This window comes from Colletotrichum orchidophilum (assembly GCF_001831195.1).
Source record: "Colletotrichum orchidophilum strain IMI 309357 chromosome Unknown Scaffold_84.1, whole genome shotgun sequence".
Classification (NCBI taxonomy): Eukaryota; Fungi; Ascomycota; class Sordariomycetes; order Glomerellales; family Glomerellaceae; genus Colletotrichum; species Colletotrichum orchidophilum.
Window position 1 is genome coordinate 98,727 of NW_019173040.1, and position 126,004 is coordinate 224,730.

Genomic DNA, 126,004 nt, shown 5'->3' on the forward strand with positions numbered 1-126,004 from the left:
TTGATGGGGATCAGACGTGGCCATGTGTTCGCGGCTCTACGCCGTATATTCGATTAATGTTGGCTTGATGTTCTCAACAAGGAGTGTTTGCCACGATGAAGGGAAGAGGGTGCCTCTCTGCTGGTAGGGAAACGAGGGCGAGTGAGAATGAACGAAAACTAGGGGATGACGGAGGGTACGAGTTATTTTGGCGTAGCGCAACAGAGGATGCTAGCTAGTGTAGCTGTGGTGACTGAATTCGAAGGAGAACGGTGAATCTGGATGTGAACGGAGTCGACGAGAGTTGTAGAACTAGGCATGCGGTGCGTGGGCAGGCGTTATACACATATAGCCCTTGAATACAAAGGAGGCGGTATGGAACCCGTACCGGTAACCAGTATCAGGCCAAGCAGTATCCGTACCGTATGGCCGGCACTAATAGCGAGCTAGCCAGGCCAAGTTTCTCTGCAGACAGTGGGAGAGGAGAATGGTTGCACAAAGGCAAAGCTAGAGGCTGGCGGTACCACCCTGGGACTGACGCTCCTCTTTGCGCCGTGCTACAGCCGCCAGAGGGGAAGACTAACTTAAGGGAGACGAATATGTGTAGCGACAAGTTTTCGGGAGGGTTTGCTCATGGGCTGTGGAACTGGGTGGGAATCGATATCTGCTGGAGTTGGTGTAAAGTGGAAGTGCGCTCGTGTATCCGTAGCTTCTTGTGGTTTAGAAAGGAACGAAGCCGTAGCAGCGTCAACGTCGACGAGGCGAGCAGCGTTGTCCTCCAAATGTTTGGGTCTAGGGCTATTAAAGGCCTGAAAGTAAGGCGAGGCAATCGGTTGCGCGGTGAAGGTTGACGGGAGCTAAACTTGTTTGAAGGGATTCGACCGAGGAGATTGTAGGGGTCGAGGGAGCTAGATGGGGATCTCAATTCGTGCTATGGGTTTTCTCACCAGGCCCTGTCTTTGCTGCAGGGCCAGAGGTGAAGGAAAATCGAGACTCGACCGGCGACAGTTTCCTGGTCTATAGTGTGGTGGGTGCGTTTGGATTCCAAGCTTGTCCCTGCTTGCTGGTCCGAAGGGGTAATACGGTAACCGGTGAGATACAGGGCGGGTGGGTCAGGATAATGCGGTAGTTGAAACTGGAGGATTCCTAGCGATGGTTCCGTTCTAGGGCCGAGAAGAAGGGAGGAGACTGGGGAATACAATCTTTGGAGTGTTGTCCGTTTGTGACGGATTGCAGTGACGTTGTATTGATTGTTGGATGATTTGCAACTTGCAAGACGGAGTACCATGTGGATTGATACCCGGTAACGTGGATGCGGTGTGGAAAAAAAGAAAATGAGGGGGGCTCGAAGGATTGAAAAGCGTGCAGGCGCTGGGTCGGAGGCGCCCCAAAACCGTGGGAAACGGTGCAGTACCGACGGGCGACACCCAGTGATCTGGGTCTGACGGCTGAGTCAAAACGCACGAGGGCAGCTTTGGGAGATTGGATGACGGGCCAAGGCAGGAACGAGCGCCGACCTGCCTGCGGCCTAACCAACAGTCCCCTTCATGACTAAGGAGGATCCGATGTCGCGCCGGGCTTTGGATAGAACCCGTCCGCCGTGCCTGCTTCTCGTGCGAAAGCGTCGGTAGGGCGCTCGGACGTGGACAGCAGCTCAACAGGAAACTACTACACATACCTTACCGTCACCTTCATCATTATAACTGCAGACCATAAGATGTAGGGTACGGATAATGATTCCACAGTATCCGTAGAGAAGGGACATCTCGAGGGGAAAGCCTCGGTCCTGCGTCGCATCCCTAACGAGAGCGCATGCGTCAGGACTCAGGAACGTACTCTAAGCTAGACCCGACCAAGCAGGCGAGACAGGGAAGCTTCCGGCCCAGGCCCCTGGCCCAGAGGTAAGCGAGCCCACTCAAACGCACTGGCCACAGCTCTTTCCAGTTTCCACTCACTCCATGTCATCGCGTCCCATCCATGATCCAGGTCCCTGTCCCATTTGCCTCCACACACAAAGGCTTGTCGAGATCGCAAGAGCAAAACTGCCTTGCAGTGTCGCGTCCTAATTTTCGGGAATGTGGGGACTCGAACCATCGCGCGAGCAAACTCCCTTCCTGTCTCGTAGCGTAACGGATGTCTACAGCATTGTACGCATCTGCCGTGCCCACCTGCCTGTACCACGAGACAGCTGGACTGGTAAGTAGGATACACTATCTGTGAGCCACCCGAATCAGCTTTGGTCACTGGCGCTTCATTCTTGACTTGGGACTCCTAAGCAGCCCGCCTATAATAGGTGGGCACAACAGCAGGAGATGCGAAGAATATGGCCCGACTGTCAATGGCGACATGAAAGGGTGAGGAACCTTAGCTTCAAACGATCATCTTTTTTGGTAGAGATGCTCGTCGAGCCTATTCGGTGCTGAGGGCTTACTAGGTACTCCGTAGCCATTCAAGGGAGAGCGCCAGGTATCCACCAAGGTCAGGTGGGTCGACTCGAAGAACTTTGATTGGCTTATCTGATATCCCACTAGCGCCTATCCGTACTGCGGACATCGTGCACAGATACCCATGCTCCCGGGGCTGCAGTCGAGCTGGACCCCAAAGCAGACGGACCAAAGGCAATTGAGCAAATCATCGGAAAGAACCTTGGAACTCAGTGGGCTAAGTACCTTCACGACTCATCATCCCGACACACTGTGCTCGGTACGTCGAGTCATCAAGGGTGAGGCTCTCCTGCCTCTCACATACCTACGCCGGCCTGCCTACCTACTCTGTACTTGCACAACCATCACAATTGTCACAAACTCTCTCACAGGAGACAACAGTGTTCGAGCCATACATGGTCATCCTCTAAGCCGGCGCTGAGTTGAGACATTCAGTCCGAATAGTCAGCATTCCCCTTCATTAGCCAAGAATACACGACACAAGCACACGGGCACGGCACAATCAGAGTGTTTCGCTCACTTGCCCGTGTCGTACCAACTGGATACAGTCTCAACCCTCCGTCGGGAATCCCACCATCATCTGATGAGTTTGAGACCAAGCGACCAGCCGGCCGCTCGAGCGCATGGACTCTGAGACCAAGTTGCCTTAGCTCGACCGCTATTCATGTCGCTACGATGCACAACTGCCTTCGAGAATCGCTAGAACAACCACTTATCTTGCAGCCCTCTGCAGTCGATACCCGCCCATGTGTCATCTGTCTCTGCCTTCCCGTTCGATGCGGTTTACTGGCCATACGACGAATCCGGCCCTCATCGCGTCGTCACAGATCCGAGACTCCTTGCTTGCTCGATTTTTGGCTCCGTACCTACGCAAGCGAGTTCGGTAGCCGCCTGCAAGACGCAGTCTGCAAACCTGAGCCTTGCTTCCCGCCTACAGTCTTATTCTCGGAAACTGACCAGCATACCTTGTTGGAGGGTGTACTTGAAGATGTCGCTTACCGTGCCAGCTGGCCACGGACGTTCTCGACGCCACACTGGCCGCTCCAGATGCGAGAAACACGCCATTGTTCAGATGAGGCGGGCCCGGGTGCTGCACAATGCTCCGCCAGCAAACAATTCACGGCTCAGTCAAACAGACTCTCTTCAGACGGTATCACTGTATTCGATTGGTTACACCTCGCATCGCATCGCAAAGACGTAATGAATCTCTCATTCGACACAAGAAACTTTACATCAGATACACCGCACGGTCCACTTCCTGGCCTTCACGAACTGATAGACAGGGCACCACACAATGGATCGCGTCAGAAACATACCTGGAAATGGGTGACGAAGCTGTCAGGACACCTCAATCCAGTTTTCTGGGACTAAGAAACCTCTGGACATATTGCTTCTCTTCAGATCAGTAGATGCAACTGCTAGGCACCAAATGGCTTGACTCGGTGTCTCGATTTCATTCGGCCCATCCAATTACTTCCAAGCAAAGAACAATTCATACCTGAACCCAGGCTACTGGGTCTGACGGGCGAAGGATGAAAGGAAAGAAGGAAGCGTTCTGCAATACTTGAAAATCTCGTTGGCGACTCTTCATTGGGAGGTGAGGCAAAAGCCGTAACGTTTAAAGGCGCTTCTGTTCCTCGTCCAGCTACCAATGAATTGGGCTTTGCAGCACGCCAAAACGTTAATCACCTTCGAGACGAAGATCGCCGTCTCCATTCTAACCCGGCTTTGTCCAGTTGTTCATTGGCGGGCCTATCCCCAGACAAGATCGCCAAATCCGCTCATGAGTGGGGGGTTGTTCCCACCGATCATTGCTCAACCCGCCCGGCGGCACAACTTAAAACAGGTACACTCGCGGATGTGTCGAAGCTGGGATATTACTTGGTTGAAGGTTTTGCTTCTCTTTTCGTACGTCCCCACCTCTCATTATACCAATAACAGTCCCTGGCACCGACCGTCAGGGTCCTGCCGGTAATGACTTTCGCTGGTGCATCTTCACCCCACCGGCGACTACCTGGTTGCAACTTGCACGTCATTGCCCTGGTGAATTCAAACACCGACAAATCCCGGCCAAAACTGCCTTTCTCATCAAAGATTCAATTAGTACAAGCTTCATGCAAGAAGCAAAGAGCATCGAATAGTGTCTCAATCTGTACAGAGAAAGAGAGGCGCGAACAAGACCAATCCTCAGTCAAGTTGCTCCGAAACTCTGCAAGCGCGACAGGAAAGATAGGCCCGCAATTCTTCGCTACGACAATGAAGATCGTTGGCCTTATTCGTATCAGACCAACGTGTAATGCAATTACAAACCAAAGACCGATCAATATTGTGGCATGACTCGAGTCCACACTGAACATCTTCCCAGGAACAACTCTTGCGTCAGAGGTGGTCTTATTGAAGCCCAATATTGGTCGACTGCTATCGTGTTGCAGCAGGGTGCCGTTGAGCATATCTCGACTCATCCTGACTCGAATTTTCGCTCCGAGTGGTGACATGAAGCGATGATATCACCTTTCCTCTCTTTGACCATGCAAGCCAGCTCGTTTCCCTTTGGAGGGAATTCGGTGAGGTGAGGACAGGCCAGAAGGCGCGATCATGCTTCTGTCGGCTCATCCTGTCCGATCTGCAAGATCCGTTGCATGATACCTCTTCTCACCGCCGCATTGACACTTGTCGCAGGAGGGCATTGAACTGGCGCTTGCCTGTGTCAAGTCAGGCTTGTGCTAGTTCATCTTCACTCTCGTCCGTATCTGTACACTCTAGCCGATTCATCGAATAGGACATCTCCCCAGCTCTGGCGCCGGTCGTGCAGTAGGTTCAAGGCTCTTTGGTCCCACAAAGACTAATTGGCGGTCCGGCATTGCTCAAAAGGTTCCAAATAGCACCCAATGGAGTTATTGGGACGGATCTCGGGGACTGCTGACCACTGATAGACTACTGGGGGTCACGGGCGAAGGTTAATTTTTCTTGTTTCCCTCCTTCATTTTTAGTAGGAGTCCCCCGTCTTCGGCCGTCGCGGGGTGGCTGATCAAAAAGCTCGACTGGGGGGATTTAAAGTTGCACTCTACAATTTGCCAAAAAAAAATGTTGCCTCTACGCGAAAGTTCTTTGTTTCCATGCGGCCGGGATATGGACGCAGGCTCTTAGTTTCGCACGTAGCCCTATGTCGGTGAACCGCCAATGGGTGGCTGTGCCTGGTCTGGACTTTTAATGTGTGAATGTGTGAGAGACAAGCTTTTGGCTTGGTCCCGGCTGGTGAGTCGAATTCTATAATCGTGCTTTTTTCTTCTCAACTACCGGGTTCAGTGGAGGTCCGCCTCCTTCCCCAGCCCTCCGTCGCGGGTGTCTACCGTTTGAGCCTTTTTAGTGATTGGCGGAGGCTGCTGGGTTGTTGTAGGCCATACTCATGAGAGCGAGCTTGTTTGTGAGAGTTAGTCGACAACGCGGCTCCTCCTCTTTGGCCCACTGACTACTCTGAGGAAGGCTACGGAGAGGCGCGGGTTCTCGGAAAGTCTCGGGAGCTAGAAAGTACAGCTAGGCGTACCTTCTTCTCATATTGAAATTCTCATTAGCCCATCATGAATTACCTCTATGACTTAGGTAGCGTTTAATGCCTACCTTGGGCCTTACACTAAATCAACTGAGAGGAGCAAGCCTGTGGTCAGGACCACCGGTGACGGGGCTGTGTATGAGTGAGACCATCACATACTCTACAGTAGATAGCTCTACGTTCCGCGATATGTGGCGGACGGCCGTAAGTTACCCTCACGCCTTGAAGCCCGCTTGCCCGCCCCGCGCCCACCTCTAGACCAGGGCTTTGAAATGTCTGCTTGCGAGGTTCGGTCTTTCAAGATTTTGGCGGATCAAGGCCGAGGGGTTCCTGCTGGTCGGGTCCGGTATATCGGCGTGACCAGAGGTTTTCATCAAACGAAGAAATATGAAGAAGGTATTGTGTGATTTTCTGCTGATGCCGTTCCAATCTAGCAGAGGGTGAAAGTCCCATATGCACTCCGGGTAAGGAGTTTTAAGACACGGCAGGGACGGCTGGAACGATACAATCACATAAAAAGGGAACGAATTAAAGAAATTGCTTAGGGAATAACTCTATAGTCTCATGATAGACGAGATGATGACCTCATAGAATTCAAGGCGGCCGTTGTAGCTGCAGGATTCTCCGTAGATAATGGCTTTAAAAGGTCTGACGTTCAAAATTAGGATATAATTAACAGATGCCGCTTCCCATCAGCGCCAAGTGTAACCAGTCTAGTATTCGTACCGGAATACAGTGACAGCGGGTTTGGAGGGAAGACGAGATGAACCGAACGCTTATATATATAGAATATTTACACGCCTCCCGTCATTATGTTGTCTATTCGTTACTATATTCCTCGCCAAGCTGAATATCATGTTCGCGTGCAGTCGATTCTCTAAATGCTATTGAACGCTGCGGAGGACGCCAATGCTGTGGAGAACTGTCGCCATATGGATGGAGGACCTCTTCGTATGAACCGCCCGACCCGGATCTCCCTCGACGTCCGTGGCCTTCACATTGTTGGCTTTCACACTGGCAAGTGCGTCACTCGCGCCGTCGAAAATAGAAACCACGCTGCTTGTGGATTTTTCGCCGCTTTCTCATCAATCGGCTGGGATTTAGTAGCCATGAATTGCTCTTTGGAAGCATTCTATCCCGTATCTCGCCAGTCTCTCGACTATAGGTAACTTGACTGAAGCAAAAGGCGCGAGGCCGTACATGGATGCTCCGTATCCAGCTTATGCTCACTGGTGCCCCTCAATAGATAGTAAACGCTTTACAAATCCATCGACCTCAATGATCTTGATCCTAGCAATAAAATTACAGAAGCCATTGCGTACAACGCATTGAAAACACTTCCTGCTTCCTTGATATCGTCGTAGTATACAACTCCTGTTGGTGATGATATCGAGGACTCTCTCAAAACGGAGGCGCGTCAGAGTGTCAGCAGACGTTAGATTCGTGGGAATACAACTCTATTGCTTGGCTGTCAGCCAGAACGTGTGCCGTTTTGTCGATCACATTTGTTCACTGCCTGATGGCCTCACTCGTGTTCGCAAATTTAACATCCTTGCCTTCTAAATTACCTGTATAGGCGACATGAATAGCATCCTCTGCCTGAAGCGTACTATCTTGATAAGTTTTCAGTTGATTCGCCTATGATGTGTAATCAAATCAAGTAAGTAAGATACTTATGTTTAGCGCGCCAATGATAATATTACCATGGCATTGTGTTTAGTACTCGGTGGAAAGTAGTAGTTGTGTTCTTTATACTCAACGCTATGTCACTATTTAAGAACTTACGGAGGCAGCATTTTAATACTTTACGCCACGCAGTTGTACTGCTATGTGCCTCACGTCATCTCGTTCGTCGCTCATTCATACCGAGAGCCTCGTCGGTCAGGAGGCGAGAGAGAGAGAAGGGTGTTCGATTTTCCGAATCTCGTCGAGTCGTGGAAACATTTAACGAAGCTATAGACTATGCCTCTACTTTCTCTCGTCTATACTAGAAAGTTTGTTATAGAGGAATACACGCAAGCTACGGCGGACCTCTCAGCTGATAAGTCCGTTGACTCGGAGGATCTAATCGCCACACCGCAACAGATGAGTGCCCACACCCGCATACAAACCAGACGGCTGTCAAACGATTTCTTCTGGCCGAACAAAATCCGGCGGTTGTGACAGGATGCCCCAAAGGCTACTGACGGGTGGGATCCTCCTAACCCGGGATCACAACAAAAGACGTAGTGTCTCGGTGAGTTGACGCTGAGTCGTTTTGAAAAAAAGGTACTCAAAACCGTTCTTGGCAGTGCAGCCAAGAGATGCCGGGAATGCCACCTAGTTGAGAATATTTGCAAGATAAAACAGAAGCCAAGCCGTTACCATCCGTTACAAGTAGACCTCCAAGTACCTAAAGTAATTGACAACATTTCTCCGGAGTCGAGGCCATTCATGAACACAAGACAACTCGGCTAATGCTCGTACAGATTTGGAAACGTCAGCTCCTACTGAATAATGCCACCGCAACAAAGTCATCGTCATCTTGACATCTTCAGTAAACCAAATAAAATTGATATGCTTCAAGATCGTTGTCCTCAAGCGGGTTACGCAGTCTAGTCCTTGGTAGTCTGGTTCGAAGGTGTAGGAATACTACTGGATTCGAGATACCGAGGCCAAATACGAAATTACAGGTCAAAGTAGCAGCTCCCCTGCTCCTCTGCACCTATTTCTCTTCAAGCCATGTAGACTGTGTGAGGGATCGTGAAGACCTAGTGAAGCCTTTTGCGTCAGCATCTCTCGTCTTCGCTGCGAACATGACATAAACATGACACCCATAATCTGGCACAGATTGGAGGCTCGTGAATGTGTGACCATATATAAACGTGACTTACAAGACATTCAAACACCTCAACGACGAGTGCCTCGAATGAAAAGCAATGAGCAGTGTTATTACGTGTACCTTTCGGACCACGTCACGATTCTCACTTACCACGCAACTTGATCATCCTGCACTGTGGATGATAATCATGACAGGTGAGGTAGCCTAACGTACATCTTGCCGAGCAATAAGTTCCCTAATCTACGACCAATCTACACTCGACATCGTCATTCCCTCTCAATCATCCTCGATCGCTTCAAATGCTAACAAAAGTGGTGTGTACAAAGGTGACCCCAGTTCAAAGCCCTTGGAGCCAGGATATCTCATGCAGAATAAGATAAAAGGGGAAAAAAAGACAAATCATGAAGACACAAGGTAAGCAAGCAGCCCGGCATTGACCGCGCCCCATCAACGCTCGCTAAACATGCCGACCTGCAATCCGGCTCCCCAAGGGTGCCTCTACCAACCACCTACTCAGATGCTCATCAGGCAAGAAGAAAACGGGAATAAGCCTATTACCCCAAATTCCCATTACGAATAAGACGCAAGACCATCTTTGACATCTTCCGAGGCATCAGGGATTCCGAGCAACCGAAGTCGGACGACCCGGGCGCCCCGCCCCACCCGCCCGTCCTCGGACCTCACCGGATGTCTTATCTTATCACAACCCCGCCCCGCGCCCCGACGCCCCGCGGGGCGATACGTGATCCTCACGACATCCGTCCCTCTTATACCACTCACCTCATATCTCATCGTCCCATTCATCTCTTACACAAAACATCCCCAAATCCCATCAACATCAACACTGTACTTCACCTCTTCTCAACTCTCCTCCTCACACTTCAGCCCTCCCTAAACTTACTTCACAACAACAACAACCTCCAGCCATGGAGTCCCCTCCTCCCCCCGAGCTCAAAATCTCCCCGCCGCTCCTAAATTCAGCAAATCCGTGGTGCACAACCCTCGAGGACCTCCACCGCCTCCACGCCTGCCCCCACACGGGCGCCCTCACAACAAGAACCTCCCTCCTCACCGGCTTCGCCCACAACGACGCCGCACACCAGTACGCCTTCTTCGACCCCTCCACCACGAAACCGTCCTCCGCGCCAAACTCCTCCACTCCCCAAGCACCCCCCAACATCGGCCCCGAGAACGTCGCATCCCTCAATAACTTGGGCTACTCACCCCTCCCCCTCTCGACCTACCTCGACTTTATCGCGCAGCTTCCCGAAGACAAGAAAATCGAAGGCCACCACCACTGCAAACAAATCATCATCTCCGTCACCGGCTCCCCCTCCGAGATCGCAGAATGCTACCGCCTCATCACCGCCTTTGCCTCGGGGACAAAACACCCGCTCGCAATGGAAATCAACCTCTCCTGCCCCAACATCGCCACAGCCGCGCCCCCCGCCTCGGACCGCACCCAGCTCCGCGCCTACCTAGCAGCTTTGCCCCGGGACCCGATCATCCCCGTCGGCCTCAAGACGCCTCCGTACACCCACCCAGCGCACTACGCCGAGCTCATCGCTGCCCTGCGTGAGGACTCCACTGTCGTCACGGCCAAGGCCATGCTGAAGGTGCCCTGCAAAATCAGCTTCATCACTGCCGTCAACACGCTCGGTTCCTGTCTTTTGCTCGATGGCGGCGAGGAAGACGGCGTTTCGAATCCGCGACTTCCGGGGTCTGGACTCGGGGGGATGGCGGGAGCACCGTTGCATCCGTTGGCTCTGGGGAATGTAAAGACTATTGCGGACTTGGTCTCCCGTGAGCCAGAATTATTACACATCAAGGTCATTGGTGTCGGTGGCGTCTCGGACGCGGATGGGTTTAGGCGGATGAAGAGTGTTGGTGCTTACGCGGTTGGGGTCGGGACAGCTTTGGGAAGAGAAGGGATACAAGTTTTCGAGAAGATTGCTTCTGGTATACACAAACATTGAGTCATGCTCGTAGAGGGTATCATGATATCACGACGTTCACATGGTATTACTGTAGATATAGAGCTATTTCTCCAAATTTCAAAACGAATCTTGTATAGTGAGTGCATGGAATATAAAATCATGACTTTTATTTCATTGAACATCATTATCATTGGGTATATAGCAATTAATATGAAGGCTGATAGGCCTAGTGTCGCACAAAAAATCAAACATTTCACTCGCTCACACTATCAGAGATTGATGGGTATCGTTGCTCCCCTCAGATCCTTTAGTGGAGTCATTCTTTTCTTCAGAATGCTCTACTGCTGGCGGTGTGACGCTCTCGCCGTTGGTCCTCCCCAGGTGGGGTATCTTGCTGAAAATGCTGCCTCGCTTGCTCTTGGCCGCAATTGTGGAGAGCGTTCGCCTGCGCCTCCTAAGTTGGCGATTGATGTCGATCTCATCCTCTCCGGAAACGCGCTCCTCGGGGGATATATAGGAGTGGGCAGGATCTGTCATTGTCTTGGCGTCACGCACAAACGCAAGCCATATGGGGTAGAAGCCTGTGAGAACGAACAAGGCGACGATGATGACGAACGAAAGTTGCACCGAAACGCCGGTATTAATGACCGCGTAGATAATGTACGGGAAGAACGCTGCGCCGGAGCCACCCATAGTGATAAAGGCAGCAGCACGCTTAGTACGCCTGCCTTGGCCGCGTAGGCCGATGGCGAAGATCAGGGGCCACACAGGTCCTTCGGCGAAGTAGAAGAGGATGACGGCAATCATCAGGAGGTTCGGATCCGACGGCTGTAAGACCACAGTGAGAAGGGCGAACAATATGGAGAGACCGACGCTGATGGCCAACCACGTTCTCGGTTTCGGCATGCGTGGGTTGCGCACCGAGAGATAGGTCAAGTAAGCAACAATGAATCGCGAAATGGCGAATGCACTGTGCGCAATGAGATGATAGTCAGTGACGCCTATTGTGAGGCCAGGAGGCTTGTCGCTGTTTTCGCCTGGGCTTGTATCGGCATTCGTAGCAGCGGTACCGCCATCTTCCCGATCAGGAAGGATGGCTATGGCAAGTGCGCGGAAGAAGATATTGTTGCTTTCCTGGCAAGCGACGTACGTCCACTGTGCGAGTACGGCCAGGATCAAACTCCATGTGCGCAGTTGCAAACCGCCAATGCTGCGTTTCTGAGGGTTGACTGGAAGTCGGTCTGCTGATTCTTGCAATTCGTTGTCGTTCAATTCTGGGAGCGGCATATAGTAAAAGAATAGGCCAAGGGCGACGCAAAGCAGTGTGATGGCAAGGTACGTCCACTGTACGTTCAGCAGCGTTACAGAATCCGAGCCACCCTGGTTGGTGATCTTGGTGAAGAAGACCCTTTGGGCCATTAGGCCGCTCAAAACAGAGCCGACACCTTGGATACCTTGAGCAAGAAGTAGTCGTGTTTCTCCGAACTCTGGCGGCCCGCAGAGAATTAAGAAAGCATTGGCTCCTGTCTCGAGAACAGATAGGCCAAAGCCAACTACAAAGTTGCTGAGCAAGAAACCGCCCCACGACTTGGTGACAGCAGATGGCCAGAAAATGATGGTTCCGACACCGTAAAAGCAGAGCCCAACAATGAAAGTAACTTTGAAGCCACCAACACTCTCTGCATCGCGTTTGTTGTTCTTGCGGTTTCTGCGATGATGTTCGTCCCGCCTTAGAATCCACTCTCCGACCAGCAAGGGGCCAAAGAAGTAACCGCCGCCAAAGTAAGCGGTTGTGAGGCCCAGAGTTTGCGCGACGGTCATGCCTGACACGCCGGAAATGACGTTGTTGAGGGTGTTGAGAAGACCGTAAGAGATGCCCCACATGAGAAAGAGGATTGTGACCACTAGGCAGTACCGGAGTGATTCTTGAGCGTCGCACTTGACCATGCTCTTTGGACGCTTCATGTTGACGAAACCAAAGTAGATGGTGTTTTCTCTGCTCGTCGCTATAGAGGCCCTGTTGGGAACGCCGCCGATTCTTCCCGCCCCGGTTGCCTCGTACTCGGCCAATGTCATATCCGGTGTTGTCAAGAACTCGAGTGCTGTCATATCGTATTCGTCCGTGTTTGAGGCTCCGTTCATATCTCGGCTGGCACGGAGTGTTGCCGGGGGCTCTTGGATATTGACTGAGCCGCGATCGTTCGGATTCGTTGGCGACACAAGACCGTCGCTACCGGTTCGATTTCTAGGACTGTCCAGGATGTCCTTTTCGGTTTGCGTGCTCGATCTCGTTCCGTCCGGGTCGATGATCATGGCAGGCAGAATCTTGATGATTAGCGGCTTGAGGGTAGGGATACACGCGCAAGCCATTCCCACGTTGACTTCGACGGCTGACCACATGAATGACAAGGACGAATTCCAAGCGAAATCGGGTGTACCACCAAAGTGGGAACTGGGATCGCTCGAAATGCCGCCAGTGGGCACCGAGCTAACGGCTTGCTGTAGGTAGTAGATTCGGACGACGTCCACAATAGTAACGAATATACCAATGGTAAAAGTGAGTACGAGAATGATTTTTTGCCTCGGCGGCAATCTCATTCCCGTGAGAACCGGAATCGGCAACGCTAGGATGGCTAGATCGGTTACGATGTTGATGGGAGCAGAGCAGATGAATTCCGTTAGCAGCGGGATGCATTGCGAAGTGTCCCGCCAGATTTCCCATGCCGCCTGAACAGGTCGACATTGGAAGATGTTGATGAGGGTGAGTACAGTGCCTGCTAGGTTGACGATGCCCAAAGTCACCCAAGAAGCAAACCGGAGCACCTTTTTCGTATTCTTAGAGAGGCGGAGGTAGAAGATCAAAATGCTGGTCTTGGTCGCCATCAGGGCGGGATTCTGTAGTTGTGTGAGTAATGCACCGGAGCCAGTGTCTCAGCACAACGGCGGTACTCACATAGAGTATCGAAAAGACATATTCGCACTCTCGTAAGGAATTCCAGTGGCCCGAGGGTATATTTTCGTCGAAGCGACCCAAACCTTTTCGAGTACCAAAGCAAATGGTGAATGATAATCCAAAAGCAATCATCCAGGCAAAGAACATAATCTTGTCGTCCCAGCTGACATTTCTGACAATCCATCGCCGGCAAAATAAACGGGCAGCAACCATCACACTCGCTAAGACGAATGTTGCGGCCGTCACGGCAAATACTGCCGGACCGCGATCCGGGATGCTATCATCTGCGGCATCGGCAGATGACATGCTCGGCGACAAGATGGCGACCAATCCGGGAAACTCGAGGGAGATTCACCACCACGGAGGTTTGGCGAGAGGTGTAGGGTGGTTAACTTGACACCGATGACAACCATGCCATGACTTTGGGCTCTGACACATGGACGCAGTCGAATGGGTTGGTATTGCTGCGCAATCACGCTCAATATTGAAAACCTCGGATGGGTAAGGTCGGCGGTGGTGCTATTATTCGCGGGGTGAGATCAAAAAAGCGGAGGGGCAATGCAAGCTCTGGTCCGATGGGTTCGAGGCGTCGTTGGCGATAATTCGGGGTCGGGAATTCGTCAGTGCTGGGTGCAGTCCTAATGAATCGGGCGTTAGGCGAAAGGCTGGGGTGGGAAAGTCGTAAGTTTGAGCGTCGGGTGGCAGTCGTCCAATCCTTCTAGCTGTAAGCTTGCGCGAATATCTTCGTAACTGGCAGTTCGAGTGGTGTGTGACGTCCGACAAAGCCGCGGCGCGTAATTGGCAGGAACAGATGGCGCAGCGTCGTACAAGTCGTTGACGAGGTTAGCGGCGGTGTAGGCGAAGAGGGCTGGCAAGGCAAACGTAACGTGGGCGCTGGGCGCAAGCGAGGGAAACAGACACGGCCCAGCGGGAGAAGGTCTGCACGTTTGTTGGGAAGAGGAAGGGAAGAAAAATAGAGCCAGAGCAAAAAGGTCGAAAATACGGGATGGGATAGCTGGAGCAAAGAACGACAGCTCGAGGCGAGGTAGGTGATGCTGGGCGCCTCCTCTGCAGGCTAATGCTTGTCTAAGGTGTGGTGTCGGGTCGGGAATGGCTGGTTTGACTGGTGGTGACTTGTGGGTGGATGGTTTGCGTTGACGGGGCCGTCGCGTGGGCTGGTGGACTCGTGCTCTTCATTCAGTCGTCGTGATTGCGTTCCCACCGCCTGTGGCAGCCGTTGCAGAGTTTTCCGATCCAGGACAAAGGCGATGGAGATTCGCAGCACTGGGCAGGTACCATGGAGTCCCTTGGGGCAGCGGGGCGTCTGAGTGGATGACGATGCGGATTGATGGGGACCATAGGCAGGGCGGTCGTGGCGGGATGAGCTCGTGGGAGTGGCAGAGCGAGATTGGTCGTTGGCCCTCTCCGGTACCGCTGGACTCCACCGTGGCGGTGACTGGTCGAGTGACTGGTTGACGGAAATGATGTCGAATAGATGAACAAGAATTGGAGGCTAAGCTGTGGTGACGGGTAACCGAGTGGACTAAATTAGGTTCTAAATTGCCCGTTGTGTGATGCGTACTAAAAGGTAAGGTTTGATAGGCAAAAGGCATTAATGTCTTGTGCGTATCGGGTCGGGTCGACGGACGAAGGACAAGTCAGAAGAGGCGGGAAAATCAAACGGTGTGCTGCGGCGGTGGAGTCTCCGCAGGTTCGGCGGTGCGCATCGGCGTGCTGGAACTCGTGGTGTCGGGTGGCTTTTCAGTCTTTTCTCTTTCTCATCGCAACCTTGTGCGAGCAGGCAAAGGAGGAGAGACGGAAGAAGGGTTGGGTTCGCGCCAGCCGCCCGGCCAGGTAAGCAGACCTCGGGCAATACTTGGCAGCTGGGTGGATGTTATTGCGACGCGAAAGTACCCACGCTGTAAGGAGTACTTGGCAAAGAAATGCGGCGGGCTTGCAGTAGCGCAGACACTGCGGACTGGCGTAATAATGGGCGGTGGGCGATGACATAGAAACGTCGATCCTCGGCACCCTGCAAGCCAATCAGCCATCTGGACATGGCGGGACTACCCCGGATTCTGGGCCTTTTCGGGCAAAGTTGGACGAGACTCATCCCGCCCGGACCCAGGCACACCCAGGATGAGACTGCCACACTGCGAGACGAATGAAAGCTTCTTAGCCTCCTCCGTTTTTCCTCCACCTGCAAGGATGCAACAGGTTGCAAATACTGCGAGGGAAATAAGAAAAGAGAAGGCGAGTGAGAGCATTGGGCGTCAGGTGGCTCGGCAACACGCGGAGTATATCCGTACGATGGGTACTTTGGACCATAAGTACATGACAAGGGACTTTACCGAATGCCCCGTCCGCCAGGCAAGGTAAACGCATCCGGAGGGAAGGGAGGCCTTGCGTTTTGGGAACCTTGAAAGCAGAAGAAACCAGTCATCCGCTCCACAAGTCCGTCCACTCGACAATTACTAAGAACGACTGCCCACAAATCGTCAACGACTCGCAGCCTTCCCCCCTTGCCCCCTCAACGACCTCCATTTGGTATTGCGTGACTCCGTACGAAGCCTCCCGCTTTTGGCCTATTGAGGGTGCGAGTCCCAGGTCTTGTTGTTGAATCCTGGGAAGCAAGATCCGGCTCGTTGGGAACACCAACCTAATCTCCGTCGACATCTTTGCTACAGTTTAACCTTCCACCCTTCCCACCCATCCGAGAGATCCTTTCCTGGCCTGGAGCCATTTCCGTCCTTGGCGATATCGTGGTACAATGTCGACATCTTTCGCGGAGCGGCAAGAAAAACACGCAGGAGTGGTGGATTGACCATGGAGATGATGGTGTGCCCGGTAAGAGAATACCTTGGTAAAGTGGAGCAACGTCACTTCGTTCCATGTTTCTATTTGCGGCAGCAGAGGAGATGGGACATTGAGACAGAGTGGGAAAATTGAAGACAGAAAAAAAACTTGAAGAAAAAAAAAAACTTCGCCGAAGTAATGTCCGAGGGCCGATGCCAAGAGTCTTCCTGCCAAGACGGTCGTTCAATGCGCTCGGTGGTATCCGTAGATGCTTCGCTGATTGCGAAGTGCGGTGGACAAAGTCGAACGTGGTCCCCAGCATGGCGCGATAAATGGACCGAAGGGCGGGCGGGTCTCTTTGACCTTAAACTTGCCAAAGCGGGTTGTAATGTGATCTGCGGCCTGCCATTCTCTGCTTTACTGCAACAGCGAATACGGACCATTCTGTCGATCGATTGGAGCCCTGGGGGGGTTGAGAAGAGGAGGTGAAGGAACCACGGAACCAGAGAGCCACAAGGATGCAGGACGGCGCGCGACGCGGATACGGCAGACTGACAATCAAGCGAGGGGATGCCCGCAGGAGAAGGAGCGAAAATAGGAGCAGTTGCAGCCGCCAGTCTGTGGCAATGGAACAGGTGGCATGGCATGGCAGGAGGCAGGAGATCCGTTCCATTCGCATCTCATGGCAAGCGATCATCTTGGTGGCGGAAATAGGTACCCAAGGCGGGGCACCTCCCAAGCGAACCTGAAAGGAAAGAAGGATGGCCTCAGTTTGGGACGGAAGGATAGGAGACATTCTGGGCAGGCGCTCGCATCAACTCTCCAAGTGTTCCTGACGAAATCCCGCCCGTAGCATCCGTGAAACGGACCTCACTTTCGGACCTGTCAACCGTCCAGCAGCCATCCCTTCCCTTCAATTGATGTAGGTAGGTAGGTACGGATACATCTGGCAAGGAACGTCGCGTCGATAAAAGTTACCGAAAACCCGTCACTCTATACGTAAGCCAAGGCGATCAATCGTATGGAATGCGACGTCCAGCCATGATCGGTATTTGGTTTTCCAATTAGAATTCCCGACCCCGGCTTTCTTTGTTCTGCGCCGTCAACGGCGGCGCATGACGTTGCCTCTTCCACCGCCGCCGCTACCGCCGCAACAATCCCATTATACGGACACATGGCACCTGAGGTAGATGTGCTCTCGCGGCAACGGTCTGTCCACACCTGCATCTCTCCACGGAGTCCACGGCCACGGCCACGTTGTGCCACTGTCCTTCCGTTTCCGGATGACGGTTTGGCCTAAACCAGAGCATCAACCCGCATGATCCATTCTGTTGGCATTTTTCTTTCTTGGCTTTGCAACAAGCTCACGGTGGCGCCCATGTCAAAGAACAGACAGTGGAGATGCCCAAGGACCTTGCGAGCTATTGAACCCTACCTCGGCTGACCCTGCTGAAGTCTCACAGTCTTGCTTGCACGGCCAATTCGATTTCCACTCAACCAGCAACCGCAACACGTTGAATGCGGTAAGCATGCCTGGTTCGTGGGTAGACTGTGACTGGAAAGTTACCGACTTTACAGCCAACCCCCCGAACAGAGTCAAAAGATCGCCCTATTCCGAAACTGAAAGTCGTCAACATGATGCCCGCTCCATGGGGAAACAACGTCATCCGAACCGGTCTAAAAGAACCATCTTTCGATCTCGTTATATCAACGCCAAGACTCCACGGCGGAAAGTCCACCCGATAAAAATACCCCCAGGTCAGCAACAGTATCGAGTCCCAGCAAGAAATCATCGATAACCTCCGGGTGCGAACTGTGACTGCGGACCGCAGCAGAAATCGGTTCATCAATTTTACCCTAGCACTCGGTTTCCACCAACTACAACTCAGAGGTTTCAAGGTGATGACTTTGTGGAAAAACTTCGGACTGGGACTTTGAGTGACTGTTCAGGATGACTGCTGTTTTTTCCCCCTCAATCATGTTGCCGTCCACTGGCTGCTTGACACCTTGGTATCGGCGGTGCTGCCTCAAATTGGACTGACGTTGAGGCCAGGCATTATCTACGGGCTCCGCGAGTCAGTCTCCGCGGAAGCACCCAACCTCGTACGACTTTGACCCCTCCAAAGACTTCCGATGCCAAGAAAATTGGCAGCTGTCGATGGAGCAAACGTAATCGGTGCACTCACCTGGCAGGCAAGCTGCTCAGTGTCTGTGCCATACGAACTCACGGTCAATGTACGTTTCGCTGCTGCTAGCCGCCCTAGAGCAGGGCGAGCTTACTTCCTAATGCGAACAAAAGAGCCTTTGACTGGGCGCTTCACAGTTCCCGACGGATACAAGCATACCCACACAACATATGCTACGCGCACGTTTCTACAGCAGTAGCCTCCCACAACTTACGATGCTGTCTGAAACTTTTGAGCAGCTCGACCGCCGTGCTGCCTCAGTCTGCCTTCACACCCAAAGCAGCATACAGCACTTACTCGTGAACATTCCCAGGGGCCTCCATGCAATCAAGTCTCTTCATGTTGCCAAAAGTCGATCTTTCTTTGATTTGGCAAACATAACCTTACAATGACGAATTGCATGGCGCATGCAAACATCTCAACTTGTTTCGTATGGCAACATGGTATATTGCGATAGACGCCTTACTTCTGCATATTGAAACAAGCCAGTAATTCTGGCAGTAGCAGCCGTGAACTTCTATGTTACATATATGGCGGAGTCTTTCGTGGGCACAGTAAGGATGACTGCGGAACCGTCATGGCTCCATCTTAACTTAAACACGGTATCCTCCACATACTCTCTGGTTCCTCAGCCCCATGCCTTAATGTTTCCGAGGCTTGAGCCTCGTTCCGTTTGACTTCATCTGACTCGTGATGGAGGCCCTAGTCAACCAGACTAGGTTTCGGGAACCATCCCGCAACCTACAAGTCGCCCCATGGGCACGTGAGTCTCAAATGCCAACCAGCCGGAATTTTCGAGCCGGCTTTGATGTTTCGCTTTCTATTAGACGTTTTTCGCCCACACGTGGGTTGTATGTGACTGAGAACACTATCCGGGAGGCAGATTCAGAGTCAACTTCAGCCCTACGGCGCAATTCATGCCCTGTTACCTGTGACAAAATCATCGCCCGCTCGAGACACTACTTCACTACTTCTCGGACCGGCCTATGCGCACAAGCCCATCTTGCTTGAGTTTCCGAGCTGCAGATCATTAAACTTTATGAGCCTTCCGGTGTGCCGGAGACCCATTATACTCCTGCCGAGATGCCGTGCCGGGCTGTTCGTAGATTTGTTTCCCTGTACTGTCGTCGTCGAGGAGCGAAAGGCGGCGAAAAGGGGTGGAACTAGGATTAAGCAGTCTTTCAACACAGCCAGCCGCACGATTCGGTGTGGGATGTGGGACGCTTTCTTTTACGGCGTGGTATGCTGATGCAAAATAGATATTCTGAGGATTATGTAGAACAGGCACCTTGAAGAGAAGACATCATATTTCCCCCAGTCATCTTTCTCGAGTCAATTTTTGCCCGTGCTAGTCAGTTGCCGTACGGGTATGATGGCTCATCATCTGCCTCACCCCGGGGATACGAGTCGTAGTGCTGGGATCCGTCGTCTGGTTCGTTGGGGTTTGGCATGCCCTCGTCTTCTGGTTACCTGTTTGCTGGTGGTCCCGATCTCAATTTTAGTCATCCTGGCCTCGCCCTTCTGTGTTTTGTGACTTGGCTGCGGATAGGGTGCGTTACAATCCATCTATTCAGGTTTGTGATGCAGTCATTTGATACGTGGCCCATGCATGTTGGATAGTCTTTGGACATCTCTTTATGGTTCTTGTCGTGGGAAAGAGGCTTGTGGTCTGGGATGTCCTACTACTTCTTTCGTTTTTCTCACAGATGATCAACAGGTGTTGTACAGTTACTCCTTGAGAATTTCGCTCTCGGCGTCAGGATGGCCCCATTAGATGAAGCCGGCCTTCCTAGGTAGTACAGTACACCTTAGAATTCGAGAAACGGGATATTTATCGTAAGCTAAAAGTGCCTCACGTTACAAACATGATGATTCTAATGGTTTCCCGTTTTCTTCTCCCCGATTTGAAATGATTATTTCGCGTACCCCGTACTCACATATCCCTAGAGGTCTTGACTGATGGCAGCGCTCATGCGTACTTACCTTACCTTCGTCAAAAGTGACTGCGTCTATTTCATCGGTCTTTATGCCGAAAAGTTCTGCTATTTGAATAGCTCTCTCTTTCTGTTCGTGAATTACCAAGTACTTTTGCCGTCGGCGACCATTTGATTCCCATTCTTGAATAATTCGACCCTCGTCACCTCAAGGAGAAGAGAGAGACTACCGGTTCATCCATACCGAGTCCAAAGGGGAGAGCCGCAATGCTAGTCCCAGTTCCTTGGAGGGCTATACATCTATCCTGTCCCGTACCACTACTCGTCGCGCCGCCAATGATGCTTTCATATCGAGTTGATGGCAGCTCGATGGATGTCTGTTTTTGGTGATTTACCTGCAGTCGGCCATCGACTTTCTGTACCCTCCAAGTCGATAATTTGAAAAGAAAAAACGGCGCCTCGTCTTGATATCTCTCTTACCTGTAGGACATTGCTCTATCGTATAATCCCAATTCGCGGATAATCACCAGTGCCACTGTGAAGATTGAGGAATCGCTTCACTGTGCGGGATGCCGATCACATTGACTAGAGCTCCCTCCCGCCATGATAGGTCTGAAGAGTGTTACTGGGAAGGCCCTGTCTATCTTGCTGCCGCAAGGGACTTGTATGTACTATATGGGCCTTCCTGACTATTGATTCACATCTAGTAGTCGGCTTGTGTGTTAGTACTTGTTCCAAAGACGCGGAGTTCGTCCACTGATACTCCCCGCTGTCTTACCCACGAGCTCTAGGGGTAAGCACCAGGTTTTGCCCACCAGTATTATATTTCGAGTATCAAAAGGGCATTAAGATTGATTTCGCAGTAAAATCTCGCCCATGCAGAGGCAACAAGTCTGTCAGGTCTACTACACAACTCCCTGCGGGTCGTCATCGCGGAAGCTTTTTAACGGATTTCTCATACAGACATCGTATTAGCATTCATAATTCGTGGATGAATGGATACAACAAGCAACCGGAATGGAAGTAGAAAACGTGCGGTCATATAAGAGGCTTCTTGTCAGCGGAACCTCAGAGACCTTGCTGAAAAGCTTTCCATGCTCATGTCTCTTGACAGCCAGGCTTCTTGCGGCGGCTCCCTGGCCGTTGAACTTGGACAGACCTCATGGGCTCTTTGACGTGTTCTCGAGCTTGTTTCTTTCTCATAATGAGTATAGCATGAGCTCAAGCGTGAGTGTGGACGTAATACTACAAAATATGTACGTTCCAAGTTCTTCAAAGCGCTACTTTCCGATAGCCAATGCTCCCAGGTTTTTGAGATATGCGGATTGGGTGAATATGGATGAGATATGAGAGGGTGTATTCAGGCAAGAGCTTGGAAAGGCTGGAGGGTCAGGCATGTTTGTATTTCTTGAGTCATCTCATCCGGTGGGGCCCCAAGTCTCTTTGGATAGTTCACCGCGACAGAGTTGTCGTTTGTGAATTCTATATGTCCTTACTGGGTTTCTCCTATTGCTTGTTGGCTCGCGAGGTGCCGTTACTTAGCATATCAATATCATCAGACTACGCTGTAACATGTTTTCATTGTATTGAGATGCTGTATCCAATCTATTCGGCGGTGCTTCCAAGGCTATGTATGCAGCTTGAGGGCGAAGCGAAGCTCAATCAACAGTCTTTAGTTATCCCGTCCGAGTGGGGGCTCGAGGCATTTGCCGCGATCTTCGATGTCGGGTCGTCAATAAGGAACTAGCTAGAGCATGGAAATGGCCAAAACGGTTGTCTTTCTTTTCGCCGTGGTATACTGGGGGTGTCCAGCCAACTCTGCTCTGGTGGTGAGCGAGTCTTTGTTACTACTGCTACCAAGCTAGTCACTGCCAGACTGATGCTCCGGGAGGCTTTGCACAGTAGACATGGCCTGGTAGTAGATAAGAGACAGAAACGCTCTAAATAAGACTTGAATCACAGAATAACCCGGTGTGCCTCGACAGCTAGCGAGAACCCATCACTTGACCTCACACTTGAGGGACACCTCGAGCATACCTTATCTACCTAAGCCGCAAGTCATTATACACTTAGGAAAACCTCAACATTCTCTTTAGATCATCACCCTAAACTCCTTTGTCTCCTATACTTATCCACCAACAATCCGAAAGCTCAGTCAAGGGCTTGCACAGGCTGGCTAGGTAGAACAGTGTTTCGAATAGGTCACGTTCAGCTGTGCGTGAAGAAAGCAGCCCGACTTTACGGGAACGGCAAAGCATTCGAGCGAAGTTTGTTGGAACTCCTGCTTACTTGTCTTTTCGCCTTCATCAACTCACCAACCGTAGCCTTCTAACAACCGGAACTGATATGTGGCCTAATCTTGTTTAACTGAAAGATCTCGAATCAATCTTCTTTCGACTAGCCACAAATGTAATGTGGTCAGCTTCTCTATCAGCATGGTCTCCATCCTCACCTGTTGATGATCACGGAGTGACTTTTATCCTCCCCGCCCCTTTTTGCTTCCCAAGGGACAGGAAATCATTCGGCTGCTTCGATTAGCGGCACGCTGTTCAAGCAGCCTTCCATAAGCGTATCTAACTAATATGAAAACTTGTCAAGGCCGAGGTGCTTCGTCTATCGATATCGTAGACCTCGTGCTGAGTACCTCAGGGCGCAGTCACCAGTCACAGTACCTCTCACACCAAAGCCACAACTCGCAACCAACCAATACCATCACATCGTGACACAAGACCTTGCCGCCTCTCTCCCAATCATCCTCTCCCAAACCCATATTACCCTCCGACCGACATGCCCCGCGAACCCACAATGTAGCATCACGTCGTACAACCTTCACCTCGGGCAATCCAAAGGTTGACCAGCCTCCGGAACCAACATCCCTACTGACCCCTTAACCCTCTCAGCAAAGCACCCCCTCACCTAGGCATCATGCACGACGCGCCGCCGATCCTCCAGTTGCCCCGTCAGAATCCGAGATTGCTCAACCCACGGAAAACCAGCACTCACCTACGCTACTCTGTTCGGGTACTCTGTACAGCCGTCCGCGTTCCCTTTCAGCCGTCCATCCCCAACGACGCTCGCTCGTCAACCAACGACAACCTTCATCCCTCTTCCTAATGATCCTTCTATAAGACGATCATCATATCAACCATCATTTTAGCCCCTCAGCTGAAAAACCCCAGTCACGATCACTAAACTCAACAAGAACCATTGCCCCCCCCCCTCCCACCGCCTTTTTCTTTAAGTCGCTCCCTCACTCTCGCTTGAGTACGGATACTACCTCGTCCGTCCCGCGGCACGTTTGCTGATAACACCCTGGACGAAACCCCAGACCCCTAGATCGACCACCGCGACTCATTCTCAAATGTAGGTACCCCAACCGGCAGGTGGTTCTCGCCCCAATCTCAATACCACCTCGTACCCAAAACCCATAACGCCCACAGGAAAAACCGTGCCATACCTATACTCCCCCCCCTTCCCCCCCCTTCTACAGACTGCTGCCGCTTCTTTTTCTCTTCTCAAGGGCCAGAGATGCGACGGCCCGGTGCTCCGCAAGAGGCAAGAAAGCCCAGAATGTCCCAATCGCGCCCTATTCGTCGTGCTAATTCAGCGCATCCCCCACCCGCCCCATCCAACTCAATCGAGAGCCATGTAACCACGGAGCCGCATGCACCGTCCCTACTGTATACACCCTCTTCACCAACGCAGGGGATTGGGTAGGTAAGGGAAAAAGAAGAGAAACTCTGATATACAAAAGTCAAAAGTCACTCGCGTGTAGTACATTCTTTCTCTTCTCGAACCGTTCCGATCCGTCTGCAAATACCGCGGTATCAACATTGTCCTACACGAAGAAAGCTTGGCCGTGGCTTTTCCCGCAACCCTATTGACATGGTCTCTTGGGAGTTACACAAGACACAACACGGGACCCCCCCCCCCCCCCCCCACCCCCCTCCCCCTCCCCCCCCCCCCCCCCCCCCCCCCCCCCCCCCCCCCCCCCCCCCCCCCCCCCCCCCGGGCCCCCCCCCCCCCCCCCCCCCCCCCCCCCCCCCCCCCCCCCCCCCCCCCCCCCCCCACCCAATCCTTTCCGGTTTCCCCGCCGTCTCCACTTCACCGGTCCCCCGCCCCATGCCACATCGACTAGGGAGGGGGGGTAGCGACGCACCTCGGTACCCTAAGCCCGTCCCACCGAGGTCAACGGCGACGCTTTCTTTCCCCCGCTCTTTCCCCGTCCTTCCCCAGACTCCAAAGACACCACCTAAGATCACCACCCTACCCTGGTATTTCCCTGCAACATGAATAAATGCCAAGATTCGAGCAACGGCGGGTTTCACCCCGCTCCCTGGTGCTCATCTCGTTGAATTTCACGCGTGAACCAAGGTTCACAGTCTTGGCATCTAAGATGCGTTGGAAAGACATTCCGGGGAATAGTGCCATGCGTGCAGAAACCGTGGGACCGCACACCAGGCCATTGGATCAGAAATGATGCGTTTGAACGGCGTAGAAACAGCGTCATGCCGGTATTCAATTGCCTTTTTTCTCGCCAATTGTACGGGGATGGAACTCACGCCAATTGATATAGAGCTCACGTCAGAAATTGTCTTGTAAATCTGTTTTGAATTTGTTTTTTGACAGGCTCTGATGAGCATGGACTTGGACGAAGTCCAGAACTCTCAGAAGCTCAAAATACCTAAAAGCGGACCACAGTAGGGCACACCTAGAGTTGGCCCGTATCGAGACCCGTCGCTCAGCGACCAAGAATGGCAACCTTCCCTACTCGTCGAAACCGGCCTTGTTCAAAAAGGCTATGGTCTCTGCGTGCTTATTATGCATCTTATACATCCCCGAGTAAACAGTTGACCGAAACTCCCACGCATGCTAGATCATTCCTTCGTCAAGAGCTCCCCCAGAAGTGCCGTTTCCATCCTCATGAATATTTTGTTCCCCCACAACCAAGTCTCTAAATGATGACCGCTGGCCCTAGGTGTTGTGATCCAGTATCCAAAAGAAAATTGCCTTCAACTAAAAGAGGTATCGTAGTGCAGGACTAATGACCGCGGCATCGACTGAAGAGCCGAGACCGCATGAACCGTTGAATCGTACAGTCCCCCCTACTGTGACGCTCCAATACCGCTGAAAAAGAAGTCGAGCTCGCTGCCTGGCCCTCGGGCGAACTGGTGCTCGTTCTCCGCGAGTTGCTCCAGGAGGCTCAAGAAGGGGTCCTTCTCCTCACCTGGGCCAGTGCCGGTGCTTCCATTGTTGCTCTTGTTTCCCGGGCTGGGGGCGGCGACACCGGCTACCTTGTTTCTACCTTCGTCCCCGTGCCACGCGGCTGGACTGCCAAATGCATTTGTAGGCAACCCGCCGAACATGGGGTCATTGTAGTTGCCCCCTACTTCGTTGTTCCCACTTGCTCCCGGTGTGGCGAAGCTGAACTGCGGAGAGAAGGAACTTGAGGAGAGCGCCGACATGTTGGCTTGTTGGTGGCTCTGAGGTCCGAGGGAGAATCCTGCCGCAGCCGCCGCTGCTACGGCCGCATTGGTGGCCGCAGCTTCGTCATATTGGCTGTGTGACGCAGACATCGAACGGTGCTCCATTGTCTCGGGGTGAGGAGGCAGGGATACAGGCGTCGCCAGTAGTGCCGGTGACGGGTGAGACGCCATCGTCGGGGTCGGGTGTGAAAAGGAATGACGAACGTGAGAAGGCGTCGGCAGGCCATGCGGACGCGCGATATTGCTCGTACTGAGCGGCGAAAGGACCTTTGCATCTGGACGCTTCCGGCCAGAAGGAGCTGTGTTCTTGCGCTTGAGGCTCGGTCGCTCGGGTTCGTTCATACTGTTGGCACGAGGCGCGTATAGATCGTGGCCCGTGTATGTGTCTGTAGTGAAGTCGACAACCACATCAGAAAGGCTCAGGTTTGCCGCGTCAAAATTGAATGTCTGGCCGCCAGGTCCGCCAATGTTGGAGTAGCGATCAAAGAAATCCTCGAGGTGGAATGCCGGAGAGTAGCGCAGAGGATTGTTTGCAAGGCTTTTGACAAGTTCGGAATGAGCATTGTAGATTCCCTGCAGGGTTTCCCTCTGATGTTGGACACTTGCCCAAGCATATCGCAGCTCGCTCAGCTGCTGCATCTCTCTGGACAGAAATTCTCCTGACAAGCTGAACACAGTCGAGTCGCCATTGCCATTCTTGTTGTAATGGGCACCGTGGATATGGACTGTACCCGCGGTGCATATGCAGTAGCCAACAAAAGCCGGCCATTCGATTGTGCCGGTCTGCTTTCCGAGTTCGACAAGCTCGGAGATGGCGTTCGCGTGCAGAAAGCACATGTTTGTCGCTTCAATCTGCCAAGAGTGGTGCTGACCGGTTCCAGCGAGCTCGGCCAGGTCGATGGGTAGAAATGGTCGGTAAATGAGACAGTGAATCAGATGGTAGATGAGTTTGCTCAGGACCAAAATAGTCGAATCAGGTTGACCAAACAGCGTATCGAGACTTGAGAAAACGTCCTCGGTGCCGGAAGCCCAAATGTCCAAATCTTGACGAATCTTGGACAAGTTTGAGAGCGAATGCCACGGAAAGTGCGAGTCGCCCTTCACCCCTCCTGCTGCCAGGTAGCGATTTGTTATACCAAGAATGCGGCTAATGTCAATGAGCATTCCCGTGCTGCCTTGAGACTTCTTCCCACTTCCCTGAAGGAACTGCAGATTGGACCCAGACTGAAAGAATTCGCCGTCGATAGGGGGTACGGAAGGGTTCGGTGACCAACAGGGAAGCCGGAGAAGGATGGTCTTGTCGCCGATGAGAGAGGGACGCTTGGAACCGCATGCCAGGAAACGATCGAGCAGATAGCATGTCCAGAAAATCCTCCTCCTCATTTCTCGCTCGACTGGCGTGACGCGTGCATTGTTGTCCATCTCGCGATGAGTTTCGAGAGCCATTGCCATACCAACCGCATTCGCTACACGTTTTGTTAGCCTTTCGCTCTTTAGTGCTGTTGTCAAGTCCCGTAGCCTACTCATCAGCATATACGCCCTCTTGCCTTTGCCTGCTGCAGTGAATGCAATAACTAGCAAAAGCAGAGCCTGCAACGCGTCGACTGAAGGCTCATCGGTGTCAATCTCTGCCCTTGCACGCGAAGCGAAGTCTTCACTCAGATGTACAGCAGACTGATAGCCACTAGGATGCGGTGTATATCTACCAACCTGATCAGCAACTTCGATGAGCCATTGGCGCTCATTCTTACCTTGCCGCAACGGCATAGATCCCATGGACTAAGTAATTTGGTAGTTGGTTTAATTGGAGTCGTTGCCGGACCGAAGATTCATCCAAAATGTGGTAGGGCTTAGAGTGAAACCTCGAAAAGTAGGTGTCTAGCAACGCATCGGGCTGAACGGTAGGTGGCGAAGGCTCACTAGTAAAGTCAGTTCACTAACCCACAAGAAATCCCGCTCAAGCATTCTGGCCTACCTCGCCGGGGCCGGTGAGTAAACGGCGGACTCATCGACGTCCACTTTCGGGTCTAGTGCTATACGCTTGGGATTTGAGTCGTCGTCGGGTACATTGTCTGCTCGTGAGGTTTCTTCGTCCTTGATTCCTGCGGCGGTTGGCGTGGTTGGGGTCTGCTCCCCAGCATTCTTCTCTTTTAATTTTGCCTCCAACCCATCGACCCTCTTCAGCAGTGCTTCCAATACATCTGTCTTTGGTCCACGCTTTTTGGGCACGGCATCTGATCGAGACAAGCGCAAGACACGTCAGCCACCTAGCAAGCTTTCCTAATTCCATCCTTTTGTCGACAAGAATAGAAAGGCTTGGCTTACCGTATACGCAAGGGCACTGGAAAACTTGACAGGCTTCACAGGATGGGCGTAGCCGGTTACACTTGATCTGAGGGGTACTTCAAGTCAGACGGCGGCTCTGAAATTTGATGGAAGACTCTCCCTTGCGCGATACTGAGAGGTCGTCATGCTGTCTTACCTTGCGCTTGCGGCATGACTTGCAGTTCATGGACTCCCGGGGCTCATTGCTTAGTCGCCGCGTCGGCAGGCGCTCAATGCCGACTTGGGGACGTGACATGGCCACAGGGTGAATTCCGGGAGAAGGGGTTCCATTCATTGGTTCGTATACAGACATCGACATCATCCAAGAGATTGGGTCGGTGATTGCAGAAAGGAATTTGGGGTTCGTCAACAGGTTCGGTTCGGTGCGGCGCCGGCAGGCGTGGGATGTAAATCAGTTATTTTCAGCAAGCCGAGTAGCTAGCGTAGGCCGGTTGGAAGGCAAAGATGTTGTTGATCAGGACATATCGAGGCGGGTTCAGAAGGGCCTGGGGGTTGTCTGGTCGAGCTGATGTGAAGCGAGTGAGCTGAGTTAAGTGGCTCGCGATGAAGTGCAGAAGCACAGAAACCAGACAAGAAGCCAGTTTAACGAGGCAGGATCGGGGACCGGTGAAGTTAAGAAATAAAGAAAGGTAAAGAGGTTGCCAGCCAGGCCTGGACTAGTAGGTAAGATGATGACTGTCTTGCCCCCCCAGCAGTCGTCTAGGTAGACATGTGGAGGTGGCTAGTGCAGCCGACTAGGGTGTGTTCGTCTCTCGTTGAGTCGTTGTTCTTGCGTGGAACGCAGTTCGGATGCATCAAGCACAAGCAGCAGGGGATCAAAAGGGAACGGTTACAGAACCAGGGGGAAGGGATTGACAAGGAGCTCAAGTCCAATCAAGGAAGAGGAGAAGGGGAGGTTGCACGAAGGGGGCAGCCTGGGAGAGAGTGTGGATGTGTGTACGAGGTATCTGTAGGTCGATAGGTATCTGTACACTATTAGGTAGCTTGGGGAGGATGAGGAGAAGGAAGAATGAAGGCGCCGAGACCGTGAGGGAGGGAGAGAGAGAAAGAGCGAGCCTGAGAAGAGGAGGCACTCGGGGCGGAGTCTGAAGAGGGGGGAGCGATGTTGGGGAAAGATGGGGCAAGGCAGGTTGCTTGCTGCTTCGGTAGCGTGGAGGCCGGGGTAGGGGCGGTTTGACCACAGAGGCTTGTCTTGTTCTGTCCAAGGCCTGGCGAGATGCGACTGGGGAGCCGGGCAGGTGCTGGTGCTGGCGCAGGTGCTGGCAGACTGGGATGACGCCCACCCAGCCCTTGCCTTGCCTCGTTTTCCTTCTTTTCTTTCGCTGTGTGCCCCGGACGAGAGACCCAGTCATCAAAAGACGGGTATCCGCTCTGTATTTGCGAAGCGGCACTGCGAATGGGCATCCCGGAGTACCTGGCCCGGTACTTCCATCCAAGCCTTCCAAGGTGTGCGGATACGGAGAACGGAGTGCGGAGTACATGAGAAATGCTCGCATATTCTTTCCGTTCGGTAGGTAGCTATCGACGTCTACTTTGTCTTCCTCGTGTCTACTGCAAAGTTACTCCTCGACGCCTAGTGCACTTAGCCCGATGCCGAATCACACTTTTCTCTCGGAGAGCGTCGGCACGGGAAAGGAAACAAGCTGCCCTCGTTGTGCTGAGAGGGTGTTGTGAACCAAGGCGGCAGATGTATCCGTACGAGAATGGAGAGAGGAACGACTCGTGGCCAAAGGCAAAAACCAGAGCCGGACAGGGACAAGGCAGATGGACGCCGCCGCTGCATTCAACCTTCTTTCTGTACATAAAACAAGTCCCGTCATGCCGTGCCATGTCGTGGGACAAGAATTTCATTCCAACAAAATAGACGATGAGCTCTGGCTCTTTTGGATACTCGTGATAGTCAGTCAGCGCTGACTGGTCACGACGAACCATGGAGGAACCGCGAGCCGCCCGAGCGAATTCCCCCTTCGAGACGGGCTGCTGCAGACTCGCGTGGCTAACAGACTGTGATGTACCTGCTTTGTGGCGCTCTCGTCGTTTCTTCTCCTCTCACACGACCCGGGGATACATGCTGGAGGGAGCATGGAAGTCGATGGAGGACGAGCAAGGGTTGGAGGCTGGAGGGATGTGTGGGGTTTTGGAGATGAAAAAAGTGAGCTTGTGAGCAAGTGCAGCGCGTGCCGTCACTGCAGCGCACAGCCGTAGCGCGCTCTGAAATGAGGAGGGGGGGGATGCAAGATGGACAGGTCGCCTCGCCCAGATGGGCCCAGATGGGAGACGCACAGCAGGAAACCCGCTCCCAGCGGTAGGGATCAGATGTCAGACAGTCAGACTGTGCCCGAGGACAGGATATCTGTCTTTGGTTGGGCCTGGTTGGGTTCGGGTTGTCAAAGTCGACCATGGTAACGGCGCAGGATGAGGCGCGAGCCGCTCTACAACATTGGATGGTAAAGCTCGCTTACCAAACAGAAAATTGAGCGAGTAATAACCGGTATTTCCGTGATTGACACGGATAGTGGTAGGGGTGAACCTTCTGAACCCTCTGAACCACCTCACTGCAAGATGAGCATTTGCAGATCAAGTCGACCTGGGATGTTTGCGTTGGCGGGCATGGCAGCTGCCAAGCCAAAAAAGAAAAGAAAAAAGAACATGGGAGGAGCGACATGGGACCCGGCATGGGACCCACCAGGGGACTGACCCAGCAATTGAAGACAGCATCTGTGTTGCCAAAACCGGGTTTGTCGATGGTGGACCATGTTGTCTCTGGTTGAAGATATTCGGATGAAGAGAAAGACGCCTCGAAATCTAAATTGTAGGCATGAAGGAACAGGCCGTGGTCTGCCAAAGTACAGTTCTTCCGTACATAATCAGTATGTCCATCCATATGCGTTTTGAAAAGAAGAAAAGAAACGATAAATGAGCTGGACACTGCGCCGTCATATTGCCGTTGCCTGCCGCTCCATGTACATACATACCCCTACAAAGATTACAAGTCGGATCACAGACATTCTCGAGCAGTCAACATAAGGTGGACGGCTAGCTCGCCAATCCCGAGTCAACGGCTGGCCGCAGCACCTGCCCGGGCAGTACTCCGTACCCACGTTGATACTGCTGTCTCAACACTCAAGCTGCTTCCCTCACCAAATCTCATTCAAAGCTATGGAGGTGGTACAGCGACTGGTGACTGATGTAATACAAGGAAGCAAGGCCCTTGGGCAAGTTCTGCCGGCTTTTATTTTAGCCCGTGATGTGACAGCAGAGGCGGAAATATATTCATAACTTTATTGTACGTCGGACGTCGACGGCAGTCTCATCGTCCATGTATGTTGAACGAATATCCCGGCGACCTTTGCCAGAGTTACCGACACGCTCATCTGGGCAGGACCCGACCCGGCCCCGTCCTGTACGGTCGCATCCTCGGAGGAGACTGGTCAGCCCCAGGTCACCCCTCCTTTCCCGCAACTGGACAGACCCGAGGTGATCAAGGGACTCTGGGTGGTTCCGCAGTGTTCCGCAGCCCTTCCCATGATCCCCACAGGCCTCATCCAGACTGTAGGCATGCTAATAACACCAACTCACGTCTTCTCAGATTTGCCCGAGATATGCCCACTGGTATCGCGGAGCCCAAGGCTCTAACTCTCCATGTCCATGGCCTCGACCACGGCGTTCATGCACATCCCCCGGTTCCAGACTTTTGAGTGAGAGCACATGCTGCCCTCTCTACGGATACCATACTTGGTCTCTACCTACCTTTACCTTACGCGGTACACGGCGCGTGGTAACTCTCCACCGCGGCCGACAAACCCTAAGGCACGCAACACCCGTTCCGCCCCAAGTGCAACCAGGACATGACTCTGCAACTCACCATGAGCTCGTAAAGATGGGTCGTTTCTCGGAAACCATCTACCCACATGTCTTTCATCAACCTTTTTGTCCCTCATGCCTTGGGGTAGCATCCGAGCAATCTAACCTATGCCCATCAAAGCTGTAACCCTCGTCTATCCGTACGGTCTCGAGTATACCCGCTGCCGTCTCACGACTTAATCAACACGTGGGCGCCAAAAACGCACTCGCGGAGTCGCGGGCTCCTCTATCCACCATGCCAAGCATGCTCTGGATCGTCTGGACTCGTCCGCTGGCAGGGGCAGTCTCGGCCTCATTCATCACGGTAACTAGAATTGTCTTGGTCGATTCCACAGCGATTCGGTATCAACCCACATCGAAGTCTGATCCGAGGCGTATCGTGCTAGAATGCCATGAGTTTTGCTATCGACCTTCCGTAAACATCTAATACCCTTCAAAGTTCGAATGGGACCCAAGAGGCCCCCCTTGTACTGCTACTACCGCCTACCGCCTACCGCCTACCTCCTCCCCTCCAAGGGGACGTGCAAAGCCATGCACTGACGCAGGAAAAGCCCGGTTGATGGGTGTCTCATCGAACCAGGCGGCACCTATTAAGGCCGGTACTTGATCCAAATTACTTACATGGCCATGCATGCACTTCCCCAGAAATATCTCGCTGGCTTGATACTTACCTTACGGCATCACGTCTACCAAGGGCGCCACGACGCAGAAAAGAAACGGCCAAGTGGAGGACAAGGTTAACAGTTCTCCAATAAGCTGAGACGGGCCGTGTTTGGATGGACCATTCGACTTTCAGACGAACATGATCGTTCAAGTAGCAACGTGCCGTCTAATGTGCTATCACCATGCATGTCACGGTAGGTAGATCAGATCGGCAACTTACACAGTATAGGTAGGGTGGTGGACTTTGCCAATGCCAGGACGCCTCTGAAGCCCGTATCCCCGACTTGCCGTCGCCAACTGGCCTCCTTTGCCCTGTCCATTGGAGACGACGAAGCTCCCCGTCCCGGCAGACCGCCCCGTGAGGCCAGAAGCCCTGACTTTGCTACACGAAAAAGCGGGAAATCCAACACTCACTCGCACGGGCGGAAAAGGGACACGGGAAAGTGATGGGTTCCCCTGCCTTGGGTAATCACGCATGGTACCAGACCACTGTGTCGGACCCCGTTGGTCAAGCCGGCACTCACCCGACCGCCAAGATCGGGCCATTGAATCAATTCTGTGGTAGGGGTGTCCTTGGCGTAGCCTTGTCGTGCTCGCAACAAGTCATTTTTCCTTCTTCGACATGGCTTCACACGAGCCCAGGCACAAGCATTACTCTGCTGCTTCTGACGTTTGACACTGACACTTGACAGATTAGCTAACACTTATTTACAAAGTCAATAATAAGCCAGTCGATTATTAGCGTCGTTCCACCCACGTGAGATGACGTCCGCTTGGCAGCTGGTCCAGCGAGATCAAGGGCCGGTCCGCCAAACATGCCCATGTCGTGTCTGTATCAGATCTCGAACGGATCGATGGGAATAAGAAAAGAAGCAGAAAAAGAAAGAGAAGGCAGAATACCGAAAGGCGCCATGGTGCGCCTGACGGCACTACGGGCCCAATTTGGCATCGTGCCCGTCCTCCACCGTTTAAGCATGACTATGCCGCGGATGAGACTAGGTGGGAAGAAGTACCGGTTGCGTAATGACAGATATGTCCAGTGCCCAGACCATGCATATTGCCCGTTCGTAAAGATTCCCTTTTCTGAGCTGGTGGCAATTGGCCCCCAGCTGCAGAAAGGCGGCATGATTTGTTGTCTGCATGTCTGCTGAAAAGGGGGATGGATCATGGGGGCTTGGGGGCCTGGGGTCCTAGGGGGGGTGAAGATGAGACGAAATAGGATCCTTGCCTATAATCGGGGCAAGCTGGGGGTCAGGGACACATCGCAGGTGGGCTGCCGTTCGAACTTTGGAGAGCTGCAACAGAACAACCAGGGTGATGTAATGTGAGAAGGACGGCCAGACCGCGATGACCCAGTGGGCAGATGACATGCCTCGATGTGAGACTGTGAGTGACGTCCTCTGTACGGAGTAAGTACGATGAAATCCACAGTCGATGCCGGCTGTCACGGGCTTCCTCTGGGCCTTTGCTTGTGGCGGTTTGCTGGTGGTGTCTCGGCTTTGAGACTGGCTACCTTAGTCGTTACCCAAGTTGCTGCAGATTAGACGGATTGTCGAGCAGCATATACAGTGCACAGAGTCACATACAGGCCACGGCCCTCACTCTTACCGGACGGGATGCCATCCTTCCTTCCAGCCCTGGCCTCCTTCCCTCTCTCGTGCTGATTACTGAGTACTGAGTACTGACCGATGACGAGCAAGTGTGCAATGCGAGCCTTCCGTCGTTGCTGCGGGTGGTGCGCCCTGTCAGACAGTTGCACATTAGGAAGGACATGTAGAGATCGACCAAGACTTGGAGGGAAGTTGGGATGGATGCTCTCTTCTTGCCGTGCCGAGGATATCTATGCAACTCCTCGATTGGGACGTCCACACCCGCCTTGAAGTCATCTTGTGAGAGAACGTCCACAGGCACTTGTATCTACCGAGTACGCATACACAAGGACCTTGGCACTCTGGGTACCCAAGCCGTGAAGAAACCTCCCACCCACATCACACCTCCCAATCACTTTTTGTTGCTGCGTACGGATCGACGCCTGATATCAACGATGTTACCGATGCTTGTCGCAGATGCCGACCAAGACAACAGCGCTGCGCCCGTCTCTTCCCTTCTTCGCGACAAAAGTACGGATGCATTGCATCCCATGTATCGACGTTGTCAGTCGAGACCGCGACTTGCTGCTCTGGCCATGCATCCCGCATAGAAGAGGAACTTCACCCGCCTTGCCGCCCTCCGATCCGACCTGACACAGCCATAAGAATGCAGCTTGTATCTGCTCCTTCTGCCTTCAACCAATAATCTGCTTCTCTTCAACCACCCGCCCGTCCAACTTAGCTCAGGGCCCTATCTATTCGGTGTCAGGCAGCGAGCCGCTTCAACCCAGTGAGCTCGCCTGTCTGCCTCTCTGCACTGGAGGATTGCACCACATGGCAACCAGATATGGTCAATGCATGGCGATGATCCCGGCTGGCCAGCGTTTGTCTCCAAAGGGGGGGCGGCTCGGGACCAAAGATCTTGGAGTGGAAATAGCACAGGCACAGGCACAGGCACAGGCACAGGCACAAGCAACACCTCCGTCACCTAGTGTGCCTAATAAGCCATCACATCACAACGTCCAGAAGAATTGGAGAACATCGCACGAGGAGCCTCCGGCCGAAGGAGAGCGGAGACCATGCCGATCGATGCGGAGAAGCTTTCTGCTTTTGTCCTCTTGCTGGTTCCATCACACCCATTGTCAAGCCCGTCTCAATTCTTTGGGGAGGGGTTTCCCACTAGGGTTCGTTCGATGTAGCTAGGAAGCACTTGCAACAACTCAATCCCCAGATGCGGAAACCGTTAACTACGGGTTGAGTCAAATTCGCATTCTCGATTCTCTCGTGGATCCCTTTGCGACGACACTGAGAGCGGCAACACATGCTGACTGCCGCTCGAATCAGAGCACTCTTTGAGCTTTGAACCAGATCATGGACGACTGACATCAGCCACTGCTGAGTCGAACCAACGCAAGTCACCCGTGGTGACTTCTGTCCGCCTCCCGAAGTTCGACACTGACACCCTAGCTTAAGCCCGCGGGGCTTTTGCCGGATTGCTTGTAGATCCGCCTCAGCATCATATTCCATCTGTGAAGCAAAGCCACAACTGTCTTGCCCCCGCCCCCCACTCCTTCTGCTTGATATCCAGCATCGCACAAGAGTCCTGTCGCCGTCTCAACTCTGTCACCAGTGTCAAGCAATCACTTTTGCCTTCCGATAGATTGGCTGTCTCGAACGAAGTATGCTGTCCACGCTGAAAGGTTCTTCTCGTACCACGACTACCTCCATAGGCCCAGGCTTGACTGACATGTTGGTCTATTGTTCGACATGGGCATCCCCCACAAAAGAGATGGGCACTCTGAACGGGCCTCGCCCAAAGTCGCAAATACAGCGAGCAACTAGCGGGACCTCAGTCACGGGTGACGTCTCCGGCACTTTCTCGAGACCTTCGTCGAGCAAGTCTTGACGGCCTAGGAGCCAACATTGGCAAGCCTCATTGCAGCCTGCCCCGCATCTGTACACATGACGTCCAAAGCTCTACCTTGTCCCCTCATGCACTCCAGAGCCGAATAGCGGCCGAGAGTGCCAGGTCAACGACACAGGCCGGGCACAACGGCAGCCAAAAGGCCCTGACTGGGGTTCATTGCTCCCCTATGGGCCTGCTGCTTGTGCCGCGTCGCTCCAGGCCGAGACCGATGGTGGGCATGCAGCCGCAATGCCCAATAGCCACTTCACCTTGCGAGACAGTTTCTGGCACTACTGCACCTAGGCAAAAAGAATAACGGTCATATTCTCCAAATTGGGGGCCGACGTCCATGCCTCCCAACTCTCAACACGAATGCATGTCAAACCGAGCACAGCACCACGGTAGAGATTCGGTGCTACACACGTGGCTGCGGTGTCTCCCTCGACGCATGCATCAGTAATAATAGGATTGGCCATCCGGATGCTCAAGCTGCCGCTCCTTTAATGTAGGTTGCCAATGTGGTAGAAAGAAAGCACTGTTCGAGAAGAGGCCCTCCACCATTATCAGACATCGACTAAGATCTGTTGCCGAGATAAGCTTTGACTCTGCATCCAATTCCCGTCTTCTGAACCCCAACCCACAACGTGGTGGAATCGATCGTCGATGGAGAAAGTATGTTGCCAAGCAGAGATGCCATTTTCTCTCCCAACTTTGCGCTGTTCACGCAAGTCCGCGCTCTTGGCGCGCGAATATTGGAGCGTTCCAAACAGCTCGGAGGTGAGGAGCAACACGACCGCCTGAAATTTAAGCGTCGGATGTTCTTTACCTTATTCGGATCGCCTTCGGCCCTTTCCCCATCACCAATCTCTATGCCATTGTTGCATCCGAGTCTTGACCTCTACGCGTGGGCCCAAGACGTCACACAAGAGCCCTATAACAGCCTGAGAGCAAGAAGCAAAACGCAGTTCTCTCGAACCGCCGGTTCCGGCTCCGGGTTCCAGCCATCCAATCTCAGAATGGCAAACCCGCATCTAATTTCTCAACCTACTGGGTCCTCGTCAACGTTGCTCGGCACCCGCCTGGAAAGGCCCCGAGGCTCTGACAGCATGGTAAGGCCCGTCGTAATGTGACGAAAAAGAAGAAAGGAAGATGAGAATACTTGTGTCGCCAAGCAATAGCGGCCGTCCTACACCCACAACTGCCGCCACCCGGACTGAAGGAATAGCCACTCATGAACCAATACTACAGCTCCCCTGTATGTATCACAGGAAAGCCTTTGCGATATCGTTTCAGTCAATGTCACCTACCGCTCTTAGCAGCTTGTTCAATAATCCATTCCCTGGGTCGTCCTGTCGATCCTCGCACCGGCTCACCTACCGAGTATCTATATGACTGTCAGCTATCAGTCAGGCATGGTTCTACAGCAGACATGGAAGTTTTCGGCTGCGAAGGCAGCCAGGCCGCCTGGAACGTCCAAGATAGCCCTACAAAGGTTGCGGCATGTTTTGTAGGAGAACCTGGGCAGCGCAACAACGTTACGCCGCACCAGAGTCGACAAGAATTGTCACTTAATCTACATCATACAGGCACTAGATCCGAAGGGGTGTCTTTTCATGCCCCTTTGCAGGCACACGTTAGGATCCTGGGCTCAAGCTGTCTCCTTAGAGCTCTCCCACACCTGCCGGTAGCATCGAGAAAGACGGCCTGACCAGCAATTTACGATGCGGAATTGACAGGCATGGTTCACCTGCCTGCCATGGCGTTGTCTTCATTTATGAAGCCGGGCTTTCCGTGTTCACGGAAAGTAGCTATGCAGGAGTCGGGGCAGTACCCACGCCGTCATTGTCCAGACTGCGGGAGGATGGATGGTATCGGACCTGGTCAAGGAATGATCAAACTCTGCTCAGAGCTCACCGTCGGTTCGCGAGCTCTGGCAGCAACATCAAGAATTCTGTTCTTTCAGAAAGTCAACAAATCACGATTTACCAGTTTCGAACTGCTCACCGATGACTTCGCCCTCCATCCACTCCAAAGTTCCCTTGCATGGTTTTGTTTAAGCTTATGGGCGGCTAGGCGCGCGCCCGTCCCGCAAGGTCTTCTGACCCGGTCAGACTCGTCACCTCCATCCTAACGGTGTCTTCCAGCCGTACCAATCACCATCGCGGGCCACGCAGAAATTGGAGAAATTGGGGAATGAAGCCTGACCACCTTCTTCTGACTCGAGATTTCCGTCCGAAGCTGGGGTCAAAGGACACCATCGATTCGTGACTCCGCTCAATATCCCCTCCTCTCCTTCTCTCCCCACACTCCTCCACACATCCACTACTTCTGCAGGTCTTGAACCCTGATTTCGTACAGACTACAGAGTAACTTCCTCTTACGACGTGTGCTCTGCAACACCTGACCATTAAGAAATGCCGGCCCGGCACGCCACTGGGCCATGGCATTGAAAACGTTCAGAGAGCTACTGAGGGGAGGCGGGGCGACGTCGTCTTGACCCGATATAGGCAGAAACGGGGGCTAACGTCCCGTGCAACGACGACGCCTCGCGATCACATACAGCGAACAGCGAGCCATCGACAACAGCCATGTCAGCCACCCCATCAACATTTACTATCATTTCTTTCCGGGGAGTGTCAGGCCAGCAAGTGCGTCAAACCTGGCCAGAATTCACAGCCGGGGGTAGTTTGTCAACAGCTGGTCCGCCGACGCCCCTCTTACCCAGTGTACTCGCAAGTTCGTCGCTATGCTTCCCTGCGGGCGTTTGTGGGGGAGATTAACAAGGGGTAATCGAGCCGCACTCCATCACGGTACGGGTATAGACGCGTCGATACCAGATCTGGCCCTGTTGGAAGTCACTAGCTACCATGCAACGGGATGGCATGGCCAGCAGTCAGCCCGACATGTACATGGGCGTTGTGTCGTGTCAGTCCACGGAGACACACCGACGCCTGTTACACGCCAGAGCTTGGTTCCGGGTTGCTTTTCTCTCTGATGTCGTAACTAGCCAAAACATTCTGATTACAAGGTGCAAGTTTCCGTCAAGGGGCGAGGGAGAGCCATTGCCAAACCACCTCCAAGACTTTGTGAACGAAGAGGTCTCACCCCTGTTCATTCCTTTTCGATAAGCCCGCCTGCCTTTTCGTTCCCAGCGTATCCGGGCTACTGAGTACTCTAATCTTTTCGGCCGCAGCGAGGTAGCTGTGTAATATCGAGTTATCAAAATTCTGGCACTCCACTGTGATGTATTCGTCCCCGGAGCATGCGGCTAGTCGCCTGTCTGCCCTTCATCGAACACCACCCTCTCTCAAGGTCTGCCCCGTCATCTCGCCCGAACGAGCCCATCGCGGTGATATCCGGATTCTATTCGTCGATCCAGTGCCTGTCTACCTACCCGTTAAACGTAATCCCGATCGGTTCGACTGGGACGCCACACCAGCGCAGGGGACGGGACGGTCTTCTTTTCCCGCCCTTGCATAACGAGGTTTTTCTTTCGTTCGTTGGGGAGGAGGAAGGTATGCTTCTGTGGACGTCAACACCGCCGCCACCACCACCACCACCATTAGAGCTCTGGTGAGGGGGAGAGGGGCAAGGGGGTTGAGTAACATGGACCACGGGCGGCCCGCGTTTGTGCTGCGGCCTTCTTCACCTGAGTTGACCTTTCCGCTGGTTACCGGGGCGGGTGGGTGTGAATAGTCCACCCTCGCCGAAACCGAGCGAGTATAGCGAGCGGAATGCGCAGGGCCGCTCTGCCTGTGCCTCTGCGTAGAACGAGAGTGACTGGCAGAGGCTAGCCGGTATCCATCACCAACTCTCATGCTGTGCCTCTGGCCTCCGCTGTGGTTTGTTAAGCAAGTTCATCAGGGCGGTATCTGAGCCATGGTACCTCGGAGTGACGTTGCCTGAAGACATTGAAGGAGTAAAATGGCACAGCCTCTGATTATTTGACTCGCCTCGTACTCAACAATAAGCCGCATCATGCATGCGGAAAAGCCAACGAGCCGAGGCCTCTTCCCTTCAGACTTGACCTTGCTTCATACAAACGCCCCCTTCGGGTCCCTTCGGGTGACGGACGTCAACAGCGCCGAGATCATTCTCTCTCGCACACACTATCCAAATCTGCCAGGCCAAGTGCTGAACATTGACTCAACGAAAACGCGTCATCCAAGGTAGAACTGAATACGGATATGTCAGATTTCATATAATGCAACATCCTGGCTAAGGGAAGGGGGGAGGGGGGGTGCGAATGATGATCTCTGTGTATTGTGTATTGTCAATGGAGACCCTGATAGATAGACCCTGACGATCTTGTTTTACGCCACCCAAGTTGTTTGCCGCTTTCCGTCTATAGCCGCAAATCCGTCCACATACCTAAGCAGAGCAGTGGCAAAGACTTTGAGACGTGGGAGGTTGGGATAAGAGGAAGCTCAAACGCAGGTTCGCCATGCGGAAGGCCTCGATGTTCGAGATTTCACATCACAAGGTTACGAAGGATACGATCCGCCCTTTTCCATAACGAATTGCATTAGTCCATCTCTAGAAAAAGGGACGCTCTTCTCTAGAGAACCGTCAATGGTCGTCGTCTACATGACACCGTCAAGAGACCCCCGCGACTTTTGCCACGAGATATCCCATAGCTTAAAATCTAATGAAATAATGAAGAGAAGACACCTTCGAAATTGGTAAGACTACCTCGAGTTGAGGGTATATCCTGAACCGCGAGCTACATGGAACTAGATCTTGTAAATACTTCCCCTACATGTCACCTCTCCTCTGACTAGCGACTTTCGCTTCCAAATAAACGCCGCACATGCATTGGGTCGTCTTCTTTCCCGGCGAGGCGCTTGCTGAATCAGATGCTTCTCATTGTCATTTCCGTGTCCATCCCCCCGTTCTGCGCAGCTGCCTCTACGACCTAGCACCGGAAAAGACATGGTAGGCATTAAGCTCCGGTTTCCAGGCTCCGAGTGGACATGGAAATGCACCTTCGAGCCTGGCTCGGTCGCCCCTCCGTTGTCTGCACTGGGCGTGGCAGCCGATGGCTCGTCTTGGCCATCATGGAGAGCTCCACAGGCCTCGGCATGGTCTAGCTACCTTGGGTCTGGAGCTCGGGGGTGGGTTCGCAAGGCTTCTTGTGGCCCGGCAAAGGCCGCAACTCATATAGAACCGCAAGCTTTGCCACAAAGAAACCGTTGCAACGGAGCTCGTGGTCTGGACCGGCGCAACTATTCTTGTCTGGCAGAGAAGGGTAGATATGAGGCCGGCTCCTTCAATATGTGTGAGACAGGCGAAGCTCAAATGCTTATCCTCTCTACACATTTCAGAACATGCCTCTACCGCTTGCCAATCTGACAAAGCTATAGGGCACGTTCTGACCGACCAGTAGCCTCAGAGTCTCAACAGTGGTGAAAGCGGCCGTGTCAGCTACACCATACGCCGAGAATCCTGCCTGTTGAGCGATCAGACCCGGATCACCACCCTTTCTCGCACCAGCAGTGTCGGCGAGATCGAGGAAGACTTTCTTGAAGTTTGAGTTTCCACGGACGTTGGCGCCAAAGACACGCACCAGCATACCGACGAGGTTGCTCTTGTCTGGCCCGAGAGCCGAAACGAATAAGAAAGGAGCTGCATCGTCGCTCACTGTTTGAGCTTTCTTGAGGCTCTCAAGACTGTTGAACGGCTCAATGACGGGTCCATCACGAGCCAGAGCTGGTGGTGTTCGAAAGCCAACGGTATATATCTTTGCCATACGGAGAGCTTTCAGAGCGTACATTACTGATGCGGCATCCTCTCCAGACGAGGCCAGTACAACCGCGGTCCGACCGAAGTAAGCAGAAGGTGCCATGTCTCTGGTCAGCGTGCTGATAATGCCACGCCAACTGGCATTGTCCAAGATCAATGATGTGTTCGGCGACAGACCAGAGATGTGTGACCCGAGGTGACCGAAAGAGTCATGATGGCCATGACGAGGACTCGAAGGAATTGATGCTGGGGCAGAAGAAGCCGAAGACGACGAACCCGACTTGACTATGATCGTGTCTACAGTACCGATGAGTCGAGCTGCCTCTGTCAACTCCGCGCCCTTGCCGCCGTTGAGCGAAGCAAAGAACGGGCTGGCCTTGAGCAGGTTGTTCCACGACACTGGCGGGCTGAGGTGAGCGCCGCCAAAGTTCTTTTGATTACACCAAGCCTCGATGCTTGAAAAGTTGTTTGGCAAGCGCTCTACAACGGCGAAGTAATGCGGCAGGCCCAGCTCATTGAAGCACTTTTCATAAAATGGGGCTTGCGGAGTTGAACTTCGGAAAGCCGGTGTTGTGATGCCATATATGCTCTTCTTGGGAAGTTGCCCGAGCAGTGCCAAAGCAGCGTTGATTTCCGACGCGCTCATTTGACCTGGAGCTGCGACTATCGGTAGCAAGGGGTGCGTGATGGGGGTGAACACCTTGTTCAGGGTACGTGAGAACTGGCCGGTTTCTCCCATGTTGACTCCGGAGAATGGCGGGGAATCTGGATAGTCTGCTCGCATTTTCGAGCGGAAGTACTCCAACTCGAAATTTTCGTTGTGGTCGTTGATGATGGCAATCATTTTGATAATATCGGCGTATTTGCTTGATTCAACGTACACCTGCTCAGCGTGGGACGAGGGCCATTTGAAAGTACCAGAGAAGTCGTGAAACGCAGACATGATCCGACTGCTTCCCTTCTGTTCCCAAAGCCTCTTTCTAATGGCCTCCGGAAGCCAGAGTTCCACGTCGATGTATTCAACTCCCCATTGAATTGCTCGGTAAAGGTATTCATAGTAAATATCGGGGTTCTCCATAGGAAAACGACCATTTTCTCTTGTACACCTAGTGGTGAATATTATGGGGAGTTCCGTCCTCTGACGCAGGAGCATCAGCTGCTGTCCGACATAGCTGAGGCTAGGGATGGCTGAATATGTGCCGTCCCCGAGAGGCTCCTTGAGAAGATCAACGCGGATTTCCACCGCGTCGGCGCCGACGGTGAGAATGTCGATGTTTGGCAACGCAGCACTGACGTCTGGGAACGTGGTAGAGATAAAATACGTTCGTGGTTTCGACATCAACGTTTCGTGGTGGCTGATCTGGCCTAGAGTAAAGGAGATGAATCTCGACAAGTCTCGACGAAAGAATGGTGCTTCGGTGTAGAGAAATTCGTAGTCGCACTGAGCCGAGAGAAAGACATCCGGTGGCATCCCAAGGTTGACACAGTGGGCGTTGATTGCCACAACCAGCTCCCGATTGCGGGAGTCAATGTCCTTCCCAGCAAGCTCTGCCGGAATGCCAACCACAAGCCCTTGGTCAGCAACGCTGACCTCCTGGAAAGCAGAACGGATGGCAAATGGCTTCCCCAGAACATCTGCGAAGACGGACACAATCTTGTCCTGACCAGTGCCGTACATGATGACGACGATCCTCGTGTCTCCTCTTTGAGGAGCACTCCCGAACCTCGTGCCAGTGGTGACAACAGGGCTGGCGTTGCGATCGACGTCCATCTCGACGTCTTGATTTCCCGAACCAACCATACTCCGAGGGCGCGCCGGTGTTGGACCGACCCCGAGCTGGTGTACCGATGCCATGGTAGCGTCTGAAGAGCCGTTGATTCCGAGATGCGAGAACCGAGCAGTCACGCCCGGGACGGTGAACTGAGGTGGAGGATACGAAATGAAGCCACGATAGACCGCTCCCTCCCCTTCTCCTCCTTCAGAACTACTGGGGCGACCGTAGGGAAGTATGGTGGCGGTGGTTCGTGATGTTGGATATGTCAGACCGAAATCCCATGACAAGACGAACTGATGATCCAAAGGGGTTATGACAGTTCAAGGGACGAATGGAAGCAGATTCGAGGGGCTACAGCGGGGATGGAAAGCTTGCTCTGATGGAGAAGACGTAGCAGGACCGAGGTGCGTCAGGTGACCTGATGGTGTTAGAGAGATATGCGGCCGGGAAGAGCAGGCCGGTGGGGGTCGTCGTGAGGCTGGTGCATACGACGTGCCCTTGAGATCGAGGGCGTGATATGCGCTGCTCAGGCTTGTGATTGAAAGGCGTAAGAGACGCCAACTTCCCGTGCGAACACAACAAGACGACGGCGACGACAAGAGCCCTATGAACCGGTTTGCTGGGGTCAAGTGGTTTCTTCCACCAATTCGCGGGTTGCTTTAGGTGTTTCCTATGCAGGATTGGAAGCCCGGGATTCCAAGGGTGGGTTGGTTCGTCTACTTGAAGCGCAGGCGGGCTTGGGATGCGTGCCAACCGCAGGCGGCAGGAATCTCGATTGAAGCTCTGGTGATGGTATTGCAGGGCCAGTCGCATGTGGCGCGCGAGTCGGACCGTGGGGGAGTTTTGTGTCCACGCAGTCAAGCACAAGGGAGGAGCTCAACTCTGATGGGCGGCGTAGAAGCTGTCCTATCCAGGTAAGATGGCGTTTTTTAGATGTTGTTGCAATATGAGAAGTCGGGAACTTGAGACGAACCGGCCGATGGCATGGGCAGGATAGGGCCGCAAGATGATCAGTAGTGTGGCTTGGGGAAGGGATTATTTCGCCGACAGGGAAGCGCCGAGGCGACGGCGCGGTAGCTTTCGGAGCAGCACAACGTTGTGAAGACGAGGTGCGAATGGACAAGGTTCTCCTTCATCCGTATGAGTTTCTTACGGTATGGTATGGAAGTTTGGGCTAGACCAAGAAGTTGGAGATCCCTGACCAGACCGGGACAGTTGGTAGGAGCGACAATGCTGGGATGATGGGTCTAGAGTGTGAATAGACTCGATGTTGACTTTGGACGGCAAAGCCGGCGAAGTCGAATCGCAATGGACAATCCGCTGCTTGTCGTTGGTGGAGGAGACGGAAAGATTGATGGAACTTGGGGAAGACGAATTGTTCCACCACAGACACTGCGTTCCACCGAGAGTACCTTGACAAGAAGCAGGAGGGGGCAGAGGGGCAAGCCGGAGAGCTTGGCATGGGGCAGACGGACTGGGACTGGGACTAGGAATCTACCATGGGACTAGGAGCTGGGGCCGGGGCTGGGAGGAGAAGCTCAACGTCGGATGGTAGTGGTGGTGGAGGTGGAGGTGGTGGAGGTGGTGTTGCTGCTGCTGCTGCCGTTTCTTAGATGCTCCACGTCGCTGGAGACTTTGCCGGGGGTGTTGGTCCCAAGGAAGACGTTTGCTCTTTGCTGACTGGATACTCGGGGCCGCAGGAAAGAAAGCTTGGGGCCTGGGTAGTCGACGAACGAAAGACGCAAGTCTTGGTCGTGCCGATGTTCCTGACTTGAGGCGAGGCGAGGCAGGCTAAGGTACACTCCCTGCCTGGGTCAAGATAGAATAATGAGACCAAGCAGGACTGGTGCTGGTCTCTATGAAAAGGGAATGGGATTGGAATTCAGTTGCAGGCCGGCCAGAACACCGTCCAACGATGATCCTTTTCCGAGACAAGTAAGGCTCGATATGTCTTTCTGTATCTGGCAATCTAGGGATGGATTCCTTCCTCTCTGTTGATGGGGTTGTTGCTGAGGGTGTGGACAAGAGGGAGCCGCCTCAACTAGCAAGTCTTGGTGAAGGAAGCTACGTTGCTTTTCAGAGCTGCAGCGAGGTACCCGAAGGGCGTCTACAACGAAGAGACATTTGGGACAAGCACGCGAGGTGAAGAGGGAAGTTGGAGATGTGCGGGACCCGAGCACTCCTGGGGACCTGTATTGGCGACTCGTGCATGCTAAAATGGTGGGGTAAATGGGGAAAGCATGGGGGAGTGCCATCCCCTGTAGGCTCCTTCAGTCCTCCTTGAGACCATGGCAGTTGAGGTAACTGCTGGTTGAATACCCCCTGAGGAGTAACTTGGCTGGGAAGAGTTTGGGAGGGTTTGGGAGAGTTTGGAAGGGAGGGGGAGCTCCCCCGAGCAGTCTGGTCGCCTCAAAGATTTGCCGCATTTTCCCTATTTCCGGGATTTGGACGTCAAAGATTCTCCGCCAATCACACGATGCTCCGTCCACGCCATTCGGGACGACTTGGCACCGTTAGTGTGCCGCTGGGAGGGAAACTCCTGTGCATGGTTCAAGGATTCCACACACACACACACACACACGCCTCTCTCATATCCCCCTTGAGTTACGAATACAACTTGTGTCTCTCCAGGAGCATCACCTCATCTTGACTCTCATAGCCCAACAGCACATGCACATCGTCAGTCTACCCGTCGATAATCACGCTGAGCCAGCCGTCTTGGCTCCCCAGCCACGGCCTCCGGCGCTACTTGGGTCTCAACTCTATCTGCGGCCAGACTATACCAGTCTCTTCTAAGTATCGGTCTTATTTACGACAAACTTACATACTGCTCGATGTGTGGTTGCAGCCGAGCAGAATAGAGATCTTCCACAGCCCGTTTCGCTGGCCGCTGTGCCGCTCGAATGCCAATGTCGCCATGGTCTCTTCGCCTGAAAGCGACAGAGTTCCTCTGTACCGACTTGCATGGACTTACACCTTGGACACCTCGGCCAAATCTGCCAAATCTTGTCTTGTTTGATAGCTAGTGGTCTATCTACAACCGCTTTTACATAATTCCGTCCTAGATACTCTCCACCTGATGGATCACCTCATGAAACAACTGCTGGTCCAGTGGTCCCTGAGGACAAGTCACGCAGCGTTCGCTGATGGGCCAACCCCTCCTCGGTCCTGTTCCGGCCTCTGTTGCCTTCGAACGAACGGTACGAGTATGTGCCTCTGGCCGCCTGGCGGAGATCGCTTCCCCTGGGGAAGCAAATTGTGGAAACAAAATCGGCAATTATTTGATTGGGCCCCGCCGCCATCAGTACGATAACCTCGGGATCGTCAGCCGTTAACCACACCTCCTTCCAGCACCGCCGTGCAGATGGGCGTCTTCTGGAAGCTCGCCAGCCTGCTGCAGATGGCTAAAGACGGACGAGAGTCCTTCATCCCCTTGGCGTAGACCAAAACAGATCAGTCCAAGAGCCATCTAATAAGAACGGTTCAGCTGCCGGAAGACACAGCCGCTCCGGGGCGCAAGACCGGTCCCCGCATCATGAACCACCCTTCTCCGTCAACCGCGTCTTCGGCCCTACAACCACTGCAACCGGCATAGCCGCTGCTGCAGATGCCAATGTGCGCTCGGAGAAAAAAACCCCTAGCACATGCTTATCTGTTCGTCCAACAATCACACGTTGGCCAGTTCGGCAAAGGTATCGACTCCGAGAGGTCCATGGCAGCCAAAAGGTGGAACCTGGCGTGCTTCCTGTGCTCGCCTGATTTGCTTCGCACTCATTCGCAAAGTTTCCTCCATATTGGCTTCATTCCTTTGAAACTCGAAAATCACATCATCCAGGTGGGTTAATGACATCGTGTCTGGATGACAATTCGTGGATATGATCAAATCGACCTCCGGCTCCCGCTAGTGTGGAACCACGAGCCCAGTCATCGCCTTTTTCCAAGCATCCCCAACACGAAGCCAAGGTCTTGAGGCCCAGTCCCAGTTCTCGAGAGTTTCAACTCTACATCATCATCGACCCTTTGCTCCAAGAAACAAATTCCCCTGGCAATCAATCGGAAACACGTCGTGATCCAACTTAGTCAACGGCTCATTGTTGCAGAATCATCTCTTACCGAGTTCACAATCCTCAACGAGCTTCGTTGGTGGAGAAACACAGACACGGTGCCAAAGTGGAGCATTCTCTTTGAGATATGTAGGCCAAGACTTCCCAGAACAACAGGACATAAAAAGCGAAGCACATCAGTTCATCCGGATGTTTTCGATTTCTATGACAGACACCTGCCGACGCCACGGATAAACCGGCCCGGATATGCGGGTTTCATAACTTTTGAAACGCAACACGGAGCTCCAGCATCGAAATGTCATGAACGCGCATGCGAGAAAGTTACTCCAACACCACATTGAGAACAAAATATGCCAGACTGCAGGATAACACGGATGCAGGACGGTGTGAAGATACCTCGAAGGGGGAGACTTTCGCATCATGGAGACAAAATACACGACAACGATACAAGATTAACCCATCCGGCATGACGAGTACCGAGCACTCACTGCTTGGTCTAGACTCGGGCCATGTCTGATTTAAAATGGATAGATCGACAAAAACCCCCCTTTCTCACTACCAGCGTTGGTCGGAAGAGTAGGGCGTTTTATCTTCCGACTTACACATGTACATGCTCGACCAATCGCACGACCTCAGCAATAGTTCCCTCAATTCTTCGCGCAACAGGATGTCTATAGGGGCGTCATATATCCCGGCCTCCCGTTCGCGGTGATTGGGTATTTGGGATCCTTCCTTTCCATCAGCAGAGAATCTACCGCGGAGCGCTTCCCTTGTTTTAGATGTGCACCGCCTTGATCCCCAATGTCGTCGAAGACAGGCCGACCTCAACAAATTACTCAGCCATAGCGCCGTCGTGGAAACATTGAAATCATGGTCCGTATCTGAGACTGAGCCCTCGAGCCAGCGCATATGGCCAAATGGGCCGAGTGCAAATATTACCACGCCGTCTCTGATGTCTCCACTCAAGCATTTCCGAGGCCCTGCGATAGGGCGTCTGAAGTCGCACGGGGATCATACTTCTGAGATACCGATGCAGGGCAAAGGGTCAACAGTGGTTCAACGCCCTTCATGAAATTATTGAATTTCGTCTGAGAGTGACATGTGTGGGCTCCATCATTGTTCGCCGGAATATATTCTTTTTTCATTTCTGTCTTTTAGCAGCAGAACACCATGCTCCATCGATTGGACAGAGAAGCTTCTACTGCCTTGAGCCAAGCAGGCCACAACGCCATGAGCCAATTTCGTGCTTTATATGGCTTACGCCTCTGACGCGTGAACTTTGGAAGACCGTTTTGATATCCGGCTTGTGCCATGCATAGCTGTCGTACCACTCGTCTAAACAGATCGCAGTCAAGTCATGCTTTGATATGGGTGTAATTAAAGGTAACGTGGACGCAGGGAGCGGTATTCGCCCGTATGTGGTGAGTGAAAGCAATCAAAGTACGCAGCGTATTTTCTGCAATCATCTTGCCTATGCTATATTTCAGACTAATATACAAGCCTATTCCGTCTTGAAGAACGCTATTAACTTTGATGAAAACCGTTATATCGAAATGGCAGAGCCTATGATGCAACCTTCAATGCAAAAACATTCCTGACCATACCCCATGCGATATACGAAATGCGAATGCTCTAGTCGAGCCCCAAAACCGTGGACCACATTTGTCATCACGCCTCCCCGACGCCCTCGTTCTCCATCACCGTGGCCCTCGCCTCCGTCTCATCATCGACCTCCTTCCCGCCAACGGGGCTCCTCCACCCCGTACTCGCCTGACACAAGATCGCAACGACCGCCAACGCCGCCGCAGCCTGCCACGTCCCCCTCGACGCACCGGCGTAGTGCTCCACCGCGATCTCATGCTCGGCAGGACTCAGCCCGCCGTTAAACACCAGAGCGGGACTCCCGATGAGCTTCGTGATGAGCTCATCCCTCCCTTCAGCCAGCCGCCCACCATCGAGCTCCGTGAAGCTAGCGATGAGACCCGAGCGCAAGAGACGGTAAAACACGCCGCCGCCGATGGCCGTGCCGAAACTGCCACCAAAGCCGCGGAAGGTGCCCAGGAGCGACGTCGCGATGAAGTGCTCGTCCGGGTGGCTGAGGTGGAGGAGATGCGCAAGGGTGTAGTTCAACGTGGCGCCCGTCGCCAGGCCGTTGAGCACGACGGCCAGCACAAAAATCCAGAACGGCGAGCCTTCGGTGGCCACGAGCGAGAGCCCGAACATAGCGGCCGCGAAGCACGTCAGGCTGATAACGGAGGGCGACCAGAAGGCGCCGTTGCGGCGGACGTGCAGCCAGCCGACGATCAGGCCACCCGAGCCGAAGCCGATGTTGGTGGGGATGAGGATGGAGCCCGCGATGGCGGGCGCGTAGCCGCGGACGGCGAGGACGAAGATGGGGGTATAGTACAGCAGCGTCCAACGGATGGACATGAAGAGCAGCTGTGCAGTGCAGGAGAGCAGGACGCCCCTGGAGGAGAGGACCGAGATTGGGATAAGGGGTTCCCTGACGAGCTTGAATTCAGTGACGATAAAGACCAGAAGGGAAACGGCCGAGAGGAGTAGGGATAGGTGGTTTATGTCGCCCGAAAGGCCGTAGAGGAAGAGGACAATGGTAAGAACCTGCGCGGTGTTAACTGGTGATACTGTTCTTGAGAGACGATTGAATCGGGATGGGACGACACGAACCAGCATGAAAGCACCTGCATAGTCAATATGAGCCAGCTTCTGGAGGACCGACTTGCCTCTGGTCTTGTGATCTGAGCTGAAGGATTTTGGGATGCTCAAGAAAGCACCTATGCCAGCAAGAAGTCCGAGGGGTGTTTGAAGACCAAAAAGAGCTCTCTGCATAAGTCATGTTAGCTCTCAGCTTTCCCCTTCATCAAGATATCACAAAAATTTACGAACCCATCCAATAACAGGCAACAATGCGCCAAACACAACAGCGCCAAAGGACAACCCGATCGTGAAGCCCGCGTTTACCAACCCGACGAATACACCCCGTCTCTTCTTCCCCACCAGCTCGAGCACCAGAATGACGGACAGCGTCATGATCCCCGCGCCTCCCATACCCGTCAGGATCCTGCCGCCGATAAAGACCCAGAACGAGGGCGCCTGCGACGTGACAACGCCGCCGACGGCGAAGAAGCCGCCCAGCCAGAGCACGAGGATCCGGGGCGAGAAGATGGTGGCCAGGCGCCCGAATAGGGGCGCCAGCGAGGCCATGCTGATGAGGTAGGAGCTAGTGAACCACATTGCGTGCGAGTAGGCGTTCAGGTCCTCAGCGACGACAGACTGCGTCATTGTCATGCCGGACGTATTCGATGCTGTGGGGGGAAATTTAATTTTTCAACTTGCCGGTATTCGGGTATCTGAAACGCACCTTGAAGGAAAATGAGAATCCAGGTGCTCAACATCAAGACAGCAGCCCGTGTCGCACTGATGGACTGCTTAGCCCCGTCATCGTCATCGTTATCGTCGTCGTTGTTGTCCGAGCCCCGATCTCGGCGGCTCCCGGCCGGTGACCCGTTGCGGAGGGTCCGAGACGACGTCTCCGAGTTGAGCAGCGTCGTTGTCTCGGTGGCATCAGGGAACGTAGACCCGGCCCTCTCGCTCTCGGCGTCGTCGTCAGAGGCGGCATGTTGCCGGTTGCGGAGATTCGACGGCTCTTCTATCGCCGCCATCTTTGGTCGCCCGGCCGAAATGCCCTAAGTAGTTTTCGGACACGCTGCGTCGGAGCCGGTGTCGCTGCCATTCAGCTCTCCCCCCTCGTAAACCTAATTCACAAGGTTTGCTACTGCTGAGACTTCCCGAATTAAGGTATTGAAAGGAAAGAGACGAAAATGAAAATGCAAAGGAAAACTGGACAGCATCAAAACAGCCTCTCTACTGTCTCTGTAGTGGATTTTTGCCCTAGCCTTACCTTGGCGTCACATGAGCAACTGAGCGCATGTGAGAGATACTAGAGAGTTGAGTAACGTACGAAGACAGGGTAGTCTGTCATCTGTCGAGTTTGTTTAGGTTGGTTCGCCTATCTGGCAGCTTGGTAATCCAGCTCCGAGCTTCCTCCCCCACCTTTTCCCTATTGCCTGATTCAGTTGCTCGCACAAATAAAACGTCACTTGGTCGATTCGCCGAGCAGAGTGACAGGGTCCCACCGGGGTTGCAGCCAACGTAGCCCCGCTTTTGCCGGCTAACAGCTCGCCATCGCTCCCGTCCTCTCCAACCTCCTCTCTTCGCCAATAATACCAGCCTCGCCAGAATTGACGTACGCTCAAATGTTCGGTGTCTAGCCCCAATTTTTGGAGTGATGAGAAAGTTGTCCATCGGGTAGATAGGAACACTTGCGAGGCCACTTCACTTAGCGGGCATACTTGTAAGCCGTGTTCCGATCCCGTTTCGATGCCGTCTCCGTCTCTGGATGTCAGCTGCGTTCGGATAGGCCCTCCTCCGGTCTATGCGTCCGATGTTTCTCTCCATCGGGCTATATTACGGAAAGCAGACAATCCTGACGTAGTCAACCTCAGGTATATACATGGTCGGTTTTCCATCTCTCGGTGTGTGGAATTTGAACAGAGGGGAAATCATGAACGGCTGTTCCATGATACGTGCGGCTAAGATTGTACTGGAGAGAATAGCATTGGTGAGAAGCCTTGCATCTCAAGCTGGTGCTGTATATTTTAAAGAGCAACTACGTAAATCTTGATCAGAATCTTCTCAGCAATCTAGCAGCAGAGAGTTTGGGGGCGGGGGGAGGTAAAAACACACGGTAGCAACACGCTGAGCAAGTGGGAAGGAGGTAAACAGCGTCAGCACGTGACCCTCCCAGTCACCGTTTTCCTTCGCCTTTATATCAGAGCTCGATAAGGCCATACATTGGCCTATTTTGAGATTTGGCAAAAATTAGACAATGGAAATGTGAAATGAGATGATTGGAAATGGGGAGGAGAAAAGGGAAACAACACTGGCCAGATCGAGAGTTAAATGCACCCTCCCTGAAGAGTACCGGAGCTTCACGGACTGGTCAGAACGTCAACACCCCTCGACCACCAGGCCTATCACTTGTTGTTAGAAGTTGAGGAAGCAACGCGGCCCAGACATCCTTCCGAGTATCTCATTTGCGTGGTTCCTCTATCGATGACATTGGTCTATCCGTCAGAGTAGTGTCTTTTGGGTATTCGTCCGGCCGGATGAATCACTACTTGGTACCTACATTATAGTAGGCGTATCGTGATCTCAGGTTAGTGATGTATGGCAGTCACTACTTCCTAGTAACGCTAGCCTGCGAGGAGCATGGAGGGCTTCTATTCTGAAGCCACCTGATCCCATATCGATATCTAATGATTTTTATTTCATTCTTGATTCATTCGCTTCTCTATGATATGAAGCATAGTGGCGTAGATGACTTGGACTACTTATGATTGTACACGAAGGCACTCGTGCTGGCGACCTTCCTCATGATGACAGTCAGGTAAATGAGCTCAGATGAACTCATTCGCAGGGTCTGGTACCACAATATTTCTTTTGTTTTATCGAGTTTTACGCTACAGCCACTTTAGACTTACCACCAGTTGATGAAAGATATCGCATTGGAAGAATGCCAGCATCAAGTGATAGGTACCGCACTTCAACATATTTCGAAAGCTGCATTCAATTTCATGGTCCGTACCAAGCTTGAAACAGCCGGGTAGGTATTCAAGGAGTGCTGTCTGAGCTTTGATAGTAAGCTCATCCCTCGGAAAGGATATTGTGACTTGAAGGACGAAGAAAAACTTCTGTCTGCCAGTAACCAGCCAAACACCTTCCTAAACCTAAACGCCTTGACGAACGTGCTCTCGCTCCTTTCAACAGTGGAAACGGTGTTTCGACTTTAGAACAACCTCATTGGGTATCCCGTGGGCATCATGTCGAAAGGAGCCGGCATATACCACGATAAGCCGGCGGCAACGTGGTAAGCCATGCTGTTCATAGAGCTGCCGCTCTCGTTTCCAGAGGTATCGCTCTGTCCTTTGCGGGTCCCGGGTGACTGCTTCTTGTTTCTCGAAGCCTCCTCCCCCTCCGAAAGTCTGCCCCCCTCCGAAAGTCTGCCCCCCGAACTGTGAGGACTGCGATTCGGTCGCGAGCGGCGCCGGAGTCTGAAGCAAGCCTTCAAAGACCGCTTCCGCGGGAGACACTCTGTCAAAGATGGGGAGACATGCTCATCGTGTTCGAGGAGTGGTTTGACCTCCAACTCCGACACCTCCATCGTGGCCGCCTTCTCCTCGAGCAGCTTTTCGTCCATGTCGAAGCTCGTCGACCTTCGATCACCACAATCTTTAGGTGTGTGTGTCATCTTTTCGACAGTCAGTACTGGATAGATTGCTTTGGGTAGTATAATGTGGACTTGGATGTTGACCTTTTGCGATTTGAAACGTTGCGAACGCTTCCGAGGCCTGGCAGGCAAGCCATGTGCAGAGGACATTGCGGATCTCGAGTGAGGTAAACCAGAATACCAAGCCGGCCTGCGCTGCCCGTTGTTGATGGGTGTCGAGGGTTGGGGGATTGTGCAGGCGTGCATCTCGATTTTGACTTGCACCAGGACTCGGCAGAGATGAGTAATTTACCAGATATTCGGAAGGGACGCACGCATTCAAGAGTATTATGTAGCCGAAAGGGAAAGAAAAATAAAGTGTGCTCGCAAAGACTACACAATTTGGCTTCGGACCCGGCGGATTTCTTGTTCTAAAGTAGACCAACCAAAAGGTGAAGTACCAACCAACTGGGAAGTTACGCCCATCCAAGCTTCCCGGCATGCTCCCGTAGGCTCCGTAGATTCACGGACGGCCGACGACCACGACTGTTGCGCCGAACCATCGTCATGCTCAGCACTAAAACCCGGAGAGCTACGTGGTGGTGCCCGCCTGAAGCGACTTCCCACCTACACTCGGCGGCGGAAAGTTTAAGAAATCCCCTTGTCCGTTTTTCTCGCTGATTCGTGTTGTGCAAATAAGCTTCCCGCTTGGAGTATGCACCCAATTTGACGAAAGCGACGGCCGCCGGACCGGAGTCCATACTCGGCAGATAGAGTCATGAGCTCTGGGAATAAGCTTCAATAAGGAATGTCTGAATTACGACTGCGAGATAAGCCGGGGGTAACGGGGAGGAAATTGGTCTTGTATATGCTTCTCGTTCAATGCTCGGCTATACTCGGCGTACAAAGGCTAAACCTTGCTGCAAACTTTTTTCCATCCTGAACGCCTACGCCGTCCATTACTTCCCATGGTATATCCCAGAGTGTATGTATTTGTAAAGCACCATCAAAAAAACAGGGAAAAATTATGAGATTTTATGGTAGGTCGTCCACATAGCCTAGCGTGTCCCTATGTTCGTTGCAGACTCTCGCAAACTCTAGCAAAAGTCTCCAGACGTACAGACGCATGTCCTCACGCCTGAGCACCTTCTCCGCCCATTCCTTGCCCTGCTCGGCGATCCACCTCGCCGCGTCGTCGCCTTTGCTCTTCTTCCCCAGCACCTTGTAGACACCCCATCCCTGAGGCTCATCGTCACCATCGGTGAAGAAGTCCAGAACGCCATAGAGATCCTGGAAGGTGTTGTCCAGAGGCACAAAGTGTATCCACGGCGTGAGACGGTCGTCGTGCCATTCGGTGTACACCGTCGCCTTGAGCGGCACGCTTGTCGACAGCATAAAGGCCCTGAAACGGCCGCTGAAGCTGTAGCCGTCCGCGTCGGGCAGAAACTTGCTCGAAAACTGCTCGGCCATGGGCGTGCCGTTGACGACGGACAGGTGCGGCGCAAGCCAGTCGCACTCTTTGCGTCGGTCGTGGCTAGGGCCGCACTGCAGGTGGGTGAACCCCGCATCCGCAAACCCAGACAGAAACTCTCCGAGTCGCTTCTCACGGCGGCGCTTGGTGTTGTAGCGTTCCAGGGGGGGCATGTCAAAGGTCATGGCCCGGACGTCGTTGACCTCCATGCCATGTACGGTGGTCCCGTTGAGCATCTCCACCAGTCGCTGGCGGTGAAAGTGCATCCAGTTATCCGACTGCGTGAGGCCTCCGGAGCCGATCCCGCGCCAGACGAGGCGATTGAGCTTCTCCGGCCAGGCAGGGCCACGGATGTTGCCGCCGGTGTAGTTCGGGTCGTCGGAGAGGTACATGGCACCTGGGATGAGGATGTCCGAGTTGACACGGAGTTTCGAGCCTCCGAAAAGGGGGATCAGGTCCTTCGTAGTGTTGACGCTTAATGGCTCGACAAAGGTCCCGTGGAGTGAGCGGAGATGTGGTTGCACACACGGATCCATGGAGCTCGTGAAGTTCTCAATGTAGCCTTGACGAGCAAAGGGCGCCGTCCACGAGTACGGCAAGGTAGGCGGGAGGGAGAGGTCTGTCGCCGCAGGCACTTCCTTAGCTGGGGATTCCGGAGGGCAGGCCTCTCGAACGAGATCCCAATACTTCCGACGGTCACCGCTGGTCCATTTGGCAGGAGCAGGGTTACCTCGCGCAGCATCTACGCCTGTCAAGCTCTGGAATTCGCTCGTGGCCTTGTTCTTCGTGGGCATTTCATTCCTCTTCTCCCCCTTCGCGATGTATTTCTCCATGTCCTTGTGCGGCACCAAGATTCGAGGCTCTTGCATGTAGTTGATGGGCATGTCCACATCAGGTAGATGTTTCGCAAACTCAGCCACCAGGGTCGTCCATAACTCGAGCCATGGCTCCTTCCCTTCCGTGTTCCCATCACCAGCCGCGGTACCGTTCCGTACTCGCACAACATGGTCGCCCGCGTTGGCTTGCTTTGTGATGGATGTGGGCTTGAGGGCCCAAAACGGCCTGAGATCGTCGTAGATCCGGTCAAAGAAGTCTTCAACAACTATCGCATCCGTGTCCATGGCGCTGCGGAACCATTGCTGAAATCCCGGTGGCGGATGTCTGTTCCGTCGCTCTCGATAGCGTTGAGCCGCATTGTGGAGAGTGCGACTGCGTTTCTGAAGCACTGCCGCATGCTTCGTTCGTGCTTCGTGAATCAACCAATCGATCGGGTTCGCGTCGGCGGTGCTGGCGTTAAAAGGGTATTTGAAGTAGTCAGTCACGGCGCCATCAGTGAATTTGATCCGGGAAGCGTTGCTGCTGATCGTGTCGCGGTACATGTAGGTGCTTGTCAAAATAAGCGTGAGAATGAACACGGCCAGTACGCCCTTGAGCAATGGCTTGGCCGAGCTGGGAGGCGGACGATTGGCCTTCCACGCCATTGCGACCCAAGTTTTCTTGCACTCTCCAGTACACGAAAAAAAAGGATCATGTCATAGATGGGATCATTGGTACGATTGATAGCCCATGCTGGAACCAAAAGATGGACAGAACGCCTGGAAGTCCACGAAGGACAACAACCCGCGACCCGGGTTCGAGGACGCTAGATGCTAGTTGCCGTGCAGAAAGCATTCATAAACAGAAAACGCGGCTCTGAAGCCCCTTTCTGTCGAAGCGGCGAGACTGGACAAACCCCGGCTCACTGACGTGGGGAACATTGTGCTTGGTGGGGGAAATTGCGCCGAGCCACTTTAACTGAGCCCAGCCGAATAAATGTGAACATTAAGTGTATGAAGGTTGAAGACCAGCCATGTCAACGACCTGAGACTGCAAAAAGGAATGCTCCGGATGCATTGTATGACAATGTTGTATATCATTTGGTTGACAAGGTGGATGAACATTGAATAAACTTTGTGGGTTTAAAGGCACGGATATGTGGCCCCGCTGTCTGCAAATGATTGTAGGTTTGCTGGCCTGGGCTGGGCACGGCCCTGATCCAACAATCGCCATCTCAGACCTACTTCACGAGCCGTTGTAACAAATCCCGTTCAACCAAGGAAGCAATGCTTGCACCAGTACTTGTCTTCCCAGCCATACTGATCTCCGCAGGCAGCTTTTAGTAATCCTCAAATTATAGTACTCTCAGACAAAAGACAATGTTGGATTTTCACTTTTGCGCCCACCGCCAGTGAGCCATTCTATTAAAGCAGATAACTCGAAAGGGCATGTAACTCAGTGTGACTTCTTTCGGGGCTTATTCAGGGAAGATCTTGTGAAGCTGCCCATCTCTTTCCCCGTCATCGCTGCCGCTGGACACCTACAGCCCTTGATGGCCCTATGTTTATACTGTTTGTACTGCTGATAACGTTTTTGCTGCCTTTACTGCCTATACCCACCAACATCACTGCCTACATGGACCTTTTTGATCCGGGGGCTAACTTTGAAACAATCTTTGGAGCGAGAGCACCGATGAGGCACATTCATGCTAGAGGAGGGCCTATGTCGGGGGGTTCGAGTGTCACTCAAGTAGGACCCCTAATTTACAAAGGTAACGCAACTCCTTGTTACCCAATTCCGACGGCGTCTGCAAAAGTTACTCTTGTGAGTATACGCGAATATTTGAGCTTTCAGGAGGGGTCACGGGACCAAAATGCACAGCAATCTTCATGTAAAAGGCCCATCCATCAACATCGTCGTCGACTAGCCAACAGATTACGAAGGAGGAGGTTTAAGTTCTCCGCAACCGCCTCATAACTTTCGGACGGTATCGGGGACGTAAGAATGGTGGGGAACAGCTCTTGAAAAAGCTACTGTCGACATATGGGAGCCACTAAGACTGTATGCAACCCGACGAAAGTCGCGATAGATAGTCTACTTCTACGGGCATATATGAGCTCCCCCACCCGCTTACCTAAGGAGCATCCAAACACCCGGACCATACCGGCAGCCGGCCAACCAATCAAAACGCCGATAATGCAATTAGCGAGAAAAGAGGCGAAAACCATCAACGCTCGTCGTCAACGTCAACCATCTTTCCCGAAAAAGAGAGCCCCCCGACCCTCTACTTCGAGTTGTCCTCCGCCGGCCGCCCCTCCCCGCGATACCCTCTCCACTCCTCATCACCAATTCTCCCCGAAGAGAAAACGCCCATACCGGACACGAAGATGCTTTCCTCCACGAGGACAGCGGCCTCAATGGCCCTGCGAGGTAAGCTCTCCAATCCAACCTTGGCGTCCGTCCGTCGTCTCCTCCGGTCTACCGAGGAACCGGCCGCACAACCGTGAATCTCCCTCTACGGGCTGTACAATCGCGCGCCCACCCGGACGACATCTTACGACATCCCGTCCTCCTCCATTGAAGAAGACATGATGTTGTCTCGCGGTTTCAATTGAAGCTTCATTCGCGATTGGGGGGGAAACCGAACATTGACTGACCTCAATTGGCAACTGCAGCGAAGCCCACCGCGTCCATCATCCCCTTCAGAATCGCCGCCGCCTCCATCTCCTCCTCGTCACGAAAGGACGCCAGCCCCTCCGCTGCGCACTCGACCGGCCTCATCAAGAAAGAGCGCAAGGAGGTCCCTCTGGCTAGCCAGGAGGGCACCAAGGGTGTTTTGCAATATGCTCTGTACGACTCTTCCTTCGCCTCGTCTTCCAAAGCTCCATCCCCGCAATCGAGAAACGAGACCCCATCCTTCTTAAATAAGGACTATATGCTAATCAAGCAATCCTCTCCTACAGGACCTCCCTCGACGTAATAACGAACTGGGCCCGCCAGTCCTCCCTCTGGCCCATGACCTTCGGTCTCGCCTGCTGCGCCGTCGAGATGATGCACCTCTCCACCCCCCGTTACGATCAGGATCGTCTCGGAATCATTTTCCGTGCCTCCCCCCGCCAGTCCGACGTGATGATTGTCGCCGGCACTCTCACCAACAAGATGGCCCCGGCCCTGCGCCAGGTCTACGACCAGATGCCTGAGCCCCGCTGGGTCATCTCCATGGGCTCCTGCGCCAACGGCGGCGGCTACTACCACTACTCTTACTCCGTCGTCCGCGGCTGCGACCGCGTCGTGCCCGTCGACGTTTACGTCCCCGGCTGCCCCCCGACCTCCGAGGCCCTCATGTACGGCATCTTCCAGCTCCAGCGCAAGATGCGCAACACAAAGATTACCCGTATGTGGTACCGCAAGTAGATTTGCTGCCTTTTTTCTCAAATCTATTTTTCCTTCAACTATACAAAGTGGAAAATGAGAATGAATGGGAAGCAAAAGGGGAGACGGCGGGGCTAGGGATGGTTTAGTAGGGGCGTGGTCCTTTCAGAAATGGCCCTTGCGGCTAACCAGGTGGGAATGCCGGGCCCAGGGTAGAGATTGAGGCACGCCAGGCACGTTGGGGCCCTTATCACGGCAGGCTGGGCTTCATTTTCCTTTTGTATGCGGGTGCGTGCGTGCGTGGGCGTGGCAATGTACATAGGCGGAGGTTTCCATCCGCAGACGATTGCGGTCGTGTAGATTACAAGTTCTGCCATCATTTCAAAACCATGTTTAACTCCTTCATCCCACGTCGTGATATAACTTAGGTTGATATGCTGGCTACCAAGGGGTTGAACTAGTTCAGGCTCTGACACTGGTGAATTGCTCAAACTGGATGTAGAAAAGAGGTTTAGACAACGCAAACAGTCAGGGATGGATAGGGTATATTCATATGCCTCACTTGGAGGTCGGCCAGCAACTTTTTGCTTTTTAATAGCCGTCGTCAAGTAGTCAATGACCTGTCAAAAGAGGTATACAGAATCACGCGCAATGGTGCTCTCAGCTAAGGTATGTATTTATATAACTATGTCTGATGCGGCTATCGCACTGGAGTTGTGATGCCCGATAAGAATCAAATGCGCCCGCCATCCCTTTGCTTAGCTTTCCTGTCTCTTGCCCTCGGAAGCCCTGGTCGTTCGAGCATCTTTCCTCCGAGGCGGTAATTAAATCTCTCCTTATTGCGGACTCATTTCGCAGACATCTAAGTTCTCGATGCAAATTCGCCACTCCCAAGGAACTTTTAGTACAACACAGTCCCTCGACACTCTGCTCTTACTTTGCTATATTTCGACTCGAATTGCGTCGTCTCGTCATCACTTCCCACTACCCCTCCGCATATAGAAAGAAGAAACAGAGGTTTATTCCAAGTATCCATACCGCACGCCAAATATCCGAATGAATTTGATGCTGTTAAATCATACTAGCAGTAGCTTTGAGCCGAACCCACCCCAGCGTATACTGGAGGCAATATGCTTCGCATATGCAGTCCTCACGTCTGGCGGTGAGGACCAAGCCACCACGTGGCGAAGGCGCATGCTTTCGTTGTCCGTCTCGCAAACACGTAGACGCAGAAGCAAAGACAGGACCCCATCGGACATATGAGGCATCTATTCCTGACCGAAGCCCATAGTCTCTTCAACAGCAATTGTAAGCTTCTGCTGGAGCATTTCCAAACTCTTGTATGGCGGCAGGTCCAATCGGTTGAAGCTAGAGAAAGGTCAGCGCTTGAGCAGGGTTGGTGAGTTGGGGGGTAATATCCTACCATGTGTGAGCCTTGGGAAGATTGTTAATCTCTCCAGCCTTCTCGATTGTAAATCTTCTTGGACCGTCACTTCCTTGTAAATCCTTGAATCCGTTGACTGGAATACGCGAAGTACCCGTCGCGAATTGAAGTAGACGGGATTTCTGCTCTCCATCCCACGAACGAATCGTCTGCCAGAAGAACTGAATAACTTCATCTGACTCTGTGTATCCGCGGTAGTCGGTGTGCTTCTTCCAATCATCCACGTCGATCTCGGCGATACCACCGATAAGCAACTCAAGCTCACGTTCATCAAAGACGTTGACCAAGTCCTGTGGAATAAGCTCGTGGAAGCCATCCTTGAAGGCTTGGAATTGCTCCGCAATACGCTTCTCGATTCTCCACTTCACCATGAGGTCAACATACTCCTTCTTATTCTCGTTCGTTACATCGATGTCACGACCGCCAGGGATGAGATCCTCCACGGTCATGACGCCGAAGCGTTCGTCTTCAGTGGAGAACGTCTGCTCGAGGATTCCGCCAGAAATGTCGTTGTCGAGCATCCATTGCAGAGAGCGGTGGAAGTCGGCATCGACACCTTCCATGTCAGCTAAGACGACCGACTTGCCCAGAATCATCTTGTACAGAGCACCAATGAAGAAGGCGTCAAGGAAGCGACGGTGGAAAATCGCCAGACCAACAACACGGCCAATGAACTTGAAGTAGTTCAGATGCTCGGGGTTGATACCGGAGTGGGGGTTGATTTGAAGAGTGTAATTGTCGTGGGCGGAGTACTCGAACAGGCAGTAGAAGGGATTGAACATCTCATGGGAGAGAAGGAAGAAGAACTCTCTGGAGAGACCGCCGTAATCCAGACCATCCTCGCCATCGAATTTGATCATAAGCCGCTTCTTCAAATCAGTAGCAGACTGCCGAGTGATTTCTGCAAAGGAGTCCTCGAAAATGTGAGACCGCCGCACCTTGATGTGGCATTGTCCGGAAAGAATGCGCATCGCCGGTTGCGAGCGGAAGTAGATGAGCTTCCTCCTGAAGTCTCGCTTATATTGCGGTACATTCTGATCCAGGGATGACGGTAAACGGGGATCGTCCCACGTTGTCGTCTTTGTGTTGTGATCCACGAAATATACTCGAGCAGTGTTCGTGAGACGCATCTCCCAACCACTTGGCAGAGGTCCCAATTGGGACACGGGCTGTTGTTGGATAGTGCCATTCTGAGCATTTTGGCCACCATACATACGGATGTACTGTTGGCGACGGGGGTCGACCCAGGTAGTCGTACGGGTGTTGTGATCCACGAAATACGGGCGACCTTCAGGAGTCCATCTTTGTTCCCAGCCAGGCGGCAACTCGCCAGTGCCCGGACTCGTCGCTCCAGTGTGCATCATCGTGGCATTATTTGCGCTTTGAGCGGCTGCTTGCTGAGCTTGCAAAGTCGGGGAGTTCGCGCCGGTTCGATCCTCGGGGAGAGTTCGGTTCTGGTGTCTCTGGCGCTCCACTTGGGTTGCGGCTTCACGATCGTTCCTCTGTTCTACGGCTCCGGCAACAGTCGGTCTGTTCCAGCTGGTGGTTCTTGTGTTGTGATCAACATAATATGTGCGGCCAAGATTGTCCTCTCGGCGTTCCCAACCAGCCGGCAATCGCCCTTGCGCATCTTCAAAGGGACTCAGTGTGCTAGATTGGCGAGCCGGAGGCGGACCGCCATTCGCGGCTGGGGGAGGACCACTGGAAGTCATACTCGCGGGTCGGTGCGGCAGGTTTACTTGAGAGCCAGGAGTTGGGCCGCCATTCGGAACACCCGTGGCTGAGCCGGGTCTAGCCTCAGCCGCCGGGGCCGAGAGCGTCGAGAGGCTGGACCCTTGGGCAGGCGGAACAAGTGAGGGGCGGCTGGATGATGCTTGCCCGGCCCGCGCGGGTGTGGTAAGGTTTGTTGACAGGTTAACAATCAACTTTCCATGCACAACTAGGTTATCGGTCGACTTCTTGAGGTCTCGCGTGAGCATTTGATCTGTGGGGCGCAGCAGCGCAGCATTTGTCAGTCGAGTCGGTGGCGACAACGCAAGCAGGAATGCGGCAAAAGAATGTTACCGTCAGCGTCTGGTGCCAGCTCAATCACATCGCCAATCCTGACGTTGATTACACCAAGGAAACCTTGGTCCTTCTTCTTGAATTTCTTCTGGTCAAATACCTGAACCGCGAGGATAGTGTCTTCGTTCACGTTGCTGCATGATGTCAGAGTTTGTTGTTGCTGTGATGAGCATATTGGGAACTCCAAAACATACAGGTCAAAACTCTCGTTCCAGTATGGGTTCAACGTCCGCTTCTGTGCACTCGTCGTCTTGGTCTGATCTCCATTGACGGTGATGACGGCGAAAGGATCCGGAAACCCTATTGTACATGTTAGTGTTTACATCAGATAGACCGAAGGAGAGTAATAGCGTACGGAAGACATCTCGCTTGTACAAGCCATCGGCGGCGATGACTGCGTTCATGTTAGTATTGATGACCGTTGCGCGGAGAACCGACGTGTGGATGACGAACTCGTTACTCGGAGATTGGGCTTGCGGCTGCGGAGAACAGAGTTAGCTATCTTGAATCATTCGTTGTCGTTGGCATCCGCATGACAGCGTCTACTGACTCTATTGAAAAGACACCAGATGCACTACTTACTTGGGCTGCCCGGCATCATTGCGGGAGGAACTCATTTCGTGTCGCGGGATGGCCAGCGACAACGGTGTCGACTCCCAAAATATCTGGCGTGCTCAGAAGAAGATCGTTCGTTCTTGGAACAGATGAGGGGTTAGGAGGACGATTCGAGGATGGCGCTTGGAAGTAACCGGTCGCGGCGATACGACGGAATAGATTATCGATGATAATAGGGACGGGAATGCAGCAAAAAGATGCTTTTGCTGGTAAGAGGAAGCGTAGTGCGGGTTGGCGTTGACGACAACAAGGGCGACGGCGAAAGGCAGAGCTGAGGCTGTGCAGTGCTGTGCAGTGCAGTGCAGAAAAGCCCCCCGCTTCGACGAGCCAAGTGGGTTGGGTTTTTGGGGGCCTTGGAGTTCCCTTCGGGGGTGCGGCGGATGATAAGGTGACGCGGCGGGCGGGAAGACCGAGCGAGGCTAAGAAAGCAACGGAGGGACGGTAAGGATACTGGCGGGATCGAATCGAACCAGCGATGCAGTTGGCTTCGCCGTCTCTGTGTCTCTCTCTCCGGAGGGCGAGAAGGTCGACCGGTGGGGTTCGATGGGGTTGTAGAGGTTGATGATGAAGAGACAGGATGGAGCGAGTTTGGTGTTTTGGCGAGGTAGTCACTCAGTCGCAACCGTCTGAGCGCTTGTCAAACGGTACGTGTGTGCGAGTGGGTTTGTCTCTGGCCGGAAGTACGCAGCAGAGGAAAGAAGGTTCCTAGGCGTGATGCGGGAGGTGAGGTACGGAGTATGCAGTGGGTAGGTAAGAGGACGGGGAGAGGTCCAGTGCTACCTGATTCTGCTCCCGTGTGCCTGTGCTTGCATCAGCTTTCACCCTTGATGACCTCAGCAAGATGGCAGACGGGAGCGATGGTTACGGCACCTGCAGCAGTGTTGAAAGCGGCAACAGCGACGCACCTGTGGTGGCAGGCCAGTCAAGTGTAGCAACCTTGGAAAGGTACCTCCACTGTATGCAGGGAAGGTGAATAGGTCGGCAGGTACTGACCGTGAGCGCAGGATGGGGTGAAGCAGATGCATCCGCAGGTGAGCGTTCCAGGCGACTCCTAGGTAGCTCGGTTCGAAATCGAGAGCCAAAGAACCTGGAAATGCGGATGGCGAATCCCACTTGTTAGCACTTGGAGGGGCCCAGAGGTCACTGTGGGGTACCGCGGCAAGCGGGCAAAAACTCTCGGCGGTGGTTGGGTCGTCCAGACGGGATCCATATGTGAAGGCCCACCTAACGTCGAGCACCTTGAGAAGTGCATGTAATCTTAGCCTCACATCACCACGATCAACCGCGTCTCAGAGGACCTCTTCTAGGAGAAGTCGATTACACTTTACCTTGCAGATGGTCCATATAATGACAGAAGGTGTTATGGTTTAGAATACATGTCCGAGAAGATCCTCCTGATTGAAGGACTTTCCAGCAAAACGAAAAGACAGAGAGATGTTGATGAGAAAGATGTATAAATAGCGTCTCAGTCCTGGTTGATTGACGATAGGCATCGCCAGGCTTTCTCTATCAATGTGCCCTGCTAACGAGTGCAACTTATTCATAGTAACCAAAAGCTGCGAACTAGTCTTATCTACTTGGTAAGTCTTATACATTCGAGAGAGTGCCTTTGTCCCCCATCTCCCAAGAGATAGTATGTTGTCCTCTCTGCCACCACCCTTCTCGTCAGCATCCCTACTACCTCATCCAGCTCGAGCGCCGGTTCGGTTTCAGGCAGTACGCGACTCAAGAGATTGATGTAAAGCAAGTACCTCACCTTAACTTTCTCAGCAAGTTACCTCGCCAAGGGCAAGGAATGACGACCGCAGGAAGCAGGAAGCGACGGGAGGAATGAAATCATAACAAAGCAGAACCGAGAGACAAGGCCTCCAGCTTTCTAAACTTCCAGACCCTGTTCCCAATGGTGTTTCGGATGCCCATGGCCGTCAAGAAGCTGCCAATCCCACGAGCCCCCTGCCTGCCTCTTGTCTGACTTGTCTGACTTGCGGTAGCTGCCTGCCCTGACTGACTGGCATGGCCAAGTCTCTCGCCCTTGCCCGTAAGGAGTAGCGTATCTGTAGGGACCAAGCTGGTAGAGTATGTTAAGCTGGAGGTGGACTCGAGTCTCGACGAGACGACCTTGCAACCTGCCACTCGGTACGGATCCATACCGACCTGACCTGTACCCTGACCCGCGCCGCCGTGCTAACAGCTGGGACTGGGGGAAGGGGGGCCGGAAAGCTTGGGAGGCCCCTCAGTTCGGGCTGTAGACTGCAAAACTGCAAAGTCTAGAACCTGACGAAGTGATTGTATAAGCAGGCGCCAGCCGCTCTTTACATAATCTCATGTGGCGACATGAAGCAGTGTCATAACGGAAATGTCTAAATTGGTTCTTTCCGCCTCTTTTAGTTTTTCGCGGACACGAGCAATTACCAATTCACAACCCGTATTTCTCATGGTGCTCTCGATGAAGCATGTACCGACCGACCTCAGGGACGCGAGAAGCAGAAACGGCGCATTGTTCCCCGTCCCATCCACCACCGACCCCCGGCTCCCCGAACCTCATGCGCTACAGCCACCCTCTCACCTATCAGTGTCTTCTGTCTGTGTAGGGCTCTCTGCCTCTCACTACATGTCTGTCTCTCTGCCTCTCACTACATGTCTGTCTCTCTTCAGCATTCAGTCTTCCTTCGAGCTGATTTCCAAGGGTTGCCTGAGGCCTTGCGGCATAATGGTTGGTGCCCGGCACGTCCAGTCCGTTCCCCCCCCCTCCCCCCTCCCCCCCTCATCCCTTCCTGACGGTCCAACCGTCGCCCATCCATGTATCCACGTCCCTTCTTGCTCGGCGCGCGAAAGCACAGTGAGCAAGAAGCGGCATAGGGTATACCATAAATAAACAAGAGACCAGCCCAAACGCAGTCGTCTGGCCAAAGGTCCCATCCAATCATCTCCCACTTCTATCCGAAGGGAAAAAAGGGGAGGACCCTGCAACCCAATCGCAGCCGCGGGACCAAGGGGAAGGGAGGGATTCACGACATCGCAGACTACAGAATACAGCAAGCACGTGCCGCAGAGTTGCTTCGCTTTTGCTGATTTTCCCAATCTCATGAAGCCCTAACCCATCCAATCCCAGGCGTGGAAAGAACACCCTCAAACTTCCTCCTCTTCCTTTTCCAGGGCACTCATGCGTCGTCTCACGCCGTTTCTGGTCAAGTCAGTTCCAGGGTCGATGTAGACACCTTCCTGAGTGGCCGACCCATTGTTCCCCCCTCCAAACCACTGGGGACAGCCACTTCTGTGTGTCAGCTCGCGGGAGGGAACACGCGGGCAACTGTGCGCCCGGGTCGGGCGGCGTCGTGGAACACCTACGGAAGGGCGGCACCACTAAGCTTGCCCGCCCGCCTTGTCCTGTTACGTCCCGGGTCTGTGGATTTCACATGACTTGTCATATGATATTTGCTCTTAATGACGTATAAGCTCTTTTATTACATCTTTTGATATCATACCGCCAGCACTGCAGTCTAATATGATTTGGTGGTGGTGATTTCAGGCACCTCGCGGGCTCTGGTATGGCGAGAGACAAAGGCCTAGGTGGTCTCGAGTGTGATATTGATAGACCTCATTACCCAGTTCAGCTCGGGAAAGTCGACAGAGAAATTCCCGCATACTTGTCTTGTCACGCAGTCGGTATATCAAAGGAGACTTCAAATTATGCATCCATGTAACAAGTTGTCACATGGTGAACCTCGATTTGAATGCAGTGGACGCGCGCCTTTTAACGAAGTTCGACTCCGAATGTACAGTCCCCTGATCCCAATCGCGAGGAATCTCATCAATTGGCGTCCTACTCCGGCTCTTCACTTTGGCTCCCATTGCTCGTCATGATCAGATTACACGTCGATCGACTAGCTGTCATACCACGACTATTACTCATTTTCCAAGATTGTACTCTGAGACGCGGTTGCTCATCCATCGAAATTGAAATACTCGTCGACTGAATGTAAAGGCCTGGCCAATCCCTTAACGCCAAATTTGAATCTTTCTCCTTTCCCTACCATCCTGTATGTTACAATCGAAGCAAATAATCGCGTCATGCCCACCGATGCTGGCTAAACACGAGCGAGCCCTCGAGAGGCGTCACTCTGTCTTCCTAGTAAGGAGTGTATCCTCCTCTGCCTCGGCCACGGTAGCCTCCACGGTAGCCGCCGCGAGGTGGGAATCCGCCACGGCCGAAGCCGCGACCTCCTCTCGCTCCACCGCGGCCACGACCACGAGACATACCCGGGATGTTGGTGCGTTTAGGGACGACCTTGAGGTTGCGACCCTTGAAGACGCTCTCGTTGAGGACCAGGGCCTGGGCGACAAGGCTGGGCTCGGTGAACTCGACGTAGGCATATCTGCAGCGCAAGCACATGTTAGTTTCCAGGCCGGCCATCCAATGGGCTTCCCAAGTGGCATCCGCGACGTACCCCTTTGGCTGTCCAGTGAACTTGTCCAACAATATAGTGACGCGGTTGATGGAGCCGCAACTCTGGAAGTGGGCTTGAATCTCCTCGGGAGAAGCAGAGTAGTCGACGTTGCCGACGAAGATACTGCGGCTGTCGATGTCCTCCTTGTTCTCTGAAAGTTCCCGACTCTGCTGGTCGAGGCTGGCTTGCATTTCGCGCAACTTGGCGGCCTCCTCTTCCATCTCGGCTACCCGTCTCTTCATCGCAGAGATCTCCTCCTACGGTCTGCTGTCAGTTTACCTCCTCTTATCTGCGAAGCCAATGGTGAATCAAGGCTTTTTGCGCACCTCATCGTGGCCATCTTCCTCGCCGACGCTGTTGTTCTCGACGTTGTGGTCCTCCACAGGGGTGTCCTCGGGATTGACGTCCGACATGGCTGTAGTTTGGGCAGTTGTTGTCGGATGAAGTTGGCGGCTCTGAGTAGAGTAGACAATTAGCTATCGATGATGGGATCAAGCGGGGAGAAATGGTGCGACAAGGCAGACGCGCCCTTTTTAAGGCGACCGCAGGCTCGGGAGGAGGGTCGCCTCGCTCAACGCTGTTCACGCCCACAAAGGATCATTTAGCTTGGAAGAAAACTACTCACAACTGGAACGACTGGAGGGAACAAGCTCGGGCCCTGAGCTAGATTGATGCAGCAGCTTGCGCAAGGGCTGGACAAGACGGGAGCTGAAGGCGATGTGGATGTATTGAAGGTATCCAGGAATTCTGATGCCCATGGGCAGTGGAAAATCCACGGTTTAACCGGAGATTGCGATAAGAGATAAGAGCTCCAGCCGTAAGCTTTCGTCAGGCAACGGACTTTGCCTATAGTGCCAGCCTACCTATTGAGGTAATTTCAAAAAAAAAATTGAAAATTTAAATAGGCTTGGCAATGGAAACGGAGAAAACCATCATGGCAGGGTCCTAGATTCTCCTTTTCAATGTCAAAGGTGGCGTCGACAAAGCAAGAAGGTGCCGTGGACACCAGGCATGCAAGGTCAAGATCAGTCAATGTGAGGTGCCTGGGAAATCACCTTGTCTAGCGGGGTCGTGGAGAGCTGTTCCTGTCGCTGGCCGTGTAAATCTGCTGGCGCCTTCCAGGTTGTTTCCTCCCGAGCCCAATGAGCAGCTTTTGATAGGTATCCCAGCGGCCTATTTTTTTTCTCAGTACCTCACTAGTTTGGTTGAAAGTGTGGTGCACTCATTTTCTGGCTATGCTCGTGGGCACGCCTCACTCGATGCCCCAACCCAAAGATTCGAACATACCTACCTACCGAAGGTAGTACCATGGCCGTGAATGGCGCTCAAGGCTGCTGCAGCGGTTTGGAACAAATGTCAGGTGCGTTGTAGGATGGGGTATTCTGGTGTATATGGACATCGCATCAAAGGGACCTTGATTATCTGTAGAGAAACAAAGATAAGTATTCAACCCGTAATTGCATTTCCCCTCTTCCCTATTGTCCTTACCGCCTCATGAGCTCTTTGTTAGTAGGATATCACCACTCAACCATAAGCACCAACTTTATCAAGTATTATTCGTCACCTGAAGGATGGATTGAATAGCCCAAAAGCTACGTCACGCGACGAACCCTGCCCACGTTACATTGTAAATTTCCACACTTGCTGTCATAGCGGGGGCAGCCTGTGTTTGCAGAAACGTTGAAAGCAGTCGGAATGGAACCACTCGAGTCCTTGCACAAATGTACCGAGTCTATCGCAACCGTGAGCAAGACGGCGCCGAAATCTTCCCAGCTTCCGAGTTGCTCGTCCGTCCATGATCCACTCGGATCCGAAATTGTCATGGAAAGCACTGAGACTACCGTCCATTTCTTCGGCTCGATAGCAAATGCATGGCCACCCATCCCAGCCCAGTATTGAAACGTTCTCGGTAGTCGCCCTACACCAGAAAGATGGTGTAGTGTCTTAGTCAGCATCTCCTGTACAGGATGGATTGCGGCCACCCGACCCGCGCCTCGTGCGCTTGTCGTCGAAAGTCCACGTGTGACGTCGCTGAAGGTGCACTGCGTCAGCACCGCATCGCCGGGTTGCCGGCTATCCTCTTGGCCCCAGAGTTTGTTTGGTTTCCTCTTTGTGCCTGCCCATCCGCTTCATCGCGCGAGGGATGACCTGTTCGCCCGGATAGGCTGCGATCGCGATTGTTGCGCGCGCACTACCTTACACTCAGTACCACGGTATCGCTCTGGGACGAACCCTTGTTTCTGTCGAGTCCTGAATGGTGGGACCCCTCTAATCAACCATGGCATCCGATGATGAATCGATTCGGCCTCTGCTATGGTCCTTCTCCGGGTTCCGCGAGAACAGACGACCGGCGCCGATTAGGCGACAGTTGAGCCAGTCGCGTACGAGCCTCCAAGATGTGCTCTCGTCTCGGAACAAACATTTTGCCGTCCTGGCCATCGTATCCCTAGATGTCGCCGCCCTCATGGCCAACATCTTTGTCGAGCTCGTTGCCTGCGATATGAAGCGGGAAGACGAGCCTTGGGTCAAGCACACGCGCGAGGGTCTCACCGTGGCGGGTCTCGTGTTCAGCTCATTGTTCTTGATCGAACTCGTCTTGTGTGTTGTTGCATTTGGGTGGAGGTGAGATGCATCCTAGAGCACGTCCGAGTCAAGTCTATATCTAACTCAGCCCGTGACAGGTACTTTGCAGAATGGTTTCACCTACTTGATGGCATAGTCATCGTGGCAAGCTTTGTCATTGACGTGCTCTCGCACGGCATCGTGGAGGAGATTGCGTCTCTCGTCATCGTGTTTCGTCTTTTCAGATTCGTCAAAGTGGTTGAGGAGATGAGCATGGGGGCCGCGGAGAGGATGGAGGGTCTCGAGGAGCAGCTGGCGATTCTAAGGCGAGAGAATGGAGAGATGAAGAGGCAGTTGACGACTAGGCGCTGATCTGGAGGTATGTTTCTGGTAATGTGGCATTACGGGCATTGGTGGCAGCGCTTTCATGTGGTGATTGATACACTTCGGGAATGGACTGATGATAATGAACAACCCGGCACACAAGTGGCGCGTTTGCAGTTGGCGGAACTTGGAAGGCGTTGTGGCTTCTTCTTCTGAATTGGTCAGCTTTGTCCGAACAAATAAGATATCCCTCTGTCAAGAAGCCGCTATTGCGATGGAAATGTCGTGGAGAGACATGTAAACACACTGCAGATCTGTCTACTTCAAACACCTCGACACGAAGCATCTTCAATCACCCGTGCGATGAAGCCGTCGTTGGCTTTGCCAGAGGTATCTATAACCTGTTGGACGGGTCCAGGGGAGCTGCCATCGGTCATTGCTTGACCATCCACGGACTAGTGAACAACTCTGATCGACTCGGGCATCTAAACGGTTCGATCTTTGGATCAAGGTTGGGCATGGTGGTCTCGGCCGGACTCGCGGAGGCAGATGCGGTGGGCGCGGTGGGTACGGTATGTTGCCGGCAGAGGACCTCCGCGATGCAACGCCAGCGCCCCAGCTGCTACCGCACCTCGTATTGATGCTCTTATTAGTCTTACTGCAGATACTATGCAGCGAGGAGGCAGTCATTGGGCTGTGTGAGACAACTTCTGCACTGTTCGCCTCCTCAATGTCCCACCACACTCCATATTCAAAATGCATCAGCGGATACCCCGTACTGAACGACCAGAATAGCATCAGGCAAACGCGCCAATATAGCACTAACCGGCGGCGACGTTGGATACGAAAAGGGCGAGATCACTGAAAGAGTGGCTTCATTTGCCCCGTGATCAACCTCGATAAGCAGAGGTCACGGGATAGTAGCATAGCGGAGGTCATCACACTGCTTACGACCATAAACAGGCGGTTTGGACCGACGATTTTGAGAAATGCTAGTGTACACAAAAACACAACACAGACGCGACAGGGGGTCAAACTCGAGGCGAACCAGAAACGGCCCGTCAAAGAGCAACGCTCGCCGTGCCTCGAACGCGAGATAAGCATATCGAAGTCATAACCCGCTAGCAAAATACCCATCCAAAAGTTGTCCGCTAGGCATGCAACAATAAGAGGTCAAAGCCTCCTCTGCAGAAAAACAACAGACGACAGCTGCGCCGTTCGTGTTTTGATCAGATGCCTCAGGCCCGGCTGCAGGTACTTGTACTGTTGATGGCTTCCTCTTTGTGCTGAATGGCATTCATCGCCACGAGAGTGGGATCTACGAATACGGATCATGACTTTTCAATACGCAACTTGCAAAGCAATATACGATATACGAGTACCGCCATCGAAACCGCACTTGCATCGTTGGTGCAACGCATCCTTCGAAGTTCGAGGTTCGGACGCCCTACCCTTGCTCCTTGGCGGCAGCCAGAGGGACCAAGGGGGTAGGGTGAACTTGGAAGCCCAGGAAGAAAAAACAATGGCTCCAGCAGAAAGAGAGCATTGTCCAATCAACGGTCCGTCAAATCGACGGTCCCCCTGTCCCCCGAACGAGATTAGACTTCATCTCGACGTCCGGGCCCCATGTTCGCGCCGCCGTCGTTCGAATCTTGACTCCGTTTGACTTGTTCCCGTTTTCACTCACCCGGTCGTACCACCCTCTTCCTTTGGCACCACTGCAACGATATATTGGAAAGAAGCATAGCTGCCGAACCGGACACGGGAAAGCAATATGTTCTGCATCCTGGTCGGCACCGCGGGAGCGCAGCGCGGCAGCTAAGATCCGAACCATGCCTCGAGTGAGCCTGAATTTTGGCTACCCGAAGAGAAAGGGGTTAGAGAGGGCCAAGGTAGTTCCAGCCTCTCAGCCATGACGCACCTAGATCGAGTCGTTTCTTCGCCAACAATTTCGAAGCATTCCTCAGTTGTGAAAGAAATCTACATCCTCCAGAAACGCCCACGTCCTCGAGCTGGAAGGTTGAAGATACACAAGGCGCGTGTGTGCAGCACACATTTCCACCATAATCACTATGTAGTACACATACAAACGGTTGCCCCCTTCCCTTTCGTCCCTGCTTGATGCTAGCAGATGGACGGGGATGGGGTTGGGTAGCTTCTACAGCCGAAAGTGGGAAGATATGGGCGGGGATTGGCAGGGTCACCAGGGTCACAGGGACCTTTCTCAAAGTGAGAGAGTCTCCTACAGGCGCCTGATCCTCTCTGTCTGTCAGTCTCTCCTATGCAGGCCCGGGCTTGACGCCATCACCATGCCCCAGTGGCCGTCCCGAATATCCACTCCCCTTCTGCTGCTGCAGAGGGCGGATATTGTTTCCTTTTCTCCTCCCCCTCTTTGCTTTCCCACTGCTGCTGCTACCTCGCCGTCACATACAGAGCAATACGGGGACCCTAGCAAGGAGCCTCATCAATTTCTATCAGTCAAGCAAGAATCCCCGAACCATTGAATCCCTGAAGGAGGCCCGCTCTCCCTCCTGGTCCTCCACTATGTTGGCTCCTCTGCCTGGAGAAAGCAGAGAGAAAGTGTCTGACTGGCCTATCACATATCCTAATTCGCTAGCGTCGCGCGCCACTGCTTTTGCCCTCCTCGGTCTAGTCGAAGGGGTGCGTGGAGTTGCTCTCTCTCCTCGATTCTCATTCTACCTAGCTCACTTTCCACCCCCTGGCGCGGTTGCGCCCCCGAGGATCATAAAAGTCCGGATACAACGTTTGTGATGAAATTGCTTGCCGGTTCCCTAATTTGCTTAATATACTCCATCTGCCACCTTTCGCTCGCTCCATCTAGAGACTTTATCTCTCCTCTCCTCCTCCCCTACCGTAATAAGCCTCCGCCAACCCACTGTTCATAAAAAACAGCTTATTCCGTCCTCGACAAACCTAATTCCCTAGCGGTTCGTCCAGTCACTCGCTATAGTCTTCGAGACTCTTTACACTCGTTGGAACCACCATAATCGTCGTTCTCGATACACCCTTACAAATACCCGTAATAATTGAACTCGCCGTCAAACTCCCACACATCCCATTCAAGATGAAGTTCTTTTACCCTCTCGCTCTGGCCCTCGCCGCCGTCGTTGCCGCCGCCGATGACGACTGCGATGCCGCTCCCATTGTCGAGGCCTGCCTGTCCAGCGAGAACGTAAAGGTAAAGCTCCCAAAGACTGTGTGACAGAAACCTCACAAACGGCATGAGCACTAACAACCATCTCTCCAGGTCAATGACTGCAACTCCACCGACTACGACTGCCTCTGCGCTGCCTACCAGGCCGTCGCCACCTGCTACAACAACTGCCCCAAGGACCCCCGCGCCGCGCCGGCCCAGGGCCAGGTCACAATCTTCTGCCAGGAGGCCTCCCTTTACGGCTCCGCCGCCATGCGCAAGACCCAGTCCGTCGCCGCGGCCACCGGTTCCGCCTCCGCTGCCGTCGCTACCAATTCGGCCACGGCCACGGCCACCGCCGCTTCAGGCACCGCCTCCTCCACCGCGTCCGCCAGCTCCAGCACCAGCACACCCAACTTGGGCGTTGGCCAGCTCGCCCGCAACACCGGCGGCGTCCTCCTCGCTGTTGCTGGTGTTGTTGCCGCCGTTCTCTAATCGATCGAATCTTTTGCCATGTTTGACACGGAAAACAAACAGACAAAATAAAACGCACATAATCTCCCCTTCCCAAGGATGCCTATGCCTCCCTCTTTTTTTCGCGCGAAAAAGGAAAAACAAAGGGGAGAGAAAAGATACCAAAACATCATGTCATTTAAAGCGATTATGTTTACGGTGCTCAAGAGATTCGGCATGTTTTTCAAAGACTATAGGACCTGATTTTACGGAGCATATTTGCGGCACCCAGCGAGTTTCGGGCCATGGAAAGCAAAGGGTCGGAAAGAAATCGATTTGTATATGCTTAATCTTTGTAATTACCTAATTCCAGCAACTTCATGAAATTCCTTTTTCATGACAGGAGAGAGAACAAAGGTGGTCAAAAGAAAAGAGAGAAGCATGTGCGTACAGCCAAGTCCGTGGGCCAGTGTAGTTCCAAGTGACGTTTTGTTTCCAACTATTCGTCAACTGCAAGGAAAACACTATGCGAACTCTGCATCTGGTTATTATCATGCACTAACTGATTGATGTTACAAATGATTTCAGGATAGAAAACTGATTGAATTGTCTTTGGCAGAGGTCAGTCCTTCATTTTCCGGGCCTGCTTTACATACGTTGCGAGACCACAAGAGCAAAACGAAACAAAATATCGAGACAAACCAGGGTTGACTCAGCGACAGAGCAATACACGCCCCCAATTCTGTGGTTGAAACATTCTGAGCCTAGTGATCGGGCTGCAGCTTGCATGCATTCCCCAGTCCTTGCGCGCATTGCTTAAGCAAGGAACGTCCTGCTTACCTGTACGTTCTCAGATGCCTCGAGTGTCTCATACTCGTCAGTTCACTCCGTGCCTCCCCCCCATCCATGTTGAACAACCCCCGAGGTTGTGTGTTACCTTGCAGGGTACCTCTCTGCTGGGAAACGTCACAGGTATATAGAAATGGCAGACAGGCCAGTGATCGATAAACAACCTTGCGGGTAGGGCGACACCATAAATGAACGCATGCCGTATCCCCAAAGCATTGCAGCATCAGGGACCCTACGGCGATTTTCCGGTCCAGCTTCTCATCTCACTTTCTCGGCGCAATATGCGCGAGTTTCGACGGTTTGAAGTCGGTGGAGCGTACCCGTTTCGCCGATGATCTTTATCAAGCAGCTTGCCCACTCCCCTTAACGGCCCGCGAGGGATGTCTGCCAAATTTGAACGTCGGCGCCAAAAGTGTTCAGTAGCCTCAACATCGTCACGTGCATTCAACTTGGACAATCAAACATTGGTTGCTCAATGTGAGCTCGTTATGGTCATTGTTTTCATCAAGCCTTCTTCTCCAACCGCTATGATACAACACAAGTGTCCTTGAATCCTACAGCTGGCTCATAAGCGTTGTATCCCTTCCCTGGGAGGCAATCACCCTCTTTCTCGAGTGTCGTCGCGAACCTTAGTCTCCCACCTTCAGGAGAGCTTTGGTCCAAGGCAGTGAAGTTGTAACAGTATAAGTCTACAAGCAAAAAAAAAAAAAAAAAAGCAGAAAAAACAGTACGCAAAAGGCAGACGCTTCCCAACAACCGTGACGCCCGGTTCATATCTCTAACAAGTGACATTATCATCTCCGGCCACGCACGCCACCACAGCCTGCTTTTTTTTTGCCTGTCCTAGTTGACCCTTGGTTGCGCAGAGTCGTATGGATAAAGAGGATAATAATAAGAGAAGAAACTTTCGTCGACTAAAAGGAGTATGTATGCGCAAAAAAGATCTTGGTCGCCGAAGAAAGCAGTGAAAAGGGGGGTTGGCGGCAAGTTAGAGTTTGCCTCGAAAAAAGATCTTCGTGCAAAGGGACTGGAGAGCATTTGTCAGACTCTGGAGGCTGCCGAAACGCCCTAAACTTTTCGGGCTCGCTTCGCACTCTCGTGGACAGGGCTAACGAAAGTAACGTGCTTGTTCTCATCCTTCTTGAGACGCATGGCAGTGCCAGAGCCAACTCCGCTGGACTCCCGGTGGTGACCAAGAGGGCGTCCATCGTGATCCTCATCGAGGGTGATCTCAGCAACGTCAGATACCGACTCGGCATCCATCCGATCGCTGACACCCGACTCGGACGACCCATCGTCAGAGTCATCGTACTCGCCATCGTCACTAACAAGTGAAGGCGCGTTGTTGCTGACCATTGTGCTTGGGCTGAGGTCAACGTCCATGTCGACATCCTCACCAGGGAGAATCATCATTCTGGGTCCGTCGTCCTTCTCAGGACTGCTCATGGGCGGCGATGCGAAGCCTGTGGGAGGTGACCTGCCTTTGCTGCTCGCCGGTCTCGTTGATGTCATAGTAACAGGTGACATCGGTGCTCTCGCTGGCATGCGCATGGCAGGCATACGAGCAGCCGGCACGGCATTTCTCTTCGGGCTGCCGAGACCAGTCTCGGTGTCTTCCGATTCCTCTCCTGGCGATGTGAGGTCTTCCAGCGACATCTTCTCCTTGGCGTCACTGACAATGTCACTGAGGTTGCCGTTGAAGTTTCTGCTCTGCATGAGTCGTGAAAGGAAGGGGGTGTCAGCCGAGGCGACGAATTTTCCAGCCATTTGTGCAGCGGGCCTCACAGGCTCTGCCTTCGAGGGACCTTCAGGAATGCTTGCAACGCCAGGCAGCTTGCCATCACGATACAGCTTGAGGGAATCTGCGATCCTAGAACGCAATGCAACGTATGCCTGTTGGGTGGACATGTCGGTCTGAGCAAAAGGATGGACGAGACCAGACGCGATGGCAGTCGAAGGAGCAGGTGCTTTTTCCTCTCCAACAATACTGCCGCCTTCATTAACCTCGATGGGGTGCCCGCAATGAACGGCCGCCTCTTCGTGACTCTTGAAGTCTCGCCTATGGGCGATGCGGCAGTGGTTGATGAAGCCCTGGGTGCTGCTGAAGTTCTCCCGGTTGCAATCCAGGCAGACGAGCTTGACAGTCTGGCCGTCGGAGCGCTTGAGAACACAAGGTCCGGCCTTCTCTTTAGGTTGAGGGTAACCACTGGAGAGAGACTGCAGCTTCTGGCTACCAATAGCCCGAGTCGAGCGGTTCTTGTTTGCGCTGGTGAGATCAGACATGCTGTTCCTTGTCGTTCGTCCCTCAACTGAGCTTCTGCTACGGGCAGTCTCAAGCACGGGGTACCACTCAGGTTGCATGCCATCAAATTTGGGATCGGGAATGAGCCACTTGGCATAATGTCGAGCGTAAGGGCCATCGACAACTCCAAATGGCGGAGCCCATTGGGGAATAGGCTCTCCCGGACGGGTTTGCAAAGCTGGACCTTTTCCGTTGCTGATATCCAGCATCTGCGCAGGGGTGGGACAGGCAGTGGGATAAGGAATAAGATGGCAGCGGCGGAGTTGCTCGAGAGCGACCTGGCATTTCGCCAGCTCTTGGTTGATTAGCCTCAGCTCATTGTGTTTGAGCAAGATTTCCAGACCAAACTGGTATTGGATGGCGTCGCGCGCGTCCTCCATGTCGTTAGTCACTGATGGAACAGCGGCAGGCACAGGCACAGGCAAAGGCGCAGATGCTGGCGCTGGTGCGTCTGAGACAGCACTGGAAGGGATGTCAGAGACGGTGGGGCTAGCACTCTCCAGCTTGGCCCGCTTCAAGGGTTGCTCAGTGGCGGTGAGTGCAGCATCTGATGAGAGTGAATCGTCAACACTTGACAGACGCCTCTTCTGAGGACACGACGGGCCCGCTAGTATTGCCGTCGGCGCAGGTGGTTGCGGCAGGATAAACTGATGTTTTTGCGCGAATGACGGCATTTGTTGGGTGTGACTGACAGTCGTTTCGCTTCCCCGCTCGTGGCTCCAGAGTCGGAACATAGGCGCAATCTCTGAGGACAGGCGATGGGATGAAAGGTTGCGGAGGGCAGCCTGAAGACGACTTTATGCAGAAGTGAGGTGAGGCGCAAGGCGACAGCCTGACGAGGTTGCAATGTGGCAGTGGCGTACGGACCAGGCACCTGCAGCGTGCGACGTGGTGCTGATGCAGGCAGAGAAGCCGAAATGCAGAGGTGCAATGAGCTTCGAGCTGGTGGCGATTGAGGGGCTGACGTAAACAGTGGATTCCCCAGATAGGTCGGGTGTAAGCGTGTGGCTGCCGTAGGCGTGGGCGAAGACGAGGCGGCGGGTGTGTGGTGCGTTGGTTGGACTTGGATGACGGGGCCCGAAAAGGGGTGGCAGGGGGGGGCGAGTGGTGCGTGGTGATGTGGTCGGGCGTCCGCTCAGGAAGGCCAGAGGCAAGAGAGAGAGCCGGAGGCCGAAGCAGGCGAGTCGGCGACAAAGGGATGGGATTGCGACGGTCGCGCAGCGAAGACAGCGACGCAGAATAATCGAGAACTAACGAAAGCCTCGATATCGCGCAAGAAAATGGAGCGAAAATGAATGCGCGAAGAGAGAGGGGCGAGCAAAATAAAAGAAGCGACGCCTGCGATAACTCTCAATGTCGTGTGGACGAGTGGCTTTGGAGCGGTTTTGGGGGGGAAAGAGGTTGTTTGTGAGGAGGATGAAATGATGGAGATGGGGATGACAGCGGAAGGAGCGAGAATAACTGTCAAAGGTTGAGGGAAGGAGGCAGCTTCAGACCTCTCAGGCGGGCGACGTGCGTGAGCTTGGTGGGAAATTGGCCTCTGGGGTGGTGATTGCGAGTGCGGGTGGGCCTTGGATCCTGGGGGCCAGAGGAGGAAAAGCAGCTAGCCAGCCAAAAGATGCCGGGAGAAGGGTTGAGAAGATGGACCGTGGAATCGTGGATGGACGAATTGGATGGGTTCCTCTGCGGGTGGTTCTGTTTCTCGACGCCGATTGTTGTTGGCGGAGCGGCGGTGTGGTATCCTTACGCGGCGCAGGCAGTACAACCAGCGGCAATGGCAGCAGTAGCAGCAGCAACAACGAAGAAGGAAGAGGGCGAGTGTGGGTTACGGGTTGCGGATTGTGGATGGTGGATGCACAGAAAGCTGAGGTGGATGTTTTGGCGCTTTGCGCTTGTGCTTTGGTGTTGGAACTTGGCGATGATGCGAGGGACCCGACTGACTAGGAAAAGGCAATTTGTGTATTGAATGCAAGGGGGGGAGGCATAAAATGGGGGTGGAAGGAGGGATGGGTGTGAGGTGCGAGGGGTGTGGGTGTGTGTGTGTGGGTGTTGTGGACGTGGATTGTGCTCCGAAACGCGACGTTGATTGGCCCGCCCCCCTAGAAAGAAGGAGGGAACGAGGGAATGCGCTTGTTTGGTGACTTTTGGTGACTGGTCTGACCCAGGTGCCCAGGTGCCCAGGTGGGGAGGGACAGACACCGGCCGCCAGGGAAGGGACAAAAAAAAAGGCAAGCCGCCGCAGAGGGATCCCAAGGAAGGAGGTCTGCAGATGCAGGGATGTTGTGCAATACGACGGGAGAAAGAAGGGACAGAACAGGGAAAGAAGGCTGCCTTGCTGCTTCAAGGTTCCTTCTTCACTCAGGAGAGCAAGACCCAAAGACCCAGTCACCGAGTGTTCGACACAACCTAAACGACACCCGGACGCTTCGGCCGTTAGAAAGGGATGCAGCAAGACTGCAAGAGTCAGGCCCAGTGGAGGACTTGCTAGGTGCCTAGACGTAGTATCCGTATTCTCTGCCAGCCTGAGAGTGTGTGCCAGATGCAAGTCCTGACGCAGACGATGATGAGCGGGCGACCAAGACAGCGGCAGGAGCAGCGGCAGCGCACTGAGCTGCAAAGCTGTCAAAGAAAAACGAGGACAGACTGGTCATAGACCGATGCGCTCAGAGAATATTGCTGGCCGGTCCCTGAGAGTGAGAAGATGGGACGCCAGTTCCTTCCAAGTCCAGTCTTCGTTTGTGTCTGTGTTTGGCCTCGTCTTCCGTCTTTCCAGAATCCAGAGACTTCAAAAGTTCAGCCTGTGTTCCAACTATCCTCCTCTGAATGGCGGATGGATATCTGATGGGACGATGAGACGGACGGGGGACCCTTCCGAGCTTCTGTCTCTTACAACTCGCAGCCGGGTTCTCTGGTGACGCTGCAATGCGTGTTTCGCCGCCCCGAAAATAGAACGGGATTAATAAAGGTGGGCGCGCGGCGAGCCCAACGATAGTACTGGGTAAACAAGGTAAGGGCACAGCTATGGTGAATGTTCCTTAAAGGGATCCCCCTTTTTCGCGATACTCAAGCGTTGCCGGGTAGAGTCGCGTTTGAGGAACTGATGCAACTTTGAAGAGAAGGTTAGTCGGTCTGAGGTCAGTCTTGATATCTGTCTGGCCCAGATCAAAGTGCACGTCTCTTGCCGATCCAACTGAGTATCGTGTTTTGTTTGTAAAGGTTTCGACATGTGTCTTATCCAGCCCGCCTGCAGATTGATTAGGTACATGGGCTAAGGTTCCTAGTGAGAGAAGAAGACGGGGAAAGCTCATGGCGTGTGTCCCGACTCGGCCTGGCTGGATTGTTTTGGTTCCGTGCGAGGAACGCCTCAGCCATGTACCTTGGGGCGTGAGACGGCGGCTGCACGAGCTAAAAGTACCTCGAGGCGTGGTAATGTTCCCCGTCCACCAAGCTTCGGGCTCGGGCCTCTTTTGCTTTCCTCGTTGTCGGATGCTATTCATGAGGTACCAACATGCCTCTCTCTGGCCGACGAGTTCCTCACCACGGCGCGGGGCTGGACATCATCTCGGAAGCTGCCAGATGGCGCCTGTTGGGTGTAAACTCTATATTCTGTTTGTTGACAGTTTGGGAGAGGGACTTGAAGCATGGTGCCGCCTGTGCCATCCCATATGACTCAACTTCTCCTACTAACTCTTTGACGAATGCAAACACCTAATCGACGACGCATCTAATTTGTTCACCAAAGTTGTTGTCGCGCACGCCGCCGCACTCCTCCCCCACGTACCTGACGGCAGTCTCGGATCTCAGTGATCTGGATCGTGGGTTCGCCATTCCGGCTGGCCTAAGACGCTGTGCCTAGTGCTCACGACGGCCCCATTCCGCCCATTTTCAAATAGCATCATATATGAGAACTAGACTTTTCTCTGACGGCACCAACGAGAAGCCGCGGGCAAGGCCGCTACAACAAAACGTGAGATGACATGAGAAACTGATGAGAAACTGGACCCTGAGGAGCAAGGGAACGCCTTGCGTCCGAGTACCGCCTCTTCTTTCGTTCTGCTTACCCTTTGCATCTTCTTTCTTCCACTTCATCGCCGAACCCTTCATGCACCATCGAAGCCCCCTCATTGTTCTTCGGCTTGCGAAGTTCTCGCATCCATGCGTCTTCTAGAGCCCTGCGGCCTCGACGACGACCGGCTTCGCACGAGGATGGAGGAGGGATGGGTGGGTACGACAGGCAGATAGACATGGATCGCCGCTCGAGATGCGCCACGCCACTCGGCGTGCCTAGCTCGCCTTAAGCCCGTTCTGGTTTCAGATATCTGAGCATCGCTATCATGGTACCAGGACATCCCAAAATTTCATTAGCAATACCGCAACTACGCAGCTGGTATGAACCAATGATATAGCGCTATCGTGCAGAGAATCTCAGCGGTAACGATGCCGAGTCGACCCGACTCAGCGGCCAAGGTCGCGCAGAGATAAGTCCCCTGTTAACTCCATGCCTCCCTGCCTTCACGGCATCTACAACACTCCTCCAGGCCTCATCCCGGAAATTCCAGCGGTGCTTCCTAGCGAAAATGGATTAATCCCGCAGCTCAGCCAGAACGCTACAACACTGCACCTCGGAAGCTTGGCAATCTTGGGGAGAACTCCCGCAGATCCCCTTGGGGAAGCCTGCTGGGTGACCCAATGTTGCAAAGCTCATGATTCAGTAAAAGTAACGAACGCTTCTAGCTCAACCTTCCGCCAAAGCAACCTTTTCTGCAGTCTGCCGGCGCCTGACTGAAGATGATCATGGAGGGCATGTACTGATCATTTCGATATTTGCTTTGTTCGGGCCCGCGAAAGGCTGCAACCAGAACAGGGCGCAACACGGCGCTGCTACCCATCGAATCATAAGAATGCGTTTTTTTGGAGAGGAGACTGCTTGCACAGGCCACGCCAAACATGTGAAGTCGAGGAGCTACGGAGAAACCATCGGTGCAGGCATGGGGCCATGGGCTCCCTGACCAGTGGACGCTTCCAGCTTCCGCGGAACGCTAGTCCAGGCCCGGTATTGAGCGAGAGCTCGTGTCCAGCCAGCGCTATGAAGCATCGCTGCTTTAACTACCATATGCTTAGTCACGATATTACGGCATATTCATCTCGACAGCACTTTGCCTTCCTTCCGAAGCTTGGGACGTCGTCATGAATCTTTGAAAAGCTCATAGTAAGCACAGCGCATCGCATTACAATCATGTCGATACAGTGTGGTGATCATCGTGCAGTAAGGTACTGAACTTGGCGAAGAGTTGAGTATTGGAGAAGTGATCCAATCAGAGGAAGCTCCGAGTCCTCTGTCAGAATCGCAGCTCATCGCCGGCTCTCGGCTCCGAAAACTTAGATGGTCCAAGCGTCTGATCCGATAAGATACCACACTTTTTTTCATCGGCAGAAATCTGATGGCAGGCTTAGAGCTTGAAATCAACTCCAGACCAAACCCCGCGCGGCGCATAACACCCTCGATTCATTGAGCCATTGGCTTTGCTATGGTTCAAGCCCTCATCAAGGCTGACCGTGGCTGAATCCTCCGCAACGCAGCCCAAGGGCAGCGACAAGAAGCGAAAATCTTCGACGATGGCCGAGTCTGCTGCCGTCTCGAAGAAGAGCAAAGCGACGACTGCGACCGCGACCGCGACCGCAAGCGGCCCGACGACCCCTCTCCCCCCTTCGCACGAAGCACTCCTCGCGGAGCTCAGATCGAAATATGACATCCTCCCCGCCTTCACCATCTCCTCAACCAAGATCCAGAAGCGCGTGACCTGGCTGCTGCAGCACTTGCGCCAAGACGACGGCGATCCGAGGAAGCGCGCCGTGCTCGTCTATGCAAGGCCGGGCGAGGTCGCCAAGATGATTTCAATTGTAGAAACAGTCAAGCGCATCGTGGCGACGGAGAAAGAAGGAGAGGGGGAGGAGGAGAGCGGCAAGTGGTATCAATATAACCTGATGTACGAGCTGCCGCCAAAGGCCGACATCGTGGAAGAGACGGTGCTGGGCGGTGGTCCTGGCGAGAGCGGGGCGCGGGATGGATCGGACGGCGAAGAAGATGACGACGATTTCGAGGTGATGGAGAGCCGTTTTGAGAGAGCCGTGTTGCCTCAGCCGGCTAAGCGTGCGGCCAAGTCACTGAGCATCTTCCTCTCGTTGGTGCCCATGCCGGAACTGAAGGCCCGAGACGGAGTGACGACCCAGACCAACGCGTCGCAAGACGTCAAGGCGAGCTCTACGGCGCTCTGAGCAAGGACGAGGTTGTTCGGGGATGAAGAAGTTGGAGCTGAGGCCGTAGGCTGTGGGTCCCAGAAACGAAGACAGAAGACAGAAGACAAAAGACAAAAGAAGAGATTCCGGAGACTGGAGTCAGGGGATATCGAGGGCAATGCCACATATCGGCGTAGCATTATAGGTACATTGCATCAAGAGGCGTTCATAGGGCAGGGCAGGCTACCATTTGATACCCAACCGGGCGGGACAAAGTCAATATCGAAAGCTTTGAATTCGCTTGACACATAAGACAGATAGACACCATCGGAAAGAGACCTGGGACAGGACGATTTCATCCATGACTAAAGGTTCATTTGGAACTTATCAAAGGTAACTGGCGATGGCATATTGGTTATGGCTTTGCAAAGGTACCTAGCATTGATGCGTGTTTTGTGTGTGTGTCCGAACCCTGGTCCGCTGCAAGCGCCTCTCCTCTCAACTATACGAACACACATTCAACATCCGCTCCTGCTCGCATACGCCTAAGCTAAACATGTGAAACTTCCAAATTTAAACCAGGAAAACCTGTTCTCAAAACAGCAAATCCTTCGCTTCCAACTCTCAAAACCCACTTCGTACACGCCTTCGCCGCGGCTCAAGCAATCCGGCGAAGCCCCTCCACGGGTTCGTTGGGTCCAATCGTCAACAACTGAGAGTCCCCTGCTCGCCTTCTTCTCCTGTTCCCGACCCGACGGGTGCCTGACGAAAAATAAGGTCTTTTTAGTGCTTTCCCTCCTTGGACGAGTAGGTTATGCGCAGGACAAAGTTGACAACAACGGCCAACAGCAGAATGATGGCCAGAAATGTGGGGCCGAAGCGGTCGTCGAAGCCGGCCTGGCCGCGGACGCGGATGGATTTCGCGCGCCAGTGATAGGTGGCGAGGGCGTAGATCATGGTGAGCATGGCGACGCCAGTGAAGAGGAAGGCGCTGATAAAGGCCGGGCGGTCGCCAAAGTTGAGCATGCCGATGGCGAGGGCGCCGAGGATGACGGTGAAGTTGAGCCAGGAGAGGAATGTGCGCTCGTTGGCGAAGAAGACCTTGGGTTCGACGCGCGTTGGGAGCGCGATGCGCTTGCCTGGTGATTCAACTTTGTTAGCCATCTCTCTACTCTCTGGGTCAAAGGTTGCTCTTGGAGACGAGGGGAGGTCGTTGAGCGTGCGGGCTTCTGGCAACTATGCGTATGGCAAAAAGGCTGTACGTACCCGGAGCGGTCTGGAGAAGAGGTTGACTGGACATGGCGATTCTTTGCGTCTGAGTGAGCTGCCTCGAGTATAGGATCGTGGTATATCGTCGTGATTTTCTGTACCGCAATCTGACTTGGTTCAGTCGACCGTCTCTTCGTCTCCCTCGTAAGGTACAGCCAGTTCCTACACTTGTTCTAGCTGTCTCAGCAGTGGTGCCCAGAATCCCTCAGTAGAATGGCAATGCGACGTCAGGCAATTGAAATCGAGGCGTCGTTGGCGAGCTCGGGCTCGTGTCGGGCTATGCGTCGGGGCCGCAACGGGTTTATCGTGATAAGTAGGCAGGCAGGTGGTCGCGAGTCGCGCGATATCAAGTGCTTTCTCTTCAACAGTGTTTGCGTCTGAACAATTGGAGAAAGTCTACCCGGGATCTCGCTCGAAAAAATGAATGCGGAGAGGGAGGTGAGAGGGGAATAAACGCGAGGAGGAGAAAAGAGAACGAGAGAATCTGTAACCGAGGGAACCCGCTTGAAAGCTTGTTCAGATACGACTTGCCCGTACCACAGACGATGCACTGCGGCTGCTAGCCCCTCAAAAGCCGCAGGCGCAAAAAAAAAAAAAAAAAAAGCTCCATCGCAGAGCCAGACTTGTGACGCTAGGCCTGCACAGCTAGAGCTCCCTCCCCACCAGCCACAGCCGCGACCCATGTCAACCGCCTGCGAACTTCTGCAACAAGATACACGTGCATTTCAGTCGCATTTTGATTGGATAAGCCACACTTGGAAAGGTCAAGCCCCAGCAGGGGTTACCTGCATGCTGACAGAGGTGTGGCTCAAGAGTGGGTTCTGTGACATCGATCCACGTGATCTCTCGTTGCCCCGCGCACCTGGCTGGAGCACGGCCCGTGGGTGTAACGCGAGGCGGCCGAATCGGGCTGGCATCACAACACCGACAACTTTTTGTGGAGGAGCCTCATCTATATCGACTTGTCCCGATCTGTCAACACCACCACCTCTTCACCACTCACTTACAATCGAAGATATCTGCACAATCACTCTAGACGTTTTCACGCCTTTCAAATTCCGGGAAGACTCATATCATACGAAACTGGCAAGCGCCCAAAGCCTTGTCACAACACAAACTACCAATCTCCCCCGAAACAAAACAACCGATCACAATGTCTGCACCCGCCGCCCCTACGACAGCGACCCCCGTATGTTGATTTCCCCCGCGCTAAGCTCTCATTACTTCTCAATGGACCGCCCACTGACTCGATCTGGATAGCCCGTCGCCTTCAACCGTCTTAAGCAGATTGCTACGGATGTAAGCTGCGCATGCGACACCGCCGACAACGTCGCAAAAGCATTGGGGAATAGCAACTGACACAGTCTCTTTTTGTCAGGCCTGCCAATCCGCCATCGGCTCTGCTGAGTTCTACGATCACGCCAAGACTGAGACATGGAACTCTCAGATCATTGTACGTCCTCTCTCTCCCCGCGTTCTCAATATCCCACCCACGACCCACGAACTAATACTCGCGAACCCCATTAGTCGTCCGTCCTGAAGGCTGTCATCTCTGAGTCGACGCCTCAAGGCGGCTCCGCACCCGCATACAAGTTCGCCTGCAACTCTACAATCGTTCAGCACCTTGTCCCGACGTCCTCCCTCAACAAGTCCAAGGGCACCTCCGCCTCGACCGAAGAGCCCTCCGTCTCCACGAGCGCCGACGCGACAGCCACCGACGGTAAGCCCCACGTCGGCCGCCGCGGCATGCACTCCGCCACCGGCGCCTACTGGGACGAGAAGAAGGACGGCATGTGGTCCTACAAGTACGATGGCGGAGAGGGCAAGGGCATGGACGTCGTGATTATGCTCATCTGGGTCTCCATCTAAACGAAGATGGACGCGAGGCTCAGTACTCGAGGACGAAGAGGGGAAACAGCCGGCGCAGCATGCTGATGTTTGCATCCCCCTTCCTCGTCTGCCTTTCCCAACTACAAACTAAATGGGCCAATTCGCAAAAAATGGAGCCGTACGGAAATTGGGTTGGCGCATAGAAGGCCCAGGAATGGGTATAATGACAGCGGCCTGGCGACCAAGACGCAAGACGCAAGACATTGTCCCCTGGCTGGCCATCCAGCCAGAAAAGGATGAAGTCACTGTTGGTCCGAATTTCCCCAGGTCAAGCAGGCATATATGGCGAATGCGTTGCGAAGGTCTATTCATGTGTTTGAGCTGCGTTTGTACCAAACCACAAAAATAGCCGGAGTTTTTGATGAGAATACGTGCAATATCACGAACTCGCTCCGACTCTTGACATTAGCCTTGGTTGTTTGTTTGTTTATTGTTGAGTCGTTGTCAGGTGGCACAGCATGTACTACACGACTCGAGGTAGCATCCTTGCAATGGGGAGATGTCGTTTTTATGCATCTCGTACTTTTTCCCTCTTTGCCCATCGCTTATAAGATCTGAGCCATGCCAATATCGCATTCAGACAAACTACACGTGACAGGAGCTACGTAGGAACACCAGCTCGTGTGGAAATCTACGACCTTTGAGTTTATAGCGGTGGCATCCAAAAACGAAAACGCCATCATCAGGATGAATCAGTGATGGGCTTTGGGAGAGCTGGCTCTGGCGGCGAGTAAAGGTAATACCAATACCCATTGCACTGACATCGTTGACGAGTTCGGTCGTGGAACTTACGGCTTCAGTCACTGATTGGAGCCCTGCGGAAAGACACGGGCCTCCTTTCGATGACATACCGGCACGTCCTTTACGATTACAGGTGGTGGCGACGTCCAGACCTTTTTTCTCCCCCCGCCAAAAGAAGGAAAGAAAACGACAACCGGACCCTGTTGATCTTTTTACGATGCATCTACTCTGTACCTAGCAACGGAACAAGTTTGCCAATCGGGCACGTTGGCGAAGGAGCTTTATTTTCGCTCACTCACATTTTTCCTTCGGCGGGAGCGTTAACTTAGGTTTTGGCTGCGCAAACATGGCAAGTTAGGATGAGGCCCCCTCGGAAAAGCTTGTGAATGGAGGTTGCAGAAACGAAGACTGGCTTGGGTACACAAGCACACGAGTCGCCTTGCCATCGGGGAAACCCCCTCATGAGATGGTGCGGCGGGAAAAGGGGACGCTGGACATGTTGGGACGGACGGGACCTTGGAAAAGACGTTGTCGCACACCCTCTTCGGCGAGGACGAGACGCGCCAGTAGCAGGGATGGTAATATCGAGAGGAATTATCAGGCTGAAGGTGGATGAAGTGCATGATGTTGTCTAGAAAGACCGATACAGGCTTGCGTGCTTGGAAGCTTCTTGGTAGAGTCTTGGAGCTCTATTGCTGTGACATCCCTCTGCATATGCAGGAAGGGATGCGGCGTACTTCTCAAATTCATTATTCAGGACGCTCATTGAGCTTCTCCGAGCAGGGAGCGGCGAGAGGTCAGATCATGGCTGGCAGCTTTGCTTGAGGTACTTGGACGACAGCATCACAGTCGGCTGGCCTGATCGGTGAGTGCCGACGGCGGGAGCGGGCGCGGGAGGAGACTGCCTGCAACGATACACTTGTCGTACCCAGCTACGAGATCGGATCCGGGAGCCGAATGGTGTCTCGACTTGCAGTAAGTCTGGCAGCGGCTGGAGAACTCTCTTCTCGCGTATCTTTCCAGTCTTGTTGGCCAAGCTGTAATAACTCTGTCCATGGTTCACCTTGCGCTGGGCCAGGACACCACGGTGAAAGTGACATTGTCCTGATCACTTTGGGCAGGATCCTATCAACAGGGCTTCTGGATGGTATGCCATGCCCCGGGATACCTTTTCAAGACATTCCCCAGGTACTTGTTCTCCCCCCCCTTCTCCCCACGGCAATTGGGGAGAAGCCCGGGGAATCGAACTACCAGCGCGACGCGGATAGTAAACAATCAGGAGATGGACGGCGTAATTTGATGTCCTTTTCGCTGCAATCATCCACCATTTTCGCCACCGCTCTTTCTACCCCCACAAATCTTGGGTGGCATCTGCGGGTGGTGCAGCGACTGCAGTAGCCATGACGACGTCGATCCCTAAGAGGGACGGATACCCTGGTTTTTTTTTTCCGGCTTTCCCAATGGCGGTCTGGCTGAGTAGGATGGATGCGACAACGTTCAAGTCTAGAAACCCTCCGAAGATCATGTACACAGATAGAATCGTGCGGACGGGCGAGCTAGCACGGCAAGCAGGCGTATGCTCATTGTCCTGATCTGATAGATCATAGACTACTGTACGAGTGCCGTGCGACTGGCAGTGTAACAGCAACCTCACTGGGCCGATGCTGGGTGGTCATGGGACCATTGATTCCCGGTGTGCAGTCTGCCGGTGTGTTACAACGACGGCTTTGCTGGCTATGCGGATGCAGCTCCTTGGCGGCTGTGGAAAGTTCATGATCCAAGTTCTGGTGGCTTGGTGAGTTCATCATTCTCGACTGATGGATGGCTTTTGCCACGATACTCTCGCATGGCTGACGGATGAACGAGGGATCAGTCGATGGCTTATATCAAATGGCTGATCCGGGGCAGCGGAAGTCTCATCCTGCTGTCAGATTTGTATAGGCCGTACGGATAGGCTTCCTGATTCAACAACAAAGCAGTTTATGTTCTTTGCAGTTAGTACCGGTGGGTTGCCCGTCATGTTGCGCGGCCGCCGGTTGTAACTGTTGAAAGGAAGCTCTGAGGTAGTCAGTTGGTTGCTGTGCATGCCATCAACGGCTGGCCAGTTCCAGAGTCCGCGAGGGCTGGAACACGGCCTATCAAGGGGTAGCGTCCTGCGCCAACCCTCGTGCTCTCGCCAACGTTCCATTTCATGCTTCATGCATGGCGGCGCTGGTTGGTCTATCAAGAGCAAGACATAGAAGCGCCAAGCGGGGAGAAATGAGGGGTCATGGAGGGGTCGTGATCTGGAGTCAGAGCATCGATTCGCGGACTTACTCAGGCGGCTTGCATCGCTGTCAATTGTTTGATTGTGGTTATCATTAGGTTGTATGTCGGTGGTGAGGTGGTGAGGTGGTGAGGTGATTCGCAACTCTCTCAGCTTTCCGAGCCGCCAGGGGCCGTGTCTGTCGGAAGTGACGACTGAGGTGAGGTGGTGCCTTCCTCATTCTGTGAATGGCTCATTGACCTGCGGCACCCTGAACGGCGCTACTCCTGCCTATGACGAAAGTAGCCGAGCTCAGGTACCGAGTACTTTGGCATGGGCGCTTGCAGGAGACAGTTGTGTTCGCAGGCAAAGACCCTTCCTTTTTCAGGCTTTCAGCTGAGGGGGCAGCTAGGGGTGACTTTCAGTCCGTTCGAGTTATTCTCCAGTATTGTCTGTTCTAATTCTGCGAGATATCCCAGATTACCTTGGATCTTAACTCTCAAAGAGACGTTGGAAGCGAAATGGATGAGTCCATGGCATCTAATGATTCGCCAGAAGATACCAATGACCGAATTTCCCCGGTTTTGTTTCTGCCATGTTCCCTCCCGGGACCAGTGGGACGGTATCGGGGACAACAACAGACGAAGGGACCGGCAACCCCTCCCACGCTTCACTTACGTATTCCACGACCTTGCAGCCCGGGAATACCTAGCGTTCCTGTCTCCATCCATCCAATCGCACTACCCGCTAGCTTAGCAGGGGAGACACTGTGACACTGAGCAGTGGAAAGGCGCTGAGCCGGGAGAATCGTAGACAGCTGGAGGTGCGTGACTTGGCCACTATGGCGTATGGCTCGCTCACAAGTGGCAGCCATAGCAGATCCAATCCATGCATCAGGGACCCCAAGATCCTTCCCCAATGACCCAAAATAACAGCCCGCAAATCTGGCCTGCCATCGGCCGACATATCCTTCTTATTTCGAGCTTGTACCTGCGACTTGTTTGGCTCCATCGGTCTGGAAGTCGCGACGGCCAAACATCATCTAGCAGAGCCTTTCCCGTCCGGTGCTGGCTCCATCACACCACACACCACTCACCACTCACACACCCTTTTCTCTTCTTCCTTGCCTTTCCCGTCTCTTGTCTTCTACCATACCTCAAAAAGATAGTACCTCGACCGATCTGCACTCGACACTACTTCATCGGGGTCCTGTCACTTTGTTGCCGTTGACGTACCCTTATATATCCAACGAACTCCCCCCTTGGGCCCTAGGACAACAGCTCTATTCTCGCCTCATGAACTTGCTATTGAGGCATTCCCACTCGCAACAAAGACTACCGCCATCCGACATTGGCCCTCCCAACCACAACATTGACATTACTTGAAACCGTAACTCACTCGACTCACAAGCCATTAGTGAGCCGAAGGATTTTGATTCCCTTTCCCCTCAGCCTGAATACGACGAGACAACTACTACCCTCTCCGACGACGACATCGTTTCCCCTCACCACTCATAGGTGATTTCCAACCGCATCTGTAGAAACGGAAACCCCCCCTCTTTGATCCACGAGACACCAGCCTTTCGACTTGGTTGGCCGCCTCTGACCCTGCTCACCTTCCACACCACACACATCGTCGGATAATAGCCCAGCTCGGGCCGCCGACGACGAGCCTCTCAGGACAACACACATTCGTTACACAAGGGCTCCCCTTTCACGATGGTTGAAGTACTTCCCTCGGGTCCCGCCCAGAGCGGTCATCCCCAGGAGTCTCAAGATTCTGCGGACCACGTCGCCTCTGTCGCCCGTCTCTTACTCGCAACCAACCTCGCCTCTCGCCAGGAGAACAAGATGATGACCCGCGAGGAACGCCAGATCATGATCGATGAGCTCAGCAAGAAGCGCGCCGGCTGGCGCACTCCCCGCCGCGGCTGGTCCATCACCGACTCACCCGTGGCATCATCTCAGGGCAGCCCCGCGCCCCCAGCCGCCACCGCCTCCCCGTATCCCGCTCCTCCCTCTACCCAGCACGAAGCCGTGGAGAGGCATGCCATCGCCTCCGTCCCAGAGCAATCCGAGCTCCCGATGCAGGAGATGAAGCACGCTCCTCATCCGCCTCAGGTCCGCCGGCCTCCCCTGCCGCCCCCGCGCCGTTCCTACTCAGTCATGGACTACGAGCCGCCAGCGCGCATCCACCGGCCCTCGGCTCACATGGACATCTTCGACCTCCCCGCCGAGCTGCACTTTGCCATCTTTGACCACCTCGACCCCATCGACAGCACCTGCTTCGGCTTGACAAACAGCCACTTTTACAACATCCACCGCCGCATGCACGGCGCGGTGCCGCTGTCGTCCCGGCGCAACGGGCCCAACGACCTGGAATGGGCCTGGCGCTTCGCCGGTCCCCTCATCTACCACGACTCCGCGGCGCCTCCGCCCGAGGCATTCAAGGAGCATGCCCACGACCTCGAGCGCATGCGCGTCAAGGGTCAGGTCTACTGCCGCAAGTGCGGGATCTCCCGCTGCGAGCTGCACCGTCACCTCAAGGAGTGGATGGGCCCCAACCTGGAGTACTGCTCCGTTACCCAAAAGTACGGCCCTCGACCTTCCGGCGAAGCCGCCGACACTTGCTATATCAAGTCCCCAAAGAACCCGCACCGCTGCGGTCGGCACGCCGCCAAGCCCGCCAAGTCGCACAACTAAGAGACGCGTGTTCTCGAATTCGCTTGCAGTTTCTCATTTATTTTTTTATTTTTTTGCTTTTGGAGCATTGCGATTGAGATTTTTGTACGATTAAAGACGCGGCGGTACCTACGGGTACGCTTAGCTGCGCAGGCATGGAGTTGAGACAGCAAAAGAAAGGGAAGCATGGGGCGAGAGGAATATCTGTATCATTATACAAGAAAGGCGTTGAATCTAGTCACATGATATGTGAAGAGGCATTTGGTAAAGATGAGGGATGGGGGCGAGATATCTGTTACCTTGCGCCACATAGCCCAAGATTACCATCTATGAAGCATGGAAGGATGAGAAAGACAGCATAGCGAGAGTTGAGGCATTGTATTGCACAGTTATCGACTGCGGCTGCGCAAAAGACTAGAGCTAGAGAAGACGGGACAATTATAAACACATTCACACCGTGGCTACGTCTGTACTCTTGCATACTACTCAATGTTCAACGAATAACCTCACTTTCCTGACATGGAAAGCGCACGCCGTTGGAGATCAAGCAGTTGAGATTTGGGTCGCGTCGAACCCATTGAAATGACGTAATGTTTGGTACGGATAGGTTGTGGACCCTGAAATAGGCAACCCGTGTAATGCCGAGGGGGGCGGATCCGTATCTTTGCAGATGACGAGCGTTCTTCTCTTGCAGTCCCTCGGGCGGCGGCCGAAGGGAGGGGGGAACCTGAGTCGCGTGCGCTTTATGGTGTACATGAAAATTGATTGCAAGTGATTGGGCACTAGGAGATCGTTTATCTGCGTACCTTATCTGTGGACATCTGAGGAACCCAGTCATGGTTGAGCCGTGATGGGACTGGATGGGGGGCCGGTTCGACACGCATTTCGAAGTGTTATTCATCATCATTGGCGATGGTATTCCCGCCAAGATGACGTATTCCATACTATTATTGTACATATATACATAGAGAGAGAGAGAGAGAGAGAGAGAGAGAGAGAGAGAGAGAAAGATAGAAACAGAGCCATGGCCTCGGCCTACTACTACATTCACCCAACTATGGAAACGGAACCAAAGGGTAAACAATCAAGGACACCTGGGTATAGATTCCACTGGGAAACAAACAGTCCAGCATCAAACTTTGTCCCATGGGCTTGCTGCTTGCTCCCCATAACACGGAATGATGCCAAATACCAGACCAATAGGTGGGCGCTCGTGCGTTTGTACAATTCTCAGCACAAGGTGGCCACATCGCCATGCTAGAATGCGTTGCTATTGTCAGATACCACGGGATGACATCACATTGCCCGTCAAACTCAAGGTTCTTTACTCTTTACCAACGCAATTTAAGCATACTCTCGCATCAATATGAGACGGGGCACGGTTATCTTGCTCAACCAGAGCCAAGTAGAATGCACCATGAATACACCAAAGCGCCAGTGGCTGTCGGTATTAAAGTTCCGATTTGGCCATTCATGTCGTCGACCAGAGGTCGCTTAGCCCCAGCCAAGAGATCGGCCGGAGCTCCCTAACATTGAGAGAGCATCTTTCAACGGAGTAGAACTTCAAAGGCAATATATTCTCTCAGGTCATCCCTCATGACTTCTAGCAAGGCAAAGCACCCAAAGCAGTCTCAGCGCCCTACCTCCCAGATCCAATGCGGAGAGACTACCGACGTGTATCCCAACAAAAGGGATACCGCGCCGCCCACCCGCCAATGTCCATAACGCTACAACTGAACCACGCCATAATAATGGAAAAACGGACAAAAACAATCCAACCCCACGCAAATAACACCCGAACAAAGCCACGGCTCGTCTCAAACACGGAGGCCACCGCACCAAAAGAAGGAAACCCGACAAGCCAATTTGAGGGATCCGGTTCTCTGAAACCAGGTACGATGTCGGCCGTTGACAAACGAGAATCCCAACCGCAAGTTGAAAAAGGTATCAGCCAAAGAGCCACGTGTGACGCCGATAAAAACGCCCAAGAACGCCGCCCTTGAGTGACGAGAAAGAAAGAAGCCAAGGCGCCTAGTCTGGCGCGTCGTGCATGTTCAAACAGCGCCGCCGCCGCGAGGTTTACGCGCACGTCTTCCTCTTGTGAGCCGCGGACTGTCGGGAGGAGTCCCATACGCTCGAGCTACTCGAGCAAACGTTGTATTCAAAGAAGATGGTTCCTACTTCTTCAGCACGGCATCGTAGAGGCTCACAAGCCCGGTGATGGCGGCACCGGTCAAGATGCCCTTCCACTCTCCGTACAGGGCGCCATTGATACGGTCGATGGAGTTCTCGTTGATCCAGCCGCCAAAGTTTACTTTTTGGGCGTAGACAACAAACGAGATCAGAGCCTTGACGATGCTGAAAACCAAGGGATCGACGTTGTACTCGACGGTCGAGGACTTGCGACCACGGGGCTGGGGGTGGCTCGCCGCGCTCAGGTTGTAAAAGTACCCGAACAAGGAGGGAATGAGGACAGAAGTGAGAGTCCACAGCGTGACGGGCGACCAGAAAGACGACGTCACAAACAGGAACGCGTCGGGCACGTAAACGGGATAGAAGTTGGTGCCCAGGGCCGGAATCGCGGGGATGGTGAAGGCGTAGCGGAGGGGCAGGACTTCGGCTCTCAGGTTCCACGCCTCGAACGCGGCCACAGTGAACAGCACCGATGTGACGGTCGACAAAGAAGAGCGCACAGCGTTGGTGCCCTTCTGAATGCCAGACTGGTCGTAGAGTTCCGTTGCGCGCTCGCGCAGGGCGACAGTGTGACGGTCTACGGCCTCCGCGACATCAGCGGGCGTCGCAGGCAGAGGGATGCGGCTCGCAAGAGAAAGATTGCGGGCGGGAGTTCGCGTCGCCAGTGCAGTCGAGAGGGCGGGCTCCGGGCTTGACGATTCGTTTCTGTGACGCGTGTTAGTCGCGATACCAATGATGCGGATGGCCTCCGAGGCGCATCGCGTAGAAGATGGACAGATCTGGCTTACTCGGGTTCAGGCTCGGGCTGGAGCTCCTCGATGGCTCTCGTCGCCCTGCGGCGCGTGGACTTGACGAGGTCGGTCAAGGGGGCCTCCCTCTTCACGGGTGAGCCGGCAGCCTTGGAGCGACTCGTGTAGTATTGTACAAGCTTGGGGTTGTGGGAGAACTGGGTCGCGTTCTCGGCGAGATATTCATCAAGAGTGACTTCCAAGTCGGCCTTTTTCTGATTCTCGTACCTGAAAGCAGCGCGTTGTTAGCCTTTTTGGTCCGAATAGCATCGTGGACGTCTCTGCGACGGCTCGACGCGACTGAATCAGTCTTGGCGCCGGTCGCAGTCGACGCGACAGCAGCGCTACCCCAGCTCGAAGGCGACTTGCACGACAACAAACCTTTCGTAAAGGATACAAAAAGTTCGCCTCCATACAGGAAAAATCAATGGAAGAACTTACCCAGTAAGTCCAGTCAGCTCGGCGAGCTCGACGAGGTCGCTCTTCCGCTGCCTCGCCAACCACGGGTTTGCGCCCGACATGGTTTGGTCGTTCAAATGGGGAAAAAGGTAATCAAAAGGGGTATCAGATGAATCGCGCAGACTCGGCGATTCCAGCAGCTCGATTGCAGAGGTTCTTTGGTAAAATTATTGCAGTGAATGCAGGGCAGTTTGTGCTTTAATAGTGGGAAGTACTTGGGAAGAGTGACGGTGGGAGGGGCAGATGGATGGATGCGGTGGTGATAACGGCAACGATAGCTGGGCTGAAGAGCTAGGTAGGTAGGTTGTAAGGGTGTAATGTGGTGGATTGGGGGGTCGACGGGGTGAAATGGTCGAAGCGCCCGTTGTTTACGTTTCCTCGGTTCTGTTGTGGGATTTCCTACAGGTGGTCTCATTGCGGCAGCAAGTGTGCTGAGAGGTCTCTCTGATCCGGGGGAAAGGGGGGGTTGGACGTGGACATTGCGACTGGTCTAGCGCGCTTTCCCTCCTGTCTCCCCGAGTCCCCTCCTCCCGGGAGCGGCAGAAGGCATTGGCACTGGTCAGTGGTCACCAATGACGGCTACCTTAGGAATAACCAGACCCACTTGAACTGTCCGAATGAGGCAAGGCATGTAAACAAACGGTTTAGTCGCTGGCCTCTGCGCGCGACTGGCCGGTGATCTCCCGTGATAAAGAAATGCCAATAAACGAGGCCAAGCAAAGACCCTGTTCAACGATGATGATGCGAGGATACTAGGTATTCACTAGAACACGTGGCATCCCTCTCTCACCAACACTCCAGTCTGTACGTACGGATACCAAACGCGAAGATGTCAACACCTTCTCCCCCAATCGCGATCAGCATGAGATGCCGGGACAACCAGAACGTCCTAGCCAATCAGTAACCTCACCTGCCTCTGGCGCAGCTCAAAGGCACGCTGCTGGTTGAATTCTCTGATTAATTGCTATTTTGTCCTCGATTTCATGCAAATCTAACTCCAATCCAACTATCTGCCTTGTACCCTGCCGGATATTCCCTTATGTCCATCTCAAAGCAAGCACTTTACAGTTTGGAAGACAGTTTCCACCAGCCAGGCCCCACCAGCTAGCTCCTGATGACTTATTCTAAGCAGGATCAACAAAGTTGAGAAACCTTTCTTCCCCCCTAGGCACGATCCGAATAGGAACGGTCATCCCCTGCGGCAACTTCAGCGTCAACATGGTCGACGCCTTCTTGACAGTCTCCCGGCACTTGTCCTGCGCTTTCTTATACAGCTTCCGCCTCTCCTCGAGGCTCATCGCCTCGACCTCGGCGTCCGAAGCCCACTCATCCACCGCCAGCTCGAGACTGTGCCGCTGAAACACAACGGAGAGCGCAGCAATGATCTCGACCTGCGCGATACGCCGCCCCAGACACGACCGGGGCCCATCCGAGAAGGGCACGTAAGACCCCCGCACCGGCCGGAACATCTTCTCGCTCGTGTCTGACCCCCTGTACCCGCCGTAGTCCTCCTCCACGTCGCCGCCGCTCTTGACGTCGGCTGCCGCCTTCAAGCTGGCCCGGTACCACCGCTCCGGCGCGTAGTCGTCCAGATCGTGGTCCGCGCCCGTCATCTTGCTCGGCTTCGACGGCCAGTTGCGCGGGTTGCGGTGCGCCGCCACGCCCACGATGGAGATGTCTGCGCCTTTCGGCAAGACGTACTTCTCGCCGTCCAGCGTGATGATGCCGTCGCCCTCCGGGCTGACCTTTTTTGGTATCTCCACGACCGCCGGCGTCATCCGGAGCGTCTCGTTCATGCAGGCGCCCAGCATGGAGGCCAGCATCGGGCTGACTGTGCTCTCGTAGTTCCACGTGCTGGGATCGCTGTCGCCAAAAATGCCGTCGATATCCTTCTGAAGCAGCCGCTGCACAGCCGGGTTACAGGCGATCTCGATCAGCCCAAAGTGCATCGCGTTCGCCGTCGTCTCGTGTCCCGCGACTAACATGATGAAGGCGTTGCCCGAGATTTCCGATTTAGATAGCTGAGGTATCTTGGACTCCTTCCCCTTGGACTGCATTGCGCTGATGCCGCCGTTGGCGTCCGCTCCATTCCCGTATTTTGACTTCACAAGCTGGCCCATGAGGTCCATACCGGCGTCGCCGTCGCCGTGGTCGCCGTTCTGCAGATCCTCAATCTTGTCTTGCATTAGCTCGTCAATGTACTGCACGTAATTGTCGTGCGAGTCGATGGCCTGTTTGGTGTACTTGAAGGGTAGGAGCTTTAGAATCTTGTGCGGCACCAGCAGCAAAACCAAGATATGCTCCAACATCTCGGCGATGGCGTCGGCAAAGCTCATCGTGTGGCCCGGAGCCGCCTCCAGCGAGCTGTACTTCGTTAGCTTCGGGTCCGCTCCCTCGGGTAGCGACTGGCCCGGCCAGAGCAGACGCATTCCGAACCCCACGTAGCCGATAATATTGAGGGCGAGGCGCATCGTATCGTGATCCAGCGTCTGAATGGTCTCCTTGCTCTTCTCCCCGGCCGGCCCCAGCCACTTGCGCGTCATACTCTGCGCCTGCTTGATCGACTCGGCAAAGACGAGCGAGGCGTTCTTCTCGTTAAAGGTCGCAGAGGTGACCTTGCGGTGCATGCGCCAGACAGCGCCCTCGGTGGTCAGGACATTGTCGCCAAACTGCTTCAGAATGGCGTACGTCTCGACCAGCTTGGGGAACTTTTCGCGCTGTTGCGTGATCTGATGGATGGCTTCGGCGCTGTCGGTCAGGATGAGGATCTGGAACGGCGATACGATCATGAATGTCTCGCCGATGCGTGCAAAGGGTTTGTGAAGCAGGTTGTAGGACCAGTTTGGTATGAGGAGTCTATTCACAAGGTGATGGGATCAGCAGGAGCGCGTGCGATGAACGGAGTAGTCCAGTAAGGTACTAACTCGAGCCAGTTTTCCCACCAAGATTTAGGGAACGACTTGATGATGGGTATCCAGAACTTGTGGGTTAGCTGCCACATTATTGAGAATGGTGACGCAGCTTCGCTCGCAGCGTTAGTTCTTGGCCTGACGCAAAGATATTTGCCTTCTTGGACACCTACGGGTGACGATATATGGCAAGCCGACTTTCTTTGCCTCTGCTATGTTCCGCTGCAGGCCGGAAACGTAGGTATATACGCCGTAGGCGACTACAGCTCCGACGAGCACAAAGACTGAAGATACCATGATGATGCCGAGTGCTCTGAGAGCATCGACTTGGCGAGAGGTTGCCCGGGGGTCGACGACAACACAAGAATATCCCGAGTCTGATCACAATAATTTATCGCCAGCGGGGTCGATGAGGTTAGCAGGAGGAGGTGTCCGAGACCAGTGGAGTACTTGGTTGGTTTGGTACTTTATCTCGACCTTGAATGTCAAAGCCGGGGAGGCATCCGATGCTCGCACAGCAGACAATTGGTGCAATATTTCGGAGGAAATTTAGAGGTCTTTCAGGATCTAGAAGAGCAAAAGGATGGCCAAGGACGCAATGTCACAGACCTGTCATGGAAGAAACAAAAGAAGAACCGGAAACGTCTATGGGTCGGGGTGGGCAATGGCTATGTGGGAAGCGCTATATAGGGGTCGAAGCTCTGGTTTCGGGTCTCGCGTCTCCGAAACTAGCAAAACCCCCTACCCCATCTTCATGGTGAGTTGAGAGATAGCGTAGCTTTTCTAGCTTGAAAGACCCTTGTTAAACTAGTATTTTCTTATTTCCTCACGAAAGCCATTTTGCAATGAATGGCATGTGATTCATTAGGAGGGAAATGCAGGTAATGTTTGTGACTGAGAAGAGAGTGGGCTATCCAGCGAAAGGTGCAGCTACCCAAGACATTCTGCAAGGTAACGACGAATAGGGCGGGAAAGAAGAGCTTGGTCATGCCCATTTCGCGTTCGTGGCGCAAGCAAACGGGCGGCAGACTCCCCCGCCCTATTGAGGTCAAACTTTCCCGTCGAGTTTGCCTTGCAATAGAAAAGGAGGCGTCATCGTCAATGAGGATATCTCTTAGCAAAAGCCAAATGACAATGGAGAAGGCTTACTTACATTCATCCGGGTCGTAACACACCACACCACACAACACCACACAACACCACCCACTCAAAGCTCAAGGTACCTTAGCTGCACCGAGACACAGGGGCCTTGTTGGTTTCCAGTGGGGCGGGTCCAGCTCCGAAGGAGGGATCGCGCCCTCCCGGGTGTGCTGCATGCCGCTATTGGCGGCAGCATCTCACCGACCCCCGGCCGGCCGAGTTGTCCCCTGCAGGAGCATTGCGGCAGGAGTTTGGCCCCCTGCAGAATCAGGGCTGCCTGCCGACAGGGGCAATCTGATAACAGGTAACGTATGGCTAGGTACAGTTCGGACAACATTCCAGACGGGAAGAGGAGTAAACTTGTACCTCTGTATAGATTTGCTGCCTGCGGCGGCCGAGCTCCGAAATCCTTCTAGTACGGATAGATGTGTTCGTTTGAGCAAGAGACACGACGTGGGAGAACCGGACCACCACAGAACCAAGACATGCACGGCGACGCAGAGGACCAGGGTTTTGCTGATGTCGCGAATCGAGAGGAATCAATTCTGTGAGGGAATCTTGAGGTTTTTGGGGACTTCTGCCATAAATGCCTCGATTCACGCGAATATCCGCGGAACCTGCGAAATCTTTATCTTGGGTTGCCTGTACAGCCTCGTATGTATTTAGCCCGGCCACGGCAAGCAATGTCTCCGTAATGCTTCAACGCTGGGTTGTGCTGGTCAAAAACTTCGTAGAACAGTAACAGAAGCCTGTCAACTCAAGGTACATGACAGAGTCTTCAAACTGTAATTGAATATGCCGCCCCATCGACTTACCCCATCATGAATCAGTTGGACTACTCCGTATGTCAACCGAGAGCCATCAACCGCACGCTTCCAGGTTCACCGGGAAAAGGAATGAACAAAAAAGAAAAGTTCTACGAGAGGCGGAGATCAATCTTTCGGGCTTTCCTCATGGTTTGCACATCATCATCATCAGAGAGGGTGAACGAGACCCCCAGGTCAAAAAACATCGACGTTACCGGACAAGTTCGGTGACGATTTATATTGCGATGTTCTCGGGTCTCAAGTTTATCACACGGGAAGACAAAAGCTTTTTCTGCTCAGCAACTCCTTAATCATTGTGTCCTTTTCGGTCTAGGAAGCGATTCGTCAGGGTTTTCATGTCAAATATAGTACATAGAATGGTGTAGTGGACCAACGAACATGTTCATATAAAAGGCCGTCGGCCTTTACTCCCGCTTACTGTGATCTGGCTATTCCGCTCACCCACTCTTTTCCCGCTTAGAGCTATATCTCTAGATCTCTCGCACGGGAATACCTCGAGTCCCTGCGCTAGACCCTCCGAACAAGCAACAGCATCCCCCCTCTAGCTGATCGACGCCGAAAGAAAGAAGGAAAAAATGCGTGTCACAACAACCATCACCGCCGCCCTCCTCTGCGCAAGCGCACCCGTCGCCCTAGCCTGCTCCGAGGGCTTTTCCTCGAACCGCAACCTCACCGCCGAAGATTTTGCCTGGCTCTTTGCCGACTACAGTGTAGAAGACGTGTACTCCTGTGGCAGCAGGTGCGCCCGCGCATGTATCGCCCCGGGCGAGACGTTCGGCGCCTGCATGGGCTGCGCCAGGTGGAAGCGTAACGCGCAAGGGGAAATGGACCTCCCGCCCTGCAGCAAGCCCGTCACCAGTGGGGAGGGTACGACGAACGACGGCCAGTACGAGTGTCACGGGTACGGTGCCGAGTTCTGGAACTGCGTCACGCCGTGCCCTCCTGGGTATGCGCAAATTCAAACGTGAACCACTTGCTGATGGTCACGTACCAAATAGCTCAAGCGTGTAGTCCGTATCGAATGATCTTAAACCATTCAAGGCCTTTTCGATTCTTCAAGATCAAGCCTTGACCTTCTTGTGTGCTTTCCATAGCCTCGCTGTTAACCTAGAAATTTTCATATAGTGGCAAAGATCCTTCTCACCTTCAATCGAGAGTGACCCGGCTTCGTCCAATTCTCTTTCCAGTTGACAAGCTAGTCCTCCTACTCACGACTCGAGACAGACTTCAATGACCAAAATGTGACTCAGTGCAATTTGAACTGCCCACTAACTCCTTCGAAGCTCGTAATCTTGCCGCCCAACGATTTGGAATCCCCGTAGTAACGGAAGCGGTACGTCCCCGGCTTTGCGTCGTTCTCCGTCTCCCATACAATCTCGACCTCGCTCGTGGCGAGTATGTCACTCGTCCGCTTCCAGTGGAAGATCAGGCTCCAATCGTCATCGTTCCGCACGGTGTCCCATCTCTTGATGGCCCCCTTGTCGATGGTCAATCTCTCGACAGCTGCGTACGTCTGCTCCAGTCGCAAGTTGTTCCGCGGATTGGCTCCGACAAAAGTGGCGCGCACGACATCGCCAATCGCGTACTTGCCTTCAACGTCGGTCTTGACGTCACCAAAACTACGGAAGACGGGTGTGCCATCTCGTACCACGCCAGTGATGAAGCTCAGAGAACGGTTGGTATTGTCAGGTGGATAAGGTCCTCCAGCATGAGAAGGGGGTCCTTTGGTGAACGACGCTCCCAGGGTTGGAAGATAATTGAGCGTTCGGTTGATGTAAGCATCCAGCGTATAAGGGCCGTACAAGGTGGATGCTCCCTCGTATCGTTGTATTCTATCAGAATTAGCGCAGAGCTTCATTAATTGCCGTGGCTGAGAGGTTACCCGTATTCCTGTTGCGTCGTAATGTAATGCGTGTAACTGTTTGCTGGTCCTCCAATTACCACGACCGGCTTCGCATCAGTCTCTTCAGCAAATAAGGACTCAGCCTGATGTTTGACTGCATCTTTCCATCGCCGTCCCGCCATTGTGGAAGCCTCACCGGGGCTGACAATTATAATCAGCTGGCCGACTCGGAAAGTTTGGATATCTACAATGTTGGGAGTCCATTGATATGGGTTGAACACTTCGCCAACATCAAGGAGAATAGGTTTGGGAGAATGGCAAGCTACTTGGTCTTCCGTAGGTGCCTTCAACAGACCACCAACAACCTTCCACAGAGGATTCGTGTTAGTTGAGTTCGAGTCGTGCTGGGTGAAGTCGAATGCCCCAGGACCATCAGACGTTCCCGCTGCGAATGAGTAGCCCAACGCCGCAGGGCAGGTTCTCACTTCCGTTCCGTTGGGTAAGTCGAAGTGGAACTCTGACATATTGTGGAAGGTATGGAACGATTTTACCCACGAGCCGCGAACTCGCTGAGATTTGGACCCCATGTCGTCGAATAGCCCCTTGGCAGCAATGTACTGTCTCTTGCCGATCTCGAAGCAGGACGAGGCTCCGTTGTTTTTCTCCCTGAATAACGGGCCTCTGGCGTGGCACTTCTGGCTTTTGCCGTCGCTGCAAGTGCTCGTCTTGAAGTCGCAGGGCTCACCGGTATCCTCGCAGAAAGCGCCTAGCACATTGGGGCTGACATCTCCCACGTTGGCCTGGGAGAACCCAGCAACGAATCCCTTGGTCGCATCAGACGATTTTCGCACACTTCTCTCAAATAGCCACGCTGCTACGCCCTTGTTGTCTCCCGAAATGAGAGTATTGTTGCCGAGCATGGATGTACCGTGGGTGGGAAACCATGTCAACGCACCGATGCTCTTGCCGTCTGACGCTCTCTGGAACTTCAGCAGCGTCAAGTCTTTCTCAACAGACCCGTCGTTCTCGGCGCTGACGTTGTATTTGGCACGCTCTTCTTCCGGGTTCGCCATGTAAGCATACAGGCTGCGGTTTATGTTCGCACCAGTGACCTTGGTTGAGCCGACACTGATATGCCCTGGCTCTAGGCTGTCATGCGCACGACGGATCGCCAACAAGGTGCCATCGACAATAGCTCTGTAACTCTGCTGGTCGAAACCCTTGCTCGTGATTTGTGGCAACAGATAATTGAGCCAGGCGCCCGGTCCAGAGTGTGAATGTGTCCCGGTCAATGCCAAATTGTGGTGCCCATACATGGAGTAATCGAAGCCAAGCTCAGCAAGCCCGTGAAGAATGCCAAAGCGAACAGCTGTGTCACCCGATTGTGTGTCTAGTACAACGTAGATGAACCTGTCGTCGGGTCGTTCGACGCTGCCGACGATGAAAGCTCGGGCATACAGTCTCTGTCGAAGGCCGGTACCGAGCTGTTTGGGGTCTGCATAGCCCATCATGTTGATTTCCACAACCGGGCCGGTAATGTCGGCTCGGCCAGCACCGATAAGATACAAGTCATTGTCAGCATCAATGTCGGGGATATTAAAGGTTCCGGTGAACCATCTGCCTGTGCCGATTAAACTGCCTCCCGGGGTGTAAAGTCCGTAAACAACCAGAAACGATAGAATGAAGCCGATTAAGCAAATTAGAGCTCTCCGGGAGCTTGGTGGAGAAGCTGTGTGAGACGCGGCCGGCAAAGCGGGGCTCTTCTCGGCACTCCGTTCTACAGGCATATCGTCTAAGCCTCGAGGAATTGGGGTATCAAAGAAACATGGATGTAGTGAAGTGTAGAAGAGAAGGTGAAGATGGATCACGGGATAAAATAAGGTGTTAGCGTCAGCCCGCCACGACCAGTGCAGCGCTAGGAAGTTGCGACACGGAACGCCCGGCCGGACCTCTGTAAGGGAGGGGCGGACGAATGACGCATGCTGCTTAAATTGTTAGTGCAGGACTAATCTCCGAATATAACCTTAATTACTCCGATGACTAACTCTGTATCGGCTTAATAAACTTCATTCTTAGATCCTGCTCAGGGATCTTTGGATTGCATGGCCCAGCTTCTAAAGCTTCATCACCTTCGAGCAAAGTTACATTTTGCTTTCGACCATGCAGCTTTCTACATCTGTGGGTGCCAATCATTGCTCAGCGCCACTCCATACGTAATTTCGGAGGTACAGTCCAGGGTCTCGTGCGCATTGAATTAAAATAAGCATAAACAAGTTACAAAGAACGTCCATATTCCAAGAGAAAAAAAGAAGGGCATTTGAGTTTCCGTTGGGTTCATTTCTCCTCCAAATCACCATGTTAGTCCCGGTCGAGCACCAGAGTCGCAGCCCAACAAGAGCCGATTTGCAGCAAGGCAGGGGCCTAGTAGTATTTGGGGTTCTTGGGATCTGTCAGGTCGAAAATGACAGACGAGTGAGGTCGAGCGCCGCCACGGTCGCGTGTGAAGATGCTTTCAAAGTCAATTGATCTGTTGAAGCTGAGGCTTCCGTCAGGAAGGATGTCGAGCCAATGACCCTTGTAATCTCCCGGCGTGTTGACAATGGAAATCTACCGCAAAAAGTACGTCAGTAGAGTATCTCAACACAAGCTTGTCCCCTCTCGAAAACACAAGGACGAGTAGGGAGGAACTAACGTCACCGCCCTGCACAAAGTATCCAGTGACAAGCAGATTCTTCTTGTCAGGGCTGATCTTGACGTAGTGAGGTCCAATGATTGGCTGCGTCTCGTTGGGGTCATCCAGCCTCTTGACATTGCCCAGGTCTGAAATGTCGAGCGCTGCAACGTGGTTGCCCAGAGTGATGGTGAAGTACGCAAACTTGCCGTCATCGGTAATGTCCGAGTAGATGGCCAGCGAATCTTTGGCTTTGGAACCTAGGTCAAAGAGCAGCTCAGCCACGCCTTGCTTCCCAGACGAGTCACGGCGGAATGGGTAGATGATCCAGACTTGGCCAGGGCCGACAGCGGTGGCAATAGCGGCACTCTCAGGGTTACCAGGGATAAATTTGACATCTTGAATACCAAGGCCCTAGAAATAATTAGCTCGAAATACTCTGCGTTGGCGTGGATAGAGACACGTACCCCGGGGATCGTAATGGTCGAGATGATTGTTCTGTCGGACAAGTTCCACAGACGGAGGGTGCTTGCTTTCTGAATTCCCAACGTCGGCTTCAGGATGGTAATGGGCACGACGAAGTCCGAAGTCAGGATGATACCCTTGTTGAAATCCACAGCCAGACCATGGGGACTAAATTGCTCGCCAAGAATGTTGAGAGTTCCAGCCACATCTTCTGGCCATTCGTGGATGATGTCGCCTTCAGCGTTGGTCTCGACCAGACGGCCGGGCGAGGTGCCAACGGCACTGCCCATATACGTGATGAAAAATCCACTAGTCGCGCCAGAGCGTCAGTATTTGCCACACTATCAAAACATATGAACGGGACGATCTAATCCGCACGGGGGCAAAATTGACATGAGATAGAATGTACGAGGTCTTACCCTCCTGGCTTGGCGCGTATCTCGTCGACAATGGAACTCAGCAGAGCTCGATTAGACTTCTTGAACTTTGGCGCATATGGGTTAGATACATCAAAGTAGAAGGCCGTGTCCTGGGTCTTGAGCAGAGACAGGAGGCCGCCACCAATGAGTGTCTTTCCGTCGAGGGAGCTACCCAAGTGGTGAGGAGAGTTTCCGCTCGTAGGCACATCGGTGAGATAGATGATCTGGCCGAAAGTGTCCTATTTTACGAATTTAGTTAAAATCATTGCTCCATATTCTGACTTTGAGGGACGGGCAAAGATAAAAAGGCATCTTAGGGAAACCAGGATGAGGAAAGCAAGACAAAGAATAACTCACATCGTCCAAACTGGCGGTGACCAAGAAGTCCTTGTGAATGTTGTCGCCAGCTCCAGTCCAGAAGTAGCCAATCTTTTTAGGTTTGATGTTGGCGCCGGTGAAAGGAGGGCTGGCGAGAGGAGGCGTGGGAATCTGAAGAATGGGGAGAGGAGGAGCGTTGGAGGCAAGAGGTTCCGTGACTCCGGGAATAGATGGAATCAGAGGAGGCAGGCTGATACCGAGAGGACTCCTCTTGTTGGCGGGAGTATGGTCATTGCCGTTGACCGGTCCTGCTACCACTGGAGAGAGCAGGAGGCTCGCGAGAGCTGCGAGAGAGATCTTTGAAAGCATCTTGAGATAGCTGAGCTGCCGGAAAATGATTGATTGAAACCCAGATACTGTGATGGCTTGAGGATGTTTCCAAAATTTAACAACACGGGCCCTGATCCTTCCTTCTTATACTTCATCATGAGCTGTATTATATGCCGTCTCGCAGATTTCCAGGTCTATCTTCAAATCGTGGCCTCCCTAGATAATCACATCATGAAGCCAATAAAGCTCATCATCTACACCGAGGCGGAAGACTGAGTATCTTGCAAACAAGGGCGATGTTGAAGATGCACTGATGAGATCTTTCTCAGAGTCAGGCAGCTCAGGAGATGCTTGGGCATGTCTTTGCCAAGACGTCGGGACTCACACATTGCCTATCACAATCCAAAGATCCATAGCCTCTAGCCTTTCATGTCCACGGGAATTCTCTAAGAAGGAAGACTACAATGTCGCGATCTTCTCGAGTTCGGCAATTCGGGCATCCGGTGGCCTCGAGGTGTAGACGGCAACACTTGGCGATGTCTTGACTCTGCGTCAAGGATTCCTAGTGCGGTCCAGGGCCTCGGTGATGGAAAGTAATTAAGCATAACGACTGTGAAGAAGTTGATCGACGTCAATGGCGGCCACAACAATGCTCATGTGAGATGAAGAAACGCAGATCATCTCTCAACTGGACGACACATGTGTGTGTCCTTTGTTGGATTGACAGGGACGGAATGTGCTAGCCTCAGACCTGCGTCGATAGTACTGAATGGCATCATGGGTAACGAATAAGACTTCAATTACATGTAAGGATCTGAGGCGGATAAATGCAGTCCGATGTGAGATCTCAGTGAGGCTGACAGTCAAGGGACGTTGAGGTATGCAACTGAGGCGTCTCTGGCTTTACCATGGTGTCTCTGGCTTAATCAAAACTTTACTTCTCTAGCTTTTCAGAGACAAACATGACATGGAAAGAATGGTGATGATCTTAGACATATTTGGCAGAACCCTGATGAAGTAGCGTATTCGTGCTTGACTAGCATGGGGGTTGGTTTGAAAGGTTGTTCTTACTCAGGCGCAGCTGGCCTCAAAATGCGGAACAAGATGAACTAGCCGCCATTCTCAGAGACCTTAGAACTGAACGATGTGTACAATAACCCTCATTATCGTTGTCTTCGCTTCTTATGTTGACACGGTCTCTCTATCTTGATTGAATCATCAAGAAAGTCTGCAAGGGTAGCGGATGCGAAGCTCTGAGAACCAATTGGTCTTGGTGGCATGCGGTCGAAAAAAGAAGCACGGCTTACAATGGTTCTTTTTGTCATGGACTTTCCAGACGAGTCTGCCTCGGACAGCTTGTCGACTCTAGCCATGGATCACAGCCTTGTTCCAGTCTTGGAACGCAACATCTAAGCCCGTGTGATGGAGAAATTTACCACCAACACGCAGGTGAAATTTAAACTCACATCTGCGTCAAGACAAGCATAAAATTTACCGTAGTTCATCGCATCAAAGTAAGCTTCAATCAGTCTAGTGAGAAGCCGTCGATAGCGATCAGCGCCTAAGCAGCCTTTCCCCAACGCCTTCCCACGATGTCGTTATTTTCGGACATATGTCGAATGCCCGGGGTCTAGCCTAGCGGTATGCCCGATTCCAAGACACCAGCGGCCGATCACTTAGCCAATATCCCAACCAGTCTCTCTGGACTCACCTACACACTCTCGACCTTGAACAATATGCCGGCAAAACTCAGATTGGAGTTAGGAAGTCAATAGTGTCGACCGGAAAGTAAGGATGCCGCTGGATGGTTAATGTCGTCATCACTACGCATTGCTTTTGCAGCCGCAACCTCAACGCCAAGGTCACTCGTTGCGTTGAACGTGATAGCAGAGAAAATTCCGCCATCGAGCCGGAGGAGATCATGTGTTGACTGCGAAATTTCCAATGGTATTACGGCGCTCGTGCGCGTTTATAAAGGTTGTTTGCACAACATCTTCCCCCTTGCCTAGGTTTGTTTTACCCCTCACATTCTGAATTCCCATCACAAGTCTGCTCTTCGTTGCCTGCACCTATGAGACTGCTTCAGACCTCCGTTGTAGGACTCATCGGCCTTGTTGCCGTCACGAGTGCCTCGCCTCATGTTGTGAAGAGAGATGCCCAGTTCACCGTTGGACAGCCCATCGACGCCAACGGCAAAGGGGGCCCGATCCTGGGTAAGTGACTCGCTCACTGCTTACTTTGCCAACGACACACTGACGAGACTACACAGGTGGCACCAACAACGCAATCGACAGGGAGAACCCAGACAACCTTGGTCGGCAGTCTACTGACAACGGCGTGGTGCCGAACTTGAAATGGAGATTCTCCGACTCCAAAACCCGCATCTTCAACGGAGGCTGGGTGCGCGAGCAGGTCATTCAGGACTTGCCTCAAAGCCACGACATCGCAGCTGCCCAGCAGCATATGAAGCGTGGCGCGGTGAGAGAGCTGCATTGGCACCGGGTTGCGGAATGGGGGTTTGTGTACTCTGGCTCAATCATCATCGGGGCTGTCGGTGAAGACGGACGAAGCCAGGTTGAGCAACTCAACTATGGCGATATATGGTAAGACCTAACTCGAGGGCTCACAGACCGTTTCATTCTAATCTCTATTCCAGGTACTTTCCCAAGGGCGCTGCTCACTATGTCCAAGGAGTCGCCGAAGAATCCGAGTTTCTTCTAGCCTTCGACGAAGCTGACTTTGATAAAATTGGGTGAGTACCGCGTCTATTATCTGACCTTTATACAAGGAAGGAGGTGGCTGACATTCAGGAGAACCACTTTCAACATTGTCGACTGGCTAGCACACACTCCGAGAGACATCTTGGCCAGGAACTTTGGCGTTGATCGTTCCGTCTTTGACAAGCTACCCGCCTCTAACCCGTACATCTTCAACGGAACGGTGGCAACTACGAACGTAACAGTTCCTCCGGGGCAGTACCTATCCGGCAACAGTTCGTTCGTGTACCGCACCTTTGAGCACCCGCCCGAGAAGGTTCCTGGAAACGGCGGCGAGTTCAGGAAGATTGACTCTACCAACTTTCCTGTCGCGAAGACGATTGCTGCCACCTTCGTTACGCTGAAGCCGGGCGGGCTGAGGGAGCTCCATTGGCACCCCAACGCGGAGGAATGGCTGTACTTTCACAAGGGCAAAGGAAAGGCTACCGTGTTCATCGGAAGCGCCGCGGCGAGGACGTTCGATCTAGAGGCGGGAGACACGGCGGCTTTCCCGGACAATAGCGGGTGAGTATATGCCTGTCTTGAGGATATACGAGATGTTGTTGCTAACCCGCTGTCTAGACACTACATCGAGAACACCTCCGATACAGAAGACTTGGTCTGGATCGAGCTGTACAAGTCTGACAGAGTTGTGGACATTTCTTTGACCCAGTGGCTTGCTCTCACGCCGCCTGAAGTGGTCGCGCAGACCCTGAAGGTTCCGCTCGAGTTTGTCCAGCAATTGAAGCAGGAGAAGCAAATTCTCATCTAGTATGTATGGCGTCTGCGCGTGAAGGGACCGGGATGTCATCACCCGTTCCGACTAGGGTTTTCTCAAATAGTGTGAGATTGATACGCTTTCTATAATACTTTCTTCATCTGTCCGACTTTGTAGCCAAATCAGCACAAGGGAGGACGAGATATGGGCGAATAGAGACGAGAACATTCGAAGAGGACGGCAAAGGCGACGAGAGAAGCCCGCCATAATTACAGAGGAATCAGACAACGCGTGGGATTCAAAGGAACTAGAGCGAACAAGAGTTTGTTGGACGTGTTCATTGGTCAGGAAGCTGGCATTCGAAGCGTCATTCTTCCATACACCTAATTAGTCACATTGTAATTATGTATTGCCTCAAATTGTAGATTGACTGTAGCAACTCGATTGCTCTTAATCTCAGCACTCAAGGGTTCAAGTGGTGAGCAACCATCTCGAGGTCACGATGGCAACTAGCGACTCATGCTTTCCACTTAAACATGCAAACCAACAAAGCCTGATAAGCGGGGAAAGAGGAGACGTAGGGAACGGAGTGAGTGCTTCGAGTGCTTCGACGCCAAAGTCCGAAAGCATCTCCAACTCGATCATGTCCCCAATTAAGAGTACATAGTAGACGAGACGGGAACGGAAAATTCGGTAGGATGGCAGCACGCATATGCAGGCAACCCCGGCGGACCAGAGCCGGAAACTCTATCAGGGGCTAGCAGCCCACCTGTCAAACGAATCATTGTGCGTTTGCGCGGTGCGGGCAACAGTGCGAAAGGTTGATGGCTATCAATCCAACCGTGCTAGAACCCAATCACGCGGGATCGTATGATGAGGATAGATTGTGCGGCGGTGGATGGAGCCATGGGCGAAAGGAGGGTTGCAGAAAGCATCCTATTGACCGCTCACGAGCTCTCCGGCTGCCGTCGCAGCCAACTCTCCTGGGTCCTTCCGTCGTATCATGAGCTGCCTCGGCGAGCGCGGCGGAGCTGGACGGCCATTTTCGATTCTAGAGACATGATGGTGTGAAGAAGAATAAGAAACGCTGGGATGATAGGCCAAGCCACCCCTCGTTCGGTCTGGTCAGTAGATAGACGGCAGTTGTTCCGAAGCAATCACGAATTGGCCCAGAGTTGACACCACGTCGGGGGCGGAATGCGGGGAGGCACACGTCTATAGACAGTGGCATCTATCCAGACACGTGCAAGACAGCATCGAACTTTTTACTCCACAGACGAAATAGTCCGTTAACGAGTTCTGATGGGGATCTCTGATGTAGTTCCTTATTCTCCTTTACTGGTATGGCAGGGATGACAGCTTTACGTCATTCCGATCCCTCTCAGTGCCATATCAGCTACGGGGGATCATCCCCTCCATTGACTAGGTGTCGCACCTAGGACTACCGTCTGCCAGCCAAAAGGCTGGTAAGGTATCGAGATGAAGTATCGAGATGAAGAGTTGGAGCTCGCAATGACGGGCAAAGTTTAGGAGCTTGGATCCGGTCTGTTGATAGTCACATAGTGCCAACCGGATATGCGAGCCGCGGGTCGGCCGCAGGTACCACAGACGGCAGATAAGAGCCAACGAAGGCCGAGCATTGACACAGGCCGATCTCATGGTCGTGCTCTCAATCAAGACCCTGAAGGATCGCCAGGGAACTAGGGAACTGATGACTGATCAGGGCCACCAGCCTGTTGTTTCTTGGAATCCTGTGCCTCTGCGGAGACTGACGAGAGCTGGTCCAAGAATTGCGTCGCATCCTCTGTGTGGCAGTGCTTGAACATGTTCGACACAGCATGACAGAATGGCAGGATGAAGGCCGCAGAGGAACAGCTCATCCCTTCCGCAAGGGGTCGGAGCTGAGAGGTCAAGTGAATAGCTGGAGGGTTTCCGGTAGGACGGCACGCTGTGTCATCGGCAACGGTTACGCAGCCCGTAGTGGAGTCGCGTTGCTGGTACCGGGATACTGCATTGGTCGGGAAGAAGAGCAAACGGATAATTGGGCTGCTAATGAACATCTATTAGTGGGCCACGGGTAGAAAGGGCATGTTAGGGGTTGTGAGAGAGGGAGACGGATCGTGACAAAGTAAAGCCTCTCAGGCTCGAGAGTCTGCTGTGGTTGTCAGGTAAGAAGGGACTGCGAGCAACACGTCAAGTACCTGAAGTTGCAAGGTGAGCCATGTCTCCTCGCGGAAGCAGCCACTAGGAGGCACATCTGCTGGCAACTAGGGACCTCTCCATCTCGCGGCTGTTCCATGCAGAGACGTCGCTGCCCCCGTTGTTTGTGTGTCATCGCGACCTGGCCGGAGTTGGGGCCATGGGGGCCAATGGAGCCAGACGTGCTGGAGCCTGGTACAACAAGGCATTGCGCTGCAGATCGAGGCTAATTACGCAGCGAATCGTCTCTAAGCTGGGGCGCAGGAATGGGTAGCCCAGCAATAACACAGACTGCCAACATTCATGCAGCCTCTCTGAATGGGCAGTCCGTCGAAGGGATGGACACCTTCTGCAGAATCTGGGCCTGGTCCTCGACATGGACCCTTCTTTTGTCTCCTTCTCTTTCTGGCTATTATTCTTCAGTTTTCCCTTATGCTTTGCGCTTCTTGCGTGTGTGCACGAAAACCAGACGAAACCGAGAATTTCCCGGCGCGCATATATAGACAAGTTGATCGTAATGGTCATAGTCCACCACCATCCCTCGAACCCAATTGCCCTTACCCTGACCTGTCAATTTGTCGTATCCGCTCCAGCTCACTTGTGTGCCTCTGTCCGTGTTTCTGCTATTGGTTGGCGGAAGACATCCATCTCCCGAGGTTCGAACTACGCAACAGTTGTCTTGAACAAGAATTATCTGCTGTGCGTACTGGCATCTATCCCACATAGAGCGGTACTCCTCTGAGCAGGTGGTACCGAGTACGTACTTTCTCGCTCTGGCATTGGGCGGGCCTGACTTCACTGTCAAGCTCCCCCTCTCCCCAAAAAAGAAAGGGGCCCCGCAGAAAACCGCACCCGCTGCTTGACAACCTACCTTACCTGCACCTCCAACTCTGGTCACATTCGCACTTGCATCCCACTCTGTCTACCTTACCTCCAACCGGCCTCCTCCTCGATTTCTTTCTTCCACGGAACGGTTGTTTTTTTTTCGTCTTGCTCATATCGCGTGTCTCTACCGAACCGATTCAAAACAAACACACCAAGTGCAAAACCATCCAGCAAGATGAACCCCCTCCAGAAGAACAAGGTCGACGTCTCGGTACGTTAAAACCAGCCACTCGCTACCCAATGCCCCACCTTGAGAGTGAAGCCCGTGATGGCATCACGGCTTCCCTGGCAATCCAACTCTTATCGCAGTATTTGACGGATCTGTTACTGATTCTCCCGTTATAGTCCCTTTCTCCCGAGGAACAGCGCCTATTCCGCCTTTACGGCAAGCTTCCCTCTCGCTCCGACCACTTCGCCAAGCACTTGAAGGACCGCAAGTACTTCGATTCGGGAGACTACGCCATGTCCAAGGCGGGCAAGGGTGACAGCGTCGATACTGGCGCCATCGGATCCCAGCACCCTGTTCCCGAGAACATCCCCCACCTTTCGAGCCCCGTCAACAACTCCTCGTCCTCCCTCAACGGCAACAAACACCACGGCAGCATCGCCAGCGGTGCCCACGCCGGCAGCCCTGTTAAGGAGGCGAGCTTTCTCAATAGGGAGACTAGCGCTGAAGAGGCCGAGCACAAGGACCAGGAAAACACCTCTCCAGTCGATGGAGCTGCAAAGACAGAGGCTATCCCCATTCGAAGATGAGGGCCCCGCAGGTCATTTCCGTCTATACTCTCTCTCTTGTCCCAAGGTTCGTAAGGGTGTTGTTGAGACTCCTCGGCGGCAAATTGGATGTTTCACGGGGCCGGATTTCTACTACGATGTTATGATGCTGTGTTGATGTTTTCACGGGTCTCCTAGGCGTTAGAATGGGGTGGGAACCAAGCACAAATGGTTGTTGAATGGAATGAGACTCTTGTCTCTCGTGTACTCTGTTGTGGAAGGACTTGCGGACTACGACACTCTCAAGGTCGCGCCACTAGATATCCTTTCCGCGATGTACGGCACTACTACGAAGACCTAGGCTTTCCCGTACATGGTTTTTTTTATAGGACTGAAGGAGGACGAAGAAAGAAGAACGCCAGGCATATGATGGCAACCAAATCGAGACTGCCTTCGTCTTAATTCGCCCACACAAATGGCAGCACTTGCGTATTCCGATCAACTCCTCCAGTCAGCCCAGGAGAGGTTCGAGTGCGCTGGTACGTTTCTTGGATGTGACTCCCCTGGTCAAAGTGGCTTTTGTAGACGCTCGCGTGCTATACATCCTACTACCCTTTCATATCAAACTTCGTCTGCAGTCTGGCGAGCCTCTTCTACCTACTGGGCGGCTTGAGAATCGGCAGTTGCTCCAATCTGAGCAAGGGTTGGTTCAGAAAAGCTTTGAAGCACTCAAATTCAACACGGATAGATGTGATGGGAAGCAAACATATTGATAAGCAATAAGACATTTCTTTTGGTGCCATACGCCGTTCCGTATCCCTGTACCCTTCCTTCCAGCGAACAATCTCTAGGTGAGCCCTTTTCACAGATCCAAACCCTTGATCGCCATATCCTTGGCGCCTTCGAAACTCTTGTTTCCTCCAATGAAGCCCGCAGCATGGACAAAGACGCAGCCGGTGATGCCAGAAATGCCGTCCAGCTCCGCGTCTCTGAATCCGCGCCAGGCCTCGGGCAAAGGCTTGCGGCTCTCGAAAGAGTCCTTGGTGACAGGCACCGCCTGCACACGCCACTTGGCATCGGGGGTAGGCTTCTCGGGGTACAGGACGTACACCACCGAGGGGTTGCCTCCCTCGAGCGAGTAGAGGTGGTCCTTCCAGGGGGCGCTCTGGCCCTCGAGGACGAGCACGCGGCCCTGGGGGTCGTACTGGGTGCGCTTCTCGAAGGCGGCCTGCACGACGGCGCGAGCGGGCAGCCAGGCCTTGGTGTAGTAGTCAAGGTCGGCGTCGAACTCCTCGCCGATGCGGCGGCTGGCCTTGACGAAACGCTCGTCCTCGAGCTTCTGGGCCTCGACGGGGTCAGAGGGCACGGGGTCGTTCCAGTTGGGGTTCAGGCGGCCGACAACGGAGCCGAGGGTGAAGGCACCCTCGCTGAAGCGCTTCTCGAGACCGGCGGCGGCGACGGCCTTGGGGTCGTAGACGGAGATGCCGTTGTCGTGAGCGTCCAAGGCCTCGACGAAGCTCTCGTACAGCTTGTTCCACAGCAGCTCGACTTGAGCGCTATCTTCGGCGACGGGCGTCTCCGCACCCTCGCTGAGCTTCTGGGCGATAATGGCCTTGCCAAAGTGCATAAAGACCAGGCCAGCGCTCGACAGCTTGGTGTTCTTGCCGGGGAAGGTGGTGGCGAAGCCGCGCTGGTGGTGGTCGTAGCGCTTTTTGCCGTCATCGTACTCGCCGCCAACGTCGACGACGGTGTGGCAGGTCTCCAGGAGCTTGGGGTCGCGGGTGCGGATCAGCTGGGAGTCGTGGTAGGTGGGCAGCTTGCGCAGCATGTGCACGGCGAGGGCCTCATCGGCGTGGAAGTGGCCATTGTGGGTGCCGATGGTGACGGGCGACATCTTGAGTCTCTTTGCTGCGTTCTCGGCCATTCGTAAAGGTTTGAACAGACGGAACATGCAATTGAGGGACGCGAACGAATAATTATGAGGTGTGAAATAAAAACCGTTTGTGGGAACTGCAGTTCAATGATTTTCAATAACTCTCTCTCTCACTGGTGAAGGAAGAACTGGAGAGTTTGAGATGTGATAGTTACACCCCACTCGACTTGTCAAGACCCACACCCTATCCTCTTGGGGCAGGTCGCTTATCTGGACTCCCAGCGTGGATCTATTCCTGACGCTTTTCCCAAGCTCTCACTGGAGAGCAGTGGCCAGGAACGTGCATCGCAGCCTCGTCGTGTCGCCCTGTATCCGCGCGCCCGCCCGTGGAAACTCCATATTCGACCAACAGTCAGCTGTAAATGTCATCAATAACAACCCCCAATCTGTCCCATCGCCAATGGTAGGTGCCATTTACCATCCGCCATCGACCGTCACTAGCCTCATTCTTCAACCGATCGATACAATCTTCGAGTTACGACTAATTGCTTCCCTCAACGACTAACGAAAACTCTCCCGCGTCGTCCGCGCCCATGCCATCCGCGATGAGCGACGCCAACGGTACCGTCGCGACCCGCGACGTCAAGGCCGAAGGTCAAGAAACAGAGGATGAGGAAAATGGAGAGGGCAAGGCGACATACAAGTCATGGAAGAAGAAGTACCGCAAGATGCGCATCACTTTCGATCAGAAGATGCACGACTGCGAGGAATTGCACCGTCAAGAGTCCCAGGCGCTTGCCACTGCGAAGCGCATCGCCATCGAGAACGAGTGAGTCTTCTCTGGAATTCATCCATGGTTACGTTCCTCATAGGTTGCTGCTGCATAGTTGCTAATTCTCAGCGCCAGCCGTATACTTGATCTGCTGCTAGACATGAACACCTCGGCCCAGCTGCCCTTCGACAAGCGCTTCGATATCTCACAGGACCCGCTCGAAGATACCTCCTTTCCACCCCTTGATGTCGACAAGTCTGGAAAGAAGCCTGATGAACCTACCAAGTCATTGAATCTCCTCCTGAAGGAGGTCCCACACTATACCTACTCCCAGGCAAAGGAGCAGGATCCCACCGTCGTGGCCGACATGGAACCTTTCTCCGGCGAGCCTCACCCTCCTTCGTTTCTGACGGCCGACGACATTGACGACTACATCCACGACGTCGACAGACGCATTGATCCCGATAATCTCCTTCCGACGCTGGCCCCTGTCGCCCGCAGCAACGCTCCTCTCCCGGAGACCAACCCGCACGCCCTTTCCCAAACCATCGCAATGAAGAATCCCACGAGCGTCTACAACTGGCTACGTAAGCACGCGCCAAAGACCTTCCTACAGGATGCCGAGAACGCCGCCCCGGCCGGAGATGAAGAGGCTGCCGAGGCGCCGCCGACGGATGGTCGGAGACGGCGTGGCGGAGGCGCATCGAGGGGGGAGACTCGGGGCGGTCGCGGATCGCGAGGTGGTAAGCGGGCTTCGCTCGCAGCCGTCCGAGCCGAGAAGGCAGCACAGCGAGCCGCGGAGAAGGCAGCCGCCGCCGCCGAAAGGGCCGCGGCTCTGCGCCGCGACGCGGACAGCTACGACCACAGCATGGAAGAGGCAGACTCGGACGGCCCCAGCTTTGCGACGCCGGCCACGGGTCGCGGCAAGAGAAAGCGCGCCGGCCGGGATGACGACGACGGATACCGGCCCCGGGGCTCGAGCAGCAGGCCGACCAAGAAGAAGCGTAAGAGCGAGAGCGCTGATGTTGGCACCCCGACCGTGTCTAAGAGGGGTCGTAAAAGCGAGCTTTCTCGTGACAGAGACGACTAGAAGCTGCGTCGACGCGCGTGAATTGCTACCGGGTACGCGTTGATCGAAGGGCTTGGCTATCTGATTCTCGTTAAAGGAAGTCAATCGATACACTGCAGCCTTTCTTCGCACGAGCAATCTGGCTAGAATGCTCGACATCACGAACGGCATGAGACAGATTTCTCTACAGGCTGTATTGAGGCCGGCCGCCTTGGATGGGCAGCTAAGGATCTCATACCAGCACAGAAAACCTTTTCTTTTTCCTAGACTTGTACACTACATCATGCATCGATGGATTCTCTTTTTTCCCGTTAACCTTGTGTTCTTCCAACGCCCATCTGGCGTGGGCTTACGAGCGTGCTTGCGGGGGTCAAAACAGAGAGAGGGAGGGGCGGGGGAAGAGTCAGAGAGGGATAGCCGAGCGCTGAGCTCAAGGAATGGCGTAACGGAGATTCTTGACCGGATCCAAATTGGGATGGCAAAATTAGGGACTAGCAATGCCACATTTTCCTTTCTTTCTTCCTTCACATGCTACTAGAGAACCTCCTGAGGGAAGGTACTCGCTCTCCCCTGATGATCAAATCACTGAGCTTACTGGGAGACTCGTCTCTTTTTCTTTTTTACTTTTCATGCATTGTGAATTTCGACTGTTGGTATTTACCACCAACTAGAGCCGCGTCACTATGTACAGGCAGTCCAAACTTCCTATCCCTATGTCCATCCCTCTTGTGACGTTTTTTCTGTTTTCTCGCTGGGAAATATGCTGAGACCAGATGATATCAAGTAACTGAAAAAGAAATCGGAAAGAACAGAGAACCAACGGAAAATACAGATGGATGCCTCATCATGCTTCTGATACAGGTTGGTTACAGAAGCCCTTTTCTCCCTCCTCTCCGAACGCGAGAAGAGGAACTTCGCAGATCGTTCCGCCTCCTTTCTTACGTCTCGAGAGTGGAGTCTATCCCTTTAGGAAGCCGACTTTCGGCATTCGCCTCTCCATTTACAGAATGTAGCGTTTTTCAAAAGTCTACAAGGGTGTTGTTCAAAAAAACAACGGCGGGCCGCATATCGTTTTCTTCTTCTTCTGACTTTACAACTTCTCCTTGAGAATGTTCTTCATGCGGCGCTCGACGGCGTTGAGGTACTCGTTGGTGGTGACATAGTCGGAACGGGCGGTCTTGCCGCAGGCGAGAGCCAGGTCCTTGGTCATGATGCCGTCAACGTCGACGGTGTCGATGCAGGCCTTTTCGAGGGACTCGGCGAAGGCAATGACCTCGGGGGTCTCGTCGAGCTTGCCGCGCTGGATGAGGCCGCGGGTCCAGGCGAAGATGGAGGCGATGGGGTTGGTGGAGGTCTCGTTGCCCTTTTGGTGCTCGCGGTAGTGGCGGGTGACGGTGCCGTGGGCGGCCTCGGACTCAAAGGTCTTGCCGTCCGGGGTGATGAGGACCGAGGTCATGAGGCCGAGGGAGCCGAAGCCCTGGGCGACGATGTCGGACTGGACGTCGCCATCGTAGTTCTTGAGTGCCATGATGTAGCCGCCGGAGGACTTGACCATCTGGGCGACCATGTCGTCAATGAGGCGGTGCTCGTACCAAATGCCTGCGGCCTCGAACTCGGCCTTGTACTTGCCGTCGTAGAGCTCCTGGAAGATGTCCTTGAAGCGGCCGTCGTACTTCTTGAGGATGGTGTTCTTGGTGCTCATGTACAGGGGCAGCTTCTTGGTAAGGGCGAGTTTGAAGGAGGCGTGGGCGAAGCCGGTGATGGACTCGTCCGTGTTGTACTGGGTCTGGGCGACGCCGCCGCCGTTCTTGAACTTATAGACCTCGATCTCCTGGGGCTCCCCACCCTCGGGGGTGTAGACCATCTTGAGGGTGCCCGGGCCGGGGAGCACGGCGTCCTTGGCGCGGTACTGGTCGCCAAAGGCGTGGCGGCCAATGATGATGGGCTTCTTCCAGCCGGGCACCAGGCGCGGGACGCGGGGGATGACGATGGGTTCGCGGAAGACGGTTCCGCCGAGGTGGTTGCGAATGGTGCCGTTGGGGGACAGCCACACTGTCGGAAGGGAAAAAGAGCCATTGAGTTAGTCCATTTTCTTTCATCTGCTAGGCAGGGTTGCTGTGGGAGGGTGCCATTGAGGAGAGGAACTTGAGATGCAGTGACGGATCCTATGCATGCGCCGGCGCCGCATCCCCGGGGATGCGGGGGTGCGGGGAGCGGGACCATGAGACAAGTCTCTCGCGGCGGAAGCTACAAACACGGGTGACTTGCCAAGTCCAAGAGCCGATAGAAGACTCTAGAGCGGGCACGGAGCGGTACCGGAAGGAGGGGGGGTGGGACAGAAAATCAATATAAGATGGCACATCACTTACTCTGCTTGAGCTTGAACTCCTCGACACGCTGCTCATCGGGGGTGATAGTGGCGCACTTGACACCGACCGAGTACTTCTTGATAGCCTCGGCGGCGTCGAGGGTGACCTTGTCGTTGGTCTCGTCGCGGTAGGGCAGGCCGAGGTCGTAATACTTAAGGTCGATATCGAGGTAGGGGTGGATGAACTTGTCCTTGATGGTCTGCCAGATGATGCGGGTCATCTCGTCGCCGTCGAGCTCGACGACGGGGTTCTTGACCTTGATCTTGGCGGCAGCGGCCATGGTGCGGGCAAAGTTGAACGAGGCCGAGGAGGAGAAGGGGGCGGAAGACTGGGGGACGACGAAGGAGGGCCGGAGGGCAAAGGTCGCGGGGCGGCGGAGGAAGCGGGCTGCGTTCATGATGGGCGGTTGTGAGGCGACGGCTCGCGGCAGGATAGAGATATGAAGGTTTCTTTTCGGCTTTTCGGTCGGGAGAGTGGCGGCCGGGGGGGCGGGGGTTTCTTGGGCCGCGGTTACTTGGACCCGGGTCTTATGATCCGGTAATGAGCGTCGGGTGGTGGCGGCAGCGGCAGCGGCAGCAGCAGCAGAACCAGATGCAACGGCAAGATGACTGGCTTGCTGCAGGCTGTCAAGAGTGCAGAATGTACGAGCGGATGAGGCGCTTGACAGCTAAGCTACGAACAAGGTGCTGACGATCGCGAAGCTACGAGGTGGCACTAAGGATGCTGTTGGTTGGAGAAGTAGGAGGAGTATGAGGAAACGTTTGCTTGCAAAGGTAGACAGACAGCAAAGCCGGATGGGAAGAATGATGGGGGAGGGAAAGAGGTGAGATGGCCGGTTGCAATTGAGACTTTGTCAAAGCAAGCAGGCAGGAAAAAGCAGTAGAAAAACGTAGCAGCAGAGGGAGCGGGATGGCAGCCGAGCCGAGATCGTCACAGGTGTGCCTTCCGGGGACCGGTGTGTGTGCGTGTGTGTGAGAGGTAGAGGTACTACAACAGCTCTGTTTTTGCGGGTATCTCGTCCCCGGTCTGTCACTCTTCGTTGGTCGCAAGGTCACGGCTTGTAAGTAGCAAGACTCATGAAAACAGCCAAAAGGCATGGATAGCATCGGCCCCCGGCCAGTCTTGCCTCAAGGGGCTGTGGTTCCAGTCCCTGCTCCCCCGTCTCGGACCTCTTCTCGGCCTTTGCGCTCCTCGGGCATCAGAATTCTGACTCTGATGAGTCCTTTTCGTGATCCTATATCGGCGAGCTCTAGGCATTTTTCAGTTCTTGCTGGACCTTTGGAGCCAAAGAAGGTTTTTGCGACATTTTCCTCCTTGGATTCGCGACGCTAGGAAGAAGTAGAGACTCAGTCAATGGAAAGCTACAAATACGCGCGCATGTCCTCAGCGCTGCCAGTCGCATGACAAAAAAACAAAAAAATAAAAAAGTCGTCAGACGCAAATATTCTGCAACAACTTTTTCGCTGCTTTCTGCAGGTAGCAGCGGCCGGTTTCTTCAGCTTGTCTCAGAACCATTGGCCTCGGCCCTTCTCTGCTGTTTGCGGACCAATGCCAATTCGTCCTCTGGTCTGAGATGAGCGTGATTGGAAGGGTTGCCAGGCCTCTGTCTCTCTCTCTCTCTCTGTCTCCTGCCTCACCAAGAATACAGAAGCCACCCCCCTTGTCGCGGATTTGTCCTGTCTTTCCTCCTTTCCGAATCCCATGTCTCCCACCCCACATGTTGCCAGAGCTTCGTGCGGGGAAAGCAAAGAGACGGAACAGCATCCAAGGTCGGTCACCAGACGATTTTGCGCACAGCCGACTGTTTCGTCTGTTATCAATTGCTTGCTTGCTGCTACTCATTTGGCTAGCCGTGTTGGATGGGGAAGTCCATGCTGCAATTTCAAATTTCAGACGAATGTAATTCGATCTCATCAAGTCTGGGGATGTAAAATAGGCGTTTTCTCGGCATCGTGTCACTCGCATGTCGCGTGCGGAGTTTCCAATTGCCCGGGGCCGCCCCAAATGCTGAAAGCTCGCGGCGGACTCAAACATGTTGGCCAGGAAAATTTGATATTAATTTATTCGGATCATGGTGTACACTTGTGACAAGACCTCAAACTTCTCAAAGCCCTCTTCCTCGCATTAAATGACCCCTGTGATAGCTTCAAACTTTTTGCTCTCAACCGAGCCCCACTATGACTGCTTTTCCTTGCATACAACGGAGATGGACCGCTCCGATCTCGGTCGAACTAGGCCCGCAGACTCGACCCTCCGCGATAAGATCACAACGACCACCGAAGGAAGCACCGAGGAGTGGAACCTCTCATATTGTGTCAGCCGGCACTCGCATCCACCTCGATTTCTCAAGAAACTTTTTTTCTCTCGAGTCACGTGCCTTTCAGCTTTCCCCGGTGGCGTCCTGTCGAGCTGACAGACAGACAGCCGGACATGCACGGTATCATTCCGTCCTCGCGACCCGCGGCAGCTCGTGCATGTATGACCGACCTCAAGACCCGAAATACCCTGGCCTCCTCCGTGTCCACGACCAGTGGCCACAAGCAAAGATATGCGCAAACAAAAAGTGCCAGGGCATGTAGTGTAAGTAACCTGCAAAAGTCCGCCCCCCCCCCTGCCTGACAGGAAGGAAGCCTGCAATGCAACGGCATGTGGTCCTTTTTTTGCATATATTTTCCTGCTTGTCAGATATCGATAGTTGACAGCACAATGCCTCTTCTGCCTCAGCTGAAAAAAGCCTTCGTCTTCGTCAGGCTTGGCTTTCCTTTTTGGTCCCCGTTCTCCTGCTACCTGGCATTACCTATCTAGTGTTAGCCGGCCCTTTTCTTCTGTGTCTCGGACGAGAGGATACACAGGCCCCCGGTAGCAACCGAGGACTGCGGCGGCTTTTGCTGCCGCTGCCATTGCCACTGCCCAGCCGTTTGTCTCAGTTGCATCTCACCATGTCTCACTTCTCAACCTCTTCAGCCCTATCCCATGAGGTCCCTATCAACTTCCAAGCGTTTCACGCTCCTCTTCCCCTCTCATCTCACCTTTTTTTTTTTTTTTTTTTTTTCCCTTTCCATTTTCTTCTTCTCTCCGGACCGTACGCCCCACAAAAAGACCACAAAAGGCGGCGTTCGGTTACGGTCGATCGGATAGTCGGTCAAGTGTCTAACACCACACATATGATCCTGTCGTCCGTCATCCTTCCTACCTGCAACCACAAGGAGGATCGTCACTGCCATTTTCCGATCCAACTCTGTTACCTTTTTGTATTCCAATCCCAGCACGATGTTACGCTGTCTTGTGCTGCGTGGCCAAAGGAATCTATTCAACTCCTAGCAAGATACCGTGAACCCCCCTCCACTCCTCTTGCGTTTGGGCTATTGCAAAAGTTCCCCCTTCCTCCCGACACGAAGCTGCCCTACTGCTAGTAAACGACAGTGACGATAATGATGATGATGATGATGATGATGCAGGTCGCCGATGACTCACCCAAGACAAAGACAAGCTATAACGAAAACAAAAAGGCAGATCCTGGGTGATAAAACACGAAGCTAATGCACAGCAATCCCACAACGTTAGCTCGCCTCGACCCTTACCTTGCGCTCCTCCCCCAATCCCCCGATGCGAAACCCGTACCCGTATCGGCCACGGAATGCCCATGCCATCATTGGCGCTAAACGACATAGTACCAGTAAACAGCGGAGTTAATGTAGAAAACCGAGGCCAAAATTAGGTATCAAGTATGGATAGCAAGCAAGAGCTTCTTCTTCTGATTGATTCAATTCTCCTCTCCTGACACCATACCGGCAACCATGGAACCAAGTAAGTCATGTTGTGGCCTGCTCGCTTGCATTCCTGCTGCATTCTTGCATGGCGGAAAAAAACGATGCTCCTCATTTTCACTGGTAGAATCAAGTTGCTCATACCACCGCCTCATCAACTCGAGCAAGAGAAGTCTTGGCGTGCCTCTCTATGCCCACGCCTCTAATCCGCATAAACGCTTCAAGACCAATTCACCTAAGTTTTCTCGTAGCTATGCCCATACCCCATTCTTCTCCCTCCCTCTCTCTGCCTCTCTGTCTCTCCCAATATGCCTGCCCAACCTCGAGTTTTGACTACGCCGTACACGTAGACAGCATGCCGCAGCCGGTAATATTGAAATATTACGCGTTTATGACTCCCGCCCGACGCGCGCAAAACGTACCCATCTTACAGGCGTTTCGGCAGTGGCCAGGCCAAGCCAGGCCATTCACTTCTGGCTGTGATGGTGTTTTCCCCTTTGGTCTATGGACGTCGGGGGTAATTGAACAGATGCAGCGCTAGTGCGATAAAAAAAATCGATAATCCTCAAGTCGTTGCTGAGGTTTGATTTCGTAGTCTCATTTGATTGACTGAGGCATACTTGTTAGTCCTAGGACAGAACAATTGACCACGAAAGGTAAAATAATATTGACAGTTAAAATAACTATTATGACATTTCCGTGAGCTGACGGAAAACGAAAAGAGATATGTAATGAAAAAAAAAAAAAAAAAAAAAAAAAAGGCCTGAGGTAGTCCACGGTAGAAAGGACCATGGTACTCCCCGACTCATCCATGCCCGCGCTTGGAGTGTATATGTGCGCATGTGTATGTACGTCCGTTCCACCGTCAGCGTATGTACGGTAATCTGTCGATTCTAAGCCACCACCACCCGAACCCCCCCACCATGCCACCTCCCATACCATCCACCCCCCCCCCCCCCCCCCCCCCCCTCCCCCCCCCCCCCCCCCCCCCCCCCCCCGCCTCGCCCCCCTCCCCCCGACTGCCCCCCCCCCCCCCCCACCCCCCACGCACCCACCACACGTCGGCCTCCCCCCCCACGGTCTCCCCTCCCTCCCCCTCACTCTCACCTTCTCACCCTCCCCCCTCCGCCTGCGCGGCCTGCCCTGCCCCTGCACGAAGGCATGGCACAACTCCTACGGACTGCCTCGTCCGCCCACAGCCGTCCCAAGCATGCGACAGCAACAGCCGGTCGATTCCCTACGCAATAATGCCCACTGTTTCG

General features: G+C 53.5%; 35 protein-coding genes across 35 annotated transcripts; 14 read left to right on the forward strand and 21 right to left on the reverse strand.

Moving 5' to 3' along the window:
* Positions 1–9,720: 9,720 nt before the first annotated feature.
* On the forward strand, positions 9,721–10,770 carry CORC01_09354 (dihydroorotate dehydrogenase; the record flags this gene model as incomplete). The annotated part of the gene is made up of 1 exon (XM_022620983.1): positions 9,721–10,770. One exon carries the CDS (start codon positions 9,721–9,723, stop codon positions 10,768–10,770), a length of 1,050 nt encoding a protein of 349 aa, XP_022472505.1.
* Positions 10,771–10,992: 222 nt separating this feature from the next.
* CORC01_09355 (fucose permease) lies at positions 10,993–13,990 on the reverse strand (the record flags this gene model as incomplete). The annotated part of the gene is made up of 2 exons (XM_022620984.1): positions 10,993–13,626; positions 13,685–13,990. The coding sequence occupies 2 exons, from the start codon at positions 13,988–13,990 to the stop codon at positions 10,993–10,995; spliced, it is 2,940 nt and encodes a 979-aa protein (XP_022472506.1).
* Positions 13,991–16,581: 2,591 nt separating this feature from the next.
* CORC01_09356 (uncharacterized protein) lies at positions 16,582–16,923 on the reverse strand (the record flags this gene model as incomplete). Its single annotated transcript, XM_022620985.1, has 1 exon — positions 16,582–16,923. One exon carries the CDS (start codon positions 16,921–16,923, stop codon positions 16,582–16,584), a length of 342 nt encoding a protein of 113 aa, XP_022472507.1.
* An 8,782-nt stretch (positions 16,924–25,705) lies between these two features.
* CORC01_09357 (fungal specific transcription factor domain-containing protein) lies at positions 25,706–28,706 on the reverse strand (the record flags this gene model as incomplete). The annotated part of the gene is made up of 6 exons (XM_022620986.1): positions 25,706–27,552; positions 27,610–27,788; positions 27,838–28,005; positions 28,062–28,320; positions 28,412–28,478; positions 28,569–28,706. 6 exons carry the CDS (start codon positions 28,704–28,706, stop codon positions 25,706–25,708), a joined length of 2,658 nt encoding a protein of 885 aa, XP_022472508.1.
* A 3,049-nt stretch (positions 28,707–31,755) lies between these two features.
* CORC01_09358 (uncharacterized protein) lies at positions 31,756–32,130 on the forward strand (the record flags this gene model as incomplete). Its single annotated transcript, XM_022620987.1, has 1 exon — positions 31,756–32,130. The coding sequence occupies one exon, from the start codon at positions 31,756–31,758 to the stop codon at positions 32,128–32,130; it is 375 nt and encodes a 124-aa protein (XP_022472509.1).
* Positions 32,131–41,396: 9,266 nt separating this feature from the next.
* CORC01_09359 (uncharacterized protein) lies at positions 41,397–41,537 on the reverse strand (the record flags this gene model as incomplete). The annotated part of the gene is made up of 1 exon (XM_022620988.1): positions 41,397–41,537. The coding sequence occupies one exon, from the start codon at positions 41,535–41,537 to the stop codon at positions 41,397–41,399; it is 141 nt and encodes a 46-aa protein (XP_022472510.1).
* A 237-nt stretch (positions 41,538–41,774) lies between these two features.
* Positions 41,775–44,051, reverse strand: CORC01_09360 (3-dehydroquinate dehydratase; the record flags this gene model as incomplete). The annotated part of the gene is made up of 1 exon (XM_022620989.1): positions 41,775–44,051. One exon carries the CDS (start codon positions 44,049–44,051, stop codon positions 41,775–41,777), a length of 2,277 nt encoding a protein of 758 aa, XP_022472511.1.
* Positions 44,052–44,981: 930 nt separating this feature from the next.
* Positions 44,982–45,107, reverse strand: CORC01_09361 (uncharacterized protein; the record flags this gene model as incomplete). The annotated part of the gene is made up of 1 exon (XM_022620990.1): positions 44,982–45,107. The coding sequence occupies one exon, from the start codon at positions 45,105–45,107 to the stop codon at positions 44,982–44,984; it is 126 nt and encodes a 41-aa protein (XP_022472512.1).
* A 720-nt stretch (positions 45,108–45,827) lies between these two features.
* CORC01_09362 (uncharacterized protein) lies at positions 45,828–46,226 on the reverse strand (the record flags this gene model as incomplete). Its single annotated transcript, XM_022620991.1, has 1 exon — positions 45,828–46,226. One exon carries the CDS (start codon positions 46,224–46,226, stop codon positions 45,828–45,830), a length of 399 nt encoding a protein of 132 aa, XP_022472513.1.
* Positions 46,227–48,055: 1,829 nt separating this feature from the next.
* On the forward strand, positions 48,056–48,376 carry CORC01_09363 (uncharacterized protein; the record flags this gene model as incomplete). The annotated part of the gene is made up of 1 exon (XM_022620992.1): positions 48,056–48,376. A coding segment is annotated over one exon (321 nt), but the record flags the coding sequence as incomplete, so codon positions are not given.
* Positions 48,377–49,703: 1,327 nt separating this feature from the next.
* On the reverse strand, positions 49,704–51,715 carry CORC01_09364 (major facilitator superfamily transporter; the record flags this gene model as incomplete). The annotated part of the gene is made up of 4 exons (XM_022620993.1): positions 49,704–50,654; positions 50,721–50,876; positions 50,940–51,358; positions 51,415–51,715. 4 exons carry the CDS (start codon positions 51,713–51,715, stop codon positions 49,704–49,706), a joined length of 1,827 nt encoding a protein of 608 aa, XP_022472515.1.
* A 2,186-nt stretch (positions 51,716–53,901) lies between these two features.
* On the reverse strand, positions 53,902–54,492 carry CORC01_09365 (uncharacterized protein; the record flags this gene model as incomplete). The annotated part of the gene is made up of 1 exon (XM_022620994.1): positions 53,902–54,492. The coding sequence occupies one exon, from the start codon at positions 54,490–54,492 to the stop codon at positions 53,902–53,904; it is 591 nt and encodes a 196-aa protein (XP_022472516.1).
* Positions 54,493–55,356: 864 nt separating this feature from the next.
* CORC01_09366 (capsular associated protein) lies at positions 55,357–57,273 on the reverse strand (the record flags this gene model as incomplete). The annotated part of the gene is made up of 1 exon (XM_022620995.1): positions 55,357–57,273. One exon carries the CDS (start codon positions 57,271–57,273, stop codon positions 55,357–55,359), a length of 1,917 nt encoding a protein of 638 aa, XP_022472517.1.
* A 1,722-nt stretch (positions 57,274–58,995) lies between these two features.
* CORC01_09367 (NADH-ubiquinone oxidoreductase 19.3 kDa subunit) lies at positions 58,996–60,022 on the forward strand (the record flags this gene model as incomplete). Its single annotated transcript, XM_022620996.1, has 3 exons — positions 58,996–59,038; positions 59,284–59,458; positions 59,572–60,022. 3 exons carry the CDS (start codon positions 58,996–58,998, stop codon positions 60,020–60,022), a joined length of 669 nt encoding a protein of 222 aa, XP_022472518.1.
* A 1,226-nt stretch (positions 60,023–61,248) lies between these two features.
* Positions 61,249–64,089, reverse strand: CORC01_09368 (E3 ubiquitin-protein ligase hulA; the record flags this gene model as incomplete). Its single annotated transcript, XM_022620997.1, has 6 exons — positions 61,249–61,348; positions 61,404–63,408; positions 63,489–63,622; positions 63,683–63,788; positions 63,844–63,960; positions 64,071–64,089. 6 exons carry the CDS (start codon positions 64,087–64,089, stop codon positions 61,249–61,251), a joined length of 2,481 nt encoding a protein of 826 aa, XP_022472519.1.
* Positions 64,090–65,154: 1,065 nt separating this feature from the next.
* CORC01_09369 (uncharacterized protein) lies at positions 65,155–65,355 on the reverse strand (the record flags this gene model as incomplete). The annotated part of the gene is made up of 1 exon (XM_022620998.1): positions 65,155–65,355. One exon carries the CDS (start codon positions 65,353–65,355, stop codon positions 65,155–65,157), a length of 201 nt encoding a protein of 66 aa, XP_022472520.1.
* Positions 65,356–68,232: 2,877 nt separating this feature from the next.
* On the reverse strand, positions 68,233–68,964 carry CORC01_09370 (RNA recognition domain-containing protein; the record flags this gene model as incomplete). Its single annotated transcript, XM_022620999.1, has 3 exons — positions 68,233–68,479; positions 68,552–68,808; positions 68,878–68,964. The coding sequence occupies 3 exons, from the start codon at positions 68,962–68,964 to the stop codon at positions 68,233–68,235; spliced, it is 591 nt and encodes a 196-aa protein (XP_022472521.1).
* A 1,865-nt stretch (positions 68,965–70,829) lies between these two features.
* Positions 70,830–71,485, forward strand: CORC01_09371 (uncharacterized protein; the record flags this gene model as incomplete). Its single annotated transcript, XM_022621000.1, has 2 exons — positions 70,830–71,173; positions 71,233–71,485. 2 exons carry the CDS (start codon positions 70,830–70,832, stop codon positions 71,483–71,485), a joined length of 597 nt encoding a protein of 198 aa, XP_022472522.1.
* Positions 71,486–74,522: 3,037 nt separating this feature from the next.
* On the forward strand, positions 74,523–75,086 carry CORC01_09372 (uncharacterized protein; the record flags this gene model as incomplete). The annotated part of the gene is made up of 2 exons (XM_022621001.1): positions 74,523–74,636; positions 74,706–75,086. The coding sequence occupies 2 exons, from the start codon at positions 74,523–74,525 to the stop codon at positions 75,084–75,086; spliced, it is 495 nt and encodes a 164-aa protein (XP_022472523.1).
* Positions 75,087–76,961: 1,875 nt separating this feature from the next.
* CORC01_09373 (uncharacterized protein) lies at positions 76,962–78,869 on the reverse strand (the record flags this gene model as incomplete). The annotated part of the gene is made up of 1 exon (XM_022621002.1): positions 76,962–78,869. The coding sequence occupies one exon, from the start codon at positions 78,867–78,869 to the stop codon at positions 76,962–76,964; it is 1,908 nt and encodes a 635-aa protein (XP_022472524.1).
* A 4,202-nt stretch (positions 78,870–83,071) lies between these two features.
* On the forward strand, positions 83,072–83,386 carry CORC01_09374 (uncharacterized protein; the record flags this gene model as incomplete). The annotated part of the gene is made up of 1 exon (XM_022621003.1): positions 83,072–83,386. A coding segment is annotated over one exon (315 nt), but the record flags the coding sequence as incomplete, so codon positions are not given.
* A 45-nt stretch (positions 83,387–83,431) lies between these two features.
* Positions 83,432–84,471, forward strand: CORC01_09375 (uncharacterized protein; the record flags this gene model as incomplete). The annotated part of the gene is made up of 2 exons (XM_022621004.1): positions 83,432–83,461; positions 83,710–84,471. The coding sequence occupies 2 exons, from the start codon at positions 83,432–83,434 to the stop codon at positions 84,469–84,471; spliced, it is 792 nt and encodes a 263-aa protein (XP_022472526.1).
* Positions 84,472–85,215: 744 nt separating this feature from the next.
* On the reverse strand, positions 85,216–85,732 carry CORC01_09376 (uncharacterized protein; the record flags this gene model as incomplete). The annotated part of the gene is made up of 2 exons (XM_022621005.1): positions 85,216–85,571; positions 85,699–85,732. The coding sequence occupies 2 exons, from the start codon at positions 85,730–85,732 to the stop codon at positions 85,216–85,218; spliced, it is 390 nt and encodes a 129-aa protein (XP_022472527.1).
* A 1,122-nt stretch (positions 85,733–86,854) lies between these two features.
* CORC01_09377 (tctex-1 family protein) lies at positions 86,855–87,570 on the forward strand (the record flags this gene model as incomplete). Its single annotated transcript, XM_022621006.1, has 4 exons — positions 86,855–86,890; positions 86,962–87,000; positions 87,080–87,154; positions 87,229–87,570. The coding sequence occupies 4 exons, from the start codon at positions 86,855–86,857 to the stop codon at positions 87,568–87,570; spliced, it is 492 nt and encodes a 163-aa protein (XP_022472528.1).
* Positions 87,571–92,295: 4,725 nt separating this feature from the next.
* On the forward strand, positions 92,296–93,279 carry CORC01_09378 (F-box domain-containing protein; the record flags this gene model as incomplete). The annotated part of the gene is made up of 1 exon (XM_022621007.1): positions 92,296–93,279. One exon carries the CDS (start codon positions 92,296–92,298, stop codon positions 93,277–93,279), a length of 984 nt encoding a protein of 327 aa, XP_022472529.1.
* A 2,156-nt stretch (positions 93,280–95,435) lies between these two features.
* CORC01_09379 (uncharacterized protein) lies at positions 95,436–96,760 on the reverse strand (the record flags this gene model as incomplete). Its single annotated transcript, XM_022621008.1, has 3 exons — positions 95,436–96,156; positions 96,240–96,467; positions 96,681–96,760. 3 exons carry the CDS (start codon positions 96,758–96,760, stop codon positions 95,436–95,438), a joined length of 1,029 nt encoding a protein of 342 aa, XP_022472530.1.
* A 1,062-nt stretch (positions 96,761–97,822) lies between these two features.
* On the reverse strand, positions 97,823–99,904 carry CORC01_09380 (cytochrome P450; the record flags this gene model as incomplete). Its single annotated transcript, XM_022621009.1, has 3 exons — positions 97,823–99,554; positions 99,623–99,719; positions 99,781–99,904. 3 exons carry the CDS (start codon positions 99,902–99,904, stop codon positions 97,823–97,825), a joined length of 1,953 nt encoding a protein of 650 aa, XP_022472531.1.
* Positions 99,905–102,149: 2,245 nt separating this feature from the next.
* CORC01_09381 (uncharacterized protein) lies at positions 102,150–102,542 on the forward strand (the record flags this gene model as incomplete). Its single annotated transcript, XM_022621010.1, has 1 exon — positions 102,150–102,542. The coding sequence occupies one exon, from the start codon at positions 102,150–102,152 to the stop codon at positions 102,540–102,542; it is 393 nt and encodes a 130-aa protein (XP_022472532.1).
* Positions 102,543–102,820: 278 nt separating this feature from the next.
* Positions 102,821–105,487, reverse strand: CORC01_09382 (neutral/alkaline non-lysosomal ceramidase; the record flags this gene model as incomplete). Its single annotated transcript, XM_022621011.1, has 3 exons — positions 102,821–103,406; positions 103,457–105,368; positions 105,463–105,487. The coding sequence occupies 3 exons, from the start codon at positions 105,485–105,487 to the stop codon at positions 102,821–102,823; spliced, it is 2,523 nt and encodes an 840-aa protein (XP_022472533.1).
* A 351-nt stretch (positions 105,488–105,838) lies between these two features.
* CORC01_09383 (uncharacterized protein) lies at positions 105,839–107,659 on the reverse strand (the record flags this gene model as incomplete). Its single annotated transcript, XM_022621012.1, has 5 exons — positions 105,839–106,024; positions 106,110–106,502; positions 106,556–106,862; positions 106,973–107,211; positions 107,330–107,659. 5 exons carry the CDS (start codon positions 107,657–107,659, stop codon positions 105,839–105,841), a joined length of 1,455 nt encoding a protein of 484 aa, XP_022472534.1.
* A 2,032-nt stretch (positions 107,660–109,691) lies between these two features.
* Positions 109,692–111,148, forward strand: CORC01_09384 (oxalate decarboxylase; the record flags this gene model as incomplete). Its single annotated transcript, XM_022621013.1, has 5 exons — positions 109,692–109,833; positions 109,890–110,223; positions 110,277–110,372; positions 110,431–110,901; positions 110,959–111,148. 5 exons carry the CDS (start codon positions 109,692–109,694, stop codon positions 111,146–111,148), a joined length of 1,233 nt encoding a protein of 410 aa, XP_022472535.1.
* Positions 111,149–114,353: 3,205 nt separating this feature from the next.
* CORC01_09385 (uncharacterized protein) lies at positions 114,354–114,934 on the forward strand (the record flags this gene model as incomplete). The annotated part of the gene is made up of 2 exons (XM_022621014.1): positions 114,354–114,389; positions 114,524–114,934. 2 exons carry the CDS (start codon positions 114,354–114,356, stop codon positions 114,932–114,934), a joined length of 447 nt encoding a protein of 148 aa, XP_022472536.1.
* Positions 114,935–115,754: 820 nt separating this feature from the next.
* Positions 115,755–116,816, reverse strand: CORC01_09386 (uncharacterized protein; the record flags this gene model as incomplete). The annotated part of the gene is made up of 1 exon (XM_022621015.1): positions 115,755–116,816. One exon carries the CDS (start codon positions 116,814–116,816, stop codon positions 115,755–115,757), a length of 1,062 nt encoding a protein of 353 aa, XP_022472537.1.
* A 542-nt stretch (positions 116,817–117,358) lies between these two features.
* CORC01_09387 (uncharacterized protein) lies at positions 117,359–118,627 on the forward strand (the record flags this gene model as incomplete). The annotated part of the gene is made up of 2 exons (XM_022621016.1): positions 117,359–117,594; positions 117,673–118,627. 2 exons carry the CDS (start codon positions 117,359–117,361, stop codon positions 118,625–118,627), a joined length of 1,191 nt encoding a protein of 396 aa, XP_022472538.1.
* A 1,069-nt stretch (positions 118,628–119,696) lies between these two features.
* On the reverse strand, positions 119,697–121,372 carry CORC01_09388 (isocitrate dehydrogenase; the record flags this gene model as incomplete). Its single annotated transcript, XM_022621017.1, has 2 exons — positions 119,697–120,658; positions 120,976–121,372. The coding sequence occupies 2 exons, from the start codon at positions 121,370–121,372 to the stop codon at positions 119,697–119,699; spliced, it is 1,359 nt and encodes a 452-aa protein (XP_022472539.1).
* Positions 121,373–126,004: the final 4,632 nt, after the last annotated feature.